The sequence below is a fragment of the Sceloporus occidentalis genome, unplaced genomic scaffold (genome assembly GCF_023333645.1).
Source record: "Sceloporus occidentalis isolate IW3139 unplaced genomic scaffold, rSceOcc1.0.p SCAF_23, whole genome shotgun sequence".
Taxonomy (NCBI): domain Eukaryota; kingdom Metazoa; phylum Chordata; class Lepidosauria; order Squamata; family Phrynosomatidae; genus Sceloporus; species Sceloporus occidentalis.
Window position 1 is genome coordinate 9,709,945 of NW_028317003.1, and position 143,962 is coordinate 9,853,906.

Genomic DNA, 143,962 nt, shown 5'->3' on the forward strand with positions numbered 1-143,962 from the left:
AATCTTGGTAACATATGCATATGCACTCATGCTAAGCCACTTACACATACACAATCTTACTAACACATACACATTCATGCTAACACACACTTACACATACACACTCATGCTAACACATACACAATCTGATATACATACATACCCACTCCCTACCTAACTTTCTAACCCTCTCTCACTCCCTTACCCTCTCCTTCAATCTCTTACCTTCTCACCCCCTTTACCTTCCTGGAACCTTCTTTTCACATAACCTTGCAGAGTCCAGGTGTGATCCGGTCCAAGTCAGACAAGCCTTTTGGTAAGTGTTTTGGATATATACTATATATATATATATAGTAGAGTAGAGGTTGTAGCCGTATTAGTCCAGTAGTGTCAATATCAAAAAACAGATGGAATAAGTATCTTGTGATAATACCTTTTTTATTTGGACTAACAGAATTTTGGAATGACAAGCTTTCGGGAGCTCTTCTCCCTTTCTCAAGTCAGAAATGTTTTAGACTTGAGAAAGGGAGAAGAGCTCCCGAAAGCTTGTCATTCCAAAATTCTGTTAGTCCAAATAAAAAAGGTATTATCACAAGATACTTATTCCATCTGTTTTTTGATATATATATATATATATATATATATATATATACTGTTGAGCCATAACATTGTGACCACTGGCAGATGAAGTGAATAACACTGATAATCTTGTTATTATGACACCTGTCAGTGAGTGGGATAAATTAGGCAGCAAGTAAACATTTCACCCTCAAAGCTGATGTGTTAGAAGCAGGAAAAATGGACAAGTTTAAGGATCTGAACAACTTTGACAAGGGCCAAACTGTGCTGGCTAGACAAATGGGTCAGAGCATCTCCAAAACTGCAGCTCCTGTGGGGTGCTCCCAGTCTGCCGTGGTCATTAGCTATCTTCCAATCTTTATTATTTACTATGACGTATTCTTTTTAAGAATAAATATTATGTTTACTGTAATCTAGATAAAGACAAAACATAAAATATAATACTATGTAATGCTACGACATTTCTTTGACCTAGCGTTTCCTTTTTTAATATCACTTCTTATTTTTATATACTTACTTCATTATAATTACAACCTATCATCCTCTTCTTTTAATGTCAGCACACCACATTATATCTGTTGAGCCATAAAGTCTCTTTAAAAGGTCATATTACAACTCATTCATTCTATCCGCAACCTTCAACAAAACTTTAATAACATAAGTTTTACAATACTTACAACCTGATACATGAGATGTTCATGACATGAACATTGAATAAATGTCATTTTTTACCTTATAACACAGAATACTGGATTTTAGTAACAATAGGCCTATGTAATGCAGTGTCTGCTATTATACCCAGCAAAAGTGCCTCACATCAAAGTAACACAAATTAACAATAAACTGTTGCCAAAAATACCTAGACTCAAGCGTTAGACACATTAATGTATTGAAAACATTATGGTGTGATTTTTTTTTTTTACATAGCCTCAATTTTCACCTGTACTTCATTGGTGGATGGCAGACGAACTCCCTGCTGGCGACCAATAGAGTCGCTCATAAAGACTTTTAAAATCCTGGTGCCGCAACTTGACCTGGGAGAGACCACTGGTCTCCCCGCTCCAACAGTTAAAGGTCCGTACAGACCAAGTCCCGCTGTCAGGAGTTAAAGACCTTTAACCCCTGCGATACTGCAAAGATAAGGTAGGCTAGATGGGGAAGGGACCAGGGAGATCAGTTAATGAAGACGAACACGAAGATTCTTTGTGTTGTGTGTCCTCGTCTTCATATACATTTTGCCGCCGCCATGTTCGTATGTTCGGTATTTGGGCTGAAAAACGAAAACGCACACCCTTCGTGATCGTTTTCATGTTCGACTGAATACGAATGCACAAGTCTTGTAAAAAGCATTTTATAGAGTACATATATAAGTAGTAATTTAAGGATATATTAGGTCACTTATTTTCACCCATTGTGTGATGTCATAGGTTAAAAGGTTCCCCTTTTCTCGTTACTTTTAATGTGAAAAGTGTTAAATTATCACTGATAGTACTGTTGAATCCTTGATAATGCTTAGAATTATTTAATCGTACAAAAAAGGTTCTCCTTTCTAAGTTTTTATGTGATTAAACCCCCCAGAGGAAAAAATAAAATGGCAGGTCTTCTAAGGTTTATGTTACTTTTATAATGTTTTAAGTGGAACACAAACTCTGTATGAAGTAAAGCATAAAGAATTGTACATGCAATATTTTATTTGTAAAATGATGACAAATTAGATATCCATGGGCAAAATGCACAACATGTGAAGCTTTTGCACCAGCCCACTAATTTTCTGAAAAGTGCATAAAATATCATGCAATATAGTGCATTAATTAAATGTAATCTAGCCCTTCAAAGCTAAGCCTATGATTGGGAATTTGTCCTGCTGACTAAGAACATGAAGGCATTTTTGAAGTCCCATACCACTTAAGGTCCATATTTTAATTAATTGCATTATTATTTTAATATAATCTTGTTTATAAATATTTAAATCATTACACTTAATGACTCACTTGTGAAATAGTTGATGAAGCACTTATTTAAGAAATAACTATTGGTTCTATTGGTGGTGGGCAGATACTCATTTCAATTGAGAGTAGAATATATATATATATACAGTATATAGCTATTGCTAAATAAATCTCCAATCAGGAGAAAACTTATGAGCTACCTGGATCTGATGGACTGGAACTCCATTTGCAGAGTAGTTACTTGAACTGTAAATACCTGCTTCAGACAATCCAGCAAGCCTGCTACTGTCTCTTGTAGGGCTAGACAAGATGGATAGCTATGACGTCTCGGCAGGTAGAGGCAGGCCCGGACTGGCCATCGGGCACACCGGGCATTTTCCCGGTGGGCCGGGCGGCCCAGGGCCGGATTGACGTAGGGGCTGATGGAGCTGCAGCTCCAGGCACCTACCTTAAAATAGGCTCAGTCAGGACCGGACTGACTGGGCCTATGCGGCCGCATTAACACAGGGCATAAGGGGCACCTGCCCCTTAAGCCCGCAGCAACTGCGACCGTGTCCGCCTCTCTAGGAAGCCGGGCAACCCCCACCAAGGCCGGCCTTAGGGGTGCGCGGCCGCACACGGCTTAAATTAAAATATCAGGGGGGATTTTTTGTTCACTTTATTTAACATCCTTCATGTTAAAGTTTGTTTAACTTTATTTAACATGGAGGATGTTAAATAAAGTTAAAAAAAAAACCTGGTGGGGGCTGCCCGGCCTCCTAGAGTCGCAGTTGCTGCTTACTCCGGCAACAAGGTAAGTAGGGTAAGGGAGGGGGTGCAGTGAGAGGGGGGAGAGGGGTTAGATAGAAAGGGGGAGATAGAGGGGTACATATTGAGAAATGGGGAAGGGGGTACATAGTGATAAGGGGGAACATAGTTAGAAGGGGCCGATGAGAAGGGGATGGGGAGAGGGGGTAGTGTGAATGCGTACAAGAATGAATGAATAAATGTGTGGATGAATTGTGTGAATGCGTATGAGAATTAATGAATTCATGTGTGGATAAATTGCTTGAATGATTTGTGAGACTGCATAAATGAATATGTGTTAATGATTTGTGTGAATGAGTGAGTGTTTGTGTCTATCATGAATGTTTAAGTGATTTGGGGAAATGCAAAGATGGTACATGAAGGGTGGGCTTTAAAAATAAATAAATAAATAAAAATGGGCTGCTCAGTCTTAAATGCACGGGCCTATTTTTTGTCCCAGTCCGGACCTGGGTAGAGGTATGATGTGCAGGCATGATACAGAGTCAGAGGTCAGTGTATAGAGGGCAGCAGGTATAGAAAGCAGAGTTGGTCGACAGGCAGGGGTCAGCAGCAGGATAACAGTTCAGATGCAAGGTGGTAGGTAAGGCCGAGGTCGGCAAAAGGTAAACAGTTCTTCATTATTATATTTTGTCCATAAATATCCTGGTCAAGTGGACAACATTAAGGGAAGATGTGGGTACTGTATTGTATATCAATTTTATTTCATATATTGTTTTTTTTTATCAGTGTTTAGTATCTTATATTGAGACATTTATATGATTATTTGTATTTTCTATATATCAGGAGTTTGCAGCCACTAGTGGCCACCCTTTCCTCTCAGGAGAACCCCTTTCTAATAACAAAGGGCCACAATACCCAAGTTTAGGCCTTATATACCTGCTCTGCCCTTCAGTCTGGGCCTTTGCATTGAAGTGTATTACTGTTCCTAGAAATTCTCTCGGCTTCCAATTTGGCTTTTGTTCCTGTGATCTCCTGGTAGCGACTCGGCTTGCCTGCCGTGTGCCCTGCTCGAGGCCTGTCTGCTGTGTGCCAGCTGTGTTCTTTGTCTGAGGAGTTTCGCTCCGTGGTCCCCTATCCGAAGTCCACTCCATGGTCCCCTATCCAAAGTCCTGTATCCTGCAATGGTGAATCTGCCTTATCACACTTATTGACAAGTCTTGTTTCTCCTTTTCAGCCAGCACAATCCTGTGTCTTTATTTGCCTGTCTGTACCTACCTACCAGTCATGATGCATCAAAGAGTACAGACTGAGTATCTGGTATCCCCTGCAAGTGGGCTCCTACCTGACCTGCTTGCCCGGGTCCTGACAGTTACACTTTTTACTTTGAGCCTGACATCCCTCATGGTATGTACATCCTGGCTTGCGCCTACAGGAGATCCTGGCCTCTGCATAGCTTAGAGTCAGGGGTTAATATGGCCATTTGGCAGTGCCTCCGCCTAGTAATTACTCCAGGGAATTAGAGTGTAGTGTATTAGGACACATATATAACTCAAACACAAGGAAACAGCCACTATGTAAAGTTGTCAAAAATTATACTCATGTATAAGTATTAAGGACTACATGACAGGGCCCAGATGAGGGGGAAGCTTATGTGGTTAATTTTAAAGTCAGAAAGGGAGTATATGTGGGGCCTCAGTATTGGTTGTGATTATTTCCTGCCCTGTGGTCAGTTAGAGGTCTGGGTGACAGGCATTTAGGGGGTGGCTGCTTAGGTTATTTAAGCAGGTGTTCCCTCATGTTAAATCACCGTTTTAGGTTAAACCAGCTTACCAGTTGATTCCTTGGCACTGTGGGTTGTTTTTGGCACAGTGTGTTTAGAAATATATGCTGTGGCCTCTTCGAACTCCAACCTGGTTTCAATGTTTGTTATTGGGTTGGTTGGGTAATGGTGTTTTATTCCAGATCCTCCAGGTAGATGGTGCATATCAATTGTGTATATTAGCTTTTTTTCAGTAAAAAAAACATTATAATAATTTGTCTTTCCTTCATAGCGTTATTTTTTTATTATTATTATTATATATCCCATGATGTGTAGTAGTTATATTTATTAAATTAATATTTATTTTGTATACCTTTTGGTGCTTTTGCATATTTTTAGGTGATGTCTACTTTTCTTTATATATTTAATTCGTTCTAGTAAGAAAACAAAAGTCATTGCAACTTTAAAACTAGTAGCTTATTTGTTTAATCTGTTATACCCGGAGGGTCTTCCATATAAATTTGTTTAATCATTGGGTTTGTATAAACACTATTTTTTATGTTGGTGGTGCACTTAAGCGCAGTGTATTTTTTATATAGATTACCAACCAACACATGCTAACACTGAATACTAACGCAAAACTCATGCTAGCACCATAAATTAACATATTCATACTCTAACACCATGTGCTCACACACACTCGTGTTGATACCATACAGTAACACTCACTCACTAACGAATGGCAAATTGGGCAATTCATATGAAGCCATGAAAACAAGGCCAGACCACCCATGAATTGGAGGAAAACAAAGCAAAAATCTCATAATTTCTGTCTGAAAATCACAGGCTCTTTCACTCACTCTCATTCTCTCACTCTCTCTCATGCTCTTTAAATGTTTCCTTACCTTCTCTGCCAACCACTTCCGCTTCTGCAGCTTCTTGTTCTTCACCAACTCTCCTCTCTCTTCTGTCGTTTATCTTCTATCTTTGTCTGCATCTCCACAGACATAACCTGGCATGAGCTTCCGCCAAAAATGGTGGTGCTTCCGGTGACATCCTCTTTCCCCATCCTCCAATTGGGGAGAGGATGCCGGCGAAAGCTCCACGATTGTGGCAGAAGTTCACCTAAGGGCAAAATAGTTGTGCTTTCTGCAACGTCCTTTCCCCCCGATGTTCTTGACTCGGAGAATAACAGCAGTTTTGTGCTAGTGTTGTATTTTTATTTATTCTTCATAAATTTGATTTATTAAAGTGCTGTTTGCTTGTCTATTGATTACAATTATGAATATATTCAGCATATTTTAGATACCATAAATGGAGATTGCTGTCCTATACTTGGTAGAATTCCTACATTTGGAGGCTTTCTTTCTACATTCATATTTGTAGTTATTGTAACATCTGTATCGCTCTCTGCAAATAGTTTGCGGATTCTGTTTACACTGCTCTCTGAAATATCTAACACTAATCATATCCTTCTGATGGGCAGCCTGCTCATTATTTTGTCATGTACTATTTTACACATAGTACATAAATGTTCCAAAATCAATAAGAAAAAAATGAATTGGACATGTGTAGTGCTAAAACAATTCGAGTGCACAAGATCAATAAAATAATTTTAAAAAGTATTTGATATTCACACGCAATCTTTGAAGCTGCTGGAAAGGTTCTGTTGTTTCCGTGAGTAATTTGTTTACTTGGTTATCCAGGGGATACATACAGTATCATAAAGATGTAACCTTTCAACATTATTTTTTATACCCTGCTTATATTTTAATGATTTTTTTATATCATAAAAAATCAATCAACGCAGAAATTTATTCTGAATATTTTATTGATGTCACAGGGACAATATTGGTAGACCACAATTTCTGGGACTAGCTAAACCAGTTTTATGTATATTGGGCTATCACACACACACAAAGGAAGGTTGTTCACAAGACAGCCTAGGCTGCTGCCTACAGCCCCAGGTAATCCATCACATAAATTAAGGTCAAAGCATTCTCACATTTGCCCCAGTATTTAAGGGTTTAAATGAAAGGATACAATACACTGTAAAGTAAAGCCCAGAAAAGACCCAAATTAAATATTAATCCTATAAACATACAAATACATAATAAGATTTCCACTCAAAAAAGATACATTTGCAAACCATTCTTTTGTGTTGTCCACAAACTAGGATTTCATTTTTAAATTGAAAAAACATCCTTAAAATGAACTGATATACAGTACACCCCAGTAAATTTTCTTCATTATGCTATTGAAAAGACTAGCCTCATGGTCATACCTGGGAACTTCAGGACTCCGGCTGCCTGGAGCATTCCCTTGCAGGACGCGTCCAGGACTGCCCACTGACATCAATGGGCGGTCCAGTGAAGACAGTAGCAGGAAACACCCCCATTTAAAGGGAAAATGGGTGGGGAGCGGGGCGTGTCAAGACCTGGCTCCTGTGACCCGGAGGATTCGGGTCTTGACCCGGAGCACCAGAGAAGCGGTGCTTCACCCGGCAATCTCCGGAGAGTTCCCAGGTATGCTCATGGTAGATGAGCAATGATTGAGGATCAATATCAGCCTCTATTAACCAACTGTCACTGTTGCTGACTGTCTCACACTCCAACTCTCATCAGTTTGTAACTACTACTGACAATTAAATGGTGTCAACACACGAATATCTAATGCTTGTCCCTTCCCAGAGTAAAAAAGTAAGGAAAAAACAGGTTGTTGGACTCACAGCCATAACCATTAATGAGAAAACACCCCACACACACCCTGATTTTTTGGCTAGTTCTACCTATGTAATGATGGCAAGATGTAAATGCACAAAACTGGCAAACTGTGTTAAAAATAAAGTTCATACTAAAATGCACAGGTCTAATAAATACTATAATTGACATTTATCAGCAAAATGTATTTTTTTTTTCCACATACTGAAATTGTTAAATCCAATATCCATTCCTTTCGCTTCAAATGATACAGATATCTCTATTTATATCCTATAGAAAGAAGATTGTTATCTAAATATGTTTTCTTTGTGATAGATTCTTGGTGATGTTCTAATGCTAAAATGGCACAATTTTCACAGCCAGGAACATCTCAACTTGCAAATATTACTCAGCAGGCGCCTTTTCTATTCAGCTATCAACCTGCCCAGTCTAACAACTGTGCTAATGATGGCCAGGAGACTTTTTTTGTGTAGGTAGGTTATACTCCATGATTTACATTACTGCTTATATAAATACATGCACATTTAGCCTTTACAGTAACAGCGGTTCTGAATTATCCTGCCCAGTAAGCACAGAGGGAGTTCACATTATTTAATCTAGGGTAACGCTTACGTCTTTTGAATTCCACTTCAGCACAAATTGCACACGGCCCTTATTAGCCATACAATGTTGGCTGATAGACAGTTGTGAAACATAAAAAGGGCCATGTTATTTCTTTTGAGGCATGTCAATCTATGAAACATGTAATGCAGAATATGAAAATGTCATAAAGTGATTTAGTCTGGAAATGTTCCTTCTCTTAAGGTCCTAGATAAATCATCAAATGCTTTCGAAGTTGGCATTTAATCCATGAATTCAAATCATTTCCAAGATTTACGATCTATTATGCAGACAGATTCAATTTCCCTTGCCCTTGTGAAATTTTAATGTATTGGAAGTAGCCTCATTTGCTATATGTACAGTATATATATCTTTAAAAAAACCAAGATTTATTGACGTCGTTTTTTTTCTGTTAAGAACAATAAAGTTGTTAGTAAAAAGGCATTTAATACGTTATTCATAGTATGTATGGAACTGATACACTCATAATGTGACATTGTACACAATGCGGGTACAAAGCATTGTGTTTTAACACGAATATATTTAGATGCATTTAGGTAAAAACTAGAATACCTTTCTATTGTGATCTTACTTATTTTATTGTGATGAGCATATCTGGGAATCCTATGGGTTTTGCCAGAGATTTAGGATGAAGCATCACTCGCAAACTTATCGCACCCCAATACAGATTTAGGGTATCTAGGTCTAGCCATATATCCATGGTTAGCCATTCCCTTTGCTAATACACCCCCCCCCAAAAAAAAATAGGGAGGGCATTGGCTATGCTGAGTGGGGAAGGTCCCATCTGTGGTGTAGGGTGACCACATGTCCCAGATTGCCCTGGAATGAGAATTTTGAATGAATGGGGTCTCAGCCAATCAGGAGAGACCTCTTAACTCTCCTGATTGGCTTAGCGTTCAGAAGCCCCTCCTGATAGGCTGAGTCCCTCCTTCACACCAAACTCAGTGTAAACTGCAGCCACCACCAGGTATGTGCATGTGAGACTGTGTTTGTCACTTTCTAAGCTTGTTTAATGCAATGACGTGCCAGGCACATAATTGGACATTAACTGACCATTTTTCTATGACTTGCCAGGCACGCCATTGGCTGTTCAAGGGTTAAACAGTTTAAGCGCATATTGGAGCCCATTTTGCATTTGTCTGCATGGAAATCACTACTTACATTGAGTTGTTATGGGAATTAGACAACAAAACTTCTGTCTATCTGCAAGCATGTGACAGTACATGTTGTAAAATGGTGCATATTGTATGCTTCTTAAGATGTTTCCAAATTTTGAGGCATTTGTCCCATACAAATTAGCTTTTCAAATGATTTCTTTTAATCAGGTGTGATTACTACTAACATGATGATGTTGATGACTTTTGTGTGCATACATTTTGTGACACTTATCAATGGTGAGGAAAGAGGGGTAGAATATGTGAAATTTGAGGAATATGAAAGACAAAACATGGAGGATGGTACAGTCTGTCTAGTACTGCTCAAGAATTTCCTTATGTGACAATTTCATGTTATTATGGGTCAATATACACACACACACACATATATACAGGGGCGTGCTGGGCCGGGGGGCAGGGGGGCAATTGCCGGCCGGCCGCCTGGCCGGGTGGTCGGCAGACGAACATTCATGGCAGCCGCAAAGTTAAAAACTAAGCGGCTGCCACCAGGACTGTCCGCCGTGCCGGTAGCGTACCTGGCGGGGGGTGGTCCACCTGGAGTGCCGCTCACTGAAGGGTGCCGGCACGCCTCCAAAAACGATGCGCGCGGCAACTGTGGCTGTGCGTTGGGACTTGATGTCAAATCCCGGCACACAACACTGAAGCCACGCCCACCGTCTTCCGCGCTCTCTTCACCGGAAGGACGGGACACAGAAGAGGAAGAAGAAGAGGAAGAATGAAGAGGAGGAGGAAAAGTGACAGTGCCAGAGGAAAGGTAGGAAAATATTAGTAAGTTTGTGAGAGTGATGGGTGTTATGCTATAGTTTATGATGAATGTTTGTGAATGAGGGTTTGAGATTGCATGGAAGTGTGGGGGGATAGCATGGCATAGGGAGGCTGTCGAGGCTGTCTAGGAGTGTAATTGCTGTTATCAATTTTTTTTCCTATCATGCTAAGTCAGCCAGTACATGCTATAACCTGGGCATGATAGGATTGTGATTGCTGTTAATTATATATATATATATATATATATATATATATATATATATATATATATATATTAATATTGTTATTGATTTTTTTTTTTCTCTAATTTTGGTGTGTTACTTTTAAAAAAGTATTTTAAAAGTTTTTTTTTTTGTTTTGTTTTTGGCCAAATGAATGCAGAATTTTCATTTCGGTGCATCCCTACTATGTACTAAGCCAGTCACTGAAGTGTTAGGCCTACACCACATCAATGTTTGGCTTAGTAAATAGTGATAGGGGTTGTCTGGCTCAAAGTATAGGCACACATTTATGGTGGTACAGTGTAATCCCTAAGTATATAATGATAACAGTTATGCTGTACCACCGTCAATGTGTGCCTCAGTATATAATGATAAAAATGTTGCTGTACCCCTGTCAATGTTTGCCTAACCATAGAAACTATTCAGTTTGAAAGTGTGTATGTGTGTGGGTGGGGGTGCCAAATACTCTAGGTACGCCCTTGCGTCGTGCGGCAGTCAGGCCCAATGGCCATTCCTCAGCTCTTCGTCCCACGTCTTAAAAGGGGTGGGATAAAGAGCTGAGGCACGGCTATTGGGCGGCGCGGTGCGTGCACGCCGGCCCCTTTAATATCATTAGGCGCCGGTGGAGTGACTGCCGCACGACTGCCGCTCACAGCCGCTTTGGTGGCGCAATGGGCCACTTGACTAGACTTGCCCCCCAGGCCTTAGGCTGCCAGTCCTCCCCTGCATATATATATATATATATATATATATATATATATATATATATATATATATATATATATATACATACACACATATATATATATATATATATATATATATACACATATTGAATAAAGATACATTTCACACTAAAAAGTGTAATTGTATTTTTCATTGTTCAAATTAGATTTCTGGATTCTTTTCTTGATCTCTTCCAAGAGTAATATACAGTTCAGATATTCTGGTTTGTGCTTGGTTTGTTCTGAATTATACTTTGTTGTAAATGCTTTGCGTTAATTGCCAACATCTGTATGGCGCTAAATCTAAGATTATTGTCGCACAATTAAATCCAGAGAAAAGGGGGATTTCATAGTTAACTTTGTAATGCATTTATATTAGCCTTTGGAGTTAAAAGAAAACCACAATGGTTTAAAGATATAAACACACACTACCCACATAACTATGTTTATTCTTCCCAAGTGCTCAAATCTAGTACATGTTTTATACTATACTAATACTTCATACAACATTCTGCTCAAACAATAGAAAAAAGGCACATCTAGCTTAGGGTCAAAAGTAATGTTTCAGGTGTTTGACTGATATCTTTGAAATTCACAAAACAGTAAAACTGAACATTTAAAGAAACAGTATTTCCAGACATTGTCTTATGCAATATAGTTTTTGATTCTGAAACACACAAGATTTGCAAATGATTAGGAAGAAATAATGTCCCCAGCTGGTTGTTTTTGGAATAGATGGGGGGATTTAAAGAGAAGGTTAAACTCTAGAAAACAAAACTAAATCTTTAATTTCTTCTTGTGATAATGTTTCTTTGCATTTTTTTTAAATAATTTGAGATTAAAGTGCATGCCAACAAAGGCGAAGAATGGATATCTATATTAATTACATTTTTGGCAATATCTCAAATAATTTCTTTAAGTGCTACTAAGTGGTTTTAAAGTAAGTGGATGTATTTGGAAATTTAAGCAAAATCACTTTAGTTTCCCAAAATGCTGAATTATTCCTAAAATTCTTGCAAGAATTAGTTAATACTAATATGAGCTTTTATATAATATTACATGAATAAAACAACCAATATTGTCCTAAGTTTAAATGATCCTACCTATTGTATTTGGATTTATGTCACTGTGCACTTATTAATGGTTCATGGAATAATGAACACTGAATACACTGCTGTCAGGACGTGATTTATATGTTGACATATTTGTAACTAGGCTATTCATCATATGCAAGATTGTACTTTCAAATTTAACCATTTTTGCTTATTGACACAATAAAAACATGTTTTTAATAATATTTTTCTGATGAAAAGGGAACTATTCGTCTTGTTCAAGTTTGAACATGTGTTTTGAATTGGTGATGTTCCAATGATAGAACTAAGCCACGTCAATCTGTACTTTCTCAGGGCATGAAATTAGTATTATTTGTGAATTTGTTTTAAAGGAAAAGCCCCGTAAAGAAGTAACAAAATAATGAACCACATACCCTTATCAATAGCACTATGTATATTGACCAAATCTCTTTGCTAACCTTGGCAAGCTAGTCTGTCCAAACTATATAATTGAGCAGGAAATTGTGGGCTCAAGTCAAATACCCATTTTTGCCTTAGGAGGGTATCACAATTGGCAGATTAACTGAAACCAACCATAAGAACCTTCCTATCCTGCAGACTATGTTTTCAGAGAAGTTGTGGTTCACATGAAGACCAATGGTCAAAAAAGTCCAGCTCAACTCCAGTAAACATTCGGCAACATTTTGCTGGCTCATCCATGTCTGTTTGCAGGCTTTCATACTAAATGCACAGATTTTAGTGGGTTAATTGTTGAACCTAGCCACAGCAAGGAAGAAACTGAATGGTATCCCCTGGGTAAGTCACTAAATGGTGTTTTTTTTAAATAAATGCTCTACTTTTGAATGATCCAGTGGAAAAAATGCGCATGTCATATCTGACCTCATTAACATATCTCCACCTCCCTATTAACCTATAGGGTGGGTTTATACCCTGGAGGATTATTTAAAATTGCTCATTTCTTTTTAGCATTGCCTGTTATACCCTCTTTCCCTCCCTTCTCACTATCCCAATATTTTATAATGTGGTAGGAAAATAGCCAGGCACTTCCAAAGGTCAGAGGCAGGTAGCAAACAGAGTCCAGTAAAGAAACTAATGGTTAGGGTCACAAGAACATAAGCGGAATTCAGCAGACAATCCAGCGTCAGAAACAGAAGTAGACAGAATGGGGGCCACAACAACCAAGCACTGAATGACATGCTTACAGGTGTATGCAACACTGAAGACCATACCTGGGAACTCTCTGGGTTTGGCCCAGAGATTGCCGGGTGAGCGCTGCTCCTCCGGTTCTCCGGGTCAACACCCGAACCCTCTGGGTCGCGGGAGCGGGGTCTTGACACGCTCCACTCCCCGCACATTTTTTCCTTTCCTTTCCTTTGGCAGACAAGAGCCCGAATTTCCTTCCGAATGGAGACTATTTTGGCCCTTGGAAGGCAAAGCATAGCCCAGGATCTCGAACCCCAGGAAAAGAATGTGTTGGCTCGGGATGAGTTCTGACTTTTGAGTATTGACAATGAAGCCGAGATCGTGAAGGGTTTGAACCACGAAATCTGTCTGCGTGATCAGAGTCTCTCGGCAACCAGAAAACAACAGGATGTCGTCCAGGTATACTTTACACCTGACGCCCCTGGATCGGAAGAAATCCATGACCGGCTTTAGGAGCTTGGTAAAGCACCATGAGGCTGAACTTAGGCCGAATGGAAGGGCCTTGAACTGCCAAATCTGTCTGCCCCAGCGAAATTGGAGAAAACGCCTGTGATCCGGGTGTATTGGGACGGAGAGGTAGGCGTCTGTGAGGTCCAACCTGGTGAACCAATCGCCCTCCGACATTAGGTCTCTGAGGAGATGGATGCCCTCCATCTTGAAGTGGCGATAGACTACAAAGGCATTGAGGGACCGAAGATTTATAACGGGACGGAAGTCTCCAGTGCGTTTGCGCACCAGGAAAATAGAGCTGAAGAACCCCATGGGACCGGGCGCTCGCTGAATAGCCCCTTTTTTGCGCAGGGCACGTAGCTCCGTCTCTATTAAAGCCTGATCGGTCGAGGGCCGGAAGGCAGGACGAGGTCTGCGTATCTAAAAGGGGGGAGAGACAAAGTCTATCCGGAAACCCTGGACCGTTTGGAGGATCCAAGGGTCTGATCAAATCCACACCCAGTTGTGGAAAAAATGGGATATACGACCCCCAACCCGCAGAGGGAAAAAAGGATAAGAAACAGTTGGACTTACCAAAACTGGAACGTCCTCTGGGGAATCCCTGAGCGCCTCTGCCTCTGTAACCTCCACGTGAGTTGATGGACCTCTGGTGGTAAGGTGGTCTGTACGAGGACTGTGGCTGAGGGAAGTTCCGGGGACCTTGGGATGAAGTACGGCTGGCGGCCCGGCCCCACGGTCGTCCAGCCCTCCCAGAAAAAGGGAGGTTCGGTTGAAAAACCTTTTTCATGGAAAGCTTTGCTTTGTTCCAGGACGTCATCAGTGACATGTGGCGATTAAGCTCCTTAACAAATGCATCCCCGAAAAGCAAGCCGTTAGCGGCCACTCCTAAGTCTTTGGTGCCTAACTCGGCCAGGCGGGGGTCCATGTGGAGTAAAGCCGCCTTGCGTCGCTCCGTAGCAATGGAAACGTTTGCGTTTCCCAGGAGACAAACTACGCGAAGGGCCCAATCGCGGATAACTTTGGGGTCTAGAGGTGTGTTTTGTAAAAATGCCCTGTCCGCCAGGGATAAAATTTGGGTGACAGGCCCTACCAGATCCAGGATTTTATCCTGAGTAGACTTAAGGCCTTGCTCCAACCCCCTTCTTGGATCTTTCTTATGCACCGACAAGAGAGCGACCACATTAGGATCAAACTCTGGAGTAAGGGCCACTTTATCCGGGATGCATGGCCGGGGGCATTCGGCTCTAAGTTTATTACGGACCTCCTTAGGAAGCGGCTTTCTGAGCCATTTATGGAGATATAGAGCGATATGCTCAGGGGGACCCCACTTGGTGGCCCTAGGGTGGCGCATAGTGGTGGGGTCAAACATAGAAGACCCTGTAGGGTCGAGGACCGGGAGGTCGGTGGACGTGGAAGCTGAATGGGATTGTTGGGGATCGGCAAGGTGGGGCTTATCCACCAAATACTCACGGATGAACCCGCAAGGTGGGGCTCATCCACCAAATACTCACGGATGAACCCGGAGTCAATATCTCTGGGCGAGGCCAGATTAACTGATATTTCAGATCCGTTGGAGGAATCTGCCCGCCATTCGTCCACTATGGATAGTGGATCATTAGTAGGAGTGCCGGAGGTTTTAGGGCGTTTTGCGGGAGCCTTGCCCTTGCCAGCAGAGATACTGCTGCCCTTCCAGGGGCGTTTAGAGCTGGAAGCCTCCCCTTCCAATTTATCAGATTCTGATTCTGATGGAACATTAGTAGGGCCGGATGGGACAGGAGGTTGCCCATGGTTAGGTAGATTCGCGGACATTTTAGAGAAGAAGAACTCCACCGAAGTAGAGAACTTTGCTTCCAACCAGGCCATAAAGGCATCTTGGGAGGGCATGTTTTCCTGAGACATATTGTCTGTAGAGAAAGAGAGAGGGAAGTGTAAAGGGCAGGTATTTGGAAGCAATAAGGCACTCATATATATATATATATATATATATATATATATATTAGATTATCCACAGGGGCTCAGCCTGGGATCTGTAAAGCCGATAAAATCCCCAAACAACAGAGAGAAATACAAAACAGGGGCTTAGCCTGCAAATTATATATAAACAGGGGTTAAAAGGAATAAAAAACCTGAAAAAATAAACAAATAAGAATAGCTCACCCGAAGTGGAGAGCAAGCAACCCTGAAGTGCCGTCCGTGAGGACAAAAACCGCGTTGAGAGAGGCTAAAACGTGTGGACCCGAACAAAAATGGCGACCAGAACTCACCAGGAACGTTGTGAGACCCGGCCGCAATACAGAAAACGGCCGAAAGCTAAGATGCGCTATGGGAGCAGCAACATGGCCGCCACAAGCGAGTGAAGAGTGAAGCAATATGGCGGCGAAATCTCACAACGCGAGACCTCGCCGCTAAACCAAAATGGCGGCTGAACCGCCTGAGATAACTAAAAGCCCGCGAATCGGACCAGGAAGGGGACCGGAGATGAAAACCGGAGATAGCAGGGGAACCGGAGAGGTGAGAACCTGGTGAGCAGGAAAAGAGAAAGGCGGGAATGCCGAAACCGGTAGAAGGGCATTGGAAAGGGAAAGGAAATCAGAGGATCTCTCGAGAGGGGGGTGGATACCAGGGAGACCCGGAGACTGGGGAGGGAGGAAAGAAAACCCTCCCAGAACGGACCGGAGAGTCCGGGAAACCTAAAGAAAAAACAAGCAACGAGACACAGCCATATTGTACAGAAATATCCGAAATACACAGTATGATATCCGAAGTATAAATAGAATATACACGTGAAAAGTGAAATAATTCTGACAAAAAGGAAGAGGACTGACCTGCAGCTACGGTGAGCAGCAAAGAAAGAGGAAGAGGAGGATGGTTTAGGGGTTTATATACCTCCTATGTAATGTTTTTCTATTGGTTGTTTTCACTTATGTTGTTAACTCTTTCTTTGCTGCTACTGTGAGAGTAAAGGAAGATATGCAAAATAGGAAGCCTCCTGTCTTGCCTTAAAATTGTTAAAATGATTTAGAACAACTTTAAAATAGCTGCCTGGTGAGCAGGGGTTGATATTCAGTTTTTTGAACAGCAAAGACAAACAACGAAAAACATCCTTCTGTAATGTTTCCAAAAACACTGTTCATATTATTCAGGAGTTGTTAAATATTGTTAAATATGTTATGTTATTATGCTGTAAAACCACATACCTGTTCTAATCAACATAGTGTATTATGAAATAAATGATGCCATATAATCACCTGTGGGCTTTTTTTTTCTATTCCTGAACTTTTTATTAATACCTTTTTTTTACATTTATATTACCATTGTGTGGAACATTTTATAAAAAAACTTAATTTGTAATGCAATTTGGACATTGTGACAGAGAGTATACACAGAACATTCAGCTAATATGCATGCCATACATGGTGTAAGAAAATAAACTTCAAGAACTGGGAAGCATATTTTTTAAAAAGCCTGCTCATCTGCATCATACTTAGATGCTGCCCTTCAGACTCGGAGTTCATTATAGTGACACTTTACCAAAGTTAATCATAAACTACCTCTTGACTCAAATTAGCTGCCAATAGAAATAGTGCTTTAAGTCAGAATGAAACTATTAAGCTTCTGTAAAGGGCAATTTGTTGTCATTTTACACTGTAAAATTGCCCCATTTGCAGGTCATGGTATGCTGTCAGTTGTCCCCGAAAATGTCACATTCAATGTTGTACAGCAATAAGGAACAAATGATCTTGCTGGTATAATGGCACCATATTATTCTACAATAGTCCATCTGTAAAAGAAATCAAAGAGAAGAAACTGCAGAGCCCTGCGTATGATAATTTGTGCAGTGAATTTAGCTTTAATCCACATATTCTTGATTACCATTGACATACAAAGAGTAACTTTTTATTAAGCACCTTGATCTACTGAGACAGATAAAGCTTATCACAGGATTTTCACAATATATTTCAGAAAAATACAATGTTTTTTAGCATTTTGTAATCCATTGCATGGAGTGACAGATGCTTTAAATAACTTTTGCATTTCTGAATGTAATGCACATATAGCAGAATATATACAGTAACATGCTGTATATTAAAACTGCCCGTAATGATTCTCTTCTTTTCTCCCCCTCTTTGTTTCACAATGATGTATTACAGAATCATGTCCCATAATTCTTTGAATTCCATTGATAGGTTCCAGAGTACCAGACCTCTGGTGGTCAGTTAGTACAAAGGGTCCTCCTGGAGCTCATTTATCTTCCTTATCCACCACTCTACTAACACCAGTCTTCTCACAGGCTGTATGTGAACTTAATGATTCAATTTAACCTACCTACATCTCCTCACCCATCTCATAATACACACCTACCCAGTCCCTTCATTTGTCTGCTGATCTTTGTCTGTCCTCTGCTTTAGTTGCTACCTCTGATGAATGTATAGTAATACTCTGCACATTGAATGACTTTGTAGAATCTGTTCTCTTAATTTCACAGTATGCACAAACAACTAGAGTTTGTACTCAGGGCCGGCCCTACAATGGAGCAGAGTGGGGCAATTGCCCCAGGCGGCACTTTGGAAGAGGCGGCACTTTGCCACCCCAAGAGTTTTTGTTTTTTTAAAGCGGAGGAGAGAGAGGGGCACCGAGTGGTTTTCGCTTACCAAGTTGTCAGTACCCGCTCGGCGCCCCTCTCTCTCCTCTGCGAGCCCTCTAGCTCTGCCACGGTGCCGGCTTGTAATGCTGAGCGCCGGAAATTTACGTCACTTCCTGCGTTCAGCATTACAAGCCGGCACCGAGACCGAGCTAGAGGGCTCGCAGAGGAGAGAGAGAGGGGCGCCAAGTGGTTTTCGCTTACCAAGATGCCAGTACCCACTCGGCGCCCCTCTCTCCTCTGCGAGCCCTCTAGCTTGGTCTCGGTGCCGGCTTGTAATGCTGAAAGCCGGAAGTGACGTAAATTTCCGGCGCTCAGCATTACAAGCCGGCACCTTGTCAGAGCAGGGAGACTCGCCGCAGGACTGTTTAAAGGTAAGTACAAAGGGAGTGGGGTGTAGGGTAGATAATGGTGTGGGCGAAGTTTAAAATGCCACCCCCCCCTGATGTCGGCAGGGGGGGGACGGCATTTTAAACTTCGCCCCAGGCGGCATTATGCCTTGGGCCGGCCCTGTTTGTACTGTGTGTCTTGTTCTGCCTAATTTCTCCACAATAGACACTGGTGGCTGTAACAAGCTTTGTTGTATTCATTGACCTGTTGCTGCCTACCAGTGTTTCCTAAAAAAAAAAAACAAAAAAAAAAAACACAGTGATAGTGGAGTTACTAAGTAACATCATATAACCATATTAGCTCCACCCTCTATGATGCCGAACAAGAGTGTAAGGTCCCGGGTCTGTGGTCAGACGGCTACCATGACCCAGAGCACCCAAAGATGGTGTTCAGGAGTTATTGCGCAGTAGTGGAGTAGGACAGGGCCTGGTGCAGGTCGACTGCACTCTCCAGGGTGTTGAGTACCTAGGGTTGTGCAGCCACATACCAGCGCCCTGACGTATCAGCGGATGTTGTCCAGTTCAAAACAAAGTAATAACCTGCAGGCACCCTGGAGCAGGTATGAGATATAGCTCTACAGAGGAATGTGCAGGATGCTGGAGGCTGGGAGTAGGGAAGCTAGGCTAGAGTACAGGAGAAACATAGCAAGCAAGGGGGACAGAGCAAGAAGCAGGGAGACCAAACAAGAAACATAACCAGACAAGACATGCATGGTACAGGCCATAACAAAGGACAGGGAACAAGACAAAGGAATACAGGTGATGGGGTGAGGAGCCGAAATCCTCTGACGCTTTTCCTTTAACCCCTTCGTGACAAAGGCTGATTTTACTTTTTGTACCCTTCATGACAATGGCCGTTTTAACATTTCTGCGCTACTCGTGTTTAGCTGTAAATTTCTTCTTTCCCGTTTACTGAACCCACACATATTAGATATAGTTTTTTTCAGGACAAGAAGGGCTTTCTTTAGATGACATTGTTTTGATTGTATCATATTATTTACTATTAAAAAAAGTATAAAATATGGTGAAAAATTTAGAAAAAAATGACTGTTTCTAACTTTTAGTTGAAAAATCTTTTACTCATCTATAAAAGGTAATGAAAAAACCTGCTAAGTAGATTCTACTATTTGTCCTGAGTTTAGAAATACCCAATGTTTTTATGTTTCTTTGCTTTTTTCTACACATTATGGGGCAATATGTACAGGTAGCGTTTTGCTTTTTCAAAGCCATTTTTTCCAAATCTGGTAATTCTTCCCCCCATGTGCCATTTCGGGTATCTTTGAAGCCGGCCAATGCAATTTACCCCATCAAGTCATATATTTTTGAAAACTAGACAGCCCAGGGTATTCCAAATGCTAGTATTTTAACCCTTTCCAAGCACTAATTCTACCATCAGCCTTTAGCAAATTTTATGGTAGTATTTTTTTTGCATTTGTTTTTTCACACACATTTTACTTCAGGTATGAAAAAACAGGTTCTGGTATATGTCACTATCATAAAACACCCCAATATGTGTTTAGCAACATCTCCTGAGTACAGCGATACCTCACATGAATGATTTTGCCTGGCTGTTTGGGGGCAAAAGGGCCACATTTGGGGCATGTGCATTTTTCAATGTTAAACTTTGGCATTTGGGGATCCACTGCCCATGCCCTATTTGGTACATCTTTGAGCCGGGCCATTTCAGTGTGCCCAATAAAGCCATATATTTTTGAAAACTAGACACCCCAGGGTATTTCAAATACTAGTATTTTAACTCTTTCCATGCACCATATCTACCACCAGTCTTTGTCAAACTTTGTGGTAGTCATTTTTTTTGCCTTTGTTTTGTCACACACATTTTACTTCAGGTATGAATTAAAAGGTTCTCGTATATATGTCACAAAACACCCCAATATGTGTTCAGAAACATCTTCTGAGTACAGCGATACCTCACATGAATGATTTTGCCACATTTGGGGCATGCGCATTTTTCAATGTTGAACTTTGGCATTTGGGGATCCACTGCCCATGCCCTATTTGAGCCGGGCCATTTCAGTGTGCCCTAAACGCTTTTAAAACGGGCGTTGATGCACCGGGGAGGGGCAAGAGATGGCCCTTAGTTCCGATCATGGCGTTGCTGAATGCCTCGAGGTCAAGGCATTACAGCAACGCCGTTTGGGTGCAGAAAGCGAAAGTAGATCGCTTTCTGCACCCGTTTAAAGGCGTGCCGGTCCTGGCACGTCAATTGTCGTAAACGACATGTTTTTCCGTGACATGCCCGGACCGGCAATTGTCATCAAGGGGTTAAGCAAGGTATCTTAAGTGGGGCATGGGGAGAGGAGAGAGGAAATTAGATCCTCATATGATACCAGGAAGAGAGGGCAAAGGTACATATAAGACTGACACACATAAACACAAGACTAGCCTAGGACTATGTGATAACAATTGGAATTTCTGTCACATTATATGGCCATAGTATGCTTAGCCCACCACTATGCCAAAGTACTCCAATATTCGGTGGGTCCTAACGCTAAACCCTGCCTACTAAATAACTAAAGCCACATACCTTTAGACTGCTGACTGCGACAAAATAGAACACACGAGTGGGGCACACCTTATAAAGGAAACAGAGCTGAAGCAAAGAGCAAGACTGGAATAAAGCAACAGGTACAGGACAGAGCATAGGGAAATCCATTACTGCAAAGGGAGATCTATAGCAAGGGCTAGGGAAACTGTAGCAAGGGCTAGGGAAACAGTAGCAAGGACTAGGGAAACTAAAGACATGCAGCTCCGCAGCCCGGATGGGGCCTGACATAGAGGTACAAGAAAAGTTTGACCTTCTAAACTAGAACTGGTAAAAAAGGTAAATGCACATAAAATAATAATGCCATTCATTCAATGGGAATAAAAAATATATCACTTCCAACTTAACTAGTTTTTTGTGTTATGATTCATCAGGGAGAGGCAAATTTAGTCCCGAACTATAAATGCATTTTAACTTTTTCAATCATTGTATCAATCTATTTTTCTCCATACTCAAGTAATTTACATCATCCGAGGGCTTTTTTGGCAATAACCATAAAAACATATTTATCTTACATATTCTGCATGCCCATTACCGCAAAAAAAGATGAATGGAATGTCTTTCTCGGTTTGTTTGTTTTTTGCTTTGTGAATTTGTGGATGAAATACAGTTAATAAATGTGTAATTGACACAAAATTACTATTCAGTTTCACAATGCATCTATTGAAGAATAAATACAATTTATATTGTTTGTAATTCGGCATGTGCATTTCAGGGAATTGTTATTTGAGTGCGCTGTTATAAAAGAAAAAGTATATAAAATTCAGGACATACATTTATTTTCAGCTGAGCACTTCAGAGCCTTGGAAAAAAAACAATGTCATTACCAAAGTGATGTTTCTTCACTATAGTTTTTTTATTTAAGTATATGTTATTGTGGATAATTTTGCAAGATTTTAGTTGGTAAAGAACAAATCGGTGCTTTCATCGATTTCTATTTTATGACACCGTATTAAGAATGGGGGTGTGAATTATTGTTGTCAAAATGAAAAATAGCTGTATACCATATTATGTTTTTTATCTTATATCTTTACTACCTTTTGTTTTCTACTGCAAATCTTTCTATCAGTATTGTTGTATTGATATCAAAAAAGTAACACAGATGAAAATAAATCCAGGTGTTAATGCCTATTTTACCTTTATCTTGTATGCGAAATTGTGCAACCATATTCAAGAAGTTACCCTCTATCCCATGGCTGATGTATTACCCACTGTCAAATTAAAAAGCAAACAAAAATGGCGAAACATAGGTCTATTCAGTAATGTCAGAGTTTTGGGGTCAGCTCATTAAAATCATTATTTATCACAAAGATATATCTATTTTATGTTTCTCTTGTAAAAAGTTGAGCTGGCCCTGTAAAATGTATAATTCTATTGACAAGGTTATTATCAGGAAATCTAAATAATTTAATCATGCATTACGCTGGGCCAGGCAAATCTTTTTGTGAAGCAGAAGCGCACTAGGGTTGGCCCTTTTAATATATAGTGAAGTTGGTGAACTGGAAGAACAAAGTCTCCTTACAACTTGCTTCAGTAAATATATTCCATTCATCACAATACTTAAAAACGTCAAACAAAAAACTAACCAACAGGTTTTGGCATTCGAAACAATGTTAAAGGGAAAATTACTTCTTCACCTCCACACCTAGATGCTATGATTATTTTGGCTGACATTCCTTCCTCAAATGCCACACCGAACTGATTCTTTAAAGCAATGTTAACAATGTCTGTTCTTCCATATACTTTAATTAGAGTGTCAGATTGGGTGATTAAGACTGAGGCATTCTACTAACATTATGATAAGGAATATGGGTGTTTGTCTAATAGATTGGGCTAAGATAACAGAGCTACAACACATGTAATGGTTAATGTGCAGCTGCCTAAACATTTAACATATATTATTTAAAAAAAAAAAGTACAAGATTTCTGAAAACGTATTGTTAATTTAATAAAAAAATTGGTGGGTGTTCTTCTTTATGGTTTAACAAACCTTTAAGGTTTAGGACAAACCATGAGATCAGTAAAGAAGACCAAGTGGTTGCAGAAGCACTAGGCCTTTCAACCTGTGCAGCTGTACCCCTAGCGGCATTGTATTCTCCTACTATTAAAGCAATCTGAGATAACTTCCTCTTCCTTACATGTGTTTATGAGCATCTTTTCTATAAGTTGGCTAAAACTTTCATATGTATAATAGAAATGGCACAAATTACACCTTAGGTGAGAAATTTGTGTCTTCATCTAGTTTAGGTAGCCATGTATGTTGCAAAAAGTAGAAAAGTCACAAGGTCATCATGAATACTCCTTCAGCAGAAAATTCCACTTTTTTCTTAAGTAGAATCTGCTACTCTCTGAGCTCTTGACCTTACCATAAGTACTATCTTACACAACCTCTTGATCTCCTCTGTCTCTAGTCTCCTATACTTACCCTGAACCATCCATCTCCTAAACATCCCTATTTTCAAGCATCCACTCAGCTACCCCAGTTACAACTTGTCACTTTTTTCAGCCACTTTACTCTTGTCTAGCTATGTCTTCACTGCTTTTACGTCAATATATTTATTTTTATTCTTTGTTACAAAGCATATTTTCCTTTTTCCTCATGCCCACTTCATACATTTTCCTTGCTCATTTTGTTCCCCTTTTCCATCTATCAACATCCTCCTTGTATATGTCCTCCAATGCACAATTATTTATTCTTTACTATTCTCCATGTCAAATTTGACCATGATACACAGCCTGTAACTGTAACCCTTCATCCTAATCTTTTATTTATTGTTTGGGATGTAGCAATGCATTAACTGCATAGAATGAGGACAAGTTGATATCCTTTGTTTATTTATTCGACACCTTATATGTCTGCCTGTGATTCTGTTCTGAAAAGACCAAGGGGATTAACCTAGGAGAAAAAAGGACCAATTTATGGATGTCAGAGCAGGTACACCATCAAGTGTCATTCTTTTTTGAAGCAGAGCAGTGTCATAGACTTGACAGAGGGTACCTTTGTATATCACCCTTGAGTATCTGTTAAAAAAACCATCTGTTTCACTACATCTTTGATTGGTTTTATTTATTGATGCCCCAAATGTCTGATTCTACAAAGGTTTGAGAACTACATGTTGCCTTATTGCATTTAATATAATTTTCATGGCGATAGACAAGAACAGTTAAAGGGCACAATATTGTTTATATTATTTTTTGTTTTCATTTTTTACGTTATATTTTCTCAACCCCAAATGGCAATGAAGTACATTGATAATTCCTCCCTCTCCAGAAATAAAAGGTCACTTGATAATTTCATTAAATAGAATTTCTACTGAATTTTATAGTCACTAATTAAGGTACATTATAAGTGTCAGCTACTGTAAATAAATCATAAGTCTATAGCCTGTGAAACGATACGGTATTCAGTTTGCAATTAACCTTCATTACCCAGAACACAAAAAAGAGCTATATTCCATACAGCTGGACCCTACTTAATTTAGCGTACATATTCCCTAACTAACTATACTAAATTGTAAGCACTTTCTTCAAAATTGAAACAGCTTGATATGATGTTCACTCTAAAAGTAAAAGAACCTTTTTGATTATTCTATACACATACATTTGTTGATCTTCTTTTATTTATTGTATCTATAGTTTACATTTAAGTTAGTGAATTTATTGTTTTAGACATATACAACTATGCAACAATGTAATAAAAAATAAATAGTTATGCAACTGCAGTATATTCTATGTGAAATTGATGAAATGTCTGTTTTTGTTCTAACTTTTCTTATTTGTTGTCTTAATTTGCAACTATAAAGTGATCCGGAATTCCCGGTAACTTTGTTTTCATCCCATAATAAGGAAAGCAATATGTACTTAACCATGTGAGTGTCAAATGGAGTGACAGAGCATTGCATGCCCATTGGTTTAGCATCTGTCTAGCACTTGAAGGGTTAACTAATGCAGCAAAACTAAAACAGTATGATGATCTATGGTTTGTCAAGTAGGAGCTTCAGATCATAGATCAGCTCTTTGGTATGTTTGACCTTTAGAAAAAAAATCAATACTAGATATGATAGCCCGGTTTCTCTTACTTGTAATGCAGAATTCAGCTCTTGACACACACATGTGAGATGAGATAGCTTTTCCTCTAATTAAAACTAATATTTAAAGAAAAAGTCAACCTAGATCAATGTTTGGAAACAATTATAGATTACGGGGTAAGAACCGTTGGATGAAATAATAGTTTGAAATATATATTACGTTGTCACTGAGAAAGATTATAAGATAAAATAATAAGATTCTTATGGTAGTTAAAAATATGATAAATGTATTCACACTTTGTGTCAAAAAAGTTTAGAGCAGAGTAGAAACAGACATGCCTGTTTTTTTTAGTACATTTTTTCCTAGATATATCATGTGTGATATATATTAGTTACACTTTGCAAAGAGATGTTTCATGTCCTGTGGCTGTCAGTTCCACTGGGGATTCTGATCACTCACATTACATTTTCCCTCGGAGGCTGGGTTCAAGATTAAATTAGTTGAGACCCATCCAAGCCAAATCAGGGAAGGGGATATGAAAAGCTGCTCTAAAAAGTGTACTACACAGAAAAACCCAACAGGAAAAATGGTGGCTGGGGCAAGAGTACCACAAAATGTTGATATTGATTACTTTGCATGAGTATACATAATGTCCCACAAGAAAAACGAATAACCTTTTTTAGCGATGCCAATGTGGTGACATAAGTATTGTTGTCAATGTTTTAGCCAGTTGAACTCTTCCTGTATTACATGTCTTTTGATATGTTAACGAGGGCACACCTACAGTGATTCAATATGCCTGTGGAATGAAAAATCTTAGTTCAGTTTCTCTCTGCCCACCATCCTGCATGGATGGGGTAATCGGTGGTGTGCTGGGTTATGTTGGACCTTTAGGTTGCAGGTTAGTCTTGGAAAGTGTTGCATTGTATGTTGGGCTGTCACTCATTTATTGTATGCTACTGTGTTTCTGTCTCTTATTAAATATCTGTTAAATGTAGACGAACCTTTGTGTTATATTTTTATATTTGGTTTAAACACCACATTTGGCGACCACGAATATCAGACTTCTACAGCAGATATTTATGAGGCCAGTGACTAAATTGCATTTTTAGTGCACAGCGCAACTGCAGTGCAGCATTTTTACAAGACAGGGGTGGAATTACTGATTTCAATATATATATATATATATATATATATATATTGTGCATAATCTTGGTGTTTCAAGGTTTCTTGTTTGTTTGAAATCTTGGCCTGATTTGTGTATGAGGCCTGGTGATAGTAAGACAGTATCCCTCACGGTGGAGATATCTTCAACATCTTTATTGCAAATGGTTTTATTTCGTTCTTACATTTGTGCATAATATTTGTAATTTTTTCTTTATACACCAGTTTTAATATCTTTGCCATTGATCGTGAGGTAGGCCTGGTGCATGTGTGAGGCCTAGTTGAATACAAAAACCCTTTGCCTCATGGTGAATTGAATTATGTGTGTGGGGGGGGTTTTGTTTGGTTTTCTCACCATTTTCTTTGTTTCTCATTTCAGGATAGGCCATCAAAGGGGAACTTTTCTGTATTCGCCTTAGTTAACATATAAGCATTGTTACCATTGTCTGCACTATTTAAAGGGGGTTTGAATTTGTTTTTGAAGATTAACAGTTTTACAATGGCATTCCCAGGTGCTAACTATTTTTCTGTAGAAGTGCACAATTATTTTAGAAATTATATTCAAAAGCATAATGGTCCATACATGCTCCCAGAACCAATAGATTCAAACTGTGGGAAATATGAAGGATTTATGGATGTTTTAACAAACATTATTAAAGTAAAGCTAAGTGCTAAGAAAAGAAAAAGTTTAATTGCACAATCTGTACTGTCTACAATTGGAGGTTTGGCAGACATGGTACAGAAATTAAAAAAAGAGAATATGGAATTAGCAGGCAAAATGGAGGAAGCACAAAATAAAAAGGACTGCATTATGATAGCTGCCTTAAAGACCACCACTATCGTGGATAACTTACAAAAGGAATTAAAAGACATAGAGGAACAGAGGGATACATATTTGGTTAAAATCACTGAACTCCAGAACATGGTAATGGAGTATAAAAATAAAATAAAACCTGAAAACCCAAGGGAAGATTTACATAATAGCCCAAAACTGAATCTTCCACAAGCCCCAATAATTGTCTCAGAAAATTTTAATGTGCAACAAATGCCAATAGGTTTTTCTACTCAGACACGTCCTTTGTCTATGGCTGAGAAGGATAGTTTCCAAAAATGGTGGGGAAACATGCCAACCAATGGTTTTAACAATTTTACACATTGGTTTCAGAGGGGAGCAGAAAGAGCTAGTAAAGGAGGCCTTAAATTAGAGGAATGGACGGAGCTGTTAGAGTATGCTATGGGCCCCATAGCTAGTCTTTTACTGGGATTTAATGACAGTGTGTCTAAACAGGCAGGAAGAATTGCAGCAAAACAATTCTATTTACTCAGTGTAGAAAAAGAATTGGCTAATATTACAATGAAACAAACAGATGGTCCTAGAGAGGTAGCTCAGCGAATATTATTCTGGTCTACACTACGCCAGCCACAGCAGCCAATGGTGTTGGGTTCACCAGCACATATATCCAGAGTGTTGGATGCTCTACCCCATGAATGTCAGGAGTTTGTGAGGCTGTTTGACCAAAGGCCCACAGACCTAGAACTGCTGCTAACTAGAGCAGACAAGTGGTGGATTGATCATCTTCACACTGAACATGTGTTTGTTGTCTCAGCAGTGAGACGGTTTCAAAGAGAACCTAGAGATTTGACATGCAAGGAGAATAATTGGAGAAATCGGCAATGGGAGGAGCTTCAGGGAAACAGACATAGATTTAGTCAGAATTGGAGGAGGAAATTAGGAAATAATTGGAGAAACCAGAGATTTGGAGACTGTAATAATAATGGAAGAACCAGGGAGACTGGTAACTGGAGGAGAAATGAAAAGGAAGATAAGTTTAAAAATCTGAGATGGGAAGAGCCAGAGAAAGACATTAGATACTAGGGAAGTTATAATTGGAATACCAAAAGAAGGATAGGTAATCATTTAGGGAAACAGAGATGGGATGAGCCACAAAGGTACAACTACTACTGGCAAGATAATAACTGGGACACTAAAAGAGATAGAGAGGGTAACTGGAGAAATCAGAAATGGGGGGATCCTTGGGAGAACAGCACTAGGCAAAATGATAATTGGAGGAGGAAAGAAGGGGTGAATAACTATAGGGAACCAAGACAACAAACTGAGAGAATGAGGGGTGGTGTAGAAACATTGGGAGAACAGGCTAGGGAGTTAAGAAGGGGGATCAAGAAACAGGAAGAAGAGCATAAGAAGTCAGAATTATTGGCAGTTCCTGCATCTGACTTAGACGATGGATTATCTGATTGTTCCTCCAGCTCAGGGTCACAAAGTTATATGAGTGAAGTATTGCCTGGTTGTGAAGGATATTCTGAAGAACAATCTCCACAAGACAGAACAAACCCAGCAGATCAACTTCTCTTTGGGTCTCAACCTAGACACTAACCCTGCCATCAACCCCACCCTACCCCACAACAATTATTTTTTGATCTTACAGGACATCTCAGAGCTTAAGAGACAGTGGTGATGGACCAGTGGATAAGTATACACTGTATCAAATTGTATTATTGTAAAGAGAAGAAAATCATGGTTTAGGTTAAATGTTAAAAGTTTTTTTAAAGGGGGCGAGTGGGATGCTGAAATACATGTTCATCCCAACATAAAGTAATTAGTTACTGGAAAAACTGAGGAGAATGTGTTCTGGCAATAGTTTATTTCGATGGCCAAAAGAGGGATTGCCAAAAAGACAATATAACTTTTTGATTTTAATATTTCTTTTATTCTTTTAAATCCATAGAACCATGAAAGAGCTTACAGCTATAATCCTGGACCACCACTTCATTACCATCACTTCATTTAATTTATGCCTATGCTTTGTATAATAAATGTACTGTAATTTGTGGGTCACGGGTATTGTAAAATACATTGCAGGAAAACTCATGTCGCTGAGGGAATTTATTCCGGAGGGACGGTGGTCTGAATTTTTACCTATAAGGTTTTTTTTTGCTCCCACTGGGTTTTCTTGCATTTGGGTAGGGGGAAGTATTTAAGATTGTAATGTAAATTTGTTGATATATGCATGTTTTAATGTAAAGTGACAGTCCTAGGTCAATTGCAGAAAAACTTACGTCGCTGAGGGAATTTATTCCGGAGGGACGGTGGGCTGAATTTTTACCCAAAGGGTTTTTTGCTCCCACTAGGCTTTCTGCATTAGAGGGGGGATACTTAGAAAATGTGCAACACAGAAGAAAATAAAGTGGGGGAATGTGGTGACATAAGTATTGTTGTCAATGTTTTAGCCAGTTGAACTCTTCCTGTATTACATGTCTTTTGATATGTTAACGAGGGTACACCTACAGTGATTCAATATGCCTGTGGAATGAAAAATCTTAGTTCAGTTTCTCTCTGCCCACCATCCTGCATGGATGGGGTAATCGGTGGTGTGCTGGGTTATGTTGGACCTTTAGGTTGCATGTTAGTCTTGGAAAGTGTTGCATTGTATGTTGGGCTGTCACTCATTTATTGTATGTTACTGTGTTTCTGTCTCTTATTAAATATCTGTTAAATGTAGACGAACCTTTGTGTTATATTTTTATATTTGGTTTAAACACCACAGCCAACTGTACCTTGGATTCTTTATTTCAGGAATATATGCAGGTCTAAATTCATAATGAGTTTTATTAATGTGTTTTGGAAAGGCAATACTTACAAGGATATTATTGTTATTATTGTGTTATAAGCAGGATGGTTCTTATTTTCAGGCACTGTCCCACTCTGGCTGGCAGTGAGGATCACAAACTGCTTAGGGAGATCCTCTGACCTCACCTGACCAGCCCTCAAGTTGTGAAACCAATTGAGGTCTGAGCTTTTGCACATGGCCTTTCATGGCACAATGACCGACATATAGCCATACCTCCAACCAAGGTGTCCATTATTGGCCACCTGGAATGTTGCTGGGGTGAGGGATATAATTTTACGTTTATAATTATAGGCTTCATATGCAGAATATGTACTGAAAATATTGCACAATACTTCATGGCCCAATCTTTGGAATCACTAAGTCCTTGTTTGATGAAGGGTTAGAATTAAAACCAAAATACGTTCTGCATATGTTTCCTGTCAAGGATGGTAGGAGTCTTCTAAACCATTTGTTTCTGCCCACACTGCCCAGTAGAGTAAGAAACAGGCAAGAATCACCATAATGTGTTACGATAATATAAAAATGATGGTTTAAATGGCTAAAAAAGCTTTTATTTAATATAGAGAGGTAAAAGTTCTTAGTCTGAGCACTTTTAACATCTCTGTTCCTCTGCATATTCTGTGCAGTATTCTGAGAGCATTGTTAGAGTTTACTCAGACTTTTTAAAGATCAGTTAAAAAAGACTATAGGCATATAAACTTAAATTCACTATATATTTTTTTTTAGTTTTGTAAATGTTTCAGAAAATGAACAGTTGAGTATCATCTTACTCTTGTTTACAACAAGAGCACATTATTCCAGGCAATATAAAGAAGATCTTGTAGCATCAAGCTAACTTAATTCTGGACCCATTCAATAATTCAGTGGTACTGATTTAATCAATGCAGTTACTCATCCGCAACTCTACTCTGGTCCTAATCCAGAACACATCTAGACAGCTACAATCTATCTTTTCATTGCTACACTATACCTACACTAGGTAACTTAATCCCCTCAGTACCCTTGTATATTTTAAACACATTCAGATGAAAAGTGGTAACAATATATTTCATAATAGAGGCGTGCTATAAATTGCAAATTCTGCTCTCTTGTAAAATAACACAGATGGAATGCTACAGACCATCTTTTATTTAGAGAAGACATCATTATGATTCTGTAAAAATAAAATTGTTAGGAACTTTGGAAGGCAATCGTCAAACAAAAGTCTGCATTTGTCTTTGCTTTTAAAATTTTTCTTATTTTCTGGATTATTAAAACCAATAAAAAGCCTCTAAGCAACATATGGACAATTTTAACATAATTATATCTTTCAAAAACTATGAACCCTTCAACTAGTTCAATTTCAACTTTTAACAGCACTGTGTCACGCACATGGACACCAAAGTCAGGTAGAGGGTTACCAAATCGTGGTCAAAACAAGCTGAGGTCAGGGTATCTGGAATCACACTGAGGACAAGCACTATGGAACATAGGCAACCATCAGAGGGCAAGGTCCACTGAAGGCTTTAAATAGGAACCGGAAGGATTGAGCGTGAAATTCAAATTTGGTGCCAAAATCCGGTCTGAAACGTCACTTCCCGTTGTCAGGACCCACGGCCTTCTTGTGTGTGGCATAATCTCCCATTATAAATGCATGGAGTCAACCACTAGAGGGACCAGAGCAACAGAAACCTCCACTGCCACCCTAGGATCCAGCTGCCGCAGGGAGGAGGAACGAGGTCTCCATCTCCTGCGAGTCTCCCCCTTCTTCGAGAAGAGGCTTCAAAAGAGGAGCACCGCGCTTGCAGGTAAGTAACACACTGTTTATTTACACCTTTCAATCTCATCTTGGTATTTTTGGGGTTGTCACGGAAACCTCTGTGCCATGGGCTCCTGGAGGGGACTGAGTGCCAGCCTCCTTACTACAGGCTATGGGCCCTGGTAAAGAGTGCCATGTTATCCTTTTGTGTGTTATTAATAAAAATTTATTTTATTATTGCCTTAATTCCTAACTGTTTACACAGCACACTAAGGTCTGGGAGATAATCTAATCAAGACAATGTGTATTTCTTATGTTAGTGGCGTCTGTATCCATTTATATTGTTAATCCCTTTACTGCCCCTGTTGTCTCTGGAAAGCAGATTAAGGGGGCGGTTTGTATCCCAGTATCTTGTTTTATGTTAATGTGCGTTTTGCTGGATATATACGGCCGTCTGTGTCTAAAATAAATCAGTTCTCCTCCTGTTGTACCTAAAGACTAGTCTTGCCTGGTTATTTGGGTACTGGATAGCGATATCCCTTTACTTTGCTTGGGGATATTGCCTACGGATTGCGGGGAATTATTGTCCTGAAGGGAGAAGTCGCTCTTGGCGGAGAGGGACAACATGAGGTCTCTGGTCGGTCCGTCACAAGGGTAATATGATATGTATCACCAGTACCGTGGATTTTATGCCATTGAGTGGAAAAGAGTTCTGGTTCTTTCTAAAGGGAATTATTATTTTAAAAAGAATTAGTACTCACTGCTGGGAAGCACATACAGAGAACCATCGATTAAGGGTATTACATAATGAGATAATAAAAAGTGAAAGTATATAGCCCTGAAAGTAGCTAATCTGAGAAACAGTTTTACTTTACTGAGAGGGTGGCAGTTAACTGGAACTAGCCTCCCAGCAGAAGTGGCGGAGGTTAATAAAGTGAGGTAATTTAAACATGCACGGGTAGGCATATGGCTATCATGATTCTAAGATGAGACCAAGGACTGATTAAAGTTTGAGTGTTTACTTCGGGAATAAACGGGCAGACTAGATGGGCTGAATTGGCCATTACATTTTAGGTTTTCTATGTTTCCTTGTAAACTCTAAATAGCTTACCCTGTGGTAGGTGTTTACTTGATTAAATTGATTTTTTTTACTTTAATGTACATTCTAATTTTCATACACAATACACAAGTATTGAGATTCAATGAAATTATGTCACGCACAGCGTACAATAGAACCTGTAGTCAGGTAGCACAGCACGGGCAAGTCCAATAGACAGATATCAGATGTGACCAGCGCAGAATGGTCGAAAAACAAGCCGAGGTCAGGAAGCCGGATGTCAGGATCGTCGTGGAATAAGCCGAGGTCAGGAAGCCAGAAGTCAGGATCGTGAAGGAACCCAGAGTCAAACGCCAGGAAAACAGGAACAGGAACAAGCCGAGTCGGTAACAGGAATCAAAACAGGAACGCTTACTGAGGAATAGACACTATCAAGATAGGTACGACCATCAGAAGGCAAAGCTGGAAGGTTTCTGAGTCCCTTAAATAGGAGGATCAATTTGGCGCCAAAACAGAGTCTCCTGCCAATTTTCAACAAGTCTGTTATGTCACTTCCGGTCTGCGGCCATCTTGTGATTGGCGAGATCGCAAATTTCTAAAAGGAGCAGTAGCACCGGCTGGCGCCACTAGGTGGCGTGCATAAGATCGAGTGCACGCGGCAGGACCGGACCTGACTCCAGTAGGCGGCGGCGGCTGCCGCGTAGAGGTGCGGGGTCTTCCCCGTCCTAGCGGCGGCGGAAGCTGTCTTACGGAGGCGGGAGGTCTCCCTCTTCTCCGAGGTGGCTGAGGCTGCTGTGCCGAGGCGGAGGGTCTCGCCCTTCTCCGCGGCGGCTGCAGCTGCTGTGCCGAGACGGGGGTCTCCCTCTTCTTCGCGGCGGTTGAGGCTGCTGTGACGAGGCGGGGGGTCTCCCTCTTCTCCGCGGCGGCTGCCTTTCCGAGGACCCCAAGGGACCAGCAGCCAGGTACGTAACAAATTACATGTATATATACATTTAGTTCATGGTTTTCAAGGTCATTAGAACTGCTTTTTTCATTCAAATGACATTTTTGTGTTACATCAGAAAATGTTTAACCCCTTAACGACAATTGCCGGTCCTGGCACGACACGGAAAAGCATGTGCTTTACGACAATTGACGTGCCAGGACCGGCACGTCTTTAAACGGGTGCAGAAAGCGATCTGTTTTCGCTTTCTGCACCCAAAAAACGATCGGAACGAAGAGGCCATCTCTGGCCCCTCCACGGGGCGTCAACATCCGCCATACTTTGTATGGCGGCGGACGCCCGTTTTAAAAGCGTTTAGGAGGCGATCGACGATCGCCTCCTAAACTTAAATGGTGTCACTGGAATGCCTCGATCAGGAGGCATCCAGCGACACCAAACACTTACCTTTCGATGGGCTGTGACCACTCCGGAGAGCGGTCACAGTCGCAGCTGCCGATGATCTTCGCCATCAAGCAAGATGGCCGCTGCCCTGTAACAGGAACCAACAAATTTTAAAAGTTCGCTAGATGGTCCAGACCATCTAGAGAACTTTGGCTCCACTTGCAGGTTGAATACAGGTACTGCATTCACCATGCAAGTCAATGGAACCCAGCTTTCTAATCACAGTGTGATTAGTAAAAATAAATTAAAAAATAAAATAAAATTAATAATAATTAGAAAAAAAATTGTAAAAAACTAGTAAAATGTAAAAATCATTTCCCACTGATGTCACTATCAGGGGAACCTCCAAGTTGAAAAAAAATGTTAAATTTTTTTTTTTAAAAAGACAAAAAAAATATATATATATATATAAAAAATAAATTTTTGTGAGCAAGTCCTACAATTAGCATATTAGCTTAAAACAATTCTCGCATGGAAAGAGTTAAAATACTGGCATATTAAATGCCCGTGGGGTGTCTACTTTTAAAAAAGGTATGATTTGATGGGGTAAATTGAATTGGCCAGGTTCAACAACGTCCCAATTAACACCGGGGGAAGGATGGCCACACACCTAATTTCTAATTAGAAAAATGCACACGTACCAAATGTGGCCTTTTAGTTCCCACAAAAATGACAAACCCATGCATGTGGGATATCACTGCACTCAGGAGATGTTGCTGAACACATTATGGGGTGTCGTGTGACAGCGGCATATACCAGGAGCTGTAAATTCATACATAAAGTAGGTGTGTACTACTGCAAACTTTGAAAACATGCTGGTGGTAAAATATGTGCATCCAAAGAGTTAAAATACCAGCATTTAAAATACCCTGTGGTGTCTAGTTTTGAAAAATATATGGTTTTGTTGGGCACACTGAAATGGCCCGGCTCAAAGATGTACCAAATAGGGCATAGGCAGTGGATCCCCAAATGCCAAAGTTCAACATTGAAAAATGCGCATGCCCCAAATGTGGCCCTTTTGCCCCCAAACAGCCAGGCAAAATCATTCATGTGAGGTATCGCTGTACTCAGGAGATGTTGCTGAACACATATTGGGGTGTTTTGTGATAGTGACATAAACGAGAACCTTTTAATTCATACCTGAAGTAAAATGTGTGTGACAAAACAAATGCAAAAAAATGACTACCACAAAGTTTGACAAAAACTGGTGGTAGATATGGTGCATGGAAATAGTTAAAATACTAGCATTTGGAATACCCTGGGCTGTCTAGTTTTCAAAAATATATGATTTGATGGGGTAAATTGCATTGGCCGGGTTCAAAGATACCCAAAATGGCACATGGGGGGAAGAATTACCAGATTTGGAAAAAATGGCTTTGAAATAGCAAAACGCTACCTGTACTTATTGCCCCATAATGGGTAGAAAAAAGCAAAAAAACATAAAAACATTGGGTATTTCTAAACTCAGGACAAATAGTAGAATCCATTTAGCAGGTTTTTTCATTACCTTTTATAGATGAGTAAAAGATTTTTCAACTAAAAGTTAGAAACAGTCATTTTTTTCTAAACTTTTCACCATATTTTATACTTTTTTTAATAGTAAATAATATGATACAATCAAAACAATGTCATCTAAAGAAAGCCCTTCTTGTCCTGAAAAAAACAATATCTAATGTGTGTGGGTTCAGTAAACGGGAAAGAAGAAAATTACAGCTAAACACAAGCAGCACAGAAATGTTAAAAAGGCCATTGTCACGAAGGGTACAAAAAGTAAAATCAGCCTTTGTCACGAAGGGGTTAAATGTTTTTAGTTGCATTTCTTGGAACCATGATGATTAATTTTCTCGTTTAAAGTCCTAAATCAGGAGATGTTTTATACGGTAATTTTTACATAGATGTGTTGGGTCTGAGAGCTTGATAAAACAGTTCTAGCATTTCTTTTAAGAAATGTCAGACATAAGGCTCAATTTCTTTCCAAATAGACAACAATTTAGCAACTATTGGTCGCATAAAGGTCACTATTAGAGCATGGAAAACCTACTTGCATATTACATTGATGCCCAAGGGAGCCGTTTTCTACCAGTACAAGTTCTTGGAAAAACATCATTATATTTGTAAAACATGGGGATATTTTTGGGGAACTTTTACTATAATAGGATTCATGCTAGTGTTTTACTGTATGGTTTTATTGAATCCAAAAGAAAAAGAAGGAAAATTGTGAGGTACCATAGTATGAAATACCATAGTATGAAAGTATGTTAAATGACTGCTGACCCTTTGACATACAGCTATCAAATCAATCATACCAGAGCTCTGTGTGACACAGTTTTGAGATGTTTACAAAAACGTAATTTATTAAGGTGTACAGGTTTTTATAACACATCTTGAAACATTCACCATTCCTCATAATAGTTAATCGTATTTAATAGATACCTTACCAGACCTTAAACTAAGGAGCAGAGATAAAAGAAAATTAGTTTCTCGTGATCTGTTCTTGTGCAAGCAATAGAGCTGGCAACATGCAGTGCAAATCTCAGGAGGCTCTTCTTTAAAAGGTCTGGAAGACTTAACGACGGGTACATTCATACTAAAATAATTCTAAGATTTAGACTGTGACACAAAACTAGGGCTGCAACTAACGATTATTTTCATAATCGATTAGTTGGCCGATTATTTTTTCGATTAATCGATTAATCGGATAAAAAAATGAATGTACATTTTTCATTTATTTAAAATAATTTAATAAACAAATGATGTTAAATACAAACGCAGAATAAAAAAAAAAACTGCTAAAATGCATTTCTTGTCTTTATTTCCCAACCAGCCCCCCAATTTATGCACATTTGAGCACAGGCTTGCCACGCTGCCTCCCACACATGCCACTCCACGCTGCCCCCCACATATACCACTCCACCCTGCCTCCCACATATACCACTCCACCCTGCCTCCCACATATGCCACGCTGCCTCCCACATGCACATTTGAGCCCAGGCTTGCCACGCTGCCTCCCAGACATGCCACGCTGCCTCCTACATATACCACTCCACGCTGCCTCCCACATATACCACTCCACGCTGCCTCCCACATATACCACTCCACGCTGCCTCCCACATATACCACTCCACGCTGCCTCCCACATATACCACTCCACGCTGCCTCCCACATATACCACTCAACGCTGCCTCCCACATATGCCACTCCACGCTGCCTCCCACATATACCACTCCACGCTGCCTCCCACATATACCACTCCACGCTGCCTCCCACATATACCACTCCACGCTGCCTCCCACATATGCCACGCTGCCTCCCACATATTCCACTCCACTCTACCCCCACATATGCCACTGTGCCTGATACGCCTTATACCCCCTGATACACCACTCCATCCTCCCCAGACATGCCACGCTGCCCTCCCCACTTATGCCTTATATATCGTATATGCCTTATACCCCCAGATATGTCACTCCATCCTCCCCTGATATGCCTTATACCCCCAGATATCTCATAGTCCCCTCAGAGTCACAGACCTGTTCGCATCACACTGACACCATACTTTTATAAATAAGTACTGGGTTAATCTTCACTGCCCCCAGGATTTAGATTCCCCTTAGTCTGCCCCCCTTTACCTCTAACTGCGCCTTAAGTTAACTTTATTAAATTAACCCTCAGTCCTCATCATTAAATTAACACTAAACACCCCATTAACCATAGCTACCCCTAAATTAACTCTAAATACCCCATCAAACACAACTACCCTAAATTAACCCTAAACACCCCATTAACCACAGCATCCCCTACATTAACCCTAAAGACCCCCATCAACCACAACAGCCCCTAAATTAACCCTAAACACCCCATTAACCACAACTGCCTCAAATTAACCCCAAACACCCCATTAACCACAGCTGCTCCTATATTAACCCTAAACACCCCATTAACCATAACTGCCCCTAAATTAACCCTAAACACCCCATTAACCATAGCTGTCCCTAAACACCCCATTAACCATAGCTGCCCCTAAACACCCCATTAACCATAACTGCCCCTAAATTAACCCCCACCTCCCCTAACTTTCAGCAGCCCAAATATTAATTTTATACTTACAGTTAGATGAGTGTCACAGCCATGTGGTTCTGGCCTTCTGGGAGAAGGAAGGGGGCGGGGCCAGTTGCCACAGTGATTACAGGGAGGGGCTGGTAAGTAGGAGCTGCTGCTGTGAGTCACTGAAACGGTTTATATAATGAGGGGTATTTTTCAGAGCGTTTGCTCTGAAAAAACCCTCATTTTATAATCGATAAAAATCGATTCAACTAATCGATAATGAAATTCGTTGGCAACGATTTTCATTATCGATTATTAGCGATTTTATCGATTAGTTGTTGCAGCCCTACACAAAACACACAGCTCTAAATTATCATCTAAAAATCAGCTGAGTTTATATTTCTGAAGTTGGTGTTCTTACTACAGGTTCCCGGTACCCGCATATTCTTTTGCGCATCTTCCTTAAGCGTTCCAGACTTTGGCAGCAGCTCAAGGGCACCTTAAAAGTGTCAGCCATTTGCTGTTATTCTTGTGTTTGGCTATAGTTGGCCTTGCAACAACAAACCTGGTTTCTCAAATACTCATATATATATATATACACTTCCTTTAAATAAGTATTGTAATTCAGTGTATTTGTATCTTTTGTTTCATTGACTGTTGACATGCAGTGTTATAGTCGGTAATACATATTTTTTTTTTTATTAAGTTACGATATGGGCGTCTAGTTACTGAACTAGGGTACCTCAAAAGGCCCTGCTGTATTTATGTATTTACTTTGCAGCCTAATTTTTCACAACTATGCTTAAGTGTTAACAACCAAACGTAATGATACTTCCAACTGTATTTTTGTAAATTGGAAAGACTAATAATTATTTTGATTCTTTTGTTTATTTTGATTTATTTGTTAGTAGGGTTGGAAAAAGTCCAAAGTCTATGTAGTTCAACTTTTCCCTAATCCCTTTTAAGCGAATGCCAACTTTACTCCATGGGTAGTCATAACATTACTTGGAACAACAACATTTAAATTACTACGTGTACTCTTGAAATATCTTTCTACCTAAAGGAAGGTAAAATACCGAACATGATGCACAAGATTGTGGGTCAATCACCTTTGTATCATTTCTGACTATACCACAAAATAAATATGCTTTTCTTCAGCAATTAAACAAATGAGAGAATGTATGTTTTCTACAGTAAATAAATCCAATATAGTCAAATATACTTTATAGTTAAAATCCACAATTGTGTAGCTCTTCTTTGCACCTTTTGCTGTTAAATATATTTCTTATAAATCGGTGCCGAAAACAGAACAACACATTCTAAACTAAAGCTTTGTATAGAGGCATATACATTTTTGGATTATGCATGTATACACTTTATAATACATGCCAGTATTTTGTTAGCCATTGCAGCTGCTACTTGACATTGCATATGATTACTGAGTTTGGGATCACTTATTACATATTACCTTTTAAGAGCGCAACATGCGGCCATCTGTATCCAACAGGAGACTGTTGACCTCAAAGTGCCAGGTTTGACCTTGGCAATTTAACACATTTTTTATAATAGTTTGATTGTAGGCTGAAAATGTATATACAACAATTACATTCCAACTATTTTTTTTTTCCAATATCATATTTTACAATACAGAAAAAAGGCCATTTTAAAATGCTGTTTAAAGCATTTACGAAAGTATAAGATGAAAAATGTAATAAATAATAATTTATTTTTTATTATTAGTTCAAAATATTCTGAGTAAGAGGATTATCTAACCAGGTAAAGAGCGAAAGAAAAAGAAATATTATCCGTGAATCAAAATTAATTGGCTTTTCACTGTTACATGTTTAGTTTAAACAGTGTCAACCATATACATTGATAGTTACATGGTTTATGTTTTTATACTTTTAGTGCAGGTCAAAATGTCAAAATACAAAATACCAACAGACAGAATGCAGATACACACACATATTCTATATAATTAAATACAGCTGTCATTGCAATTGTCTAGAAACACAAATCAGAGAAGTTCTGCTGCCACCTATTGGTGTGTCTATAAATTACAAATCAGAAAACTTACGAAGAAGCTGGGACCAACTTTTGATATTAGCCATTTTGCCCATGTGTTAATATAAAATTCATACATGCCTAATGCTATAAAGAATGTATTGTAACCATTTTAAATTTACTTCCCAATAATTAACGTTTTCTGTTTAACAAACACAAAAAACTTAGAGCTGCAATCATAGCTAATATGCAAACTTTTTTCAAGCCATAAAAAAATAAAATATTTTTATATTATTATAATTGTCATGAAATGTTATTTAAGAGCTAATTGCATTTTAGACACATGCACAGAACAAATAATATTTTCAACATTTTACTTGAGAATATTCTTCTGCAAACCCAAGTTTCTCACATCTTTCTGGTCTTATTATTTTAGATTACGGCATCTTGTCCTACACTTTGTTTACCCCCTTTTGTATTTACACATTTCATGATATCTCATTTTTCTCGCTTTTCCTTCAAGTTGTACTAGGAATCCTTAGTCCTCCTGAATTTTATTCTGCAAACCATTTGGAATTGCTCCAGAGTACCTAAATCCCTCTGACAATCAGGTAGTTAGAACTCAGCACATATTCGAGTTAAATCTGCTAAGTAATAATTACTACATTCTTTCATCATTAAAGGCTTATTTTATCGGTAAAAGGCATGCCTTCCCCTACAGGCATTTGGTATTTTCAAGATTTAAGGAGAATTGCCACCATTGAAGATTTCTGTAATGTGCCACAAGTAACTTGAATGCATATGAATATACCCCTGTATACAATACAATGCATTATAAGATTAGCCCAAAAAACACTCTCTTTTCTGCAGAGCCAAATATGAAGTACAGTATCTCACAAATGTGAGTACACCCCTCACATCTTTGTAAATATTGTATATCTTCTCATGTGACAACACTTAAGAAATGACACTCTGCTACAATGTAGCGAGTGTACGGCCTGTATAACAGTGTAAATTTGCTGTCCCCTCAAAAAAATAACAACACACAGCCATTAATGTCTAAACCGTGGCAACAAAAGTGGGTACACCCCTAAGTGGAAATGTCCAAATTGTCCAAATTGGGCCCAAAGCCATAGGAGCACATGCACACGTGAACCCCCAAGCGCAAAAGGGAAAAAAAACTGCAAAATTCATCAAAAATCCATTTTAATCTAAATGAAATAGAAATAATAAGTGTATTATAATACATATTTATCATGAAGTCTCCTGTCCCCTGATGTAGCCTGCCTGCCTATGCAAGAAAGAGCTATGAACAGGCAGCCAGTTCATAGTTCTTTCTTCTATCGCACTGCTGCAGCGCACGTGCGATAGAAGAAAGACCCTATTTGCTCAATTGCTGCCAGAACCTTGCTTACATTACAAAGCACTGGCTGAGCCGCAGATTTGATCCCGGAGGGGAGGACCTCCCGGCCGTCAGCTCCCAACCAACACACTCAACACCCATCCTGGAGTCTCCCCGCCCTCCCCAGTGACCGGCGCGAAGTGCCATTATTCTGTGTGTTTGTGGAGAGGGAACAGCAGCAGCAGACAGCAGCAACTAATCTGTGTGAGTTGAGTCAGGGAGAGTGTCTGAGCCGACTCAGAGGCTGAGTAGTCACACTCAGACACTGGGGTAAGGAGTTCAATTGGGTTCTGGGCTGGGATTCACTGGGGATCCGGGGGGACTGTTTAATTGGGTTCTCTGGGCTGGGATTCACTGGGGGTACTGTTCAATTGGGTTCTCTGGGCTGGGATTCACTGGGGGTCCTGGGGGAAGGACTTCAAATTGGTCCTGGGGGAACTGTTCAATTGGGTTCTCAGGCCTGGGATTCACTTTTAAATTTGCAAATAAAGAACTGAGCATCACCGACCACACATTCATATTTCTAATGCAGAACAGAAAATAAACCAGCAGCAAAACATTGTTTCTGTGCGTCAGCAATATGAGGTTAAATTTGTCCTGGGGGAACTGTTCAATTGGGTTCTCTGAACAACCAAAAATCGTTATGTTCTTTCCAAAATTATCGACTGTATTCTGTTTTGCGGCGCATTTGACTTTGAGGACATGATGAACGTGATGATTCATTAAATCCAGGTGTTTTCACGGGTCTTATAAACTTCTCTGCAGAACTTGATGCATCTCCAAAAGACCATCTCACTAGTGCCACTGTTTTTAAAGGAACATCAAAAGAAATTCAATATGATTTGTTAGACTGTATGCTAACTGATTGCCAGAACCACATAGAAAATTAAACTTCAAAAGCAAGTTTTGTAGCAGTGATAGCAGATGAAACAACTGATGTTTCATCTGCTTCCTAATTGGTCGTAATTTTTCGATATATTTTACATAACGGACAACCAGTTGAGAGATTTTGGAAATTCACTAAACCCCTGGACATGATGCAGAATCTATTGCTGGATGTATTCAAGCTACTTTAGAAAAAGTTGTAGACAACCCTGGGAAATTGATATCCCAGAGCTTTGACGGTACAAACGTGGTCAGCACGTAGGTGTTCAGGATATTATTAAGCGTACCTACAGGAATGCATATTTTTTGCATTGCTACGTGCATCAGCTCAATTTGATTGTCAGCCAAGCTACCACTCAGAATCAACAGGTTTGGGTATTTTTTTCAAATCTAAGTGACATTACTAACTTTTTTAGTAACTCAGCACAGAGGATTGCTATCATTGATGAAACTGTTAGAAAAAGGATACCTCATGGTTCAGCCACCAGGTGGAATTTCAAGAGTCGAACCATCAATACAGTGTTTGAATACAGGGAACAGTTAATTGAGTCGTCATCGAAACAAGGTGTAGCAATAAATCAAGCAGGGCCTCTTCTGCGAATGTTGGAAAGACTCTGTATTTGTACACCATCCATATCATCTTGCCTGATATGACCTCATATGACCTAAGATAAATACTCTTCTTTGCTAAGGTACAACAACTTTTGGCTTTTCACCTGTGCACTGAACATGTGTTCTCAGAAAGCATTTTTAGCTTTTGTTTTTTTGTTTAGTGTGATAAGATAGAGCAAGAAGCTGGCCTGGCCAACTGCATTCTGTCCATTGGAAAAGATACTGGAATGAAGGATACTGCCTTCTTCCAGGGCCACCCGATGATAGAGTTCTATAGGAACACATAGGACCATTGGGAGGCAGTAAAAAATAAACACAAGAGTGGACAATAGACACGAGGGGGCAATAAAAAATATGAAGTATATGAAGAAGAGAAAGGAAGCAAATAGTAGAGAACAGCATACTTCCCAGGGTTGATCACCTGGGGTCCTGTAGTCCTGGAGTGTGCCTGCAAGCAGAGGATTGGGCTAACTTGTGCATAGAGGTGAGACTTCTCCCAGTTAGTGTATAAAGGAGGGGGAATCGGTGGAAAGTAGGCTGAGAATGGGAGGGACCTGGGACCTGACCTGTAATGGCCATGTGCAAATTACTTTTGCAACTACTTGCAAAGACGTCAAGTAAATCCCACCAACTTCCTAGTTGTGGAGAAGTGTATTGGGGAACATAAGGACTGTGAAAACCAAGACATTGGAGGAACAGAAAAGGGGATGGTGTGGGGGCAAGTCCATAAATTTGTACTTGGAACCACAATTTCTGATGGTGGCCTCAGTGGTAATACACTCATCTGTATTTATTGTATTATAATAAAAGAAAAAACAATATCATACAACATGCGTTATTTTAAAAATATAATTCACCTTATAATAACTGATGTATGAAAATATTAGTACCATAGTATTGTTAAGAAACGAATTATCATGAAATCATTTAAAGCGGTTTTGCTTACAGCAAAATCTAAAGGTCTATTGGGAAGTGTGTGCTGTGCATTTATAATTTTAAAAGGGCACATTTTTAAAAACACTCAAAAATAAAGATATGTTTATTTTCAATTATGCAAGCTTTGACCTTACCTAAGTAAAGTATGGAATAAATAAAGAAAATGTTAACATAACCATACTTTAATATTTAGGGAAACATAATGTATTCAAAATTATTAAGTAGGAAAGTGAATGGAGCCCACTTGTGATAATTGAACTGAATTAATTTAAACAGAAACTGAACTTGTCTTCCTTATGAAATTATATCTCATAGGGCAGGGGTGTCCAAGTTTTTTCTGCAGTGGGCCACTTAATCAGAATTGTATACGTGCGAGGGCCGCACTCATTTTTCACTGTGAGAAAATATGGCCTTTAATAAGATATGCAGATTAAAATAAAGTAAATGACACAAAACCTTTACTTTTCCTCTCACTGATTTCTGGGCCTACAAAGTTTTGTGACTACAAATTCAGGATTCTGGATAAATAAAAATGAAATAGTTCTATTTATTTTAGGGATGCACTAAAATGAAAATTCTGAACCAAAACCGAAAATTCAGGGTTCACTTAAACGAAACCGAAAATGACCCCCCCACCTTTAAAAAGAATTAAAAAAATCCCACACTTAATAAAAGTAAGTTACACACCAAAATTATACAAAAAAAATATATATTATGATTGTTAACAGCAATACCCAGATTCCAGCATGTACTGGTTGGCTGGGCATGATAGGAGTGCTGTCAACAATCATATATAAATTAATAGTTATTGTATTTTTTGTCCAATTTTAGTGCGTTAACACACCACAACTGGACAAAAAAAAATCAACAATATGACTTGGCATGATAGGAGTGTGCTAACAGCAAACACACTCTTTTTATACCCAGACAACCAGTAAATGCTGGAACCTAGGCATGATGGGACTGTGATTGCTGTTAGCAATCACACTCCTATCATCCCAAGTCAGCCAGTACATGCTGGTACAGGGTGGCTGTAAGTGCAGACCCCATACTGCTGGCAGCATCAATACACAAGGGGGCAGCTAGCCAGGTTTCAGCATGTACTGGCTCACTTGGCATGATAGGAGTGTGATTGCCAACAGCAATCACAGTCCCATCATGCCTAGGTTCCAGCACTTACACATCCATGCTATCACACACACAAATTCATTCATTCACAGATTCATTCCCTCAATCACGCATACTCATTCAAACACCCTCCCCCACCCCCTTACCTTCACTACAGCTCCCAATGCCGCTCACAGACTTCAGCAGGGGGCGTGGCCTCCCGCTTCCTCTGTGCAGGACAATAGACCCTCCCACAAGTAAGCAGCAGGGCTCTTGTGATCCTGGCTGCCGATCTCACGCGGGCCGCACCTCGAGGTCCCGCGGGCCGCATGTTGGACGCCCCTGTCATAGGGAAAGTTGTCAGTTGTGCCTTAATGTTACTGAAGCTATTGATATTTAACTAGAACAATATTTTTAGCTAAACAGGGTAGGATAAGTGGCTTATGCTTATTTGTGATGTTTATAGACCAGCTGTTATATACATCTGCTCGTTCAAAGAAAAAACATGCATTATACAATGTGTGCATTAATTATGTTACTGTGTCCAAATGTACAAGATATTGATATGGAATACAATGAATCAAAGATCAATGTTGTTTATTGTCCACTGCAATTTCTAGAACTTATTCCAAAACAACATTTGTGGTTTTCATTTGTTAACTTGACGACCACTTCCGTTTCCATGTCTCACAGCTCCGCTTCTGTGTCTCACATCTTCTTGTTCTCCTATATTCTATCTTCTCTTTTCTCTCTCCTTTCTTCATCCACATTTCTGCGGACATGCCTCCCAGGGAAGTTCCGCCAAAATGGCGGAGCCTCCTTTTGACGTCCTCTCTCCCAATGATTCTCCAATCAAGGGAGAGGACATCACCAAAAGCTTGGAAGTTGACACAATGTTATTGTTGCGCAAAATGGTGGAGCTTATGGCGACGTCTTGTCCCTGATTATCAAATCATAGTAGAGAACATCACCAGGAGCTCCCCCAGTTTGGCAGAAGTTCACAAAAGGTTATCTTAGGTTGCGTGCTTAATCCCCCAATCAGGAGGAGAGGACGTCACCAGAAGCTCCGCCTTTTTGGTGGAATTCCACATGAGGTTATCTTAGGGCAAAATAGAGGAGCTTCTGGTGATGAGATCAGGACAAAGGGAGAAGAGAAAAAAAAGAGAATAACAAGAAAATGAAGAACAAGAAGATGCAAGACACGGAAGTGGAAGTGGTCAGCAGAGAAGGTAGGGAGACATTCAGAGAGTGAAAGAGACTGCAAACTTCGGATGCAATTTGTAGCCTTTTTGCTTTGTTTTCATGACCCTCTGGCCTCGCTTTTAGAGATCGGCAAATTCTGTAAAATTTGCAATCCGTAGGAAACTAACAGGCAGTATGTGGAGCCAGGGCAGTGAGTGGATGAATTTAAACATTGCTCCCATCACCCAGTAATCAGAGATTTATTTAGAAGCTCTGCAGCCCTATATTCCTGGTTGCTGTGCCTGCAATCAGCTAGCAGGGGGTTTCCACAAAGCCCTAAGCCCTCTCCTTTTTTTTCAGCAGTGCCAGCTGTCAGAAGGGTATATAAGCACTGCTTAAGTCTAACAGCCACTTACGCTGAACGCCATCACTCTTGATCTGTCAGCACAGAGCCAGCAATAGCTCCTGCTTACAGGGAATCATCCAGACTGTTGTGCATTGCAGGGAAATGACTCCACAATACAAAAACCTTACAACATATTAAGTTCTAATGGTCATTTAGGCTACATTTTTAGAATGTAATAGTTAATTTAAGAGGTTAATCATGCTAAATTTTCTCTTGCTCATAATTTTTATTGAAAACATGTCTCATGCAATACAAAAGCAAGCAGTGATAGGTAGTTGAAAGACAAACTGAAAAAATAAAACTTTTTCCACATATATGTATATACATATACAAATATATACAGTTTTTTGGGTTTTTTTGCTCTGTCGCCTTTTCACCTGCTGCAATATTATACAGGGCAACAAATAAGAAAGTCTGGGATGGAAACGAAGATCTAACCTGGTGTTTACTGCAGACATAGATCCGACATGCAATTATCTTTTGAGCCACTTACTACCACAGTCTGATTGATAGTTTTGTATCATTTATTGCACACTTCACAACAATTCCAAGTTATTATTCTAGTAAATGAATGGATCCTGGGAAACTACAGCCATCTGCTGGAAGCATCTGGCAATAGTAAGTAATATTTAAATCACCAAAGCTTATTCAGTATTCCTATTATTCTAATAGAGTGGGTGAAAGTAATATGCATTTAGATTTTTAATTTTACACAGCAAAGAAATGAAAAAGGTCAGTTGCATGTAATTATTGTTGATTTTCCACTACGCTTGGATGATTTTTTCATTCATATAGTACACTTTGTGGCCATCAAGAAGACAGGTGCAGAATCGGCCTTTTTTGTTGATGTTGAGAACGCAATTCCTATCTGTCAAATCTAATTTGTGGCAAAAAAGTGCTTTTTAAAATGAAGTCCACAACTGTAATTTGAATTATTGCAAGGTAACCATATATTGGTATATTTGGCTGTACCATTTCCACTGTAGAGGGCACTATAACCACGATATAATTGAGTTATAGTTTCTTATAATAACCACACAGATCTTCCAACATGTAGCCTTTTTGCACACCAGTTTATCATTGAGTATTTGTTGTTACTGTTCCAGTGTAAAGTACACATGAGAGACACATTCAATCATGCATTGACATAAAACAAAATACAAAGGAGCAACACCAATCCTGACATAACAGCAAAACACTAAACAGTTCCAAGGCTGCTAGAAATAGGAGGAAAGTAGATGGATAAAGGATATGACAACTCCAAGGGCTGAAGGCAGCCAGAAGAATGAGGTTTCTGGATCAATCATACTCTCTCAACACTGTCTATGATGGAATAGTCTTTAAGAAAGAGGAGGATGAGTGTCTGATAGTAACCTCTCCATTACTTAGGATCAGGCAGTTCCTCGAAAACCACGAACTATCCTTAACACATCATGTACCCAAATACATATAACTCAGCCGAGAAGGCACAGCACTTAAATAACCTGCCTCAGTCTCATACCTTTTTAATGTGTTATCTGCCTTTGTTAATCTATTTGACTTCTCCTGAAGTCCAGACATGGATTTCCATGCTCATTACCCTTACATGAATACAAACCGCACCTCGCTGATGAAACATAGTTTAATGGAGAATCAGGCAAATCGTTTGTTAAATATATAAAGTGGAATGGTCACATGTGAGATACAACTCCCCACGTACAATACAACAGGAAATTAGGTATTTTTTATTTAATATTCACATTATGCACTCTTAATCGAATTATAAATTTGTAGACTAGGATTAGTTCCTAGGTCCCTAGAGTATTCTTATATTGTTCAAGTCATTTTCTTATATAGCATACTTGCAGGCACAGAACCAGGATTTTTTTGCCAAGATAATGAATGCAAAAGCAGACGATCTGCTATAAATGGCAGTTTAAAGAAATAGCCTATTCTGTCAACTAATATTTTATGTGCTTTCTGTTACACAAATGATATACAGAGCCCATAGTGTGTTGTATTTAATAACTGTGTCCATGAAATACCTTGCCTACACCTTGGCAATTAATAAGATAACATCAAATTTTTGGAGTTACAAAAATAAACTACAGACACTGATGTTTTCTAATGAAAATTATTGCTTTAAAGAAGCTGAAATGAGCAATTACATTATTTTCTTGGTAAGCTACAAACTGATATTTTTTTTAATGTATTCTGTTTTCTTCAAAAATACATTATTATTATCTTTTATTTATATAGCACCAACAATCTACGCAGCGCTTAATAGAATACATATATTCAAGGGGTATGACAAGATGAGAATTGACAGACTAAGACAAACCGATACAAAGGTGGAGAGAGGCCTGCTCGCAAGCTTAAAATCTTGAGGGAATGGGGTGACATAAGGCACAGAGAAAAGGCGAGAGGTAGTGTGGTGGTTGTATCAATAAAAAGGAAGTTCTAGCAGCTAAGACGGTGTGGCTTCTCTGAAGAAGTGAGTTTTGAGATGTTTCTTGAATGTTGGGAGGGAGGGTGAATGCTGAAGGTTCGGTGGAAGTAGATTTCAGAGATATGGGGCAGCCCGAGTGAAATCTTGTAGATGGGAAAAAGAAGGGGTGATAAGTGAGGAAGAGAGCCTTAACCCATGGGAAGAATGAGTAGGAGAGTTTTTGGTTATGAGGGCAGAAATGTGTGGAGGACCTTATATGTTAGTACCAGGATTTTAAATTTAATTCTAAAGGTAATTGGGAGCCAGGGGAGGGCTTCACAGAGTGGGGAAGCAGAAGAGGAGCAGCGTGCAAGGAAGATAAGCCTAGCAGATAAGCCTAGAGACAGTGGAATGCCCACCAGAAGAGTGTTGCAGTAGTCAAGACGGGAAATGATAAGTGAATAAGCCAGAGTTTTTGTGGATTCTTGGTTAAGGAATGGGAGGATGCGAGAGATGTTTTTTAGGTGCAAGCGGCAGGATCTGGCGAGAAACTGAATGTGAGGGATAAAGGAGAGGTTAGAGTCAAAGATGACCCCAAGACATCGGGCCTGTAGGAGAGATAGTCGTGTTGTTAATGTAAATACATGTATATGTTTATGGCAAACAACTGCAAATAAGCATTTTCGATTCTAGCCCCCCCCACAACAGTCACCACCCTACCACAAAACCAGATATTTCCAATAAACCTATAAGAACTGGCTTTATTGAAGCATTTCCAGTACTAAACACATACAACAAGAAATATGTGTTTGTATTCAATAAGACATGTCTTGTCCAGATAAGACAAGAAATAACACTATAAAATATCCCTCTCCATATATCCCTATGAGTAAAATAAAAAAAAAGTCACAGCAGTCCCAAAATACATAAGTCGGTACACCGAGGTCGCCTACACAACTGACACTGTCCAGTCCCTCACAGAACCGACCTGAAGCATGCATGCATCACCAAGATCAGGGATTCCTCTACGATCAACAGTGCGAGTGAAATTCAAAACCCAGGTCTGTTAAGGATCCAATAAAACCTTACCTCTGAACTATTGGGCTGGTAGAAGCACTCCTTTAACCTTACGGTAAGCTAAAGTATCCTTGTTTTTATCTCTCACACCTGCAACCTGTTGCCTTGTTCCACCAGCTAATTGACTATTTAAACATTTCACACCTGACCCTAGGTGCTCAGATGTTTGTGCCTCATTTGCCAGATAGCAGTCTGTGTGTCCAAGCCTTGTCCAGTTCCTTGCCTTTACCTTGTCTGACTTCCTGTTGTGGATTCCCAGCTATGTCTGACACTGATTACAGTTCCTGACTCTGCTGTACTCTGACTTCTAGCTGCTGATTCTGCTGACCCTTGGCTATGTCTGACACTAATTATGGTTCCAGATTCAGCTGTGCTACAGTATCCTGGTCGCTGCCATTATTCCCTATTGTGTGTTCAGAGACCATTGTTTTACTCTCATTGGTCTGAGATGCACTACAGTTGGGTAGAGGCCATTCTTCTTTCAGGTGCGTTAGGTGGGACAGCATATCTCACCGCGATCACTGTGTCCAGGCCCTGGTGTCATCTGTTGGCCATGCAGGTGAATGGACAGGAGAATACTCAGCTACTGGCCAGCCAGACAGTCACTACAGGTGAGTGGTAACTACCTGCTGCTCTATATAATCCCATCACACCCTCCAGTTGCCTAATGCCTTTGCTCCAGTTTGTCTCCTTTGTTCTGCCAAGAACTTTCTTGTGTCGTTATTGCTGACTTGAACCTTGGAGACCACTCTTAACAAAAAGTATCTGGCTTCTGCTGACAGGGGAGATCCCAGGCTGATCTTCTGTGTGCCAAGAGAAAACCATGGGATATACTATTACATCCTAGCAGTCATTTGGATATTTTTCTATAGGACATACTTATACATCATAAGGGCATCAAGGTGTTAAAAATGTTGGTAGGGCCAAAACCTGTACATTTAGTTAAGATGGGCAAATGTCCTTCTATAAGAGTTCAGGCAGTGGGGGAACTGATGATGTAACTGAAGAAATCTTTCAGGAACCCCATAGAAGCAAAAACTTGCTTCCTACTATGAAGCATTGTGGTAGCCACTCTCTCTGAAAGTACTTGGTGGATCAAAAGGTTTATTTTTAGAAACAATTATTTTGATATTAAACCCAGTGGATCCATGTGTATCACTGGTCCCTGGGTCAACAGCCTAAGATATACTTGCAAAGGGAAAATGGGACCTCAGATAACCTCACAAGCCCTAAAAACCAGATTATTCGAGGACAATCTGGCAAGGACTACCAGTGCTCTTTCCATATGGATCTTTTTCACAACTCTCAAGACAAGGGGCACAGGGGCAAATTTCAGAAGCATTTGCATCAAATCCACTTCTGGCTAGCCCCCGTTGGCATATCAAACACTTCCAGGTCTAAGCTCCATTCTCCAGGTGAATCCCTAGCAATTCAAGAAGTCAATCATATTCAAGACCTCTTTAATGTGAACAGCAGTTAAATTCGGTACACTGGAAAATTCAATTTGCTAAAGCACTCAGAGCAAGGCCCCATAGTGGGTAAGTTACAGGGGATATCTTTTATCTACTCAACTGGCTCATTTACACTATGGAGGCTGTCCTGACTCAGCACAACCCCCCATAGTCTGCATGAATCCAGTCTTTAAGGCACAGGGCAACTTTTAAGGCAGTGCAGACTGGGGGCCGACCTCTTGACTGCTTCAAGAAATATACCTACAAGGTAGGTATACAATAACAGTGTTTCCCGTAAAACAGTAGACGCTTTTGACAATTGCCACTAGAATGGTTATAGTTTACACAATGGGAGAAAAAGCGGAATCCAAGAATCGGATTAGTCTGGGATATAGAGGTTCACAGAGTCCACGTTCAAGCCAAAGGTCAAGGTAATAAAAATTAGACTTGTGCATTCGTCTTCGGGCGAACATGTAAACGAGCACGAAGAGGTCGTTTTTTTGTTCGTTCCGAAGACACGCTGAAGAGAATACAGTGCCGGCAAAACATAGGAGAAGACGAAGACTCACAGTGTACTGTGTTCAGTTCTACTGAATTAATAATTTTATTAATTTAATCATTTTTTTATTTAATTTTTTTCAGTACTTTTGTCTGTCATCAACTGTGTAGTGCTGTTGAGTTGACAGTGCACCCAGTGAGTACAGCCGCATAAGTGCTGTGTGTTTCAGCAAGCAGTGAAGCTTTTTTTTCTAATTTTATTTCTAATTTCTTTTCAAGAAAGATTGACTGTGTGACGACAACAACTGTACTAAGCAAAGCTTCAAGCTACTAGCTGTAGTACTAAAACAATTCTAATCTTTAATCTTAATCTATATTATATAACATAATATAATATAAATTCTAATTCATAATCTATAATATAAGTAATTCTAAATTCTAATTCATAATCTATATCAGGGGTGTCCAAGTTTTTTCTGCAGTGGGCCACTTCATCAGAATTGTATACGTGCGCGGGCCGCACTCATTTTTCACTGTGACAAAAAATATGGCCTTTAATAAAATATGCAGATTAAAATAAAGTAAAATGACACAAAACCTTTACTCTTCCTCTCACTGATTTCTGGGCCTTGAAAGTTTTGCGACTACAAATTCAGGATTCCCTAGATTTATTCTAGGGATGAACTAAAATGAAAATTCTGGACCAAAACATTCAGGGTTCACTTAGCCAAAACCGAAAATGACCCCCACCTTTAAAAATAATAATAAAAACTCACATGTTTAATAAAAGTAGGTAACACACAATTGGACAAAATTAGCAATATGACTTGGCATGATAGGAGTGTGATTGCTAACAGCAATCACACTCCTATCATACCCAGGCAACCAGTAAATGCTGGTACCTAGGCATGATGGGACTGTGCTCGCTGTGCTTGCTGTTAGCAATCACACTCCTATCATGCCAAGTCAGCCAATACACGCTGGTACAGGGTGGCTGTAAGTGATGTGCAGACCCCATACTGCTGGCAGCATCACTACACACTGGCTGACTTGGCATGATAGGAGTGTGATTGCTAACAGCACAGTCCCATCATGCCTAGGTTCCAGCACTTACACATCCATGCTATCACACACACACATTTATTCATATAATCATTCATTCACAGATTCATTCCCTCAATCACACACACTCATTCAAACACCCTCCCCACCCCCTTACCTGCACTGCAGCTCCTCGATGCCGCTCACAGACTTCAGCAGGGGGCGCGGCCTCCCTCTGCCTTCTCTGCTTAAGCACAGAGGAAGTAGGATGTCACGTGAACTCCGCTTCCTCTGTGCAGTCCAGAAGACCCTCCCACAAGTAAGTAGCAGGGCTTGAGGTGCGGCTTGCGTAAGATCGGTTGCCCTGGCTGCCGATCTTACGTGGGCCGCACCTCGAGGTCTCGCGGGCCGCATGTTGGACGCCCCTGATCTATATTCTTCTATCTATAATCCATAATATAAGTAATTCTTCTAATAGTAATTATTATATAACATTATAATAAATTCTAATTCATAATTTATAATATATATAAGTAATTCTAATTCATAATCTATATTCTATCTATAATCCATAATATAAGTAATTCTAATCTATTAATAATATAATATTATATATAATTTAACCTCACTTTAGTTTAGTGGGCTTGAGAGCATCTGCCTAGAGTTAGACTAGAATACTAAGAAATATAGCTTTAGGTTTAGCATAGTAGTAGGATAGGCTCTTAGGCCCGTGTAAATTTAAAGTCTTAAACACTACACTACACACAACACACAATTTGAAATGGATCCTCCTTTTGGGACTAAGGAGGAACAAGCTCCATCTACCACCACCACCAGCACCACCACCAGTTCTAAGATGCAGCCTTTGCGTCAGTCTAGTCAGCCAAGTAGGCCAAGCTCTCGCTTATCATTTGGGGAAGCATTGCTTGAAGGATCATCAAGTAAAGGAAAGGCACCAAAAGCAGGCAGCAGTAGTGCGGCTAGGCCCACAAGCTCTATGATTTTTACGGAAAGCCTAAAGCACCAGAAGCACGTTCAAAGTTAAAGGGTAGCACAACTAGTACTTCTACTAGCCCAGTGAGTAAAAAGAAGTGCCTTTTGCCCCAAGCAGCATTCCCCCCCTGGTTGCACGTGTTTGTGGTGTGGCAACGTCTGCTACCTCTGCCGGTGTAGCCAATTTACGCTAGGGCCTTGTGTCCTGAGGTGAAACAGGTGAGCGGGTCATCAATTGCCCGCTCATTCAACTTTCCCAATGCTGCTGCTGGTTGTGGTGCCAGCGTCTCTTTTCTGCCAGTTCGCTTCCTGGCTAGTGTCATGCATCAAATGTCCAAAATGTTTAAGGTAGTTTCTCCCCCTGGCTGCGTCTGTTTGCGGTGTGGCAACGTCTGCTACCTCCGCCGTTGTAGCCAGCTTACGCTAGGGCCTAGTGTCTGAGCTCTGGAAGTCCGCTCCCAAACGCCATGGACTGACAGACTTTCATGCTTTGCCCTGGACTGACAGTGTTTAGATGCTTTGCTCTGGGGTGAAACAGGTGAGCGGGTCGCCAATTGCCCACTCATTTGCCTTTCCCAATGTTGCTGCTGGTGGTGGTGCCAGCGTCTCTTCTCTGCCAGTTCGCTTCCTGACTAGAGTCATGCCCAAAATGTCCCTAATGGTAAGGGTAGTTTCTCCCCCCCTGGCTGCGTCTGTTTGCGGTGTGGCAACGCCTGCTACCTCCACCGGTGTAGCCAGCTTACGATAGGGCCTTGTGTCTGAGCTCTGGAAGTCCGCTCCCAAACGCCAAGGACTGACAGTGTTTAGATGCTTTGCCCTGGGGTGAAAAGGTGAGTGGGTCGCCAATTGCCCACTCATTCGCCTTTTCCATTTTTCAATGCTGCTGGTGGTGGTGGTGCTAGCGTCTCTTCTTTGCCAGTTCGCTTCCTGGCCAGTCATGCCCAAAATATCCCTAATGGTAAGGGTAGTTTCTCCCCCCTGGCTGCGTCTGTTTGCGGTGTGGCAACGCCTGCTACCTCTGCCGGAGTAGCCAGCTTACGCTAGGGCCTAGTGTCTGAGCTCTGGAAGTCCGCTGCCAAACATCTAGGACTGACAGTTGTTTGGATGCTTTGCCCTGGGGTGAAACAGGTGAGTGGGTCGCCAATTGCCCACTCATTCGCCTTTTCCATTTTTCAATGCTGGTGGTGGTGGTGGTGCCAGCGTCTCTTCTTTGCCAGTTCGCTTCCTGGCTAGAGTCATGCCCAAAGTGTCCCTAATGGTAAGGGTAGTTTCTCCCCCCTGGCTGCGTCTGTTTGCGGTGTGGCAACGCCTGCTACCTCCGCCGGAGTAGCCAGCTTACGCTAGGGCCTTGTGTCTGAGCTCTGGAAGTCCGCTGCCAAACGTCTAGGACTGACAGTTGTTTGGATGCTTTGCCCTGGGGTGAAACAGGTGAGTGGGTCGCCAATTGCCTACTCATTCGCCTTTTCCATTTCCTTTTCATTTTTTTCCGTCTGATACACAACCTACCAAACATAACACACACAATAACATATAACACAATGACATAACACATAACACACACATGTACAATTCACAAATCACAAGGACCTTTCCTCCTGTTATTTGCCCTGGCCTTCATTTCTACACTCACTAGCATTAACGCTATAACTCACACTTCACCCTATAACATTTTTCTATCCACATACCTGCCAACAGACCCAACTTGTTCAGGGACAGTCCTGCTTTTTTCCTGTCCCATCAAATTTAGCTAAACTAGGTATGCTAGTGCACATAGGTATAGCTGGGTAGGGTAGCACTACAACATTAAATAAATATAATAAAGTAAATAATAATAAATATAACTTTAAAATAAAATTAAATAAACCCATTAAAATTAACATTAACCCTAAGCTATTTTTTAGTTCTTGTCCAACATTTTTTTATTCGCATACCTGCCAACACACCCAACATTTTCGTGGACAGTCCTGCTTTTTTCCAGTCCTGTCCAGTAAAAGTTGGGTTGTTGCAAAGTATGCCATTATAAATAGGTAGCAAATGTTTTACATGTATTACAAGTGGTCCAAAATCAATTTAAAAATGTAAAATAATCCCTATTCTTTTATTAAACATCTATGGATGTGTGACTGTGTATGTCTAGGTCTCAGACAAGACAACTTGGCCCTCAGTTTCGGGCAATGTGTATTGTGTACAGTACACCTCGGTACATGTGTGCAACTCTATTGGTCGTTTCGGCAGGGGGCTCGTCTGCCATCAACGAATGAGGTGCATTCTGCAGTTCTGCAATTCATTTGTTGATGCCAGACCAGCCCCCTTCCGGCGACCAATAGAGTCGCGCACACGTACCTTCACGGCGCGAACGCATCTGCTGCTGGTCCGATGTGTTCTTAACCCCGTATTAACCCCTGCTACGCAGCCCGGAGAAAACGAAGATGAAACGAGCACGAAAAATGTCCACGAATATTCGCCCGAAAAGAAGACAGGAACGGGCGAATATTCGCGGAATACGAAGTTTTTTTTTTCTCCGAAGACGAGTACGAAGACGAACACGAAGAACCCCCTGGTGCCCAAGTCTAATAAAAATACACAGAGTCTGGGTAAAGCCAATAGTCAGGGTTGGAGATAAACACAGAGTCCAGTATAGCCAGGAGTTCCAATAGATCTGTAAAGGGATAAATGATAGGCAATGTACAGGCTGAGGGATCACACACATGACAAACCACACAGTTTGCAAAATAAGCAAGCACTGAAGTTGCTGTGTTCTGGGCTTTAATAGGGAAAGCAGGATCTTACTCTGTTTATATTTCTGTTTCTTAAGGTGTTTTTAAGGATGTCAATGATTCTGTTTACAGACTTATATTCCATAATGCATCTCTGTTGAGGTGTTCCTCATAACATCCTCGTATTCTTGTCTACACCTTTTCTGTCAGATAACATTTGAGAGGTCTCTGTAATCTCACCTTTATATTAATCTAAAAGTATGTCTTTACAATGAAGTATCTGTTTGAATGTTAACTAGAATAATTTAAAGGAGCCAGTTGGTTTTCCACTTAAGATAGTGTTATGTTGAGCCTTCTTTTCATATAAAAAGTGTTAAACTTTACTCATCTGAGGATTTTGTATATCCCATTTTTATTCACTATTGATAACCATAAACTAATTTTGTAATGAAACTCATATTTCACTTCAATGAACATAATGAGCTATTTCATCAAACTGTCCACATGACATTATTATAGAAAAATGATAAATGTATTAATGTATTCACTGGAATTTCATCACTCCATATTAAAATATAAAAATGAGACAGAGATTCATCTAATATAGAAACTCAGACATAAGTGGGTATGTAATAGATAGATTTTTGGATTGCTGTTACATGATTTGCAAAGAATATAAAAAACTTCTAATCTGTTCCCCTGGGATTTAAAACACAGAGAGAACAAATACAGGAGGGTTAATACTGTAAAACAGGATACTATTCACCTCCGGTCTTTAATAAAATCTTGACTTTACTGCATTAGCAAAATCTTTGAATTTCATTGAAGACAAGAGTCTCATATTATGCAAGTTTAAGGCAAAAATATTACACAGGGCCCGGGGTAGTACAGGTTGCTGAACTCACGCAGCAGAGATGGATCAGCGAACTCTCGAGGTAGCAGAAACACAGATCAATAAATCCAGAAAACAGGGAAGTCCAAGGTTGGGGCAGGCGGCATAGAATCAAAGTCGAAGATATCCAAGGTCGGGGCAGGCTGCGCAGGATCAAGGTGAAAAAGCAAGCCAAGGTTCAGTACACAGTAGACACGAGAACAGGAACAAGCATAAAGCGTAATAACCCAGAGCAAATCACAGTGTGACTCTTTGAACGAGCACTGCAATAATGGGACTGAAGTTTTAAATAAGAACAAGGTCGGGAAAACAATCAATCAACCAATCTAAACGTGTATGATGTCACCACGACCGACGCAAGCGACTAACGTTGTTGCGCACGTCATACTATAGACGTGCAGTGTCAGTGTGTGCTACACCTGCGAGCGTTGTGGATGTGCCACGTCAACACGCACGTTTGAGGGCGAGCGCCGCGTTGGCTCGCCTAACATTGTGCGACTGCCGTGGGCGTGCCGCACTGACGCACACGTCACTACGCAGGCGTGCCATGTGCACGTCATCTTGTGGAGAGGATTGCGCGCGTCAGTACGCGGGCGCCGCTCATCAGCGTCAGACAGGCGCAGGCCCCGGCTGACACAGTAGGTGTGACAAATAACCCAATTTTTAAGACAAGATATTAATGAAAGGTAGACTCAGATAACCCATCTGCAGTCCTAACAAGATCATGCAAACTGTATCCAGAAAGAAACACCTAAGAAATAATAGTAGAATGTATAAAATGTGGTTTTAAAAAGAGAGACATTGTCCATCTGAAGAAGGATGTAGCAATTCACTTTGTCCTTGGCAAACTATTTCAGAGCCAATGGTCCCATAATAAGTTCCAGTCAGTTTACATAAAGATCGGTTTCTTCCAGATACTACTTCCCTCCTGTAGACCCAGGAGGGGCACCCCCTCCCAGACGACTTGCATCGGATGCTATCACCAAGTCCAGAACTGGTCCGAAGATCACTCTGCCATTCCAGGCCTCCATATGTTTCGACAAACAGGTTAGTTCTTACATTGCATCTCACCTAAGTGGAATAAGAACCATATATCTGAGACCGCTCTGTAGATGTTTGGTGTTCAACCACTGAACGGCTCGAGGAGCTGGGAAAATTGTTTAAATGGAGGCAGAAAGCATTCTGGCTAATCTACAAGTTCCTTTAACGAAATCAGCTTCTTCAAAAGAAATGTATACATTTCTTTCTTTATTAATTCCAGTTTGGAATTTGGAAGGCTTAAGGAAGTCTGTAAAGAATTATTGGGACACCTAGACACCCATGTGATGAAATAGATTCATTTGTGGAGAAGTTGTTGGCGACTTGGAGATCAATCATTTTATCAATAAAATATCATCTAGATAAATTATCAAAAGAACACCTAGTAACAAAACCACAAGCTTCATTCATTTTATTAAGAATCAAGAATCAAGGAGAGTCCGAAAGAAAGACAAGTAAAGTGATACCTTTTCCCTTCCCATGCAAATTGAAGAAAAGGTTGATGAAGCAGGGGACATGGGAACTGTCAAGTACGCATCTTGAGACTGATCTTGACTAACCAGTCCCTTGGTAACAGAGGAGCAATGTATGCTCTCCATCTTAAAATGATGAGTGGTAGAAAACCAGCCCCCTCCTTTTCCGGAATTTTTTTTTGGGGGGGAAACCTTATTTATTTAATTAATCTTTGCTTTATTTAGGGATGTGAAAGTGTAAACAAATTTGCCCAATTCTTTTACAAAATAATCTCCAAATAGGTGTCACGGGGAAAGGGAGAGAGGAAGGATCCTACTATGCAGATAAGCACTGTAGAGAAGTCCAGTATACAGTCCGTAATCAAAAGGGCAAAGGCAGGCAGCGGTGTCAAACGTATCCGAGGTCGAGGCAGGCAGGATAGGAGCAAAACGGTTAAACAGGTCCGAGGTCGTGGGCAGGCAGCAGGAATCGTAGTCAAAAAACAGGCAATGGTCGGTACACAAGGAAATCGAGATAATATGGAGTATTCAGCACACCCAGAAAGCAAAACACTTTGAACGGGTGACTACAGGAGAGAAAAGTGGTGTTTAAATAGGTGAGTGATTACCAACAGCTGTGCAGCGTATTCTACGTACGTTGCGTACGCCGCGTACGCTGCACAGGCTGCGTACGCTGCGTAGATTGCGTACGCTGCGGTACGCCAGATGCGGACCTACACCGCGTCCTACCCGCGTCCCCTTCGGCCGGCGCGTCCACGGACAGTAGACGCGACCCTAACCGACGAGGAGGAGGTGGGACCGCGACACCACCGTGTGTGCCCGGCGGGGACCTCCGCGGAGTAGTCGGGACCAGGCGTGGCAGCCCTGGCGTCAGAGGTAGGGACGGCGGCGCGCGTGACAATAGGGCTCCATGAGCAAAAGGGCCTGGTTCCGATTTTGACATCTCTGCAGAAGGGGGGTCCAGTTTTAAGAGAATAGAACGACTACATTCTGTAAGGAACTAGATCAAGTAATTCATCCTGACAATTATGCAGGCATCCATCAAGTGCTTTGATGGGGTCTTTCACAGTTTTTGTCAAATACTGCACAAAGGGTCTAAAACATGAGTGTCACAAACCTTAGTAGGGATGGAAGACCTGGGACATTCTGCTCTCAATTTGTTATGGGCTATGCTCCCTAGGTATTTATGCAACCATAATTCAAGATATTTCATAACTTGGGTTATGGGAACCCATTCAGAGGACCTTGAGTGTCTAATATGGTGCGGATCAAATAATGGTTCACCCAAATCATCCATAATAATATTGTTGTCCTCCAACAGATTTTGAATCAGGAACACTGACTGAAGTCTGAACCTTTAGAATCCATAAGCTCTGGATAAAAGCACTTAAGGAGTCGCTGCCAGAAGATCAAAAAGAATCTGGCTTCATATGAATCTTTTCTGAGGGTCCAGAATGTGACTTTGAAGCACACTTGTCAATGACTCCTCAAGAAGATAAATGTTCAGTAGGGTCTTGGTCGTGGGAGGACTTGTAATCTTTAAGGGAATGTAGCATATGACTCTCCAAGTGTTATGCTTCTGTGAAGCTTTGTCTGATTTGAGTCCCATGATAGGGGCTCTAGGTAAGTCAGACAAAGGCCCAGGAGGAGCTTGTGTAGTAACATTAGCGATAGCCAAGGATAACCATTTTGCAACAGAGTTTGACATTAATGACATAGCAGCCTGAATGGCTTTGGAAACCATCTGATAAACAGAAGCTTTCATGAGAGAATAATAATGAGAATCATTAATTGGGATCTCCTTATCTTTACCAGGATAGGTGACCTCAGTACCTACATAGTGAGAAACAGAGGATTCGCTAGATTTTTTATTATGACGTGAGTGGAGCGAAGAGGGCGGGTAGGGGTGTATTTGGATAGGAGGGTAGAGATGTAAGGGGGTGCCGAGTTGTTGAGGGCTCTATAGGTCAGGGTTAGAAGTTTCATTTTGATTCTGAAGGGTATGGGGAGCCAGTGATGTGATTGGCATAGTGGAGCAGCGGATGAGGTGCGGCGGCAGAGAAAGATTAATCTAGCTGCAGTGTTGAGCATAGATTGAAGCGGTGATAGGCGGGAGAGGGGGAGACCGGTTAGTAGGCAGTTGCAATAATCCAGACGGGATATCACAAGGGAGTGGATTAGTAAATTGGTGGTATCTTGTGTGAGGAAAGGGCGGATTCGGGAGATGTTTTTCAGGTGGTGGCGGCAGGATTTGGTGAGGGACTGGATGTGAGGGATGAAGGAGAGTGCAGAGTCGAGGGTGACACCAAGGCAGCGAACCTGGTCTGTTGGATGGATAGTGGAGTTATCAACAGTAATAGAGATGTCAGGAAAAGTGGACATAGCAGATGGCGGGATTACCATGAGTTCGGTTTTAGAGATGTTGAGCTTTAGGTAATGGGACACCATCCATGATGCAATTCCTGATAGACAGGCAATGAGGTGAGTTAGAAGAGAGGGGGAAAGGTTAGGAGCAGAAATATAGAGTAGGGTGTCATCTGCATGAAGGTGGTACTGGAAACCAAAGGAAGAAATAAGTTTTCCGAGTGAAGAAGTGTAGATGGAGAATAGCAGAGGCCCAAGAACTGAGCCTTGAGGAACACCAGTAGATAGCGGTAGGGGAGATGAGCAAGTTCCAGTAAATGAGACACTAAAAGTACGGTTAGAAAGGTAGGATTTAAGCCATGAAAGAGCCATGTCACGGATGCCATGAGCATGGAGGGCTTGTAGGAGAAGAGGGTGGTTGACTGTGTCGAAGGCGGCTGATAGGTCCAAGAGAGGATCATGACTTCCTTTTTGGGTCACTTGTCAGACCTGCACTATTTATTTGCCATGCAAAGGGTATAGTTCATAGGGCCACGGCCAACAGAACCACACATTTACCCGATTTAAAGTAACGGTCATGTCAAAAATATATTGAAATCAATGTTCCATTTACTGGTCTCTCTGAACTCATCAGGACATGAGGGACAGATGAGTGAAAAATCATGCATCGTTTAAAACAAAAATGAACGATGTGGAATTACGCATAGTATAGTCAGTTACATAAAATGAGACAAAAATCTCAAGAGTTGGCAGACCCTCTTTAATACGCTACATAGTTTAATATCTCATCTTGAAAGTATTTCTATTTCAATTATAAAAAACCCTCATTACCACTATAGTTTGATTTCTGTTTGCCATTGAAACATATTATATTATGCTTTTTCCTTTCATAGCAGATAATGCAATATATCTACATGTGCTAAACCTTCAGCAGATATATAATCTAGTCATTTAATCTCTTCCACTCTCAGACTACTTTCAGATACCAATTTTTACTCACCAGGACGGCACAGGTAAATTTGCACGGCTCATAAACTTACAGCATGCAACTTCAATTTGATTTACCAGTCTTTTAAATTCAAGGAAGATGTATGCATATATCCAGTGGCACTATTCATAAATATATGCTGTCGTCCTACTACTTATGCAAATATTTTTTTATAACTATAATTTTTAAGTTAGTCTAAAAGTTAGTCTTAAAACACCCCCCTCCCCCATTGAAGTAACTGCCACCACAACTTTATATACTTACATGGTAAAACTTTTAGACGGTTAGTTGCCAGTCTTCACAGGAGTGGAAGTCACAGCAAATTCACCTCAATGTTCACAGACATTTCAAAAAACCCAAGAGTTACATTTCAGACTTTACAGGCCTCAGTTAGCATGTTAAATATTAATGTTCATGACAGTACAATTAGAAAACGACTGAACAAGTATGGTTTATTTGGAAGTAGACAGCTTCTCCTCTCTAAAAAGAACATGGCAGCACAGCTTACGTTCCACCTGAACAAACCATAAGGCTTCTGGAACAATGTCCTTTGGACTGATGAGACCAAAGTGGACGTCTGGCATAATGTACAGCCCACATATGGCGAAAACCAAACGCAGCATATTAGCACAATTACCTCATACCAACGTGCAGACGTCCGCCGGGTGCCTCCACTTGACACCAGGGAGTCTGAAGCACAGGGGACAAGTCGATGGATGCATTGATAAGTCAGGGACTGAAACTAGACAACCCATGGGCATTTAACATGCCAGTATTTTTTTATTTTATAAGTGTTTTATTAGTCTATAAGACGACCTCGAATATAAGATGAGGGGTATTTTTCAGAGCACTTGGCACCCCCCATTGACATCTGCAGGGATTTACAGTGAAGTACAGTACAGTACAATACCTCTAGGGTCTCTGACGGCCTTTCCATTACAGCTGATAAAAGGTGATGAAATGTGTGAAATGTTGGGTGGTATGCAAAAACTGGGTACATACTTGATGTAAGATGAACATCCATCAGATTCCAAACTTTTTGGCAAACCCAAAACGTAATTTAGCATAGTCCTTTAATAAAAGGCGAGTGAAATAGCTTCCATACACTATCTGCACCAATGTCTGCGTTTCCAAGTCACCGGTGTCTGTGAAGCAATTACTTAAATATGCGTCACAACCAAAAATATCGCTGTCTACTGTAAACAACAATGTCTTTCTCCAACGTAGCTGAAAATATGCAGTTAATAAGGGATTTATGGGCCTTAACTGTGCTGTTCCCAATAACACAGACTAACCGCATCTATAAACCCAACGACCTCTACTCTCTGCTCCTAAAACCTCCGAGTCCCTCGAGAAACATGGAAGAAACCGACTTCCGCCCTCACTTGAACTCAGCACAACGATACCCCAATTAGAAGACGTCATCCGTGCGTCCTAGTCACGTGACATGCTGTTCCTGGCCAATCAAATGTTGCGGCGCCAGATGTTTGAATTGTGCGTGGTGAACGTTTGTTTCCTTCGACTGTTAATGTGGTTTTTACGTGTTTAGCGGATCGGATACGGTTACGCATAAGGTAAGTGGTTCGGGCATTATCTTGCTAGTCAGCAACTGAACGAGATGGACTTGGTGCATGAGTTTCTAAACGTTGGTGTTAGGGCATGACCATAGCGGGACTTATCGTGTTGTTTTTCGCCGTCCCTTATACGCCATAGAACTGGAATGTTCAAAAACAAAAGTAACCGCATCATGGAAAAGGGTGCCTTATCAGCTCTGCAGTAATGTAGGAATAGTTGTTACAAACAGTCTGCTAGTTTCCATGGTAACTGCTCGAGGTCAGGTACTTGCTCCAGAATTGCTGTTTATGGATGAGCCCCAGTTGGTAATACATATTGTTTGAGGGTAAAATACATTTAAATGGACACTCCAGCCATCATATGCACATTATTTGATGGCTGACTGGTCCCCTTACGTTTTCATGATGCCCCCCTTGCAAATGTATACAGAATACCCTCATTCCTCTAGATTGTAAACTCGCTCCTGCTACCGATTGACAGCAAGAAGCTGTCATTCAAAAGATCAGAGCATAGCGGTAGGCACTCATTTGCAGTGCGGGATCTACAGCTTCTCCTTATAGTATAGTATTTTTTTATTTTTTTTTTGTTCGGTAAATGAATGCATAGGAAGTTACAAAGTACCTTCATATGCATTTGTTGTTCAGGGGCATCCCTGGAACACTACTGTGTCCCTTAACTGTAGGTTACATTTTGGTTTCTAACCAAGTCCTCAAGGTACACTAACAAGGTAGGATTTAGTAATTAAATATAGACCATCAAGTACCGTAAGGACTGTGTTGGGAGCCACTGCTCTAGAGTCATCTTCTGGAAATTAGGATTATTTACATACAGTGCTTTTTAAGGTTAGGTGACCTTGAGATGGTTATGATGTCATGTCAAATATGGAGAAAAGGGGTGCAAGTGTTATGAGAATTGTTAAGTGTGCACTAACCGATAGCTTACAAAAAAAACAATAAAACTGTTTTTTTCCCCTGTATAAGTAAAACAATTATTTTTTTTCACTATTTTGTATTTATTCTCCATGGTCACTTCCTGACATCATGTTATGTAAATGAAGATTTATGGGACACACCGGTGACTCAGGCAGCTTCCGGAACAAGGTTCAAATATAAAAATACTTTGTATAAACTTTAACATCCATGAATTAGCCATGCAAAATCTCCATAGGGGAAAGTAGCAGCGGAATTCCTCCTCGGCAGCCTTGATCCCTTGCCATAGCTGACTGGCAGTGAGTATGTCATATAGAAGAAAATGTGTTTTCGAAATGTGATGAACACATCGCTGGATATAATCTCCCTATGGAAAAAGTGTAGGGCCTGTTACATCTAGGCTCAAAGATATCAGATACATGTGACGGCGTTGGCACTGTAATAACATTTTGCGGAGGAATAATCATGTTGATCTTGACAACAGAATGTTCAGCTGCTCTTGTATACTAATAAGAGGTGTTATTTAATGCATGTGTAGTGCTTATTCTATAAACACTATTGCACATGGTTATTTAACGTACTGGCTTACAAGATGCAGGCACTCGGAAAGGTGACAGATCTTCCTCTCTGTGTTTTTGGAATCTTGTTTTATACTGTCTTTTTTTTCTGCTGTTATAGGTGTACAGAACCTTTAAAGAATGGCAAGAGAAAGGTGTCTGAAAAAGGCCTTCCAGGACAGCCTGGAAGATATAAAGGAGCGCATGAAAGAGAAGAGAACAAAAAGATTGGCAAAAGTGGCCACAGTCAACAAGACCTTATCTACAAAAGTGAAGATGCTCAGTAAGATTTTTTTTTTTACACTTTTTTTTTTTTATTATAAGTGCTCTGGAGTCATGGATCTAATACATATTATTTACCTTAGGTAACAGCTCTGTGGCAATAAAAAGTTTTCAAGCCAACAACAAAGCATTGGCCCTGGCCCTGGAAGCAGAAAAAGCTAAAACTAGACAAGCTCAGGATCTCATTTTTCATTTAAAGAGAGAGCACCAGAAACTGATGTTTGAGATATTCCTGTTAAGGAGGAAGCTCAGCTTGCAGCACGGAAGAGATTCTGCAGACGTAAGTTTTGATCATGATTCTATTAAGAATAATAAAATACGTTAACGGTGACACATCTCGATTGTTTTTTTTTTTTTACTCTAGTAAAAAAAACAAAAAACTTAATGTGGGACAGACAGCTAATTAAAGCTGCATTGATTAAGCAATTACTAAAAGCAAATCATTAGCGTAGTTGACTGAGTTGTTTGAGTTAAAGCCTCATATTATAGAAAGAGAAAAGTTATCGAAACCCTTTCTGTCTCCCAATAGCAAAGCGTTTAAAAACTCTTGCACATTTTGATACAAAATGTACAATGTAGCTTATATATGAATGGTGATTCTGGTGCAATGTTTGAAGCCAATGGAATAGTCAAGTCACTAGGAGATCTAATTGATATCAGCACTAGCTTTTGTATGTTACACATGTTGGGTGATGATAGCCAAGTCCTTTTAGAATGACAGCGTTGAATCCTATCTAAAATGGCTAAAATGGTCTTTTTTTCCCAAAGCATTTCATGTGACTTATTTTTTTATTTTTTTTGAAACATTGTCACAGATAACAGAATCCTAATGGATGATTTATATATTAACTTTTAGTCATCAGTCCGGTTCACACAAGCTTTGTGGCGATCTGCTTATTTGCCCCTATGAATTGTGTGTGTCTGTACATAATGTTTTATTTTTTTATATATATATATATTTTTTTTTTTAGGCCAAGCTTGCATCTTTGAAAGACATAATTGCCAAAGTTACTCACAATTTACTAGAGACCGCAAACCTTCTTGGACCTGCACAGGCTTTGTGTTCTGATTATGTGCGTATTTCTAAAGGAATTTAGAAACACATTTTTGTACAATAGATACATTTTGTACTAACAACATTTCTATAATGTTTTAATTTAGTATGTTTTTGTCTCATGGTGCCATAATAGCTTACAAGAGCAAATTGACACTAATGTTGGTTTATGTGGGGGGAGGGTGTTATTGGTTTGATGCAGCTCTGTTCCGTTTATTTTTCCCTGTAATAACATAAAATGCGTTTGTATTGTTTTAGAACACGGGTTCATCCACTGTGCAAACAAAACATTCAGGAACTAGCAGCCAAATGTGAGTGTTCTTTGTTTTTTCTTTTCACAGCTTAATACATAAATATTATCTATTGATGTTGTGTTATGAATATACACAGATAAGCCATAACATTATGACCTCTGACAGTGGTCCACTGCCGCAAGCACCTACAATGAGCACATGAGCATAAGAACTGGACCACGGTGGGAAGAGAAAACAGTGGCCCGTTTACATCACGTGGATGGCCGGGTATTTGTGTGCGCATCACTTACCTGAAGAAAACATGGGAAGGAGTGTGATGCTTTGGTTGTTGCTTTGGGAAAACTTGGGTCCTGCCATTCATATGGATGTTGCTATGACACGTACCACTTACCTAAGCATTGTTGCAAACCTTGTAACCCTTTCATGGACACTGCATTCCATGATAACATTGGCCTCTTTCAGCTGGATAAAGCACCCCGCCACAAAGCAAAAATGGTTTGAGGAACGCAACAACACGTTTAATGTGTTGACTAGGCCTCCAAATTCCCCAGATCTCAATCCAATTTGGGATCTGAGGGATGTGCTAGACAAACTTATCCGACTCATGGAGACCCCACCTCTCAACTTACTGAACTGCTGCTAACAACTAAGTGCCAGATACCCAAGCACACTTTCAGAGGTCTAGTGGTGTCCATGCATCGACGAATCAGGGCTGTTTTAGCTGCAAAAGGGGGACCTACACAATATTAGGCAGGTGGTCATAATCTTATGGCTGCTTGGTGTGTGTGTGTGTGTGTGTGTGTGTGTGTATATATATATATATATATATATATATATATATATATATATATATATGTGTGTATGTATAAATTCCATACACAGTACTGTGCAAAAGTTTGACCTTTAACAAAATTCCAAGTGAGTTAAAAGAAGGAAAAACTAAAACAATTGTTTCTAGGTACCCCTTTCAGGAAGTCAGGAATTTTATACCATACAGGTGCTAATAATCATTAGTTTTAATATGTAGGTTAAAACAACCATTAGCTGAAACAGAAAAATAATTTTTAGACCTGCTAGGGAACAGATGATTTTGTCCTGATATGTAAAACCATAGAATTCAAATAGAATATACTTTTCTTTTTACACAACTGTATATGTGTGTATATTTAGTTGATGTGCTTTTTCTTTTCAAACTATTAACTATAATAACTATTGGTATCAATACAGGGGACTACCACAACGTGTTCCTGCTTCTGAGACAAGTACGTCTTTTAGAATGCCGACTGACCCATGTACTGAAAACATAAACTACCATGACAATGTTTCTGAAACTTCTGGGAAGACAACTTGTATTACCAAAGGTTAGTTTGTTTTGATCCCTTTAAAAATATGGACATATTAATATGAAATTTTTGGATGTCGAGAACCTCACATAATGTTTGTTTATCCTACTTGACTGAGCCAAGGGTATTATGTCATAGCAAGGAATAATGCTGCAAAGTGAACTTTCTGTTTATTCCCTTCTTTCATCAGAATGGAGATCCAGTACACATGAAGAAGTAGGAAAACAGGTCACAGAGGACAAGGTTGAAAGCGTGAATAATTTGCATAGAAACGTGTCTACCAGACGGCGCCCGTCTAACTTGCGCATGTGCAGAGAAGAGAATGTTTTTGTAGAGCCACTAGAAGATGTCTATTTAAATACAGGGTGCAGTCTCCCTGAACAAGAAATAAATACCTCTATGGATGAATGTGTTTTAAAAAGCGATGAAGGAATAGACAAAGCTGATCAGATTCCAAGTCCAGCTAAAGAAGAGTTTATTCCTGATTCCAAAATAGCAAGTTCAACTCCAGCGCCAAAGACAAAACAATTAACTATCAAGAATAAAGATGAGGCTCGCACTGGCAGAGACAGAGTTCGAAAAGGCAAATCCGATAGGACCTGTAGTGTCCCATTAAAAAAGCCGTGGGAAAATTCCAAACCCAGAGCCAGATCAAAGAGTAGAGAACGGGGTGCAAGTAAGCAAGGAGCTTGCAATGAAAAAACGAATACGTCACTAAATTCTGGTGATGCCTATGACTTTGTCTTTGAAGAAAGTGTACATGTCACCCCATTCCGGCAAAATATACAAGAGGAGGAAAAAGACCCAGCTGAGAGCAGGTCTAAAAGCAGCAGTGATGATGAGATGGAAGACAGCTTGTATGTGCCATACAAAGAGAACTCAAAAAACAAAAATCGGGAGCAAAGTAGTGTTTCGGTTCCTCCAAGACCTAGATCAAAACGAAATGCAACACATCTGCAGAAAGAAGCTAAGATAGACCTACAGACAGAACAAGGTTTGCATTTTTTAACAATATTCTTATTTAGTTTGAAGAGAGTATTTTAATATTAAATTTGCATGCATTTGCAAATGGCTTATTTAGAAAACAAATATTACATGGTCCCGCTTCAATGCAAATTTACTTTTTTTTTTTTTTTTTTTTTTTTAATTGTGAATTCCAGTAACAAGCCCAGGCTTAAACACTTGCTTGCATGCGTTTTTTATATTTCGTGAAAGGCAAAAAATGAAAAAATCCATACATTAATGGTGGTCTTATAACTTTCCATGTTGTAACACTTTTATTTTGTTTTAGCCAATATAAAGGAGAATCCCAAAAAAGGTTTGAAAGTTAAGCCAGAGGATTCTTTGGCCAGCCAAACTAATGAAGTTTTGGAGACCGCTGAAACTCTACTAGAAAACCAATTAGTAACTTGTGTGGATCCACATATCGGAAACAGTGGCTGCCTTCAGCTTAATGTTTCTAAAGAAGAACAGGATATTAACACAAACCATTGCTCAAGCAGGATTATTGGTAAACAAAATTTATATTATCATTTTGATTCCTGGATTCATCTGGGACTAGCTAGCTTCGTTAAGTCACTCATTCTAAATACAAATGTAGACTGTTCCTTTCCCTGATTATTTTTGTGAGCAACATGTCTGCTCATAATTTAGGTAGCTTTGAGTGGGCAAGAGTGAAGAGCTAGGTGGTAGGGTGCTTTTCAAAAATCCTGCCCAGAATGCATAAATTCTCGGATTTACCTCTGATTTTTCATATGGATGCCTTTTGACAGTTGTACTTTTTTTTTTTTTTTCTATTCTCTGGTTTATCATTTACTTCGTATATTTAAAATGATGTCCCTATGTGTCCCATGTATGCTTAACATCTGCATTATGTTTGCCAGATGAACCCACTGCAGCTCCTCCAACTCCTCGCTTCAGCCTGTCTGATGTCACAAACTTGTCGGGTAGCACAGATGCTAAAAAGCGTTCCTGCCCACTTTTCACTGAAGACGGGCAGAAACCTGGAACACCCTTGCGAAAAAGGCGTTGTACAGTGACAATGAATTATGCCGAGCCAAAGCTGAATGCGTGAGTACAACAGCAGATTAGTTCACATTATTCTGCCTTGTTTGAACAAGTTGTTTTAATCTCACTTTTTTGTTTATATCGTTTGTACAGGAAACTAAGAAGAGGGGATCCTTTCACAGATACAGAGTTTTTAAATTCTCCTATTTATAAACAAAAGGATGCACGGAAATCACTTACAAAAAATAGATCTTTGTCACGATACAATGAAGCCTTTGTTGGCTGCAGCAGATGACAAGGTGATATATTGACTGGTAAGAAGCAACCGCACGTTCACATAGACATCAAACTGCATTATGTGAAATTACTACGTAATCATGGGTAACGGACTGCGAGCTCCTTGGCCAGGGTTGTCCAACAGATGGGCTAACCAACAGCATATAGGTTTGCAGGGTTTTGTGTTTGAGAAATGGATCCAATTAAACCTATGCCTGTGTGTGTGATATACCATCATTGGAGTTTCCTCTAAACAGTTAAAATGCTCATTATCGTATTCGGGGCCATGGAATTCATTCTACATGTGTTTTGTGAATAGTTTTTTTTCTTTTTAGAAACATATTTTTATAAATGTATTTAAATATGGTTTTGTAAACTATAAATGTAATAAAATGTAAATGTCTAGTATTTTGCTACGAGGCATGTTTTTGTCTTCAAAATCTTTGTCATACTTTGTTTTCAAAATGGAACTCCCTCTGCCTTGAACAGAAGTTTTATATAAGTGACTCAGTGGTTCGTAACCGTAAATTTACAAGCTTTTTCCTGTATGACATTTTAATAAAATTTGAAGCTTATTTTTATGGAACATACACTTCCTTGTGAGGAAAAAATGGACACACAAGTTCTTCAAATCAAAATGCTTGACAATATCTTTCCCCATTTTAATTACTTAATCATAAATTATAACCCTATGCTGAGAACTCTCTACCTAATGCCACGTTCCCTTTATATAAAAAAAAAAAAAAAAAAAATGGGGCCGATAAGGATAAATACCATGGCAACTGATGGGATGTTGCTGCTTATTTAGAAATGCAGACTGATAAAACTTATTGTGTGCCTTAATTTTCAAAGCTGTGCGTAAGAAGAGTACAATTACTATCCTTGTGTTGGTTCATGAACTAATTTCTGCTGTGCCAATTATATTCGCACGTTACAAAAAACAGAAGAGGAAGCAAATAAACACTTTCAGTCACTATTAAAGTAACAGTACAATATGCTTAGTATTTCTTAGGAAAATGCAGGTGACCTTTTGATGACTGATTAGTGTGGAGCATATTCCGTTTGTTTTGTATAAATATCTTTATGCAACTTCTCGTGAACTTTAAGTCCTTGGGTAAATCTGTAGTACTGAATAATGGTGTAAATTGCAGTTCAGCTTTTTTAATAAATGTGACTTTTTAAAATAATTTTGGTACATTTTTTAATGAATGTGTTGGGCTTTTTTTTTTTTTTTTTAATATAAACTTACCCACGCAATTTTTGAACTCAATGCATATTAAGTGTGGCCAGTTAAACAGTTTAATTTCTCATTAGCAAAGGTTATGGTGGGTAAAGGTGATGGAAAACCCTTCCACTTAAAATTTAGGGGGTAGTAGAAGTATTATTAAACACTCATCTTCAGACACCAGACAAGCTAGAAGGCTTGTTTTTCCCTCAGAAATCCCATGGTGCTGCCACAACCACAAGGGATTCTGTGTAGGCGCATGCAAATAAGGTCAACAATTATCTCATTGACATAGTTTGTGAGTAGGGTACGTAGTCAGTACTTTTTTTTTGAAAATATGTTTTTTATTCATTTTTAACATCGAAAAGACAATTGCTTAGATATTAGACCATACTAAGCAATAAAAAAATAAAAAATACAATACAAAACACAATTTAACACATTAAGACATACCAAAAAATATAACATGAGATGCAGCAAGGGAAGGAACCAGAACCAGTCATACTTCAATTGCCAATATGTTTAGGATTTTCTCCCATTTCCTAATTTTAGTTACGTTAAATCCATTTAATTTGGTTATACCCAATTCCATTTTACAGTGATAAATTGTACTTAATTTTATCTCCTCCCAATTAGGCAGTTTATTACTTTTCCAATACTTCGCTATAGATAATTTAGTAGAGACAAGGATATGAGTTATTAAGCTTCTGTAGGCATTAGAGACTTTTGGCCAGTCCAGATGTAGTAAAAGACAATCTGGTGTGAAGGGTAGCGAGACACCAGTAATTTGTTTTATCTGATAAAAAACCTCCTTCCAAAGGACCTCTATATGTTGGCAAGTCCACCAGATATGTAGGAAGCTTCCAGTTTCATTCCCACATCTCCAACAATTTGCCTCAGTGTGTATATACATTTTTGCCAGCTTTGTTGGAACAAGGTACCATCTATAACAAACCTTAAAGAAGTTCTCTCTCAAATTTAAGCAGTGAATCTCATTATTAACCGATTGTAGTATGTTTCTCCAAGTATCCCAGGGAATAGATCTATTCAGTTCTCTCTCCCATATCTTAATTGCTTTTACAGACTTGTGTTCATAATCCAATTTAATGAGAGTTAAGCACTTAGTAATCAATCCCTTGGGATGTGTCATATTAAACAAAGAATTAAGGAGAGCCCACTTTTCTCCAATATTTAATATATTATGTTTTGAAAGAAACCCTTTAATTCTAAGATAAGAGAACACTTCCTTAGGGGGAAGTAAAAATTCCTCCTGAATCTGAGAAAAGGGTTTAATTTCCTTATCAAGACACATATCATGGATAGTCAGTACTTTTAACTATAAATCGAAGAGCTGGAAAACCATTCTAATTCTTATATATCTTTAGTACTGACACTTCATCCGTGTGAACAGCCTCCAGTAATCCCACACGCCGGTGGTTCCGCTTGTCCGCAGTTTCTGGATTTACTAGGTAAAATTCCTCTTTCCCAGTTCACCATGTCTTATCTGACATTATTAAATAGGAATAGAATCATCCTGAGAAGTCGATCTACACTCACTGGCCACTTAGAATCTACCAAGCACTGCTACACCGTAAAAGAACTGTTGCCCACTGGATTACTCAGGCTATTAGAATTGCTTATTTATCTGTGGACGGGGCACCACTCATGGGGCTTAGGGCCCCACTTGGACTATGGCTACATCTTAACAATAGATACATTTAGCTTGACCAGATGTAGGGAAGCAACATGAAAGAATCTTCACACATTCGCCAAGCATTATCGTTTGGAGGACTTGGCAATGAACTCTCGTTGGGTAGAAGGGTACTAAGGGCAGCCACAACTAAGTTTTTTTTGATGCCTTAGTGTTTTTTTCCTCACTCCTTTTCTATTGTATATTTCACGTGATGTGCCACCAAGATTTGCAGGGAAAAGAGAACTCTCGGTAAGTAGAAGCGTTTTTATTCCCTCCCAATCAATTTTCTTTTTTTCATATACTTTATTGGCTTTGTCATTACACTGAGGAGCCAGTTGTTAGGAGCTGGTGTATTGATTACCTCAGGGCTCGACAAATCCCAGGTCGACATGGCGACTGATAATTTTGTCCTGGCGCCTAGGTGTTTGTGAGCCAAACCGGTGGCCGAAACACATCTTCGGCAAAATGCCTAAATAATAAAAAAAAAAAACGGCCGAAAATAAACTGTGTTGCTCTTGATGTGCGAGCAGCGTCTCTTGTGCTGGCCACAGGAAGCAGGAAACCAGAGGAGTCACATGACTGCTCCGTTCCTCCTCCCAGTGGGCGGGACAAGAGATGTTCGTGCAGAGAGACAGATAGAAGCAGCAGGGCCCCTATGGAAGTCTGCGTATGAGAGATCTGCAGTGCAGGTAAGGGGGTGAAGCAGGGTGTATGAATGAGTATATGAATGAGTGTGTGTGATAGCATGGTTGTGTAAGTGGGGGGATGAGCATGGCACATGGGGCTCTAAGTGATGTGCAGCATCAATACACAAGGGGGGCAGCAAGCCAGGTTTCAGCATGTACTCCTATCATGCCAAGTCAGCCAGTACATGCTGGAACCTGGTGTCATGATTAACTCATATAACGTAGTGGATGCATGGAAGGGTAACCCAGCAGAGGTGGTTAGTTTCTTTGTTTAGGCATTCAATGAGTTAATCTGAGGTTGATTTAATGTGTTTCTTTGTGAATGCCCTCTGTATCTGTTCTGGCTAAAGGTGTCATCTTCCCAAAGGACCCCTGTGGTGATTCATGGCCTAACAGATAAGGACCCTGAGTTATAGGAATTCCATTCCTATCTTAAGTGGGGGGTTTCCATCACCTTTACCCCACCATAACTTATTGGCACATCAAAGATGGGACCCGATTCTTGGGGATGGTGTCATATAATCAGTCATGTGGTGAGAGGGGCGTTTGCTTGCAAAAGTCTGATTTAGGGACAAAGCAGCGACCTCAAAGCAGAACTCCACGATATTCTGTGATCAGAACAACATCATAAGAAACCATCTGGACTTAAGGAGTTCCCACAGGCCTACTTATTGGAGAAACTCGTGAGTGAGGGTCCTGTGTTTAAGTCCTATTGTTTTTAAGAACTGTTTGCCGTTTTATTTTTATTTTGTATGTCTTGTTTTTTGTAATTCTGGCACTGTGTAATCTTTGTCTTTTTGTTATTAAAATATTCATAATCCAAGTCTGTCTTTGGGCTCTAGTATCGATATCCACGAACCCTAAGAGAGGATAACACGTTACCATATTGTTGTTATTACGTTTTACTGGATATATATATATATGTTGGTTGGGTTGATATATATATAGAGATAGAGGTTCTAATTCGGATTTCTCACGAATCCGGTATCAAAATCGTGAGTGGTGGCAGACTACCTGGGGGGATACAGGCAGGATTTGGGGGTTAATTTGGTATAGCTTATGCCTTGTTAAGAGGTCAAGTTAGTAAATCCAGAGGCCTGGTGCTATTAACCCCTTCATGCCCACGCCCTCCACACAGTCACGGCTTGGCAAGTAGTCCTGACCGTGACAAACTTGGTGGCAGCTAGGTGGGATATCTAGAGTTTTTTAGTGCTATTTATATTGCCCGGTTTGGTGATTTTAGTACTAGAAGAAATTACATGGGTTTTGTGTAATTTCCCAAAGACATTACTCAGTGCCTAATTACAGACATACAGTGCAAAACAGTTCGTTCCTCTTCCTTTTGTTTTTCTCTACCATACTGCATTATGGAGGCATATCGACGACAGCCAAAAGAATCTCTGGAGCTGGTTTGTCAAGAAAGGAATATACAAATTTTTGGCAAAAGCAAAGAGCAGCTGATTTTGGATCTCCTGGAACATGATAAACTCTGTGCAGAGCAGGCCATTGGAGCAGATGTGATTTTGGAAGAGCCTGTGGATCAAGGATGTTTTCCTGATAAAGTTAACGCCTTGAGTGCAATGGACTCTGAGTTAAAAGTGGTACTAAAACATCTGGGGAGTGTGGATCCTCAGCTAAAGTTCAACCTGATTATGCAGTACAAGGAAAGAGAGAGGGAGGCTGCTGAGAGAGCTGCGGAGCGGGCAGCTGCTGAACGAGAAGCTGAGCGGAGGTATCAGCTGGAACTTCTACGGTTAAAGCAATATAGTCCGTCTCCCCAAAGCATTGTTAACGGGGATGGATATGCTAACCGACCTCGCCTGGAACACTTTCCAATGCTGGAAAAGGACACTGACTTGGATGTGTTTTTGAGAGGATTTGAGAAAGTGTGCCGGCAGTACCAGCTGCCCAAGGAAGAGTGGGGAAAGTATTTAACCCCACGTCTGAAGGGGAACGCCCTGGATGTGTTTGCTTCCTTACCAATGGAAGTTGATCAGGACTATGAGGCCATAAAATCTGCCTTGTTAAAAAGTTTTAACCTCACCCCTGAATTCTACAGGAAAAAGTTTCGAGAGATGCAGCAAGCTACATCGGACAGTTGCACCGAATATGCGGGACAGCTTCGGACTATTTTCCGGCAATGGACTGGAGGCCTACAAGTTACTACATATGAGGCCCTGGAGGATCTGATGATTTTGGAGCAGTTCCTGAGCACACGAAGTCCGGAGGCCCGAGAGTGGATTCTGGACAGAAAACCTAAGACCACGGCAGAGGCGGCAGATCTGGCTAACGATTATGCCAACAACCGTACTCCAACAACCAAGCGGGTACAAGCATCACAAGGACCATCTACCTGGAAAGGAGCAGCCTACCAGCCACCAACTCCTAAGTCAGCCCGGAGATTATCACCAACACCTTTCCTAGCCAACAGAGCAGGGGCCACATCGGGCCAGGGGGATACCCGCCGGTGTTATCGGTGTAACCAGATTGGGCACTTGAGTGCCACCTGCCCTTCTAAGAGACCATCTCCATGGACAAATGGAAATGGAGGTACAGCTGGGGGAGCTGCACCTGTTTTATTTGTGGCTAGACCAAAGGAGGCACAAGGAGACAATTTGCAGTGTGTAACAGTTGGGGAACACCCAGCTGTCTTGTTTGTTTCCAGGTTTCAGGGGAATGAAGAGGAGAACCTACAAAGAGTAACTGTAGGTGGCCGTGTGACTATGGGACTCAGGGATACAGGGGCTGCTTGCACTCTGGTGCGGCCTGAGATGGTAAAGTTGGAGGATCTTATCCCTGGGAAGACCATGTCCATCCATGGAATTGGCGGGGTGCGCCCTGCAGTGCCAGTGGCACGTGTGTACCTTGATTGGGGTGTGGGCAAGGGTTTGCGGGAGGTGGGGATATCCGAGGATATTCCTGTTAATGTTTTGCTGGGCAAGGATCTGGGTCGACTTGTTTGCCAGTATGCACCAGTTGAGGAAACCTGCAAACCTGGAGGGCTGGTAGAGGGCCCTGTCCAACCTAAGGTACTGTCTGAAACTTTGGCAGTAGTGGGTAGCTGGGAGGGAGCACGGAAGGTAGAGGTATGCCTGTCTGAACCAGCACCCAGGATCCTGTCTCCTGAAGAGATGGAGGGGGATGTGCACCAAGGGACCAGACCTAGCGAGCAAGCTCTAGGGGAAACGTGTGGTTTGACCTTTGGAGGGGCAGAGGTTCAGGAACAGGGAGTCTGTAGTGGCTCTTCTGGTTCAATGCCCCCCGATACGGAAAAGCATAGTGTTACTATGGGTGATCAGGTAGCCAAGGGATTCGGGCATGCTGGGGATACTTCTGTCAACGTGTCTTCAGAAGTTGTATGCCCTGAAGGTATTATCCCTGGGAAACTAAAGGGAACTGGGGATGTGTTCCCAACCGTGCCTACAGCACCTGAGCACTTAGATTTGGGTGCAGGAGAAAGTATACATGATATAGGGGTGTCTGCGGATATTCATGTTAATCAATTCTCTCAAAGGGAAAACAAGGGATATATGGAATGTGATGTTTCTGTGTGTCAACAGCCAAAACTCAGCTTTAATGCTCCAGAGGAAAGGCTTCCTTTAACTCTTAAAATGCTGGAGGTTAAGAAGACCCCTAAAGCTGTAAAGGCTGGAAATAAGGAGGAGGGGGAGGAAAATTCACATCTTGATATCCAGTGTGAGGGGCAGAATATTTCCCCTGTAGCTGTAGTGGCATACCAGCAAGATGCTGGGGCAACAGCTACAGAGGATAATATAGTAAAGGTTGATGAAAAGACAGCTACATTGACCAGTCAGCAAGAAACCCTTAGCCCTGTGAGTCTAGGTGAAGCGCAGAGCCTGGGATCCACACAGGAAGCCCAGGACAATGGACACCCGTTTGCTGTCTTGCTTGGGAATGGGCAGCGATTAGCTATCCTAAGCAGGGCAGAGAAACAAATGGATGAGGCCTTAAAACATCCGAGTAAGTTATCGCCAAAGGAAGAGGCTTATTCAAGGGTTGGCAAAGAGTGCTTAGCTATGGTGTGTGCTTTGCAGGAGTTACAGCCATGCTTGTATGGTTGTGACTTCACTGTTATAATCTATCACAACCCTTCTCTTCAGGCAGATAGAGTAGATGGGAAGTTTAGCAAGTTGCTCAGATGGAGTCCCGTTCTGACAGTTTGTCTTGTCAGGGGGAGACTATGATTTAGGCAGACATAGTAGATCAGCTTGTGCTGACCTCCTCTGTCCACCATCTTAAAGGGGGAGGTGTCATGATTAACTCATATAACGTAGTGGATGCATGGAAGGGTAACCCAGCAGAGGTGGTTAGTTTCTTTGTTTAGGCATTCAATGAGTTAATCTGAGGTTGATTTAATGTGTTTCTTTGTGAATGCCCTCTGTATCTGTTCTGGCTAAAGGTGTCATCTTCCCAAAGGACCCCTGTGGTGATTCATGGCCTAACAGATAAGGACCCTGAGTTATAGGAATTCCATTCCTATCTTAAGTGGGGGGTTTCCATCACCTTTACCCCACCATAACTTATTGGCACATCAAAGATGGGACCCGATTCTTGGGGATGGTGTCATATAATCAGTCATGTGGTGAGAGGGGCGTTTGCTTGCAAAAGTCTGATTTAGGGACAAAGCAGCGACCTCAAAGCAGAACTCCACGATATTCTGTGATCAGAACAACATCATAAGAAACCATCTGGACTTAAGGAGTTCCCACAGGCCTACTTATTGGAGAAACTCGTGAGTGAGGGTCCTGTGTTTAAGTCCTATTGTTTTTAAGAACTGTTTGCCGTTTTATTTTTATTTTGTATGTCTTGTTTTTTGTAATTCTGGCACTGTGTAATCTTTGTCTTTTTGTTATTAAAATATTCATAATCCAAGTCTGTCTTTGGGCTCTAGTATCGATATCCACGAACCCTAAGAGAGGATAACACGTTACCATATTGTTGTTATTACGTTTTACTGGATATATATATATATGTTGGTTGGGTTGATATATATATAGAGATAGAGGTTCTAATTCGGATTTCTCACGAATCCGGTATCAAAATCGTGAGTGGTGGCAGACTACCTGGGGGGATACAGGCAGGATTTGGGGGTTAATTTGGTATAGCTTATGCCTTGTTAAGAGGTCAAGTTAGTAAATCCAGAGGCCTGGTGCTATTAACCCCTTCATGCCCACGCCCTCCACACAGTCACGGCTTGGCAAGTAGTCCTGACCGTGACACCTGGGTATGTCTGGACAGGACTGTGATTGGTGTTAACAATCAATAACTCGAGATTGAGTGCTGGGGCAAAGTGTGGGTGCAGGGCAAAGTGAGGGCTGGGGTAAAGTGTGGGTGCAGGGCAAAGTGCTGGGGCAAAAAAAAGTCCTGGCTCCTAACTTTTTTAGCTGGCTCCTAGATTTAAAACAAATTTGTCAAGCCCTGGATTACCTGCCCTGCCTAGAAGAGAGAGAGCTAGATCTCTCTAGTACTGCTGCAGGATACTCAAGGAAATTAAATTCACAGATAAGAATTGAATGTTATATTATATATCAGCCTACTGAATATTCAAACGTATTCATACCAATGTACCTCTATTAAAATGTCTACACAACTGTAGTTCTGACTGCACTTACAGTACCCTTTTATTACTGTATACTGTAATAAAAATATGCCTACAAAAGGACACATTGCCAAAATACCTTTATATAATTTAAAACTATTCTTAACCAATACAGCCTTTTAAATGTACAAAGGTATATTATTCAGCTATATAAAGCATTTGCAAAATCACACATTCTACTCCAGCATTATTGCACAACATCTCTAAGAAAATATCACTTTCTGTAAAATTATAAAATATACAAATACAATCAATATTGAAATGGGACAATCTTGTTTTACAGTGTGGCTACTCAAACATGAATACATTAAGGGGCACATAACATATAATACAAATTTGTATCCAAAAATATTCATAGCAGATTGCATATTGGGATTGATCAACAGAAGTAACAGGTGTTATAAAAAAAAAAAATATCAATGCAAAATGTGGACGCAAGATGAACTGAAGAGTCGCCTTAATTCTGTTTCCTTTGGAATAAAAAAGGAGTACATCTAGAAACATCTTATATTGTAAGAAAACTCAGTTTGGTTAAACTGAATGTCAGTAAGTAGAAGAGAAATTGTCACATTCCAGATTATTCCAGTTATGCTTTTAACTCCTAAACGCAGATTACTAAACATAATTTTGTAATGTTTGTTGTGACGTACGTTGGAGTGTCCATCTTTCTACCAGATCAGGTTTTAAACTGGTGTCTCGCTGTAAGTTATTTGGAATGACCGATTTATGGAGCAAATGCATGATAGCACTAGAGGCTCATCACAGTCACAATACAAAATCCAAGTTTGTGAATCGGGTTGTTGGGGATTTCAATGTCATTATCATTACATTATAATAGGGGACAGTAAAAATATTTAACAAAGACATTTAAAGATGACAATAACATTAACATATGTTAAAATGTGCTGGTACAGAAGGAGTCCTAGATATGCCCTGGGTTAAAGCTGATGCTAGGAAATACACATTTTAACATACACATGTTAAACTAAGACAGGTTTACTCTAAAATAGATCAACATTTTTTGAAAAAGATAACTTCTCCCTTAATCAATCCAAGCAAAATGGCAAAAGTATAGGTCTCCTTAATCATTTACAAAGTATGGAGACCACACTTTTGTCCAGGACACATGTTGCCTGCAATATGAGAGATATATAAAATCACAGAAGGCAATTATATAGTTATAAATCCCACATTCTACAATCTTAATAATGTGTGATTATGAGGGAGGGACTTAAAACGATATTTTCTGAGAACTATGTTGTGATCTGCTGTTCTACTATAAAACAATCTGCTGAGACAAACGACAATTAAATTCAATTTAGTCCAACAGTCGAGAACAAAAAATATATCTACAATGCTGTGTGGGACTTTAGCCATTTTGACAAGATTACAAACCAACTTTTTTTCCTGTCTGCAGGCTATATTTATTTGACCCAACTTTGTGCAATCCCAAAAAAAAAAAAAAAGGATTACTAGTAGGTAATGAATAGGTAGCATTCTGTTACTTTGGACATTGTTATACTTTGGTCCAGGGGAAGGGGTCTGCTTCCTTTAGTATTCAGTCTCGGAAAACCCATTCTTTCTATTCCACTATTTAATATCAAAATCGAAATTAAACTGCAACATATCTCTATTGATGCTTTAAATAGTTTGTTTACACTGTTGTACAATTTATATGAGGGGCGTTCAGTTGCAGGACAACCAGTATTTAGAGGGTACTACAAACTCAAGAAAAGGTACACATTTTAATTGAAATAGCAGTTGATCCATTGATTTATCTGACTGCCCCCTTTCTGTACAAGCTGGAAACCAAATAACATTGTCCTTTTTTTTGCTTTAGTAATCAACATATGTACATGGATATCGACTATGGGAAATTATAACACTACATATAAATTGAAGCCTTGCTTACACATAAATATGTTTGTATACTAATCTATCACAATCCATTGGTAATTTTTTTTTTTAAATGGACCATATCACAGTGTATAAATCTATGAAAAGTAGAAGTACTTCAAACTTATTTTTTGTTTTTGTTTGATATAATACTTTAATCTTTGAAGTATAAAGCTAAATTGAAGAAACATAAAACATTATAGCTTGGAAAATTGACCTTAAGTCTTTTTTATATTAAATCTCTATTTAAATAGAAATATACAGTATACTAAACTCTTATGCTTAATAAAATAATAACAAAACATATTTTAGCTTTTCTGGTATGGTAACAGTACTAATACCATGGGCAGTGTATATTTAAACTATCCATCAAAATGTCATGTTAATAGGCAGATATCTCTAAGACAAGCCTTAGTGTCTTTGTATATATGTTAATATCCGATTACGATTTAACTTATGTCCGGCATAAGCAAAACTATAATCTAGCTTTTTGCCCCGTATAACAGTGTTATAAGGTTAGTGGTTTACACTCTGTGTTTTTTACACTATTATACAAAATATGTTCTTCAAAATATATACAACTTCTTATCCAAATGTCATGTGGTGTAATATCTACAGATTTCAAAGCACCATTTGCTATAAAATATAAAAATAAAAACACAGATCAACAACCAAGATGATGATTTGCAGGTTTCTAAAAAATGAATGCTGGGTTACAGATGAAGTGCAAATAGTAGGCAAGCCAGTGATATGAGGCACCTTGAATTTCTGCTTATTTATCAATGAGTCCAGCCTCCTTAATTTTAGTATAGAAAAACTTCTCAAGAATGTTTGCACATTTAAAATATTCACTTTCGGGAGGGTTGTATTCCCTGCAGTTTGTAAAAATCCTCTGTAGATCCGCCATGAACAGTTTCTTTGTTACGTAATACCTGTTCTTCACTCTTTCACTCATGGTTTTCAGATCTGTATAACAAAAAGCAAACATCAAAAAGATGAAGAATGTAGTTGTGGCAACCTGAATCGTACATTAATGGATATGGATATACTAAAACTATAGTATTTCTCATGTAAGGGTACAAATGTACCCGCAATCCTCTCTACATTGCCTTTGAACTTTTTGTAAAGTTAATTTGTGTGGTCAACATTTGTAGCATTTAGAGGAAGGCTATACAATAATTATTTGTATTACTCTAGCTCAACAGTGAAGACAAATTTGTCATAGCACATTTCCTTAACAATATACTTAAAAAAAGTATCTTTAAATTAAAGAATTTGTATAAAAGCAGCATTGAGGACAACTGCTAATAACTAATTTTTCCCATTATTTCCCAAAGGGAAGAACATGTTTTTCATGCTATTCATCTATGAAATAAATACAATATTAGTTAACAAACAAATTTATTTCTAGGACATGCTAAATAGCTTTTTAATGGCGATATAGCAGTAAAGGGTTATGGTTCAATGTGTAAGTTTTTGTGTATTAACGTGGAAGTGTATGTGTTTGTATGTTATCATGGATGTGTATGTGTGAGCATGGATGTGTGTGTTAGAAAGGATGTGTGTGTTTGTGTTAGAATGGATGTGTTTGTGGGATGTGAAAGGGAGTATGTGTAAGTATGTTTACGTGCATCAGCGGGGGGGGGGGGTTATGTGTACCAGTGCATATGTTGTGGGGGTCTCAGAGCTGATGGGACACTTGGCACCACTTGCTCTCTTTTCCAGAAGGTGCCACCCATCCCCTCAATTGAACCCTGGCAAGTACAGGGGCCACATTTTCTAACTGTGATTCATGGATATAGGTGTGGCTATGGTCCCTGTGTGGTTTCAGCAGGGGCATAATGGTGACCAAAGGGTACTTCTGTCCTTAGCAGAACCAGGTTATTAACACACACATTGCTAAGAATCATATTTACATGTGAAATATTTAAATACACATTTAAATTCTTGAAAAATTAACACATTTTAACATTGATCCCAGGGGCTTTATAAATTTCATTCTTAATTGCAAGATTGTTATATTACATGAGTTATTGTTTCAACTAATTACTATTATCATAAGCAATGAGAGGTATTATTAAATTATTCAAACTGTATACTGCTTACAAGCAATAATTGGTTTTAACGCATTTCTCAGCCTGAAGGAAATTGTTCCATTTTAGAGTAAATCTGAAGACAATTGTCCATTCTTTTCTCTAGGATACTTAAAGGTTTAATTTGTGTTCTAGATTAGTGATATTCTGCTTTCTCCAAAAACAACATGCTTAGTTTAAGCATTGGATCCCCTTTTTAATTTTAACAGGCACAAGCATTGTTTTTCCTTTTTACTAAATCACTTTAATAAGGCTTAATGACTACTTTCTGTTCACTTACACCAGACTCAAAGTGGACCCGTCATCCAAAAAAAAGAGTGGAAAACAAGGTCCACAGCAGGCAAGTATAACACATTATATATACATTTCATTTTGCTTGCAAAGTTGCTTACAAATATACATATATATATAGATATATAGATATATATATATAAAGTTTTAATTACCTCATTACCAATGCATCATTTTTAACAAATTTTCCAAAAAAAATAGTTTTACTATGTGGGGCAAAATATTACAGGTCCAATACCCAATTTTGAAGAGCTTAATGTGCCTTGGTGGACACGGGCCTTCTTTGTTGTGCAAACAAAGAGAAAAGATATACAAATCTATCACAAGTTTAGTAATCCTCTAATAGAACAGAATAAAAATATAATAAAACACTTTTTCCAATTTAATGAATATGGGGAAATATACCCCTGAGTTTTATTAAAATGTGCCTATTGCATTATATAGGTAGATTACTATTTCTATGGATTCTTTGTATTGAATCCAGCTCAATGAGTCCTCAGTTACTGAGCTTACAGTTAAGAGGAAGATTGGAAATATATCAATTCCATGTTATTCATGATATGCATTATCAAAATTAAACAAAACCTGGGCTCTTATAAAGCAGATTGGTACATTACAAATTGCTCCTAACCATAGTCTTTTTTTTTTTTTTTTTTTTACCTAAGAGTTGATCCCTAAGTCTTTGTACATATGTACTTACCCATGGGAAATCGTATGACTTCATAATATCCAGGTGCTTCTGTTCTTTTCACAGGTTCCATAAAGGGCCAGGCACTTTGATGGCTCTTGTATAGAAAAAATTGTTAAAAAAAGGGTTTTTAAAAGTGTACAATGTTGACAGATAGGATACACCAGTATTTGTTGGATTTTGCAGTTTATATAAAAGAAGATGCTATGACTACTTTAGATTACAACCCATTTCCAAGTCTAGGTTCCATTAAGATCTATATTATTTTTTACAGAAAAAGACATCAGAGCATATTACAGTATAAACTATAGTATTTAAATGGAAAAGGGAATTATCTAAAGGCGATTTGACATCATCTAGCACCTATTATTCAGTCCAGTAGCTATGACCAGATCCATTACTTCTACCAATATGATTTTTTGAAATATGTGTTGGCAAAAGTATATTTTCCAGGGATTTCCTTCATGAAAAACTGCTTTTTTAATAATTGTGTGCCAGACCACAGTGTGAGCTTTTCAAATAAATGATCGGCTAATGTGGTTACTCCAGTGTTATCTGCCAGTGTCTGGGACTGAAATTATGATCTTATACCGTCAAGGAAAATCATTTAATGAATCACCTTCTGTGACCACGGGCTATAATAAGCAGTTGAATTTGAATTTAAACAGCACTTGAGATTTAAAAAAAAAAAAGATAAAAGTGAGACTATGGGAATTTTTTTTTAATGAAATGCAGACTTACCTTCACCTGCTGTAGTATGTTTTTTAAAGTATTATACAGCTGATCCGGATCTTTTGGCTCTTTACTTGAAACAAAATATTCAAAAAGAAAAGTGAGATGATCAATTGGTGATTATATAAAGACTTTAAAACTGTTGTATTGGATTAGTTAGAATTTAAGGTCATCTTTATGAAGCAACAAAATCATTTGATCATTTGAGAGCAAAGAAAGGGGTCCATTCATGCAGATTAACCCAAAAATGGCACAAAACTTTGGGTGCTATTTTAACATTTTAAAAGGTACTGTTCCACTTGACACATTTATGAAATGCAGCTTTAAAAATTTTATGCTTAGAATTCTTGAACGGCCAAATCATTCAATAATTCTTTAACCGTGTAAAGTTTTGCCTCATTTATATCTTTTCCCAGGAACATTTGACAAGTGACCCAAATGCTGGTATTTTTTATTGCCATGGAAACTGAAAATGCTTCTTAAAAATTGTTATGTGATTAAACCAAAAAATAAAATGTATCTGCTAATGTTTTTTTCCTTCTCGTACTAGACAGGAAAATGAAACGCTTTGTCTAAGAGGTACAGCACTTCGGGTAATTCTGCCGTACTGAATTACTGAAAAACACTTTTCCTACCATATGCAGCATTTGAAACAGAACTGGAGTGGGATGAAAACTCAGCAGGTGTGCGGCTGTCTAATGGCCATATTCTACTCTTTTACAGTCAGCTGCCTTTGCGGGACATAGAAGTGTAGCGTGAGGCTACCTACAGAATAATCACGGACACACGCTACAACTCTACATCCATTTAAGAGAACAGCATTACAGCCGCCACTCGAGCAATCTCATACGTGTTAACACAGAGCAGTTATCATGCAATGGCCTAGATAATCCAAAAGACCATACGTGCTACAAAAGTCATAATGTATAAGGCTTGACTGGTAAAAATCAATCAGTTTTTATTGGGGGATTCGTTGTCATGTTGACATGGTTATCCCAGCAAATCAGCTCTATTGACCAAGCCTTCCAGAGAGCTTCGGCATAAAGGCAGAGCTCAAATCCAAACCTTAAAACACGTACTTTATATAAACATGAGGCCGAAGCACATATCACACACCTGTCATGTCAAAACAACCAATGAGAGGTGAGTCCTGATTGAGATATCACGCTTCTTAAGTTAAAATAACATTAAAAAGCATTTATGATAAGTACAAAATGTACCTTCTGTCTTTTATACTTGGTTTCCACCCTGTCTCTCCTGCAAGGCAATGTAAAACACAAGTTTGAAATGTAAGACAGAATATTGTTCTTGAAAGCAGGGATTACTAAAAAGGGGAATAAATAACTTAATGGGGAGGAATAATTATCCACATCCAGAGAACAGGAAGGTGCATCCTCCCATTGTATATTTATAAGGTGGGCTTGTAGCTTATTTTATTCTGTAAACAACATTACATACAGTATGTTTATTTAATGTATACAACTATAACAGGTAGGAGTTAGAAATGCCACAGGTCTGTTTTAATGTTAAATATCCCTTCTAAATGTATAGGAATAGTCATTAAACAGACCACTTGCATGCTTATTTTTCACATCCAAAACATCTCTATTACCTCCACATGATGTGAAAGTCCCATGACACAGCAAGCTACATGTGCTTGCAATTAAATTGTTAAAATAACCGCTTGCAGACAGTGGGTTTTGGGCCCCCAATACAAATTAGCCTTTAATGTTGCAGAGCAACAATGGTTTTAATACAAAGCTGCAATGCATGTTTTCCAGAGGTATACTACATATGGCACACATGAATATGTATATATATTTAAGCTCAACCAAATCATATATAATTATACATATTATATAATATATAAACTACTGTTCAAAGGTTTGGGGTCACTTGAGCTGTTTTCGTGGAAAACAAGGATATTTCTAGATTTTCGAAGAGTTTTCTAATGATCAATTGGCCTTTTAAACTTAAACTTGGATCAGCGAACACAGTGTGCTTTTGGAACACAAGAGTGACGGCAGTGATAAAGCACCTCAGTATACCTATCAAGATATTCCATTAAAGATCAGCCATTTCCAGCTACAAAAGTCATTTACAACATTAACAACATCTGCGCTGTATTTCTGATCCATTTCATGTTATTTTAATAGACAAAGTCTGCCCAAACGTTTGAATGTTATTCTGTGTATACATATATACTTTGGTTGTATCGGATTAATCAAACATAGTATAATGAAAACATAATCAACAGTAGAAAAGAAAAAACAAATACATACGAATTCCAGGAATGCTTTCAATGGGAATCTGTCTTACTCCGTCCTTAAAGCAGGAAAGCCCAGGATACACCTTTCTTATTTGTGCTTGTTTTCTTTCAATCATTTTTTTGATAATCTGTAATGATGACAATATTTTATGATAGGTATGTATACCGCCCAAGTGACCCATTTTACGCAGTAGAGTCCTGATTTTCAGGCACCGTTCATGCTTTTGTGGGCAGCCGGGATTATAGGTTAGTTGGGAAAGCACATGATCTCCCATTACCGTCAGGCGATTGATGTGGCTACCTTTTGAAGCAGAGCACTATATATCGCAAGGTGGCTGGACAGCTAGGTGGAGATTTAGCTATCTCTAAAAAATCAACTCATGAAGGTGAGGATCTCATAGGAACCGTCTTGATTAACTTAGCATTTGTCCAATATGGTAATGGGTTCACTAACTGCATTTATTTATTCTAGCATTAATGAACATTTATAGTGGGGCTAATTATTAGACCCAACATTGATTTCCCTTTCTGTTATTTACTCAGCCACAAATGGATCATGAAATCCATTAAAGAGGATGTTCCATTTTCCATAAAACAGTAGATTATACCCTTTGGGTCTGCTCCTTAAAAGTCAAGTAAATGCAATTATTTTAATCATTTTAAAATAATAAACTTTTTGGGATGACCTGCCCATCCACTCCATCCTGTAGGATGTGGGCGAGAAGAGGCATGAATGGGCTCACTTGTAAGTATTTTTTATGTAATTTATAACAATTTTTAAATTGTAAAGCTGCGTCAACTCACTCATTTGCTTTGTGAGTAGTGGCATGAGAGTGCACGTTACTTTAGTCGAGTCACAAATATCAAATAAACCCTTAACTGATGATGCAAAATGTTAATCAACAGACCATTTTGCTTTTCTAAAAAAAAAAAAAATCAAGTAGTAACTGTACGATGGTACGAAATCCAAATATATATATATTTCAAACCTAGTACTGACAACTGTTCTCAAAATGGCCCCATATAGGGTCCGATTGTTATAGAATAGAAGACTAATGTGTTTCTGTTATAAAGAGTGGCCTCTATATGGCATGCATTGAAAGTGAGATGTGCCAGCTATTGCAACCCCCTCCCCATCTGTTAAAAGGGATATTATTGATCTCCCAACTAGTCCATTAACAGTAAGGAATACCGCGCCAAGCATAGTTCATTTCCACCAGGCACTTCCCTCTAGCCAGCAGTAGGGAAGACTATGTGAAGGGCGGTCTGGTGATGCTTCCCTCTGTTAGGCATAACATGACATTTTTAGATGTTTCCATGTTGTTGTCTGTTTATTCAATGCTGTTTCTATGCATTCTAAAATTTCCTGATGCAATAAACAAAAATGATAATATTCCCTGGTACCCACAAGCTAATTTTCTGTACCTTAAGCAACAAATGGTAACAGCAAATCAGCAGTAAAAAAAAGTACTGTACCTCCTTTTGCTTCTTGATGATGACAGAAAACTCTGTATAAGGAATCCTGGGATTTAATTCACACCCCATTAAAGTAGCACCTTCATAATCCTTAATATAGCCAACATAACGCGCCTTGGGTACTTTTATGTCTTTGGAAAAGCCCTGTAAACATTCAATAAAGGGTAATTTTAGAAAATGAGTTTCATGTCAGACAAATGCAAATAATAAAACCTTCAATGTGTCCATAAGGTCATTTGACCTTTTAAAATAAATAACTTCACTTTTTTTTAGGTATAAATTTAAGATTATTTGCTGGAGAAGCTGACTGGGTTTGGTCAGCAGTTATATTTTCTATTTTTATTATATTTCCAACAGTTCTATTAAAATATACAACTGGGGTTTCATGCAAACACGTATATACAACTTACCTGTTTCTTGAAATAACCTATTGCATATTCGTCTGCATAAGTTAGGAAATTCAAAACATTATGTTTAATGTGATATTCCTTCAAATGATTCATTAAATGAGTACCATAGCCCTGCAGAGAGAAAGAAAACAAATGCAAACATTTATGAAAAAGACCCCACAGATTTACCTTGTGTTCATGTACGGTACACTTATTTGATCTGTATTATTCTATATTTTTGTGTTTTGTGTTTACTATAGCCGGGTAATTATTTGCCACTGAAAATGCATAGGGTTAGTAGATAAATACTTTATATTTAATTCCATTACAATAATGTATAAAATGAAGTTCTTTCAAAATTTTACAGGCCATAGAATAGCAAATGATCTGATCTGCAATAAAGTTTTTTAATTAACCTACTTTGCCTAGCAGGCATCATAACCATTCTCTGGCACTTCAACAGCTGTGGACTACAAATCCCATGATGCAAGATTTTGTTTTACCATCATGGTAACTGTAATCCACAACAGCTGCCAAAGATTTCCACAGACGATTGCCTTCCAAATTAGACTCTTCTCTAATGTAAGACACTGCATGCGGACGTTTCAATACTTCATACTTGAAACGTCATAAGACCTTTTCCTTTTCACTAAATGTAATCAAATGTAAATGTAATCAAAGATTTAAAATAACAATATATGCAGTATGTATAATATATAATATAAACCTTAACCAGCAGAGGTTATTACGCTGTACATTTAAATAAAAAAATAAACAGTTAGTTTAACCGCATATTTATTTAGTTCCTAAAACTACAGATTATTTTTTTATTATTATTAAGCATATTTTGAGTCTTTAATAGATTGAACATTCTCACCTTAACTTGCTCATTTGAAGTAACTGCACAAAAGACAATCTCGGTAAAGCCTTGGCTTGGAAACATTCGGAAACATATGCCACCAATTACTCGTCCATCCTTGATTAAAGCAAGGGTTTTGTGCTTCCTACAAAGAGAAAATGTTACTAGGTTTATTAAGATATTAGTACTAGAAAATTACTTCACTGGGGGGCACCGTGTATAGCATGCCATTATATTTGTGTACAAGGAGTTCAGTATTTATTAATCTGAAATACCAGCATTGTAAGCAAAGGACCTTCTCAAAGGTACACAAGAACATTACTACCTGGACAAGTAGCAAGTAGGATATATGTACTCCGTCTAGATCAGTACAAAACATATGTTAAAATGCATAAAGCCTATGGAAGTTCCAAAGCTATCACAAGTTATAACAATAGATATTTACTAATTTAAAGAATGGATAAGGAACTCACGGATCAAAGACAAGACGTGTAATGTATTCTTTAGGCATCCTAGGCAACTGATGTGAGAAAACATTTTGGAGGCCAACAAGCCAAATCATTATCTTTTTGTTTGGTTTCTGGCTTAGTGAGTTCCCAACCACATGGAACTCTATGACTCCTCTGCGTTCCTCCAGTCTGGCTGCCTCGTCTCTGGCCGAAATAGCAGACAAGAAGCTAGTCTTAGAAATGAAAGAAAGATTTATTTTTTACTTCTGATGTGAAGAATATACATTTTGAAAACGAAACTACAGAGAAACAGTACATTATTGTTAAACTGGAATATGTTTACTTAACATAATAATAATTTAATTATTTAGGAAAGGTGGGAAAAATATCTAGGTGGAATAGCACTAACATTTTTAGTACAAGGGAGCTGTTAAACACTTGACTCAATGAAAGTGATAAATTGATATATTTAATTGACTAAATATCCACTTGCAAAATACATAGGCAGCTGTGAGTTTATATATTTATCATTCATTTATGTCTCTATATATGTGTACCCGTACAAGTAAATGGCACAATAAAATTAGTAAACAATGTCCATATGGATGAATCAGAAGATTTTAAAAATATGAAAACAAGATATTCTTACTTTTAAAAAATCATGGCAAATCCTATGTTGCAACTACTAAACATAGATGTATATTATTGAGCAGCATATGGCACTACTCATTTGAGAAAGAAAAAAGCAAAACTAACCTTAAATTGAAAATCACCAGGCACCTGAATTGTATAAATTACATAAATAACACCCAATATATTTGCAAGCGAAAGTTGCCATGACTGCTAAAAACAAAGCAAAAAGCAAAAAAGTATACATAAAATAAATGGAGATCTCAAAAGTGGAAAAAAACAAAAAAAACAGTAAGTAAAATTCCAATATAAAATATAAGCCTGAAATTTACCTCCGGACCCAACATGGCAGCCGGGTCTGTTATTGTGGACATGACTTCATTGATCAGCTCAATAGGAATGTCTCCTACAACCCTTGGCTTCTTAGGATCTTCCCCACTAAACGGTTCATTATTTTTTCTTTTGTCACCTGTTGTATGGAATGTAGGTGGAAACAAAAAGTTAAGAATATAACCTTACATTAGATACAGATGCAAACGGACCAAAAACAAATCACACACATTTTTTGTTGAATTTTAGGTCCATTTGTTTTCGCACAACAAATTTCTCTTTGTGCGCTTTCGGTTTGGATGAAATTCGGAGGGGTTTTTCCATTTTCCATGAAATTCTTTGGTACTCACTCTTACACTCTCATTTACTCTCTCACACTTTCTCTCAATGTCTCCCTTCCTTCACCGTCTGTCCCCTTTTCTTCAGCTCTGCCTCTTGTTTTTCTGTCTTCTATATGCTTTATTCTATTTTCTTTATTGGTTTCCTTTTCCTCGCTATCCTTTGTATTATCCAGGCCTCCCGAGACTCTTCAGCAAAAGGGGGGAGCCTTTGTGCATACCCTATCCCCCAACTGAAGTAATAATGGATTCATGGAATGGAAAAGAAGCATAGAAGTGATTCTCTTTCTCCGCTGATCCATCTGCATTGTTCTGGCCTCTTGGAGTACTTCCACAAAAGGATGGAGCCACACGAAACCCTAGAGGTGAAACCTCTCCCCATTCCTCTAATCCGCGGTGAGGTTGTCCTGTGGTGTGCATCAAAGCTCCATGTTAAGGAAGCGCTCCAGGAGGCCAGGTTAACAGAGTGGATGACAGGGAGAAGCAGACCAAGAAAGAAGACAACATTCAAGAAGAGGCAAGGCAAGAAGCGAAGCTGCAGAAAAGGAGACGGGCATGGAATCAGTTGGAGAAGAAGGTAGAGATATATTGAGAGTGCATGAGTAAGAGTAAGTGACAGTAAAAAGACAATGAAATGCCAATTAAATTTGGAGCTCCCTGCTTTGCTTTTGTTAGGTCCCCCAATGAAACATTCTCGTTTTCAGACATTCGTTTGAATTAACGAAATTAGCAAATCTGAATGCACAAGTCTGATACAGTTCAACAAAAAATACATGAAGTGTGTATTTATATACTAATATACATAAAAAAATCGAAATTGACATGCAAATATGGAGACATGTTTAACGCTAAGCACACCCAGTGTGCATATACTTCACCGTATAAGTTATATACGTAGCAAAAATTAATGACTTTGGCAATGTGAATACAGTGCTGGGAAAGAGTATTTGCCCCATTCCCAATTTCTTCTATTATTGTATATTTGTCACACTAATGTTTCAGACAAACTAATTTTAATATTAGACAAGCATAACCTGAGTAAACATTGAATCTAAACATCAATTAAATATAACCTGTCTTGCAAAGTGAAGTAGGCAAAAAGGTCTCAAAAAGCAGGACAAGATAAGATCTAAAGAAATTCAAGAACAGGTGAGAAACAAAGTCATTGACATCAGTTTGTCTGGAAAGGGTTATAAAGCCATTTCTAAGGCACTGGGACTCCAGCGAACCACAGTGATCTACAAATAGTAAACCTTCTCAGAAGTGGCCAGCCTACCTAACGCAACATACCACAATAAGAACATCACACTAACAGTCACATACGGTGGCTGCTTTTCTGCTTTAGGACCAGAGAGAGGCAGTGCCTAAAAGAGACAGTTCATGTTCGAAAATTCTCTTAGGTGTAGGCTCCAAAATTTCTCCACAGTGATGTAAAAGTGAGTTGGTCATTCTATAGAATTGGCTGACTAGTTATTTTGCAACACTGCATTATATTCTGCTGGCTATGTACTTTACTTTGTTTCATCTATGGTTTTGACCCATACATTGTATGTGCTAATACTCACCAATGCTTGTCTCTTGGCTGCCAGGGGGTTTACCAGATGGGCTCAAACTTCCAGTGCTGGACTGTTCCAAGGATAAGGGGCTGGCTACGTAGGCAACAGATCTTGCAACAGGAGGTGTACTAATAACTAAAACAAATAAGAAGAAAACACTGTTACAAATAAAAATGTAATATAAAGACAACTTACACTAGTACATATTTACTATATATATATATATAATATATATAGTAAATATATATATTATATTGCTAACATTATATTTACTATGTTTATATTATATTGTTAACATTATAATAATACTCATGATGGTTAACTTTTATTGTCTGATATTACCCTGTTTACTATTGTTCTTTTTCACACAAAAAAAAATATTTTATACTTGCTTGCTACACTAAATTACCTAGTATCGCAGGGACATTGTTTTCAAATTGAATAAAGAATATTCCAGAAAAATCCTTTGAAATGCTACCGCGTGTGTCGTTTTGATGACCACACTGCTTAAAAAGTACTGAACTGCAGTACTTTTTTTTGATGTGCTAGAACTATAATGACAAAATCCAGTCATTGTCTTGTGCTAAAGCCAAACACAATAGCTTCATTATTTACAAAACTCCTGTTATGTATAATGATTTATACACTGGGTGTAGTCAATATATAACATACATTTTGGGTAATAAAAATATTTCTGAATGTTTTTTTCTTTACATAATTCCTTTTTAGAAATTAATTTGTTCATAATATTACTTGGGGTTGGGATGGTTCCTCAGAAAATGTTTCATCATGTCATAGGTTAATAAGGTTTATTAACTTTATTAATAGTTAAAGTAATTGTGTTAAGGATGGTTTGGTTTTGGTAAGGGATGTAATGGTGACATAGGCTTCTTTCTTGGAGCATGACACAGTTGTATGATCAGACTTCTAACCTTATAAAACTAATGTTTTTTTTGTTATTTTGTCTAGTGTAATACATGTGTGCTTTTGAGTTACCTGCTTGGATTCCAAGCTCATTATTTCGAGAAGATGATGACATGAAATCCTCATCCCATATTGGAGAATTTGAACTATAAACCTCTTCCTCTAGCATAGACAAGAATCTAAAAGAGAGTCAGGAACTGATCATAATCTATTAACATACAGTTTGTATTTTTTTCATATTTATATATATATATATATATATATATATATATAGCTAAATAAAAGGTATTGAATTTAACAAAAAGACTTTCTCTTAATAATGTGAGCACTTTAAATTAACAATAATATTTATTTTTAGGTTGTTCATTATTGCCTTCTTCTCAAACTAATGTGCCCCTTTCTTTATAGATACCCCCAACCCAATAAATAACAGGTCTTAGATAAACAGATAAAGCCCTAATATTTTAAACAAGTATGTTTAAAATGTGAAGATGAAATAATACAATTACATTTATCTACACTGAATTGAGTCAATTATATTTAATACGAGGCAGTAATATATTTTGTTGGCAGAAAAGCAAACTACGAAGCTTTCATCCAATTAAAAAGCAGTTAAGCTCTTGCTACGGCTTGTAGAAATATATCCTCTATGAGCGAGGTCTTGAACTGGCATGCCATTAGCTGCTGTTTTTGGCAATCTGTGTCATATTAGGACCTATTTCAGCAACATGTGTACTCTTAGATTCTGTATTCCTTGAATTGATGTAATGTATAATTCAAGTTTAATTTGTGGCAGTATTAATTTTCTGCTTATGAAGCAACGAAGAGATGAGCATTTAAAATGTGCCAGTTACAAAGTGACTCTTCACTGTAACAGGCACTGAAAAGCTTCATTAGAGTTTCAAGGAAGCTGACGTGTTTTAATGTAAAATTTATCCAGCCTAAGAAAAATACCGTAAGGGAAAATTTGGTATTCAAAATTAAGTACTTTTACAATAGGTCTGGTTAGGATTCGGTAAACTCTCCATATATCTTTCAGTGGTATTAGATTATTATTAGAGTATTATAGATTATTATTTTAGAAAGCGCCCTTACTTTGGGAAATGGGTTAGTATAAGTGTCCGCTTCTCCGGTGGAAGTTTGTCTTTTTCCTGTCGGGCTTGCTCCAGTAACTGACGTCTCATAACTGTAAAAACAGAGCGCAGCAGGGTGCGCCCAAACACCTGCGTTGTTTCATACCGATGTAAGCTGTCACAAAACTGTGGGACATTACAGTAACAGAGCCACCTGCAATACCAACAACAAGGAAGTGTAAAGATCCATTTGGGTATTCCTGGTACTATCCTATGTCAAAATCAGTAAGAAGCCAAAAACCTGGAGAATTACAATTTACTTTAAAGCCAGTGCCGACGTCAGTAAAATACCGGCAATGCAAGTGCAGTGGCACTCTCATATATTTTCAGGGATGGTTGCCAAGAAAGGTCAGGCAGGCTTAAGCAAGCTGTGAGTAGCATTTTTGGCAGCATTCCCAGAAAATGTGGTTAAGGTTCAAAGTGGGTCCAATAAATGTAACAGGTGCTGCTTATTAAGTATTAGCAAATACAGCAAAAACTTTATTATTTTAAATAAAAGTACACATCTCAGGGATTCTGTGGACCTCAACCTCCTTCTGCTGGGACGCCCTCAGTAAAGTTAGTCTGAGTCGGTGAGTCTCAAAGGTGGTCAGACAGCGATCCAGTCTTTCAGGTAAACCTTCACTACTTTACATTATGGCTACTACTTTGTGGCCCCGCCCCTTTTGTAGCTCCACCCCCACGACCCACAACTATGGCCGGTAATTTTTTAAGGAAAAGATGGCAACCCTAGTAACTAATTTAGTGTCATATAATGTAGCGTAGCAGTAGCACAGTGACAGTCCATATACAGGCAATTGTTCCATGTTTATGTCTGCACATGTGTAGGGAGTTTATTTCATCTTTCTACAGTGTGCAGAGGTTCTTTAGACGTGTCCAGTGCCAGAGTAAGACTCACACTCCCCTGGGCCTTGCATGCACACCCGCTTCACCACACTTGTAATGCAGGGTCACATGACTTCACCCTATTGAGCACATATTGGCTACAGTACCCTGCATAATGCAACTACTGCTATTCAGCCAGTGGCAGCGTGCAGGTCATGCATTAGTGCACTGGGCTCCCTAGGCTTGTGCCTAATGTATAATCTCCCATTTCATGTCTTGTTCATTCCAGACAAAATCTGGTCAGTGATAATTCACCCAAGACATCCTTACATTTTTGCTAAAGATGCAGATATTTCCATACTGCATCCATTCATTATAAAGAGTACCTTGTATAATTTACTTTGTATTCTGCAATATCTTCAGTGGGTGATCTCAGTTTTCTTTGCGAGGGAGTTTCCAGATGCCAGTAGTTAATGCGATTCAGAAACATTTTTGCCAGCTCATTAATAGTTTGTCTTTCTTTTGATGGTAGGTGGCTAAATTTATACTGCACAAAATTATTCACACCCTAAGGAGAAACACATTTAACAATATCAGTCATGTTCACAAATGAACAAATTATACATTGGCCCAATAAAAGGTATCACTTTGTTGACTAAAAACGCACATCTTCCTTTGGACACAAGTATATCTACTCATCCACCCCCCATAAAACACTGTGCACTTATACGAATGCCAACTAATATTTTTGTTACTAGTTCTACCAGTTTTTTTTAGTGTGGTTTGAGCTCAAGTAGCTACAAAAAGGCCAGCCATGGAACCTGAAATAAGTACAGACTGTGTCCCTCAAGGAATCAAACATTCACAAGGAGATGGGTCATATCTTCAGTATCAATACCATAAATCACAAAAAAATTAAGTAAGTATGTATACCTGGGAACAAACATGGACTGCTCTGTGTGAGAAAAAAATGTTTATCTGACTAAAATATATGAAAGCGAGTATAAGGAAGTATAAGAAAAAACAAAATAACTGGATATGGAAAGTTTTTAGCAAGGTCGCAAGACAGGTACAAGACAGGTAGAATCAAGGTTGACACATGAAGCCCATCCTTTCTCATCCCAGAGAAAAGGATTACAAAAGTAAATCAGGCTATATCACAGGTAGTTAACAACGAAACTGGCAAATCAGAGAACAAAGGGCTAAAATGCTTCAGTATATTATAAAACAAGCAATAGTTAATGTACTTCTGAGGATGAAGTTACATTTCAAGTGAAATGTCAGTAGGGATCAGCAGCCATTATAATGACAGAAAGAGGACAGCTCATAAGGTTGACTGTTGGTAGGGTCTATGGCAATGGGATGTAGGAGGACTAGGTTTCTATACAGGCTAGAAGGTTAGATAAATGGGTGAATTTTTATTTCCCATCAAGCATGCAATAAAACATCAGCCCCTTCAGGGCTAGAGTTAATAGTCATCTTATTTTTAAAGTCATTTACTATAAAAATATTTACCCAATATATGTTCAGAGCATACTCAGTATCTTCTTGATTTTTAATCATTATTCTTAAAACGGTGTAACAGAGTTTCTCTTACGATTGGCTGATATGACCATGGCCTCATGGATTTTAATTGAACATATCTACAATATTTTTAGCAATACTATTCCAAATAAATTGTTACATTTTCTTTTTTACTTCAGTATAAAGTGCCCGGTTGTTGACTGTTTTCGAAATGATGATCCAAAGGGGAAATACTAACAATTACCAAGAGGTCATAGTTTTGTGGTGAATTTTAATAAGCTGAGGCACAAAACAAAAACTGTTGTCTGGCATTTTAATGTTCCCATAAAACCTGTATTCTATGGCAGCAGAGCAGTAATAATATAGCCATGACAGACTCTTGATTCAGCATTTTGGGTTTTGAAATTGTGCAGTTATGTGAATTGGAATGTTAAATGAATGAAACTAGTCAACCAGAAATGCTACGAAGGTGAAAAATAAATTGGAACACGCGTTCTGAAAGCATTATGATTTCTTAAGATGTTTTCATTTTTAAGTCTTTCTATGCCAGAGGGTTAGGTTATAATTGATTTTCCCAAAGCAATTGACTTGCCAATTAACACAGCAGTCATGGTTTTTAATGATCACTTTTAATTAGGTAGACAAACAGTAGTTCTATGGAGCATGTGCAAAGGTGTCCTCAACTTACCAGGGTGATTCACTTAATAGTCAGTTTTAGGTAAAGTTGCAGTGATATAAAAGATTTAATCACATCCATTATGTATTATGAACGTCCAATCACAGCAGGTCCAAGAGGGACCTTCATAATACATTTTATTTCACCCAAACTCAACATCTAGTGAATGAACCCATCTGAATGTTAAGAAATAAATCACTATACTTTACACCCTTAAAGTGATTAAGCAGTTGTCAGTTTTTGTTGTACGATGCTTGATGCAGAACAGGTGTCCACCCACCATATCATTATAGTGGAAAATCCCCAAACAAAAATAGTGTTGCTTTCACAAAATTACATTGAATTCATTTGTATCATTGGATTGGACCCACATATAATTCTGTCAACAGAATACTTTAGCAGATGGGAGTGAAAGACTGGATATAATTTCATGTTATATTTGTGGAAGTTTTTCTGCAACCATTATACAGTTATTTGAGTCTGTTGTGCCTTTTTTCACCATGATAGCCCTAGTTACAATACATTATATTCATTATTACCTGTTCTATACTTGGCTTTTCAAATGGAGGGCTTTCTAATGATCCATCCACTATAGGCTTACCCATCTGTAGAATACACTTCCTCAAAAGCTATAAGAAAGGAAAGAAAACCCTAGATGTACCGATTACAAAATTCAACACAATATACAGCATTTTCCTGCTACTTTACTGAAAATCTAGCAAAATATATAATCTAGTTATACAATTTCATCATTGTTCAGAATATGCTACAGAACAGATCCAAACCAGCTTTTTTAGCATCTCACAAAAAAGTCAATAGGTTTTATTGACAAATTTTATTTCACACTATTTAACCCCTTACAAAAAAAATACTGCAGTTTTTCTGAAGTAATACTGCAGTTTTTTGGACATGAAAAAACTGCAATACTGCACTTTTACTGCAGTATTACTGCACATTTACTGCACTTTTACTGCATTTGTACTTCACTGTACTGCAGTTATTTTTGTACGGAAGTACAAATGCAATAAAGCTACAGTACTTTGAAGTACAACTGTAGGTTTGCAGTATAAAAAAAAAAGTGCAGTAAATGTGCAGTAATACTGCAGTAAAAGTGCAGTATTGCAGTTTTTTCATGTCCAAAGTAATTTTTTGTAAGGGACTATGACAGAATTTGCAATTCGTACCTCACTGTGCAGTGAATTAACCTCAATACAGATTATTATAGCGATGACTGGATTCTTATAAAATGTAATTAAAAAACATTAATCATTATAAAGTCTGGTGGATCAAAGCATGATCATGGACATCTATTGTTCATAATGAGTAAAGCAATATGGCTGCAGCTTAACACCATTATTATGGGTATAAAGAGGAGACTAAAAGCGCATGCAACAATATCCTACCCACAGAAATGTTCGAAAGGCACAGTATCCAAACAATGGCTTGAATAAGCATTCTTTTTGGACTAGTACTGCTGAATCCACACTCAAGATGAACTTTGGCAAGCACTCGACATCTTCTGGGTTCATAACCATTAACAACATACTCAAGAGAAGGGGGGGGGAATATATACCGTATATATATATTTTTTTTTAAGCATGAACAGGCTTAACACACCAGACATAATCTTGCTGCATTTATAGTAACACTTCCAAAAACTAATTTGCCTTTTTTTAAAAAAAACAAACAAAAAAACAAAGTACCTTAAATAGGTAGAAATACACTTGTTTGGTATCGGCATCCTCTTCTTTGTGCACACAAGTGAAGAGATATTCCACATCTAACACAATTCCCAAAAGCCTGTTCATTTCTTCTTCTGACACATTCTCTAAATGTGACACGTGTGCAGCTGTAAAACACCAAGATTAAATAGAAGAGACTTTGATTTCACACTGAAAAAAATGCATTCAAGAGCGAAAGCCAGACATTAAATACACTAGAGAATGTTCTTGCTTTCAGAGCCTTTGAAGTGTCAGGAACAATAGCGTATTCCTGTAATCGGGACAATAGTAGAAGGCATCAGAGTAATATCTATTTTTAATATTCTGTAATTAAGCATTTATGCAGAACAGTAAAGTTTGAGTGTGAAACATAAAAATAGTCATTTGCTTGAGCTGATGAATACAAAACGAAGTCAATTACAATAGACTGTGAATATTCAAAGCACCGCGTAACATGCAAAAAGACATTATACATAACGTTTCCAATTTGTTTTTATCTAGGCAGGTGTAGACACTATTATTTGTCAAGCAGTAATACAGACGGGTATTATCATCATTAGCATACAGTTATGGCAAAAGAACAGGAGTCAGAGACTGTGCAGCTACAACACAAACCAAACACTATTTTCTAATATTATAATTTCACTGACCTTTTAATGTCATTCCTATTAAACAAGGAAACGAGATTCTATCCAGCACCGTCACAATATTACTGAGGCATTGCGATTCTAGGCCATTAAACAGGCTGGTTGCTTCACACAAATTACACTAGGTTTTGTTCTCATAACATTAAATTATAAGAGAATTGTGTAACCTATATAATGTCACCATCATTAATATTTATACATTTTGGAATGTGAACATGCTCCAACTTCTCTTTTGATTATTTAAAGTACTTTCCCTTTGGGTACATATTGGCAACTTGAACCTTGTTTATGTTATTTGAACTTCCTCAATTCGATTACTTGGCTGAAATCAAGAATGCATAGTATTTCCTGTTTTCTTATGTCATTTTATAGTTTTCAATATTATTTCACAGAGTTGTTTCCCTCCTCGGCTATTACATGCTATTTCATGGTTAATTACCGACATAACCATGTACCAAAATACCTTAGAACGTTAAAATTTCACCTGGTAATCTTTATGTTGTAACATGGCCTAAGCAAGCTCCAGTTTGTCCATTGTAGACAAACATTAAGAAATGGGACTGAAAGGGCAGATAAACATAAGAACAGCCCTGACTGTAATTGTCGGTGTAAGAAAGTATTGCTTTGATAAACAAAGGGACACAGCTTCCACTGATTGAGGCATGTCTTGACATAGACCAGCTAGGCACAGGACAGCAAGTCAGGGATGTATCATCCCCTCTACTCACCCTACTGAGCTGATTACAAGGGAAATCTATGATCTTCCCATCCAGCCAATTTACACTATGCCTAATTGGTCTACCAAGAAAGCCTTGCACCATGCTGATGCAAGCTGGGATTTCCCTTTCAGTTTTCTGTGGCGATCCATTTCTGACAAAGAAAATGAAGTAAAATGAGTGTGCAGTCCGACATTATCTTCAATACAGATAGGATAAACAAAAAAGTGACCCAACATCACTTTTAAAACCCTCAAAATATAAACCATGTCCTGAATGTTATTTTTCATTCGTCATACTTAAAGCAGCTGGTCAACCATTTTTTTCTGCTTTGCCAAGGGAGTGCTTAAAAAAGAAATACAATTACTACCTTCTTGATGTCAATAGATCACCTTGGGGTTTTATTCAGACCTTCTTAGATGACAAGATTTTTCCAGTGAAGTTCTAATCAAAAATGTGAATGCTTTAGAGTTCTCCCTCAAAAGCTATTATACGATGCAGAATGATGCACTTAATTGTAAATGTTGGTACAAAGGAGTATCTTTTCTTACCAAGTGGGTGAGAACAGCTACGACATGGCTCAGTGAGACTAACCACTGTCTGCTGAAGGTCCAACCGAGGTGGTGTAGGTGGAGGGTTAGGGTTTTTCCAGCCATTGCACTTGCAGGTTTCATCTGCCTGAAATTAAATTGAGATCTCAATTCAAACCACAAAGTATAACGTTAGGTGCAAAATTAGAATTATTGATGTGATTACATAAAATATCAATTATTTTGAAATATTTATAAGATGATATTTTAACTTATTTTTTCTGTATATATATATCTGTACCCAAAGAGAACTCTAAAATTCCACCACTACAACTTTTATTCCAACAATAAAATAAAAATACAGGGCTGCATGTACACTTAATCATCCCCATTATAGCCCTAACTGGAATTTTTTTGTTTTGTTGGTATACTCTGTAGGCCCAAAGCACAGGAATTGAGAAAAAGATTTCTACCAAAAGTTAAAAATTAGAGCTATTAGGTTAAAAGCCTTTTCCAAAAAAAAAACCACGGGTATAGAGATGCTTGGTCACATGGAGTGGAAATCTTATATTTACCCCTAAAAGGATGGATATTTCTCTTTGAGCTGCTAAACCATCTGAGATTATGTTTTTGTACTAATTACAAGCTGTAAGGATGAATAACCTAACAGAGAGACATGAATATGCAAATCCTGTTACAAGTAGTTAATATGGCTATTTTAACTGACCTATAGACAAATAGGTTACTTTATTTAAACAAACAGTTCACAGTTCCATTTGGGCAAATAACTTTATGATGAGTGGTTATAATAAGTAACAAGCCACTTAAGTAATCCAGGCACCTAGATTCCTTCCTTAGGAAGGCCTTTGTCATAACTAACATTATCTGATGAGCACTGAGATATTATAGAAGCCTTGGGGCTAAATCAGTTAATTTTACAGAGCTTCAGGGCATAGGTAGATGTGCTTATCAGCATACCCACATTCATGCCATTGAGCCAAGTAGCCTTCCTCAACTGCACAACTGAGTCAAGTCTATCTCTTGCCTATTAAAAATATCTAATTTGGTTAGATTTTTTTTTTAAGTATATCACGGAATAAAGGTTACGTTTTATACAGTCTATGGATTCTTCAGTTTTGTAGAGCTCAGGTTATATGCTGCTACAAAGTTAACAATTCACGCAGACTCCATGATCACAGTCAGAAATTACGTAGCTGTTGGCATTATTTGTGTAATAAGCTACATCAACATTCTAACGACTACATGATTTCCAAGGCATGTTAAATAAACGGCTAAAAGCTGCCCAATCAGAGTTTATTCATTCAAGTAGGAGTTGGAAGAAGAGTTGCAGTCTCCAAAGTGAATCTAAAGTGAACATGTGGTTTTCATTTTTATTATTCTTATTATATTCCGGTGGTGAAGAGCGTTATTATTCACCGAACGTCTAGCTCCAATGTAGAAATTCCTGATCCGCTTTAGTTTCAGCCCTTGCTACTGTATGCTGCAGGCTGCTTCAGGATTTTGTACCCAACTTTTTGTGCTTGATTGCTTTGGTCTTGCTCCTGGTGTTCTCTGTTCGCTTTCCATGTCTGGCCCTCCTCTATTTAAAGCTCCCCCAAGTGGGGTGCTCTGTTTGTTCAGATTCACTTCAGCCTCCATAAGTAAGTCCCACGTTATCTTATGGCTTCTGTTTGTGTATCTAATTAGTTTTGTGCTTTTAAAGTGGATAAGTGTTTGTACTTGACATGGCGTCAACATCTCAGTTGTTGCTCTTTTATCAGCTGTAGCAGACCTTGTCTTAAGTTCTGTGTGTCTTCTTGTTGTTGTGTGCTTGCCTGTGCCCTTTTACACTGCCTGTCATGCCTGTTTTATCACCTGGATCTGCCTACAGCCCCTGTACCTAAGGAGACCACAACAGCCATGTTTTGAACCTAATTTTCACCAACTTCTGGTAAGCACAGGTAAAGTCCTGTCTACTTTAGTTAGTTTTTTTCCAGCCTTGCCACCAAACTATATATATGCCAAGTAGAAACAAAAAAGCAGCACCTGATGAAGATTAACGCATATAGTTACAAAATAATGCGGAGAATAAATGCTTTTGGAATTTACTGCTGAACTCTAAAAGTTCCCATGTGCAGGATAACCTGATCACTCTCAAGCAATAAAAGCATTACAGCAATTATCTGATCGCTGTGGATGATGTAATTATATCTAATATCTGACTGAAGGTAGGAATGAGAGCCATGTTTATAGTTAAATGGTCTTGTATATTAAATATACTGTAATTAAACCTTTGAGGACCGGTGTTGGACGCATTTTTTTTCTCCTTGGGAGGCCTGGCGAATTTTTGTAGCTTTTATTATGGTGACAAGCTTACTAATAGATTACACTTTACCTAGGGAAACGACTGTATACAGTTCTATGACATACCATGCATCCTATCACATCATATAGTGAAAGAAAAAGTACAATAACCCAAAAAGTACCCCCCCATGAATTACAAAACCAAACAGTAAAAGTAATTGTCCATGGAAATACATCAATCCATTTTAAAAGTCCATTAAAATTATAGATTTATATATTTTTTAGTGTCGGAGTGGTGGGGGGAATCCTTGATCAGCGGATCATACAATGTCAGCTAGAAACATTTTGGTGTTTTTTTTTCCGTTCCCAACAATGCTTACCATGATCGCATGCAGCCATATTGGGCAGTAATTTCATGGAGCAAAAGGGCAGCTGTTGAGTAAGAGGGATGTGCTAGAGCCATCTGACAGCAGTGCCCTTGCTCCACCTTCTGATACCTTCAGCTTACAGAAGTGAATAAGAGATCTGTATGGGCAGGACCCCTAACCATTATTAGTCCTCAGGGGCCAAGAGCACTAATTTTACAGCAAGACAGGAGGCTTCATATTTTGCATTATCCTTCTTTACTGAATAACCTCCAGCAGCAAAGGAGTTAACAACCAACATAAAAAGAACCAATCAACACAGACAGGACCTATATCAGTCCCAACATCCAGCAACTCCTCCTCTTTCTTTGCTGCTTGACCTCCAGGTGAGCAATTTCCAATTACAGTCCATTATCTTATCAGATATTTAATTATTGTTTACATTTCTTGGGTTGGCCTAGCTTTCCTTAGTATTATATACTGTTTATCCCTTAGGTTACCTTCTGTTTACCTTTATTTTCATATGTTTTTTTGTGCTGTTTTTTTTTGGCTAGGCCTGTTGCCGGATTTCTCTATTTCCTTATTTTATTATTTTCGGTACTTACCTTTGCCTTTTCTCTCGCGGCGCGCTTTCATTTATCTGCCCCGCTCCACTACTGCGTTTCTTCTCTGCAGCGTCTGCAGAGAGCTTTGGCAGTTCGCGCGCATTTGTTCCTTGCCGCGGACCTCGCGGCTCTGCGTCTTTTTCTTGCTGCTTCACGCGGCGGTTTCTTTTCGGAATCCTGCCGCGTGTGCTTTGCTTGTCTCTAGGTGCGGTGCACCGCCCGCGGATAGTTTTCGGCTGAGTGACGGCTCGCGGCGAGATCCGTTGGATTTCCCCGTGTGCGTGTCTCCTGCTCACGGAGCGGTGCCATTCACCGCCCACGTGTAGCGGCCATCCGCTCCGGCCTCCATCTTGTCTCTGCTGGGCCCCTGCCCGGCGCTCTGTCACCTCGGTTTGCAGCATCCTGTACGGATTAACCCTGCAACTTGCTCCACATTACTCAGGAAAGAGATATGACAAAATAATTAAATTATAAAAAAATAAAAAATAAATAAATAAAATAAAAATGTGTAAAGACAAGTCAGAGGATTGGCCTTAGGGTGAAACCCTCTCTGCTGTTGGCCTTTAGACTCCTTTCAGCCCTGCTCCACGAGCCCTTCTCTGTGTCACAGGGTATATCCCTGCTTTATTTGAGGGTATTCCCCTCTTCATATATATTAAGGGTACCCCCCACTACATTGATTGGCCCTGTCCGGGCCCCATGGTTGGTGGTTCCTGAGGGATTCCCTCTCCACCTTTTATAGTGCCTCTGCCCGTGCCTTGGGGTGAACCCCTGAGCTGTTATATGGTGTGATTGCCTTGTGGGCAAACCCCACTATTTGCTCCATCACCGCCGCTCTATCTCACCTTCCTCACTTTGTGTTTTCCAGAAACACAGCCCTGGAAGCATGGCGGATGATTGTGAGACACCACTACCTTCAAACCTGGCTTCGCTCAGCCCTGACTGCGGCTCTACCAACTGCCTTGGCAGAGGCACAATCGGCCTGTCAGACACATGCAGTGTCATCTCTACCTAGGGGCGAAGACTCAGACGCTGAGGAGTCTCCCGCTCCTCCGGACCAGGAGGTCACTCGCAAGCGTTCCCGGGACGAGGTGCCCTCAACCTCTGGCAAGAGCACAGCCCCGCTCAAGAAACCTTTTGCTGCCCCATTATCTATAGGGCCAGACCCTGCCGATTCTCCTCCTATGGACCCGGCGGGAGAATATGAAGTTCTGGATGAATACCAGGCCGGTTCCTCCAGTTTTGACTCCCCTCCTCTCCGACTTCGGGCGGGATTCGTCTCCTGATCACCCTAAGGCTTTCACCTCGGGACCGGACCAGCCCTTCGAGGTCTCAGACGCACTTGGCTGCCCGCTCTTAGACTCACAGACTCTACCGGCCCACTGGCCCAGGTTTTCCAGATGGCCGACGAGGCCTTGACATCGGGCACTCCACTAGACGCCCACTTGGTCCGTCAGTGGATCCAGAGAGCGTTCTGTCTCATCGGGAACGCCAACTGTGCCATCTCCGCAAAACAGCGGAAAGCCGCTCTTTTCAAATTAGACGCAAAGCTTGCTGAACTGGCTCCGAAGGAACTAGGTCCTGAAGCCAATGGCCTTCTCTTCGGGGAAAAGTTTATGAAGAATCTCAGTCAACATGTGAATGTCTTCACTTCGTTGAATAAGGCTCGTTCATCCATGTAGCGGGTATTCCGTCAAGGGGAACGATTTTCCTCCAGAGCTGGTCGGCAGAGGGGTCGTGCCACCAGCAGAGTTGCCTTCGGCTCTAGACCCCAGTTTCCACACGCCTCCACGACCTACCGGTCTCAAGACCGCACCCCATTTTCCCGCGGCTCCTACAGAGGCAGAGGTTCCTCCACCTACCGAGGGAAGACTTCTGCAGGTAAGAGTCTGTACACCCTTTCCCCTCATTCCTGTAGCGCATTTTTCCCACGCATGGTCGGCTCTCGCATCTGACCCTTGGGTTCTTGAGACCGTGGCGGGGTTTTGCTTAGAGTTCGTTTCTCCTCCCTGTCAGGTCTCCCCTCCCTTTTCCCCTCGCTTGCCGTGCAGCTCAAGAGACCTTATCTATGCGGAGCTGGCCTCCCTGCGCGTAAAGGGAGCTATAGAACGGGCCCTCGGCCCTCCTTGTTTCATCAGCAATATCTTTCTGGTGACAAAGAAATCTGGGGAGTTCCGCCCCTGTTATCAATCTTCGTTCCCTGAACTCCCTGGTTGTCTATCGTCACTTCAAGATGGAGGGTGTCCATCTTTTGCGGGATCTCCTCCGCGAGAACGATTGGTTCACGTGGCTGGATTTGAAAGACGCTTATCTGCCAGTTCCTGTCCACTCGGAACACAGGAGGTATCTCCAGTTTCGTTGGAAGGGTCTTCTGTGGCAGTTCACCTGCCTCCCGTTCTGAAGCCGGATATGGAGTTACTTCGCGCTCGGGGCGTTCGGTGCATCGTCTATCTTGACGATGTGCTCCTTATGGCTCCCGACAGGGACTCCCTTATTCGAGACACAGACTTGGCAGTCCGGCTATTCCAGGACCTCGGTTTTATAATCAACGAGACAGTCGGTCCTCGTCCCTACGCAGTCGATCCAGTTCCTTGGATTCACCGTTGACTCTGTTGCGGTGATGCTCCGCTTGCCACGGGACAAGGTTCTGGCTATCAAGAAGGAGATTCGGAGAATCCTCCGATCTCCGTCTGTTTCCCTCAGATCGCTGGCACGCGTCATAGGTCTTTTATCGGCCTCCATCCAGGCCATATTTCCCGGTCCTTTGCACTACCGGGCTCTTCAGAGGTTGAAAATTCGTCATTTTCGGACTTCGGGTTCCTACGACCTCTTCGTCCCTCTCTCCGACGAGGCGCGGTTGGAGCTTCGTTGGTGGCTCTCCCATATGGACGCCTGGAATGGCCGATCCATTTTTGGCTCGGCTCCAGATCTCGTCCTAGAATCGGACTCCAGCCTGCTTGGCTGCGGTGCGGCGTACGGCGACGGGGGGTCTTTGGTCAGACGACGAACGCGGACTCCACATAAATTGTTTGGAACTCATTGCGGGTTCCTTTGCCGTCCGCAGCTTTACCAAGGCCGTCACTCATTGTTCCCTGGTCCTCCGCATGGACAATGTGTCCGCGGTTCGGTACATCAACCAGCTTGGAGGAACGAGGTCGCGACTCCTGACGGAGCTCACCAAAGACCTCTACCAGTATTGTCTGGACAATCACCTGTCCATTCGAGCGGAGTATCTGCCCGGCAAAGACAGTTTGGTGGCGGATTGGTTTTCTCGCCACTGGAGGGATGCCAGCGACTTCGGGGGTGTTTCTGTCTCTGGATCACTCCCGGGGTCCTTTTCACCTGGAACTCTTTGCCTCCAGGATGAACCGCCAGACGGAAGCCTTCTTCAGCTGACTGCCGGACCCGCTCTCCCTGGTGGCGGATGCCTTCCTGCAGACCTGGCCCCCTCAGGGCGCCTACGCCTTCCCCCCATTCTCCATGATCCTGCGGACGCTCCACTGCCTCTCCAGGCAGAGGGTTACGGTTCTCGTAGTCACTCCGCTTTGGAGGACGCAGCCGTGGTTCCGCTGCTGTTAGAATTGTCCTGCGAGGACCCACTTCTCCTTCTCTCCTCTCCGGACCTACTCCTAGATCCGGAGGGGAACCCTCATCCCCTGATTCTTCAGGATCACCTGGCGCTGGTGGCTTGGCTGGTTTCAGGGGATCCTGGAATGTGTCGGGACTATCGGCGGCGGCTAAGGAGTTGCTTTGGGGCTCCTGGAACTCGGAAGTCCTATCTCCAGGCCTGGGGTGTGTGGTGTCTCTGGTGTGTGGAACACTGTTTCGATCCCGTTACGGCTCCTATAGTGGCTGTGCTTAACTTTTTTGCGCACCTTTACTCCCAGGGTAAGTCTTACCGGTCCATTAATTTGTTCCGGTCGGATCTGCTGCCCGTGTTCCCGTTGCCGGTCTAGGCGTCGGTAAGGATCCTTCGGTGTGTCGCCTTCTCCGGGGGATTTGAATCTCTCGTCCCCCTTCTGCGCGTTATTCCGCTTTTTGGGATGTCTCGCGGGTACTGGACTTTCTTGAGGCATGGCCGGATAATATTCGCCTGTCTTTCCGTCAGCTTTCGGCTAAGACCGCTCTGCAGTTATGTCTGGTTTCCTTTCGTCAGGTTTCCGACGTTCGTGCGTTTGATGTGGATTCTTTCTCCTTTTCGCCGGTCGGGGTTTCCGTCTCTATTTCGCACCGGACCAAGTCCTATTCGGTTTCTGTTTCGTACCCTTACTTCCCTGATAGACCTAAACTTTGCGTAGCTCAGTGTGTTCAGGCTTATCTTTACACGTCTCGCCCCTTTCGTAGTCCTACCTCGGGTCCTCTCTTTATTTTCTATGTTCGCCCGTTTCGTCCTGTCTCTGCTCGGACTTTGGTGGATTCGATGAATCCTTAGCCTGGCCGGAGTTGAGCCTTCGTTTGGGGCTCACTCGGTCCGAGGCGCTGCTGCCTCGGCGGCTTTGTCTCTCGGGAGTTCCCTGTCAGACGTCCTTTCAGCGGAAGATTTCCCTTTCCCGGGAGTCTACTTTTCGCACCTTTTATTTCCGCCCTCAGCTGCATGCTTCCTGAGCTCTGTTGCGGCGTTAAAATTGCAAAATATGAAGCCTCCTGTCTTGCTGTAAAATTAGGGATTAATCTAGCCTTGGTGCAGCATTAATCTAAATTTTATTAAAGACAGGAGGCGAGTATTTTCCCTCCCTTACTTTTCCCTCCCGGTTTGGTTGTGGGGGGATGTCATGGGTTGTCCCTGTTTCAGTTGTTGTTTGATGTCATGTTTCAGGGATATCCATTTTGTGTGCTTGGTATTGTCACTTTGCCTCTGTTTTTCAGGACGTTCTGCGACTCTGAGTGGTTCCGGATCCAGGGTCCTGTTTACCTGCGGGTTTCCTGTCTGTTTTGATGGTTCTGTTCCAGTCTTTGGCTTCTTGGTGTCTTGCCTTCCTGTTCGGCGTCACCGCAAAGAAAGAGGAGTTGCTGGATGTTGAGACTGATATAGGGTCCTCTGTGTTGATTGGTTCTTTTTATGTTGGTTGTTAACTCCTTTGCTGCTGGAGGTTATTCAGTAAAGAAGGATAACGCAAAATATGAAGCCTCCTGTCTTTAATAAAATTTAGATTAATGCTGCACCAAGGCTAGATTAATCCCTAATTATGGTGGGTATTCCTCCTACATTACATCAAAGCTTTTACATTGGACAAGACTCTCCCTACCGTGCGTCACATGCGTCGGCTGCTGTGATGCTTAAGAAATTGCATTTACTCATGCACATGGCAGTTTCCCATGGCACATCAAATTTAATTCAAATCTTTGATACTTTCTTGGTATGAATGAGAACAGTCTGCAAAGTCCCTTCACCTCATAGATATTTCCAGCATAAAGCTTCACCTAGCTATTACATAAAACTATTGTCTAAGTCAAAAATTTTAGCGTGTAAAAATGTTCATTTTTGCCATTTGCTTTTCAGAAAACAATTAATGGAAATGAAGGATGGATTATTGGATAAAGAAACACATGACTGGACGTATGACCTGCCAGAAAAGACTTGTAAAGGCCCTGAATCTGCCAGTTTTAACAAACTCTGTGTTTGCTAAACACATTCTTAACTCCAGTCACAGGAATACAATTATCTTAGCTTCAGTTAACAGACTAGAAATCTGTTTTAAACATTAAAAAGGCCCAAGGCATGTTCTTATTGATACAAAGAGGATCATTGTAAAGATTCAGTCTTGATTAAATACCTTTTACTGAGGGAGGTTGTAATTATAACACCAAATATGGAAAATCAGTTTACACATATATTACATAGACAAAAGTATTGGGACACACTTCTTAATTATTGAATTCAGATGTTTCAGTCAGACCCATTGCCACAGGTGTATAAAATCAAGCAGCTAGCCCTGCAGTCTGCATTTACAAACATTTGTGAAAAAAATGGGTTGTCCTGAAGAGTTTAGTGAGTTCAAGCATGGCAGTGTGATAGGATGCCACCTTTGCAATAAATCAGTTTGTGAAATATCATTTAGGAATAACAGCAAATCAGCCACGAAGCAAAGACTATGTAGTCACAGAGCGGGGTCACCGAGTGCTGAGGTGCATAGTGAGCAAAAGTCTCCAATGTCTGCTGATTCCATAGCTGAGAAGTTCCAAGTTTCCACCAGCATTAATATTGGAATAAGACCTGTGCAGCGGGAGCTTCATGGAATGGGTTTCCATCTTCTAGCAGCTGCATGCAAGCCTCACGCCACATAATACAATGCCAAGGGTCAGATCGCGAGTCTAAAGCATGCCACCACTGGACTCTGGACCAGTGGAACGTGTTCTGCTGAGTGACAAATCACGCTTTTCAGTTTGACTGTCTGATGGACGAGTCTGGGTTTGGTGGATGCCAGGAAAACCTGTCTGACGACATTGTGCCAACTGTAAAGAGTTTAGAACTGATAAAAAGCCCATCTAGTCTGCCCATTTTTACCAATTTATAGAAGGTTAAGAACTTAATCAGTCCTTGGCCACATGCCTATCCTGTATTGCTTCTGGTGGAGCACTGTTCCATTTGTCTACCACCTTTTGTCTACCACTTTTTTACGTTACATCTAAACCTCTGACCCTCTCGTTTTAGATTGTGACATCTTGTTTTTGCATTCCTCCTCCTTCGAAATAACTTCCCTCTTGTACTTGTACATATCTTCTCTTCTTTCCTCCAAGCTATACACAAGGCAATGTTCTGGGTCGTTTTCTTTTTTTTTTAAATTTTATTCTTCCTCCAAACAAAACCGGGCTCTCATCCTGACAGTGTGTATAATCCATTCAATATCCACTGGGATTGTTATTGTTTTCAGGAAAATCTGGAATCCGATTTCTCTTACTTGCACAAATTGTATGTTTGCTTCTATGCACATAATTCAGAGCCTGTGAAAGTACACTGATCCCTTGTGGGATTATTGTTCTAAAAAAACTGTTTGGCTCGAGGACAGCTCATATGCAAAATATCTGCAAAGCAACTACTGAGCTTCAACCGTGCCTTTTATAAATTAATTTTACCATTTTACCAAAATAATTTCATTGCTAGGGGAAGCCCCCCCCCCCTTTGGCTTTAAAAAGTATAATCTGCACAAATTATACTGGGACACAAACCTGACCTGGTTTCACTGTACAGAAAAGTCAAATTAACATTAAAATTATCCACCGAAGCACCAAGAAAAAAAAACTGAAGCAAAAAAAAGAAATCTTAAACTTTTTCAAAAGCCAATTCTGGCAAAGGCAAGTATTTCCCCGCCTTACTAGACTGTCAAAATAAAGAGTGAGCTAGTCCCACGCTGATATAAAATAGTTAATGCTGCCCCTCCTTGCAATACTCCAAAGGCACACAAACTGCATGTACCAAATAAACATTATGCTCTGCCCTAACATCCCCTTAGCCAGCCAAAGCTAAACCAGGACTGTTAATGAGCCATTGGACAGTTTACAAGAGAAGCCTTAACTTTTCCTTACCGGCCCCTCACACAGCAAGGCCAGGACAAATAAATCCTCACTGTCCACCCAGAACAAAATAAATAGTGCATCTTATTCATGTCCGTAATCTCCAAAATGTTATTTATTAACCAAATCTATTTATTCTACTACATCAGATACTAGATTTATACATATACAGATGTGACCATGCCTGCAGTCCGTCACTTATTCCTCTTAATCTTCAACATTTCCGTATTAAAGAAAGAAGACCCCAATTCTGTTAACCAATTTCAAAAAAAATTAGGTAATTTAAGAAGTGCTACGAGTGTGTGTATATAATATACCACTTATTCAGTAATTTACTCATAACCATGCAATCTCCAGGGATAATATTATTTTAGCACAGTTATATAAAAGAACAAAAATAATCTGTTTACTATGGTTATAAACTTTTTGTTGAATAACATACAATTGCTAGCAACCTTCAGATCTTAGTGGGAAAACAACTCTCATCACTTTAAACTAGCTTATGAAGATAACAGCTGGAGGGCTGTGTCAAGCACCACCCTGCCCCTATTCACAGTGAGATTTAATAAAGTCCCTCGTTTTATCTCCAACCGTTAATCACTTATGAAGATTAAGCAGAGACATAAACCAGACAAGGCCTATGATTATTTCCTTGTCACTGACAAATCACCAAACAGGCAACAGACATAATTATACTCAGACTCACAGTTACTAAAAAATCAACACACCAACTATTAATAGAAAGATGTGGTCGTGAAACGCATTGTATCTCAACAAAGAAATGTCACATGAATGTGTATTTATCATGTATGATTTTGTTTTTAATAAGCAGTCCATTTGCATTTACATTTGAATATTTTGGTACTTTTTCTATAGAAAGTCTTAACAGGACTACAAAGGTTATATACTATGAACGTTGCCAAGTGATTACAACTATTACTAAAGATAGCATGGTTAATAGCATGTAACAGCTGTTTTACTATTGAAGGCTTTGTTCAACTCCGTGAAGTAGCTGTACTTATTCAATGTGCCAGACAAAACATATGGTTTTATGTATTATGTTTGTAATTTAAACCTTGGGTACCCCTGAAGGAGGAAACCAGTAATGCGATACAGTGTTGGATTCTCCCTACTAAAAGTGTTCTAAGAACATGCTTTTAGAGGTTCCATAAAATATGCCCACCCGTTTCTTCTGTCCCATATACAAGGCCACATTTATTTTAAATTTTGTGGACCCCAGAATAACCCTGTTAATATAGCCATGAATGGCATTTCATACCCAAAAACATCCTAGTGTCTTCATCGGCAAGTACAATAAGCACGTGAAAACACAATGTTGCTTTACTAGAACCACCGCCATGCACTAATTAAGTCATTATTGTTGTTATTGGATTGTATGCTCCTGCCATATTCAGAGCTGGACAATATTCATTTTTAACAACCAAAGGAAGATATTCCTCGGCAGAGAAATGTTAATAGAAACCTCAAAGTTAGGTACAGTATGCAGGAGATCTTAATTTTATCTCTGGATTTACTTATTCCTTTCAACAAAAATCCAGACACTAAATATATTTCTTAATGTTAATGTTCGTGTTATTAGGCTGTACTTTTATATGCATCCTTTGAAAATGACATTTTTTAAAAAATATTTACTTGATGTAGTAGATGCAACCCTTCTCCAGCTGCTTGAAGCTACAATCAATGGCAGGAAAGCACTCCCATTGAAATCAATGGGAACACTTTCCAAGCATGTGCACATGCAGTGTTCCCCGAGCCAGTGCTGGAAGTGTGTTAAGATGGACACATTTCCTGCATTGCGGGAAAACGACTAATGCATAATAAATGCAAAAAGGGAACCGCTAGTGTAATCATATGCTTTAAAATGCTGGAGTGGCTGGAGTGTCCCTTTAATAAAGCTGATCTTCTGGTTTAGCGGTAGCGCCTTAAGTGGGAACTCCCACCAAGGGTGTTTATTAGTAGTATATACCGTATTGGCTCAGATATAGGCCGCCCCCGTGTATAGGCCGCACCCTAAAAGATGGGTGCCACTCTCCCCCATCCGAGATATGCTGCCACTGTGTCCCCCCTGAGATATGCTGCCACTGTCCCCCCCCCCGAGATATGCTGCCACTATCCTCCCCCCCCCGAGATATGCTGCCACTATCCTCCTCCTCTTCCCCCCCGAGATATGCTGCCACTCTGCCCCCCCCCCCCCCGACTTACCAGAGCAGACTCCTGGGTGTCTTGCGGGGCCGGCGGGGGACATCTACGCAATAGGCGTATACAACTTCCGGTGCCGGGACTCAGCGGATGTGCCGGCACCGGAAGTTGTATACGTGTATTGCGTAGGTGTCCCCCGCCGGCCCCGCAAGACACCCGGGAGTCTGCTCTGGTAAGTCTTGGGGGCAGAGGTAAAACGCATCGTGCGGACGTTCACCGCTGCTGGTGAACGTCTGCACGATGCGCTTAGACAATCTCCCGTGCCAGCACTCCCCCTGTGGGAAGTGCTGGCAGGGGAGGCTGTCTGAGCGTATCAGAGAGTAGAATACGGGTCCCCTGCACCACTGCGGGGGATCTGTATCCTAACCCTGCTGCCTGCCCGGGCGCTAGACCCCGAATATAGGCCGCACCCCCACTTTAAAGACTTAAAGAAAAAAAGAAAAGAAAAAAGTGCGGCCTATATTCGAGCCAATACGGTATATGATTGCATATTAACCATTTGTATTCTAGCTCTGTTTTATTGGCCCAATCTACTAGACAAACACCCAGAATCCTTATCATACTGCCTGTGATAAACAAGAGAATGACTAATATGCAGGAAGGGACTTCATTTGCATTGCCAGAGTAAGCCAAGTGCGGCGTCTTGAGTAGGGACCGTCACACAAAATCATATGACTGACAAAAATGGTGGCCTCCAAGTCTGCACAGAAAGGATGTTTTTTCGGAACAAAATTTGATAAAACCACGATTTTGTCAATACTAACCTACATTATTGTACACAGTGCTGTATTGTATGCTCATGGTGATTTTTTTTCCCTTTAACCTCTTAAGGACAATGGGCGGTCCCTAAACCTATTGAAAACAATGCATTTTGAGCCCGTACATGTACGGAATTTGCCATTAAGGGGTTAAGGAACAAGTACATTTTTTTTCAAACAAATGCTTATGATAACACCTTCATGTAGGATTCTACTTCCTTCATTAGATTTGGAGGTCTTGCTGTCCCTACTTGGCTAAGTTAATTTCTGACAGAAGCCATCACAGAAATGTTACATAATCATTTAGGGAGGCTGCAAGTTCATCTGTGTGTTCTTTGTGTGCGTGTGTGGTTTTTTTAGTCATCAGGGACAAGAACGTAAGGGAAGGCCTGTAGCAAGACCTCAAGCTCTCTCCGAGATGTAATACACAGAAGAAGGAAACAGAAAATGGTTTATCTTTATAAGTTTTACATCAAGACCTGATTTCTTTCATCAAGAAAAGATAAATTAATCTAATATAACAGTCACGTGTTTTAGAATTAAAAAAACACACTTTTGCTTTAAAGCTGACGTTCCACCTACTCTAGTAATAATTCTTTAATCAGATAAAATGTTGCTTCATTCATTATTTTGCTGGGAATACTTGTCATGTGACACAAAAGCAGGCACTGATGGGTTGTTGCTCTAGAAAATGAAAAAAGTAAGAGATCTAATAGTTTGCTTATCTTACTAATGAGTGTAATTAATACTTTAAGTGGAACAGTAACAATTTTAAGATTTATTTATTTTTTTAAAGTGGCATTGCTCACACTATAGTTTGCACTACAACACTTGTAGTGCTGAATTGGTATTATGGACCTATATATAATGATATTATATGGTTCCTTATACTGAGATTACAATTTAAAGTCAAACTATACCACATAATAAAATATTAATGCATCAGTACATACAGTGCCATGGGTACTGCGCCAATGTTGGGTCTCACGTGGACCATGTGCTGTCACATCTCAGTATACAGTAACAATGTTGTGCCAGGCCTGGCAGGGGATATTGGGTTTACAAATTACAAAGTTTTTTTTCCAACCACAAAAGGGGGCCAATTGTGACTGACCCACTGAGCTACACTCATACTGACCCCTATTCACCAAACCGATCACTCAACCAAAATGACGCGAACTCAAAACCATGAGCTGTTTTTAACCATGCCTGGGAACTCTCTGGGTTTGACCTGGAGTCTCCAAGTTTACCACTGTTTCCCCTGATCATGTTCCTCTTTCTCCTTGGCAAGGGAGCAGTGTTTAGCCACCCAATTCCCCTCCCAACATATTTAAAGCTATCTAGGGCTAGTCCTTCTCTTCGCTACAATTATCCCCACTCATCATACGGCCAACCATGCCACTTGTTGAGCTAGCCGTGCCCACTTGCGAAGGCGCACCTTTCCGAAAATGGAGAACACCTAGCCTTAGAAGTTCCCAGGAATGCTCTAAACCACAGCACAATCAGCCGCACGACTCATACTGACCACTCTTTGTCACATTGACATACATGAAACTACTGTATATGGTAATGTTTCTGTGTCAACAGTAATACAACACACTGTTGTGTATCTTCCAATTTAAAGGTTATGTTACTCTGCAAACTGCATGTGTGTCTGTTCACTCAACTGCATAGTGTTGCGTTAAATTAGTGAAATGTGAAGCATTAATTGTTTAATATTAAATACTGTAGTGAGTGTGGATTAAGAACAAAAAACTATATATCACTAAGTCTTACTATAGTTGCTAATGCCTATAAAATCTGAGTCCATGTTACTAGTTTCATGATCATTGGCCGCATAGTGACTATTTTTTTCCACTTTTAAATTAGGGGGGTTACATTGTATGTTTGAATAAAGGCAAATATGGTATATTGTTAATGCTTCTATTACCAAATGTTATTAAATACTATTTAGGTTATCATAGATTACTGATGTGCAGTGCATTGTTGCAGCCTTGGGTTGTTGCAGGAGTGATGAAACATGTGTACCCTCATATTCACTAAAGTAGGGGTATGTATAGTAAAGCACCAACACCAGCTTTGTTCTCCTGCTAAAAGGGCTTGGGTGACCCTGTATAATACATGAATAAACCAGTGATATTTCACAAAAGTAGCCCTGCTAATTAATGCAATATGCAGGGCCCCTTCTGCGTTTTTTATTTTATTAAAAAAAAGCTCATTGGGGTTGGACCTTTATAACACATAACAAACTGTCCAGCAAACTCTTGCTTTAGTAAATAAACATATACTCTTGTAATGATTAGAACATCAGCTGTAATAAAACAGTGACCATATAACAATCCTCTTGCAAAGTAGTAAAAGTGTGCAATCACCATGACAACTAATGCAGTGTTTTTATGCTGATTGCTCCACTGTTACTCAAGAGTTTTATAAGTAATCCCGTGTGTTTATGCCTATGTTTATGCCATTATTGGGAGCGTAACCTGCCTTCCTAGGGTAAACTTGGGGTCAATTAAAATATCATTACAAAAATATGGGCCCTGGACAATTTGTCAATACTAGCGATCTGGCTCTTCAAATAAAACCCTTTATTTATGGACGCAATGTCATACTAATGTTATATAGACAGCCTAACTAGTCAACAGTTACTCCCTAGGGTGATGCCACTACGCCAGGAGTATCAGCACTTCACCGAGTGTTATTGTAACATCAATATTATAATTAAGTTATCACACAGGACCAGGTTGTCATTATTGTTGTTGTCACGTACAACATGGTGTCAGCAAGTGAACATTATTGCTGTTGTAACTGAGTTTTTACTGCTGTCTAGGTTGCAACGGCGTGGTGTAAATATTATTAGTATTGTTACACACCTTCCGAGGTGTGTTTCCCTCTACAGTGTGTCAGTGTGTTCAGTGTTATTTCTATGGTATTTCACTATGGAATGTTGTTGCTGGTTCAGCAGTAATGTTACTGTATGCAGGTTCTTCAGCTCTTACACTGAGTTAACCTACTGTACAGGTGCACTGTGTAAAGTTACTACAGTGACAGTGCCATTGACACACAGGAGTGTTGTTGTTGTTGTTGTTCCTGTGTGAGTGTCTGGGTGTCACTGTCACAGGCTGCAGCTCTGTTATCGTGCAGTGTGCCTGCTCTTGGCGCTGTCACTTGTCACGGTGACAGCGGGTGTCACACCGGGGGTGCTGCTGCCCTCTTTACCTTGCATGCAGAGTACACTCCGAGTTTCTCCAGTTTCTTTGCCCGGGGTGCTAAGCGCAGCTGCCCCTTCTTGGCAGCGATCCTGAGCGGTGCAGGCGCAGCACCTCCCACGACCGGGCTCTCAGCTCCCCGGGCTGCTGCTGCTGTTGCTGCTGCTGCTGTTCCTCCGGCAGCGGAGCCCACCACAACCGGGGATCCCTGGGGTGCCGCGTTCCCCGCTGCGACCGCACACACCATGGAGCCTCCGCCAGTGCCTCCTCCCGCAGCTGCCTCCGACATTGCAGCAGCCCTGGACCCAGCCCGGGGAGGAGGAATCCCCTCCTTCTCCTCCTCCGGTGCACAGATCCCTGGACGAGGTGACGAGATCTGCAGCCGCTCCCCCAGCAGGGAGGCAGCACATCACCGCCGCCTCCTCCTACCTCTCACCTCCTCCCTATTGCTCTTTGCTTGTTTCACTTGCTGTCCAACTCCCTCCTCCTGTCATCATATTCCTTTCCTTTAAGGAGTATGCTACTATTCTGCAACTCTAAATTCCCCCATCCCCCTACGTTGGTTTTGTTTTAAAGTGACAGTGATCATAATAATCATAACACATCACATGTGTATCATATACATACATATATAAACACAATAATAAAGAATAAGATGGTAACATACATTTTGTGTGGATCTTTGCCTAAAGCTTTTGGCACAAAAGTGAAAAAGACAGGTCTAATGGCCTTGTTTATTAGAATGTTGTCATTTGTGTCCTAGTTTACATTCCAGATGCCCTCAGGCCTAAAACCTGCTGCAGATCTCCACGTACCCTAAATACCCAAATACCCTAAAATAAATAGGCATCGTGGCACTGGCATAGGATGGAAATGGGGTGGCATGATAAAATAATAGGCACAGTCTGCTCAGAATGGGTGGAAAGTGGATCAGAGCTGTCCTTAGGCCTCATTCCGTTACCCCATAAACTGCGATCTAGTGGAGGAAATAGGCAACACATTCCAGAACTTCTGTAATCTGAACACCAGCAGCTATAAACTGCTCAGAATTGGTGAAGAATGGGAAAGTGTATGAGAGATGCCCTTTGGCATCACCCCAGCACCCAAACATACAGTTGCCACCATTTGAAAAAAGTTTCAGGGACACTTTGAATCACAGCTATCAATTACTTATTTGAAAAATTACCACACCCACTGCCCCAAAACTCCACCCAACCCACATTATTAGCATAATTTAGCCCCACATAGTTACTATGGTGGAGATTATGTCACCAAGTTCCAACCAATAATAACCTAAAATAACGTGGAAATGAATCGGGCATTACCAGAGCATTACATAATAGCTTATTACTAGTTAATAAAATACATTAAATATTACAACATGGTTGTCACTATACCAAAAAAGTTAAAATAAGTAATTTAATTAACTGAGTAATGCAGCAGCCAGCAACTTTAATTTACAGACATAGATGAACTCCATCAGACACAGATACTACTACATGTTACTGTGGGCATCATTTAAAGCGCCTGACATGCCAAGCTTGCGTGACGGCATTAAGTGACCTGGGGAGAGGCACTCAAACTACCACACACACCCAAATTCAATCACTAGCACACCCATACACCCAAGCCAACGCACAACCCACACAACATGTGTTACAGTGGTAGTAAAAGTGATGGGAAAACCCCTCCACTTCAAATCAAACAAAGCCCAGGACAGAGATGCAGTCACCAGATAACCACTCATGGACAGCTGTTTCATCCTAATTGGAACTCATCAGAATGAGGTTGGTTACTAGCTTCCTGCTTGAGGCTTGAGGTAGCACGAGAAGAAAAACACACAAGATTGTCTGGCACAGCGGACATTTGTTCCAAGGGACCCGTGTATAAAGTAGATTTAGAAGCAGAAAAAGGCATGTGTTAACCTTGTTTGCATACGCCTACCCAGAATCCCCTGCAGTGATAGCGCCTCACTACATCTTTTTCTGGCAGTATCATTTTGCACAAAAGAACACACTGAAAAACTTTACACTGACACATACACACAGTTTAACACCATACACTGACACCCTCCCTCCTCACACACACACTCAGTCTAACACTCCATACAGTCTAGCATTGCACAGTAACAGACATACACTCATTGTAGGACTGACACTTCCCGAACACTCACACAGGCTTACAGTGTTCATTGACACATTCTGTACACAGTTTAACTTGTACACTGTCACCACACTTATTTAACCCTTTATATTGGCAATCAAAGTACTAATTAGGAGTCTTATATTTCATCAGATCAATGTACAGTATATGTTAACCATCTCCAGAGAGCATGACCTGCTTGACATAAATGTTTAATAATACACCTATCTATATGCCTACAAAACCCTTGACTTTGTGCAAGTGTACCTACACACAAAGGGTGCCGAATTTTGATTTTTTTTAAGCATTCTTAATTTACATCATTTTTTCACACCTGCCTAAAACTTTTGCACAGTATCGCTATACTGTATATTAAAGGAATAGAAAACAGCATTTTACACTTGTAGCTATAAAACATTGAAAACAATGATTTCAGTTCTTTGCAATCATTCATTAGCCAAACTTTCAGATTACTTCAAGCTCTACTTTCTTCTCTCAGTAGTATATGCAGTACTATGTTAATTCTTGGTACTATATAAAGAACTGTAAATAATAAATCTGCCCTAATTTAACTGAAATTGATTTTTTTTTACATCTTCAGGCCAGGCAATATTTTTTTAAAATGAGACATACATATTTAAGCAATCCCACAATGTGACACATGAATAAAACAGTGGTTTTAAGATAATAAGTAAATATCACTTGGCCTACTTGGTATAAATATCTCAGAACAGAAAATGTTTCCTAAAAGCTTTTGCCCAGAGCATCGAACTATAGATGCTGCCAAAAAAAAAAAAAGACAAAATTTACATTTTACATTAGAATTATTAGAATAAATTGGAACGTCTGCTTTCCAATACAATATAGTGTAGTGCTTGACACATCATGCTATGTAGGTGACTTAAAACATGGCTGTAACTCGTGTTTGTCTAAAGAAATGGTAACCACGGTGACACATATATACATTGAGCATTCACCAATACAGGAAGTAGCTGCTGTATGCTACGATACAAGCAACAAATCCAGGTGAGTTTTACCTTATGTGACTTTATGCAAGCGGCTTTTTAACAAAAATCAGTACTATGTTATGTAGACTGCATTTGCTATGTATTTACCATTAATTAGAACAAGTATTTATAGCAGATATTAGGCTTCATACTGTGTGTATATATATATATATATATATATATATATATATTGATTTTGTGTATTTTAAATAGACTTAATGGCATGAAATTGTTATAATAAAATGTAATTAAAAATATGCACATTTCGCTTGTGGAGAAAGACATTAAACATACAAAAATAGTCTGGTTGTTGGTAGTATAGTGTGTTCATTTCTGAATCGGTAATACATTCTGTGGCACGACATCACATAGTTATGTCATAACAATGTTCCATACTCCTATTTATGTCAGACAATTCAATGTCACTTCCATTGTTTTGATTGGATAATACTTGCCAGTTCAGATATATTTTAATGACTATTAAGACAGCTCTTGGTAAGTGGGCCAAAAAATTATAAAAACCATATAAGAATGCACAGTACATACGATAAAAGTATAAATCTTTTTCACTACAAGTGTATTTCCTACCCTGATGAAATGTTTAACCGTAATTTCCCTTTTCCATGTTTAATGTAATATACACCCAATAGGGCATCAATGGCAAACCTATGGCAATTTTAAATTGGCCTAAAATAAAAGTAACGCAAGGTTTGTTTATACAGACCTCTGTTTCACTGCTCTCTCTCTCTTAAAATTGATGCAGAGCGTTGGGATATGAAGTAATATAGTGTGTTTACTAAAAAGCTAATGAACATGCTTTAAAAAAAACGAAAAAACCCCATATATTTGCAAGGATGTTTTCAGCCACCAGTCTAGTAGTTATGACTCAAGAAGCCCAAAGTGAGTATAGGAAATTACCCAATAAACATGTTGGTTAACCGTCTTATTTGTTAACACTCTGGGTTTTATAAGGCCAAGTGGGGTTCTCTATTCTCTATCTTCCTTTCCATCTCAAATTAAAGATTTCGTCAGGTAAGGTATAAAGGGAAGGACTTAAGACCAAGACATCTTGAAATATTATTGAAGCTCTGTGTAAACTGCTAGCACTATATCAATAAAAGATAATACCGTATTTGCCCGATTATAAGACAAGGTTTTTTTCAGAGCAAATGCTCTGAAAAATACCCCTCGTCTTATAATCGGGGTCGTCTTATAATCAGACCTCAAATAGGTCTGACTATGAGACTACGATCCAGATCCCCCGCAGTGATGCAGGGGACCTGGATCTTCCTCCTGTGTTATGCCCCCCCCCAATTTACCGGTGCTTCTGAGCCCCCGGTGCTTAGTCCGGGCAGCGTGTGCCCGGACTAAACACCGGGGACTCAGATGCAGGGGACCTTGATCCTCCTGTGTTATCCCCCCCAACTTACCGGTGCTTCTGAGTCCCCGGTGCTTAGTCCGGGCAGCGCGTAGAGCTCTACGCGATTCACGTAGACAACTTCCGCTCAAGCGCGTAGAGCTCTACATGCTGCCCGGACTAAGCACCGGGGGACTCAGAAGCACCGTTAAATTTGGAGGAGGGAGAGGGAGGGAGTGTTAAATGGGGGGGCCTTAAGGCATTTCTGGAGGCAGAGTGCTCTGTGAAATGCCTTTTAACCCCCTTAATGCCACTCTGCCTCCAGAAATGCCTTTTAACCCTTTATGCTCCACTCTGCCTCCTGAATTGCCTTATACCTCCCTATATGCCACTCTGCCCCATAATATGCCTTTTAACCCCCTAAATTCCAGAGTGGCATATAGGGGTATAAGGCAATTCTGGAGGCAGAGTGGCACATAGGGGGGTCAAAAGGCATATCATGGGGCACAGTGGCATATAGAGGGTTAAAAGGCATATCATGGGGCACAGTGGCATATAGGGGGTATAAGGCATTTCTGGGGCAAGTGGCAAGCTTGGGGACAGATGTGCATAACTGGGGGGGCAGGTTGAAAAAAAGGAAATAAAAACAAAAACAACATATTTTTCTCAATCATAGCTTTTATTAACAAACAATTGTTCACACAGTTTAAATGAATTAACATTCACTGGTAAAACTTTTTTCCTATAGGGTCGTCTTATATTCAGGCTTTTTCTTTTTTTCATTAATTAATATTCTGATTTTGGGGGGTCATCTTATAATCAGGGTCGTCTTATAATCAAGCAAATACGGTAATATTAATGCTAGAAAATACGATAACAGAATTAAGCAGTCTCGACTTCAACACCATTTCTGGAAATTACCTGCTAAAGGAGCAAATAAGTAACTGTAGCTAACCCAAGAGGTGGACCTAAAGTACAGAATATTGAAGGCAGCCTGACATGCCTCAAATTCACCCAAGAGGTTTTTTTTTTTAACCAGTTCCACTTTTCCCGGCGGTTCATCTTGCTAGTTTGTGTGGTCACTGGATTTTGATTGAAATAGACCTATATCACATGGTGACAATACATGGACAGGACATGAGTATGCAAATATACAAGAGTAGACTAACAGCAGGGGATGCAGTAAATCAGAACTAAAGGAAATACAATTGAACTCCTAGAAGAACAATAAGTTTAGACAACTGCAATTCCATCTGATGTGTATGAAAATTATGCTTACATCAAATTACATTACTTACCGTACTTAGTTTTATTTAAAAGCAAATTGGATTATGCAACATGTTAATACTGTTCCAAGAATAGAGCACAAAGTCATACATTGATTGGTCTTGTCGTTTTCAGCTGCAAAATGAGGAAGAATTCATTTTTGCCCAATACTGCAGAAAAATCTATCTCTGAAAAACACCAACTTTCTATGAGTGAAGACAGCACAATTTCTGATGTGAATGATGTCTTGGTTCTGTGTTCAACTTGCCATCTGTATGTGGCTCAACATTTGCTCTTACGTCATAAACAACGACACAGAGCACTTACCCAAATGGGCTACAAATTCGGTGACAAACCAATAAACATTGATAACCTTACTTTTCAAAGAAGCCAAGTGCTATCAAAGAAAAACAAATCTTCCAGAGAAACACACAGAAGATTAACCATTATTATGAAACGTTAAAGAGAACGTTATCTTCATCCATGGAATACTCTACTGCAGTGAACATACAAGATTTTGAAACCACAAAATTTCAGATACAAACAATTGCTTTATAAGAGCAATAGTCATTTGTTCTGACAAGAATACTTCTTGGCAAGGAGACATGGAGGATACATTTACGGTTCTTGACAATTATGGAAAGAGGGCCTATTTGATGGTTATAATGGAACATCTGCCTCTTCTTATGTATCTGTTGAACTTCCCCTTTTATTTCTGTACCAGCTCGCACGTGTAGATCCATCATATAACATAACTGGAGATGAGAAAGACTTTGAGTTCTTTTAATTCTGTTTTTAAAGACAGTTACAAGGAAGCAGAGAACAATTTCTCTTCTATGACAGCCAAGAATATGCATGAAAACGGTCTTGGTATTGACTTGGAAGAAATGAAAACTCAGCTTCACGATGGAGTGGCTGTACGGCTGTGACTTGCTTGATAGATGGATTTAAAACTACTATTGAAAACAATACAGACAAGGTGTGTGATGAGGCAACCCAAGTACCCAAACGTATATTCTTGGCATGCTGCATATAGCTAATGTTGGTAAGTATATGCCATGCTCAATATATCATGACAATCGAGGAATTTAATGAAGTAACAATTTGTCTATATGTGCAAAGAATAACTACTACCAGTGGTGCATTTACCATGGAGCCACGCCAGGTCTAACCCAGGGTAATGGCCACCGCCTTCTCATGAGACCTGGGAATTTATGTCATATCCCAGCACCCCGCCTTTTAAGGAGACATCGTGCCAGGCAGATATAACCTATGGAGGCTGTACCAACTCGGCCGTAGTGTTAATGGACCGGTTGGAGAGATCAGTGATCTCCCCTTTAACTGGCCCATAGATAAGCCTAATAGGCTCCCTGTTATGTGGCAGAGGGTCTACTACTGTAGTTGGCCTAAGCCGTAATAGACTACTACCTGAAAATAATTATTTTTGCAACAGCTATGCCATTTTTGTTGTCATGTGTGAACCTTTTCCAACAATGTTTTTCCACCTTTACAGTCAATTAACTGGGACTTTGCAGGGGAGGTGAACATTTAAACTCGTTGACCTTATCCATTAGGATGGGCCAATCATAATCAGCTTTTTCTGAAAGAAGGGTCAAGCTAGTGCTATAAGAAACATAATGCTCAACACAGGCATAAAGTGAATTAAAGTCCTATCATAATTACATAACCTCATTATTTTTATAATTCTAATGATCCACTTTGACATACTTTCACCATGAAATGCATGTGCCATGTTTACAATAAAATTATACAATAAGTCAGATATTACAATCCACCTAAGACATGTACCGTATTGTCTCGGATATAGGCCGCCCCCGTGTATAGGCCGCACCCTAAAAGTTTGGTGCTTTTTAAAGAAATTTTTTTTTTAATAGACATGCTGCCACTCTGTCTCCCCTCCCGAGATATGCTGCCACTCTCCCCCACCCGAGATATGCTGCCACTCTGTCCCCCCCGAGATATGCTGCCACTGTCCCCCCCGAGATATGCTGCCACTGTCCCCCCCGAGATATGCTGCCACTGTCCTCCTCCTCCTCTCCCCGAGATATGCTGCCACTATCCTCCTCGTCCTCCCCCCCGAGATATGCTGCCACTCTGCCCCGTCCCGGACTCACCAGAGCAGACTCCCGGGTGTCTTGCGGGGCCGGCGGGGGACATCTACGCAATACGCGTATACAACTATACGCGTATTGCGTAGGTGTCCCCCGCCGGCCCCGCAAGACACCCGGGAGTCTGCTCTGGTAAGTCTTGGGGGCAGAGGTAAAACGCATCGTGCGGACGTTCACCGCTGCCGGTGAACGTCTGCACGATGCGCTTAGACAATCTCCCGTGCCGGCACCCCCCCCCCCCCGTGGGAAGTGCTGGCAGGGGAGGCTGTCTGAGCGTATCAGAGAGTAGGATACGGGTCCCCTGCACCGCTGCGGGGGATCTGCATCCTAACCCTGCTGCCTGCCCGGCGCCCGGAACTGCATGTCCCGGGCGTCGGGCGCTAGACCCCGAATATAGGCCGCACCCCCACTTTAAAGACTTAAAGTGGGGAAAAAAGAGCGGCCTATATTCGAGCCAATACGGTAATTAACAACTGTGCATATCACTACGCAATATCCCAAATACTTGATTTGCACAGTATTTGAACAACCCTGTTGGAAAAGATTTATAGAAGATGAAAACAGCCAAATGAATTTGTAAGACATCGCAGCCAATAATTCTTCAAGCAGCAATAAATGTTCATTAATATAGTGAACCTGTCAACCAAACCATGTTGGTGGCAAGTGAATAGATAATAAACATTGATTATTGTGCTGCTTGAACTGATAGCAAGTGAAGAAATGGATATACAATTTATATAGTAGAGTTCACTTTGTGACATTATGTGCAAATGAATTGTCCTCCATAGCATGAGTTAATTTAGATATAAAATAGGGTTAGGAAGAGAATCATGGCTAACAAACCTGAATCTAATGATCAATATAGTTCCTAATAATTAAAGTAATACATACATAGATATTCTTAGTTTGTTAACACCGTCTATGCATTTAGATCACTTAAGGGTGCAATGTGACATAGGCCACTCATTATGTTTTTTTAGCATGCTATATTTTTACATTGTAGCAGAAGATAAATTATTCATCAACATTTGCAACCCAGGGCTGTAATAAAATGAGAAGTTTCATTAAACATCTAGATGTAATGTAAAGTTCTACTTCACTGAGAGATTGTTAGATAAGTGGAACAGCCTCCCAGTAGAAGTAGTAGAAATTATTCCTGTGAGATCATTAAGCCGGCTTGGAACAAGGATGAAATTATTATACATCTAAGACGAAACCAAGGACTGATTAAGGTCTGAATCTTTACAGCAGAAATAATAGGAAGACTAGATGAGCTGAATGGTTCTTACCTGCTGTCAAATTCTATATTAAGCAGGTGAAAGTTAAAATATCTTGTCATTTTTCTTCAATGATTTAATCACAAGAAAAAACAATAATTGTAGAAAAACTTTTCAGTTTTTAAGACAACAGCCTGACAGTTATATATTCTATGAAAATGATCAATGAGGCCAAAACAGACATAATTAAACAATACTTCTGGGAAGGGTTTGGGTATTCAAGAGTACCGGGAATTATGTTTCTAATACTGCAGTTGGTTATAAAAGCATTGTGTTTAGCAGAGTAGGTAGAAAGTACATTGTACAGCCCATGTTACACTTACCAAAAGGGAAAATGGTTATTATAAAAAATGCATTTGTCTTTAATAATTAACTAATTTTAATTTAAAATTATAAGCATTATTCTCTGAAACAGCAGGCTCTGGAGTTAAAAGTCAGGACGCGTATTATATTATTTGTTATTTTGATGCTTGTTCAGAATTTAATGAAACACATTCTAATTAAAAACACTAAAGCTTTCTTTGCCTTGGGACTCTAATATGTAACAAGTAAAATAGTTTAACCTTTTCTTTCTCTATGCCTGGAGACAGATTCCTTTAAGGGTGGATTATAGGTCTTGTAACAATTTAAAGGGATACTCCAGCCATCATCACATGCATATGATAGCTGAGTACTCACTTTAAATTTAATGTGGGGTTCTCCTTGCAAATGCATGGACAGATTTTGCAGAATACCCTGTACGTATTTGCCATGCTGAGTGTGGTAATTTGCCAGGCAGTGAGGGCTTTAATGTTCCAGAATGACCATATTTAAAAAAAATTTGGGGTCTAAAAACTAGGTGCGTCTTATACAGGGGTTGTAGATTGCAGTTACTGCTTCCCAGTCCCTCCCTGCAGTCACACTGACAATTGGCTCTGCCCCTTTCTGATTAACAGTCCCTCCCTGCAGTCACACTGATGATTGGCCCCGCCCCTTTTCTTACAGCATCCACATGGTTCAGAAACTCATCTAACAGTAAGTAAAAAAATAATATTTGGGATGCTGAAAGTTAGGGGGGGGTGGGGGTTAATTTAGGGGCAGTTATGGTTGATGGGGTCTTTAGGGTTAATTTAAGGGCAGTTATGGTTGATGGTGTCTTAATTTAGGGGCAGTTAATGGATGGGAATGATGAGGATGATGAGTATGAATGTTATGATAAATAAAACTTGAGTTCAGTAACTATGTAATACATTTTTTTTTTCAAATTTCGGGCCCCAAATTATACACGGGAGCGTCTTATACATGGGGAAATACGGTATAGGATGTGTATGTATGTGTGTATATACACTGGCCACTTTATTAGGTACACCCGTCCAATTGCTTGTTAACACAAATAGCTAATCAGCCAACTGCATGGCAGCAACTCAATGCATTCAGGCATGTAGACGTGGTCAAGACAACTTGCTGAAGTTAAAACCGAGCATCAGAATGGGGAAGAAAGGTGATTTAAGTGACTTTGATTGTTGCCAGACAGGCTGGTCTGAGTGTTTCAGAAACTGCTGATCTACTGGGATTTTCAGGCAAGACCATCTCTAGAGTTTACAGAGAATGGTCTGAAAAAGAGAAAATTTCCAGTTGTGTGGCATTTTTGCCTTGTTGATGTCAGAGGAGAATGGGCAGACTGGTTTGAGATGACAGAAAGGCAACAGTAACTCAAATAACCACTCGTTACAACCAAGGTATGCAGAATACCATCTCTGAACGCAGATGGGCTACAGCAGCAGAAGGCCACAGCGGGTGCCACTCCTGCTAAGAACAGTAAACTGAGACTACAATTCACACAGACTCACCAAAATTGGACAATGGAAGACTGGAAGAACGTTGCCTGGTATGATGAGTCTCGATTCCAGCTGTGACTTTCAGATGGCAGGGTCAGACTTTCGCGTAAAACAACATCAAAGCATGGATCCATCCTGCCTTGTATCAACGGCTCAGGCTGGTGGTGGTGGTATGGGGGACATTTTCTTGGCACACTTTGCACCCCTTAGTACCAAATGAGCATTGTTAAAATGTGACAGCCTACCTGAGTATTGTTGCTGACCATGTCCATCTCTTTATGATCACAGTGTACCCATCTTCTGATGGCTACATCCAGCTGGATAATGCACCATGTCACAAAGCTCACATCATCTCAAACTGGTTTATTGGACATGACAATGAGTTCACTGTACTCCAATGGCCTCCACAGTCACCAGATCTCAATCCAATAGAGCACCTTTGGGATATGGTGAAACTGGAGATTCACATCATTGATGTGCAGCCAACGAATCTGCAGCAACTGCGTCATCCCATCATGTCCTTATGGACCAAAATCTCTGAGGAATGTTTCCAGCACCTTGTAGAAAGTATGCCACAAAGAATGAAGGCAAATCTCAAGGCAAAAGGGGGTCAAACCCGTTACTAGCAAGGTGTGCCTAATAAAGTGGCCAGTGAGTGTTTATCATATATATATCAATGAATACGGGTAACATTTGTTTTATATATATCCCTGAGGGGATATAATTTTCACATACTGCTGGACCATGTAAACAGATTTCCTGAAGTTTGCCTAATTGTATAATATGATCAATTTCAAGTAATATATTCCACTTTATGAATACTTTTGGGCAAATCCTGAGTAGTTGAGAAGATGCTTTGACGTTTTGTCATGGAGTTTGAACAGAACAATTGAGAATGTGCTGACGTATAAGAATTCTCATTAAATTCACCGACTTTTTTTTTAGAGACCTTTTCCTATTTCCATGAAACTTTTACAATACTTTATTTATCCAAATCAATAACCCCTCCTAAACAATTTAATTTTAAATAAGATAATATTCCATCATTCCTCACACTGCTTGTCAACAATATATTTTCCATCACAAGTTAGTGTGTATTTGCATGCAACCTATGGTGCAAATGAAGCTAATGTTATGGCTACAGTGGTTTTCTATGATGCAATCCCTAGTTCAGTTGGTTAAAATGTAATTATCAGTGTTTTATTTTTACATTATTAAGGCATTTTCTCTATAACTTTCCCTCCTGGTTTATGTTACCACAATACAATGTAGAGATATTTGCATTGTGCCAGGAACATCTCCAATGACATTTGTTTGAGGTTCTTCCAAATACAGGATCACCTAGGTAATCCAAGCGGTGATGCAGCAGTTGATACTGCCCAAGAGAGAATGTTTGTAAAACATCAATTTAGCAATAAAAGAATTGCCAAAATACTTTAGTAGACTAAAAATCTTTGATAAATATTACATATGTGCTTATACAGTTTTAAAGAAGTATATGGATTGTTTCACAATAAAGTTATATTAAACCTTAATTTAACTTCAAACCATGCAAGTTAGCAAATAATAAGAAGAGGGTCTTCATCAAACTGTTCCCAAAAAGTTGAAAATTGTCTTGGTATGCTGAAGCATTAAGATTTTCCTTCGCTGGGCCTAGCCCAAACCCTGATTTCAACAAAGCCGGTACATATTAATGTCTATGTATTTAGAATACAATGTCAAAAGTCCCTGTTGGTGTAATGCCCAGGTGTCCCAATACTTTTGTCTATATAGTGTAGCTCAGCATGCTATGAGTACATATAGCAGTACACCCTCTTAAATATCTCACAACTGTTCAACCTTTCTATTAAATTTGGTGTACCAGGTGAAATATGGTACCTTAGTAGTCACTGTAATTTCTCTTGCTACAGTACAATATATAATTACACACTTTAAATGTATACATTGTTTTTCTTGGTAAAATGCTTCAGTTTGGCAAACAGTTTATGAGAAGAGTGACAAATTCATTTTTTACAGGAAACATTAAATCAGTTTTGTGCCAAAACGGGAAAAGTTACTGTCTCACTAAAGAACATAGTACTTCCATTTCCCAAGAAAGGAACAGAGTGATACAGGCTGGAGGATCTCTCAGTTATAATGAAGACCATGGGCTTGTTGAAGGTTTCTGCTATCTCACAAGGGGACTTGGTTTCCATGGGGACACAAAACTAAAGAAATCTGTAATACCAGCACCTTCTACCATCTCAATCCCAGTATATGATTCATTCCAATTCCTTGTTCTTGCATCTAGTGGTTTGTGGGATGTTCTCAGTGATAACGAAATTGTTGCAACGAAAGAATTGCTAGAATCTTTCATAAAATGCGAAACAAAGCCGGAAGACACCAACATTAAGTCTCAACAATATAGTTTTCAGGAGAGAGACAATAGCGAGATGCAGGTTTCAAAACCAGAGTGCCATTTGCCAACACACAACAGTCTTGCAGACAATGGAAAACATCAAATCCCCAAACGTTCAATTGATGAAGTGAATTTAGGTCGTGCTACCCAAAATGCTAGAGCAGGGGTGGGCAATTAATTTTCCCATGGGGCCACATGAGAAATTGGAATGGTTTTAGAGGGCCAGACCTCTACAAACTACAAACTCCGAAGCCTTGTCCATTTTGTTAACTTATGTGCTGTTTAATAAAGTTATTCAAGCCTACGTCATTGGTAGAGGTGCTTGAATAAGTAAGGCCTGAATAACTATTAGCACAGCACAGAAGTGAACAAAATGAACAAGGCTTCGGAGTGCATACCGTATTTTTCGCTCTATAAGACGCACCTGCTGATAAGACGCACCTAGATTTTAGAGGAGAAAAAAAAGGAAAAAATATTTTGAGCTAAAAAATGGGCTAAAATATTTATTACAATAACTGAATAAGCTATGAACACAGTAAGACACACGCAGTAAGACACACACAGACACAGTAAGACACACACAGACACAGTAAGACACACACAGACACAGTAAGACACACACAGACAGACACAGTGAGACACACACAGACACAGTAAGACACACACAGACACAGTGAGACACACACAGACACAGTGAGACACACACAGACACAGTGAGACACACACAGACACAGTAAGATACACACAGACACAGTGAGACACACACAGACACAGTAAGACACACACAGACACAGTAAGACACACACAGACACAGTAAGACACAGTGAGACACACACAGACACAGTAAGACACACACAGACACAGTAAGACACACACAGACACAGTGAGACACACACAGACACAGTAAGATACACACACACACAGTAAGACACACACACACACACAAACACAGTAAGACACACACACACAGTAAGACCTCCCTCCCTAACCCCCCTTCTCAGTATCTCCCCTCTAACTCCCTAACCCCCCCTTCTCAGTATCTCCCCTCTAACTCCCTAACCCCCCCTTCTCAGGATCTCCCCCCCCGCCCCGGTCACTTACCTTAAACTCCTGTGTTGGAAGCGTGAGGCGTTTGTCTCGGGTGCCGGCGCTTCACTGCTGATCGCCGGCGTCTGACGTCATATGCCGGCGCCCAGCGTAAAGCGCCGGCACCCGAGACAAACGCTTCCAACACAGGAGTTTAAGGTAAGTGACCGGGGCGGGGGGGGACACCGGACTCATTGGTGAGTCACCAGGACACTCTTTGCGGGCCGGTCCGAGCTATTCAGCGGGCCGGATGTGGCCCGCGGGCCGTGCTTTGCCCAGGTCTGTGCTAGAGAGATATATAGTGACGCAGCAGCATATGCATGCAAACAGTTGGTAAACACTGCAGCATTAGCAGGATCTCAGCAAAACATCACTGTGTGTCTAATACTTTTTTCTGGATGCGATAATATATGAGCAGAAGGACTAGCAGGACACAATAAAATGCTTGATATGCTATTTTATTTCTACGCTGGTGTTTTACAAGAGCGCTTCCGAGACCCAATAATCGGTTGCCATCTTTGGGTAAAAACCACCAAACCTGACGATTTAACAAAGAGGCAAATGTACCATCTTTGCTGGCTCTCCAGCACATTGTCACCTGTCATAAGGATCTCCAATCACACCTAGTTGAATTTTGAGATACATTGGCTTTTGCTCCTGTAAGATACCCAACAGAATTGTGTTTATTTTCTTGTCACTGTGTGTCTGTGCCAACATGTATTTAATTGATGTATGCACACTTGTTCAACATCAATAAAAAGCTATTAAACAAAAAATTAAAATAAATCTCTATTCCTAAAGCCCATGTTCAAGGCACCATAACGGAGTGAGCCAGCACTGGTCTTGAATCCCATGCTTGACTTGGCCAACTTGCCTAAAGAATGACTAGTATCCAGCAGATGGAAATGACAGCTGTACACATATGATCAAAAGGTGAAAACTCTAAGCTGGTAGATATGTAAAACTAGTTCCTAGAAAATTATCTGTCACAAATAAAAAGGATTGTCGTTTATCTTACAAATCTAAATTTTAGATTGGGGTGGAGGGTATTTTCAGTATACCGGATATGAAGACTAGAACCAAAGGAAATTAGAGAGGTGTGTGGGGTGTTACATTTATAAAGCCCCAGCGGATTCTATAGCACTATTACAATAGAGTGAAATGAATAATATGGTTCACCATGAGATGACCAATGACTAAATACGTCCTTGCTACATTCGATTCTTGGAACTTTACACCACAAACATTTAGTCAATAAGCACCACCCACAGAAAAAGTAATTTAAGAATTTTATTCTTACTTAAAAATATTCCATCAGCAATAAACTTGAGACTGAATCAAAGCTTTAAATCATATCTGTTCTTTTAGTTTAATGCCTGCAAAAATGGTTCAGTTCTGTGAAGGATTATACATTTTTTTTCAACACATTTAAACCCTTAAATGTTACACCTTTCTTTAATACACATAGCAAATCAATTGTTACAGTGTTAAAATGAAATGCAGGTAGCCATGTAAATCAGGATAGAAGAAAAACATTAGCGTTTTTTATTTCATCATTTTAGTAACTGTACAATTTTAACCAAAATCTTACAAACAGGACATATTAAACATAAATGAAGACTACAATTCAGTACCCTATTTACAATACAATTTACCATCTGATTTTATAACTAAATGGAGTACATGATTGTTAGATCATGGAGAGGTTGTATTTTGTTGAGCAAGATGAAAAAGAAAATCCCCATAACACCAATACTAGGATGCCACTGTACCATGGATGTGGAAAACAATTACATCTCAAATTCATCACTGAATATTTGTCCATAGGATTTCATATTAACATGATTTCCATGTTGTAGTTTTACCATAAAAGAAAATCAAAGTGGAAGAAACACAACTGCATTTGCCATTTTCTTGTGAAAGTTGGCGAACAGTAATTCAACAGGTAAATTAAGTGGAATGTATATTTGGGCTCTGTTGTATTCAAGGTGGTTTGAATGAATAATGCAAAAAAAGTTTTATACCCTGGTTCTAATAGCATTAAAAAAAAAGTAACAACAAAACCTTTTTTTCAAACAAAAATTCCACTGGGGGTTATAAATCACTACAATTTCCCCATTACGGTTTAATGGATGTGCCACTGGGAGGACCATCAACTCACCCAAGGACAGGGTTAGGATATCAAGGGACAGTAGAAAGAAATTTAAACTTCAAAGACCTTATCAGTCCTCTAGCACTTCAAGGGTTACGCAAGTCAAATGTTTGATAATGCTCACTACAGTTGAAATGAGTTTCTCTTTATTATCTTTTAGATGATGGTTTAATAGGTCAGTACGCTTTCCCAGCCTACTGCAACGGAACGCTTTACAGAAAGTAACGCATGCATGTTAAAAACCAGATTCAGCAGTAAAGGAATTCAGTGTAAGTGATGAAACGACTTAGCAAGATTTTTTGTTTTTACATTTCATTGGGCCAAGATTAACTCACTCCCAAAAGGGAATCGCAAGGCGTCGCACTGAAGGGCTGGCTCAAAAGCCAAGAAAAGGTTAAACACTCAATTGTTATTAACAATTAGGAAGCAAGAGAATATCAATACAGGTTGTGTGAGACATAAAGGTTAGTTACTACAGCATTGACTTTTGCTAGGTTGTGCAGTCTCGGTAAGATCTACTCCTCTTCCTCTTACGGTGTTTCCGCCTCCAGTCTGTGGTTCCGTCTTCGGAAGCTTTTTGGCTGTGAATAAATAAAATTACTGTGAGCATTACGGGCGACACATCAATAAAAAGATTGAAATAAAGGGAAAAATTTTTTACATATGACACCAGGCCAATGAAACTACTTGTAAAGACAAAGTGGTGGAAAAAAAGCTTGTTTTGCTATTTGTAAGCAGAGATAGGCTTGTCATAGATGGCAAATCACCTCTATATAGAACGCATCACAGCGGTACACATTTTACCAAATTCCCTTAAAAACATCCAAGAAACTGCATCTTCCGTGTTAAAAATTAAAAAATGGATTAGCAAAAAATCAGCTTGCTGAATGCTTATATTTGAAAAGGAAATTAAGTACTTTAATATTCATAAAAGGGAAAGTTGCGTTTTCACTATACAAATGCATGACCGGATAGGCCAAAACACATACGGATGAGAAAATTGCCAGGTTAATTAAAGATGAGAGGCATATATGATGGAAACCTTTAAATACTTAAATAGATCATCAAATTGCAGGACGGAAGTTTACTTCAAGAGGAGAAATGTTAGAATAAGAGGTCAATGTAAAATTAGAGGGTCAGAGGCTTAATAATGTAATATGATGTAATAAGTGGAACAGCCTCCCAGCAGAATTTTCTAACACTTGTAGCCACGCTCATTTTCTATTTCAACCACTCCACTTTGGGCCCTCGACTTCACCAAACAAAATGTCATCGACGTCACGCAGCGCAATCTTTGGGCACAAACAGCTCGTCAGTGACTATATACAAGAAAAAGATTGTCCACTTCCTCCAGTTTAGAAATAATGCCAAGGCATTACTAGCTGTATACATTCAATTTACACACGGATAAATACATTTTCCCGTTGCCAGATGTTGACTCGTATCCTGGAAGTTCTGAGTATACCCGGTCCCGTTCTTGCAGCGCTTATACACCGTCACTCCATACCTGAAGGACTTGCAAGGAATATACTGCTTGAATCCCAAACTTCCCTTATACTTAATCAGCGATCCATCCACACAGATATTCCTTCTAGGTGTATAAACCTGGCAGCGAAGTGGGTAAGCAGGGGGTGGATTTTATACAGCCTGTCAAATAGGGGTGCTCCATATAGGGGGCATAGGCTGTTGTCCCCAAAGTACATGATATTAAGGATTATTTCATAACTTTGCCTAGCCATTTACTGGATGTAAATGGGAATACTACAGATGGGGCTAGTGCTCCAGTAGTAGCAGATCCAGGGCTTTTTAATAATGCCAATTAGCATTGTGAGTAAAATTCTACCACATCAACATGGGGTCCATGGCTGCTTTGCCAAAAAAAAGAATTAGGGCTAGCAGCACGGAACTGCTGGGCGTGACCATTAGTTTGGGACACAATCTCCCCCCAACACATCATCTACCAGAAAAGGCTGCACAAACTGTAAGGGAGTAGTAAACCTTGTTACGTCAATATTAATGCCAGGAATTGCAGTAAAAGGAGGGATGGTTGGCCTATAATGATTTCAGCAGTACTGCCACGACTACTTGTGGAGGGGAACCCAGTAGCCACACATACATCACTAGATGCATTTGAACTGACCAAGGTCAGTTGCCACAGGATCCAAGGCCAAGAAGGCATAAGGGTCCTCAGTGATATACCTGCGCTGCCTCATCAAAAAAGAGGTTTGGGAACCTTTTTTTTGGTAACGTCACTAGAGTAAATTTTTTAGGTTACTACATTTTTTCAAGTCCGAAACACTGAATAGCAATAACATTTTTAGAAGCATAGTTGTCGGGGTAAACTGTCCTAAAAAACATGTTAGACCAAAATGTATTTTTCATATGTTGCATAGAAAAATGCATGTACTAGCCTTGTAGACAGCCACTAATACAGAAAGTTACTGCATCTACTTTTTAAGCTGGATAGATAGAATATTAAAATAGAGAACAGGAACAGCAAAACTTGAACAATGTACTTAGATACTAAACATGTACCAAATCATGATCATCAGTAGATTCCTTGTATCACATGGCAAGGAACTAATAACACATCTTTTCGATTAAATTAGATGTCCAATCTTTGGTTACCACATTAAATACTGAACAATAGTCATATTTACACGTACCTATTGCCATGAATATTTCATTCACGTTCACTGATGTCTTGGCAGATGTCTCCATGAACAACAAACTGTTATCATCAGCATAAGCCTGTGCTTCCTGTATAATATAAAAATATTTGAATCTGAAGTTTAAATAATATTTATATTTTATATATTTTATTTTTTTTACTATTTTTCATTTCTTGAAAGGGGGGGGGACTTTATTTCTATTATAAAATAGAAATAATAGGATATTTATTTCTATTATAAAAAAAAAGAAAAGAAAAAAAGGCAAGCTTACTTGGAAGTCCACAGCTCGCTTGGAGGCCAAATCTGCCTTGTTACCAGATAAAGCTATAACAATGTTGAGGCTTGCTTGTCTCTGGAGCTCTTTAACCCAGTTTTTCGCTCTGGCAAATGACTCCTGTCACAAAACAGTTTGGAAACATTTTGTTATTTTAGATTTAGTTTGTGAACAGCAAACAAAACCATTGTCTTAAGACTACACAATTTTTTCCATTAATAGAAACACAGGTGCTTTCTATTTTTATGCCTTACAAGAACTGCCATCAATAACTGAGACAAAAACTACACTGTACACACACACATATACATATATATATTATATATATATATATAGCAAGCCTACCAAAGGAACACGTATGTGAATAGTATAAATACTAGTCCAGATGCAGAATTTCCACTGGGACTCAAAGCATGTTGAATTGCTTTAAATTTATGTATATATTTATGTATAAATCTTTGCAAATATATCTTCATGTGTTAGAATACAAAACTGCAGCAAGACATTTTTTGTGTCTTATAAAAACCACAATATTAAATGTCTGCATAAATAGTATACCGAATATGCCTGGAATCTAATGCGAAATCTTGTCATTTTAACTCAATCAATCCACCTCACCTTTCTGTTCTTGTATCCATTTATGAAATGGAGGTGACAAAAGCTAACAAAAGAGTGTGCGTTTAGGGACCCTCCTGCAGATGAACCTTGGACAGCAACTTCCATTTTCCTGATCACATCTGGATTGGCGTGTGATGGTTGCCCTATACCCTACCTTAAATGTTAACTATTACAAAAAAAAACTCATCACAAGTACATCAGTTTAAGCAGTCATCTGAAAAATAGACTATATTCCTATAAAATTTTTAACCTTTATTAAACATTTATAAAGCAAATTATCCTTAATTAATCCTTAGTTTTCTTGAATTCAATTATCTTAACATATGGATATTTTCTCCCCTCATTAGAAGTTTCAGATAAAGAATCCTAATATTATTAAGTCATTTACTGCATGCACTGTACACTTTAAATAAAGAATGTACACTTTAAATAAACTGTGCAATATTAACAAATTAAATTACCATATTTCCCCATGTATAAGAGATATAACAAAGTTATTGTACTGGCTGCCTGGGAATAATATGAGTGTGATTGATGTTAGCTGCTAGCAATTGTTAGCAATCACACTCCTATCATGCTCAGGCATCCAGTACATGCACATCACTTTCAGCCTCCCTGTGCCCCCTACACATGTTATCACACTAGGGCTGCAACTAACGATTATTTTCATAATCGATTAGTTGGCCGATTATTTTTTCGATTAATCGATTAATCGGATAAAAAAATGAATGTAAATTTTTCATTTATTTAAAATAATTTAATAAACAAATTGTTAAATACAAACATCAGAATAAAAAAAAACTTTGATAAAATACATTTCTTGTCTTTATTTCCCAACCAGCCCCCCCCAATTTATGCACGTTTGAGCCCAGGCTTGCCACGCTGCCTCCCACATATGCCACGCCACGCTGCCTCCCACATATGCCACTCCACGCTGCCTCCCACATATGCCACTCCACGCTGCCTCCCACATATTCCACTCCACGCTGCCCCCCACATATACCACTCCACGCTGCCTCCCACATATGCCACTCCACGCTGCCTCCCACATATGCCACTCCACGCTGCCTCCCACATATGCCACTCCACGCTGCCTCCCACATATGCCATGCTGCCTCCCACATATGCCACGCTGCCTCCCACATGTGCCACTCCACGCTGCCTCCCACATATACCACTCCACTCTGCCTCCCACATATGCCACGCTGCCTCCCACATATACCATTCCACGCTGCCTCCCACATATACCATTCCACGCTGCCTCCCACATATGCCACTCCACACTGCCTCCCACATATGCCATTCCACGCTGCATCCCACATATGCCACTGCACGCTGCCTCCCACATATGCCACTCCACCCCTACATATGCCACTGTGCCTGATACGCCTTATACCCCCTGATACACCACTCCATCCTCCCCAGACATGCCACACTACCTCCCAGACATGCCACGCTGCCCTCCCCACATATGCCACTCCAGTCTACCCCCAGATATGCCACTGTGGCCCCAGATATGCCTTATACACCCTGATACACCACTCCGTCCTCCCCAGACATGCCACACTGCCCTCCCCACATATGCCTTATACCCCCGGATATGTCTCTCCGTCCTCCCCTGATATGCCTTATACCCCCCAGATATCTCATGGTGCCCTCATAGAGTCACAGACCCGTTCACATCACACTGACATCATACTTTTTTAAATAAGTACTGGGTTAATCTTCACTGCCCCAGGATTTAGATTCCCCTTAGTTTGGCCCCCCTTTATCTCTAACTGCACCTTAAGTTAACTTTATTAAATTAATCAAATTAACCCTCAGTCCTCATCATTAAATTAACCCTAAACACCCCATTAACCATAACTGCCCCTAAATTAACCCTAAACACCCCATTAACCATAGCTGCCCCTAAACACCCCATTAACCACAGCATCCCCTAAATTAACCCTAAAGACCCTGTCAACCACAACAGCCCCTAAATTAACCTTAAACATACCATTAACCACAACTGCCTCAAATTAACCCCAAACACCCCATTAACCACAGCTGCTCCTAAATTAACCCTAAACACCCCATTAACCATAGCTGCCCCTAAACACCCCATTAACCATAACTTCCCCTAAATTAACCCTAAACACCCCATTAACCATAACTGCCCCTAAATTAACTCCCACTTACCCTAACTTTCAGCAGCCCAAATATTAATTTTATACTTACAGTTAGATGAGTGTCACAGCCATGTGGTTCTGGCCTTCTGGGAGAAGGAAGGGGGCGGGGCAAGTTGTCACAGTGATTACAGGGAGGGGCTGGTAAGTAGGAGCTGCTGCTGTGAGTCAGACTAAACGGATTATATAATGAGGGGTATTTTTCAGAGCGTTTGCTCTGAAAAAACCCTCATTTTATAATCGATAATAATCGATTCAACTAATCGATAATGAAATTCGTCGGCAACGAATTTCATTATCGATTATCGATTTTATCGATTAGTTGTTGCAGCCCTATATCACACACACATATATATTCATTAATTTACTCCCCCACCCTTACCTGAACTGCAGATCTTCTAGTGCTGCTCGCAGACTTCCGTGGGGGCCGCCGTTTCCCTCTGCATTGCTCAACCAGGAACAGGAATGGAGCGGAGTCATGTGATGTGATGTACATTCACGTGACTCCACTGGGTTCCTGTGTCGCCTCGACGGAACAAGAGACGCTGCTGAGCAACACGGAGGTAAGCAGCAGGTCCCCTGCAGATGATTATTTCCGGTAAAAAATAAAAATAAAATTTACCACCACTGTATACATTTGGAGAGTTACCTTCTTTAGGAATACTTGGTTACCCATCATGTGATTGCCTCATTTGTCAAGCTAACATACAATATTAATGAAGGGGCAGATGTTGGTTAAGAACAAAAGTGCTTTTCCGTCACTGTTTTGGAATAGGACACTGGATAGTCTGCAGTGTCGAGATTTAGTCTCTGCACAAAGCGTTGACTCTTCCAACTCTAGCGGGGCAGTGTTCAAGAGTTACAAATATTAAATAAAAATATTAGATACTTTCCGTTCCAAACAAATGTTGTATCCAGGTGATCTTATGATTTGACTGACAATACATAACTCTTATGTTCTAAAGAGCACTGATGAGTTTTGCCAATACAAACAAGACTAGATAATGTAGAGACAGAAAGAATACTGGCCATGCAGATTTACAGTTCTCTTTATAAACCATCTCCTCCTATAAGAGCTTTGTAAAAATAAGAATAAGCTGCTCACCTCATTTGTGATGTCATATACAACTATTGCAGCTTGGGCACCCCTGTAGTACATTGGAGCTAAACTATGATATCTTTCCTGGCCAGCTGTGTCCCAAATTTCAAATTTCACTGTTGTGTCATCAAGACAGACAGTCTGGGTTAGGAAAGCAGCTAGAAAATAAAACAAAAAAGAGGAACCGTAAATATCATGGCATATATTTTACAAAATCATTAAAAATAAAAAT

The 143,962-nt window shown here is 39.8% G+C and overlaps 3 protein-coding genes across 4 annotated transcripts in view; 1 reads left to right on the top strand and 2 right to left on the bottom strand.

The window, feature by feature from the left end:
• The first annotated feature begins 66,304 nt into the window (after positions 1 to 66,304).
• Positions 66,305 to 71,398, top strand: LOC149300778 (shugoshin 1-like). The gene is made up of 9 exons (XM_089484797.1): positions 66,305 to 66,446; positions 66,529 to 66,725; positions 67,417 to 67,518; positions 67,758 to 67,810; positions 68,981 to 69,114; positions 69,287 to 70,090; positions 70,388 to 70,606; positions 70,980 to 71,166; positions 71,257 to 71,398. Exons 1-9 carry the CDS (start codon positions 66,305 to 66,307, stop codon positions 71,396 to 71,398), a joined length of 1,980 nt encoding a protein of 659 aa, XP_089340923.1.
• Positions 71,399 to 83,271: 11,873 nt separating this feature from the next.
• On the bottom strand, positions 83,272 to 120,557 carry LOC149300779 (histone acetyltransferase KAT2B-like). Its single transcript, XM_089484798.1, has 18 exons — positions 120,279 to 120,557; positions 103,317 to 103,443; positions 101,385 to 101,530; positions 100,221 to 100,310; positions 97,868 to 98,049; positions 96,619 to 96,810; positions 95,596 to 95,702; positions 94,609 to 94,734; positions 92,708 to 92,844; positions 91,770 to 91,978; positions 91,315 to 91,441; positions 90,459 to 90,569; positions 90,049 to 90,192; positions 88,586 to 88,700; positions 87,524 to 87,560; positions 86,313 to 86,376; positions 85,584 to 85,668; positions 83,272 to 83,465 (listed from the first exon to the last, which is right to left on the bottom strand). The coding sequence occupies exons 1-18, from the start codon at positions 120,555 to 120,557 to the stop codon at positions 83,272 to 83,274; spliced, it is 2,472 nt and encodes an 823-aa protein (XP_089340924.1).
• Positions 120,558 to 137,364: 16,807 nt separating this feature from the next.
• The window catches only part of LOC149300780 (ras-related protein Rab-5A-like), an 8,316-nt gene continuing 1,718 nt past the window's right edge, over positions 137,365 to 143,962 (bottom strand). Inside the window, exons 2-5 of one of the 2 annotated variants that reach the window (XM_089484853.1) lie at positions 143,737 to 143,846; positions 139,843 to 139,965; positions 139,566 to 139,659; positions 137,365 to 137,480 (exon numbers count right to left, since the gene is read on the bottom strand). In XM_089484853.1, the coding sequence (XP_089340979.1) occupies positions 137,365 to 137,480; positions 139,566 to 139,659; positions 139,843 to 139,965; positions 143,737 to 143,846 (443 nt within the window). Of the gene's footprint in view, positions 137,481 to 139,565; positions 139,660 to 139,842; positions 139,966 to 143,736; positions 143,889 to 143,962 lie in introns of both variants that reach the window. The other variant, XM_089484852.1, reaches the window with a different exon arrangement.

Excerpts from the sequence above, each read along its gene's own strand:
- LOC149300778 (XM_089484797.1), top strand. The coding sequence starts at position 66,305 with ATGGCAAGAGAAAGGTGTCTGAAAAAGGCCTTCCAGGACAGCCTGGAA. Across the intron at positions 66,726-67,416 it reads ACGGAAGAGATTCTGCAGAC|GCCAAGCTTGCATCTTTGAA; the intron begins GTAAGTTTTGAT and ends TTTTTTTTTTAG. Across the intron at positions 67,519-67,757 it reads AGGCTTTGTGTTCTGATTAT|AACACGGGTTCATCCACTGT; the intron begins GTGCGTATTTCT and ends GTATTGTTTTAG.
- LOC149300779 (XM_089484798.1), bottom strand. The coding sequence starts at position 120,557 with ATGTCGGAGGCAGCTGCGGGAGGAGGCACTGGCGGAGGCTCCATGGTG. Across the intron at positions 96,811-97,867 it reads TACAAAGTAAATTATACAAG|GTGGCTCTGTTACTGTAATG; the intron begins GTACTCTTTATA and ends TTGGTATTGCAG. Across the intron at positions 91,442-91,769 it reads ACACGTCTTGTCTTTGATCC|GAAGCACAAAACCCTTGCTT; the intron begins GTGAGTTCCTTA and ends TTCTCTTTGTAG.